This window comes from Silurus aristotelis (assembly GCF_946808225.1).
Source record: "Silurus aristotelis genome assembly, chromosome: 13".
Classification (NCBI taxonomy): domain Eukaryota; kingdom Metazoa; phylum Chordata; class Actinopteri; order Siluriformes; family Siluridae; genus Silurus; species Silurus aristotelis.
This window is the reverse complement of record NC_139586.1, coordinates 4,462,178-4,586,505: the sequence shown is the minus strand read 5'-3', so window position 1 is coordinate 4,586,505 and position 124,328 is coordinate 4,462,178. Positions and strand designations below refer to the sequence as shown.

The 124,328-nt window shown below is 36.8% G+C and overlaps 3 protein-coding genes and 1 long non-coding RNA gene across 9 annotated transcripts; 1 reads left to right on the top strand and 3 right to left on the bottom strand.

Moving 5' to 3' along the window:
- Positions 1 to 21,661: 21,661 nt before the first annotated feature.
- LOC310735445 (uncharacterized protein) lies at positions 21,662 to 32,415 on the bottom strand. Of its 3 annotated transcripts, none has more exons than XR_014536290.1 (6): positions 32,189 to 32,415; positions 30,800 to 31,162; positions 30,277 to 30,345; positions 26,885 to 27,634; positions 25,553 to 25,734; positions 21,662 to 21,881 (listed from the first exon to the last, which is right to left on the bottom strand). XR_014536290.1 is itself a non-coding variant. In XM_083558213.1 (6 exons), exons 1-6 carry the CDS (start codon positions 32,313 to 32,315, stop codon positions 21,823 to 21,825), a joined length of 879 nt encoding a protein of 292 aa, XP_083414339.1. In that variant the 5' UTR covers positions 32,316 to 32,400; the 3' UTR covers positions 21,662 to 21,822. The 3 variants fall into 3 exon arrangements, 2 of the variants coding, with proteins under 2 accessions (XP_083414339.1, XP_083414340.1); XM_083558213.1 differs by having other exon boundaries at positions 25,553 to 25,699; positions 27,521 to 27,634; positions 32,189 to 32,400; XM_083558214.1 differs by lacking the exon at positions 26,885 to 27,634 and having other exon boundaries at positions 25,553 to 25,699; positions 32,189 to 32,404.
- Positions 32,416 to 36,400: 3,985 nt separating this feature from the next.
- On the bottom strand, positions 36,401 to 73,895 carry p3h2 (prolyl 3-hydroxylase 2). 3 transcript variants are annotated; one of them, XM_083558160.1, is made up of 15 exons: positions 73,272 to 73,895; positions 56,929 to 57,079; positions 53,443 to 53,628; positions 51,109 to 51,240; positions 48,116 to 48,243; positions 44,921 to 45,010; positions 44,393 to 44,433; positions 44,203 to 44,294; positions 43,104 to 43,231; positions 41,836 to 41,931; positions 41,462 to 41,612; positions 39,821 to 39,938; positions 39,529 to 39,604; positions 39,312 to 39,452; positions 36,401 to 37,213 (listed from the first exon to the last, which is right to left on the bottom strand). In XM_083558160.1, exons 1-15 carry the CDS (start codon positions 73,710 to 73,712, stop codon positions 37,130 to 37,132), a joined length of 2,055 nt encoding a protein of 684 aa, XP_083414286.1. In that variant the 5' UTR covers positions 73,713 to 73,895; the 3' UTR covers positions 36,401 to 37,129. The 3 variants fall into 3 exon arrangements, 2 of the variants coding, with proteins under 2 accessions (XP_083414286.1, XP_083414287.1); XM_083558161.1 differs by having other exon boundaries at positions 53,443 to 53,632; positions 56,933 to 57,079; XR_014536285.1 differs by lacking the exons at positions 36,401 to 37,213; positions 39,312 to 39,452 and having other exon boundaries at positions 39,588 to 39,686; positions 39,731 to 39,938.
- An 11,857-nt stretch (positions 73,896 to 85,752) lies between these two features.
- On the top strand, positions 85,753 to 86,712 carry LOC310735464. Its single transcript, XR_014536301.1, has 2 exons — positions 85,753 to 86,343; positions 86,376 to 86,712. It is a non-coding gene; the product is annotated as an uncharacterized lncRNA (long non-coding RNA).
- A 4,776-nt stretch (positions 86,713 to 91,488) lies between these two features.
- Positions 91,489 to 119,533, bottom strand: ccdc50a (coiled-coil domain containing 50a). 2 transcript variants are annotated; one of them, XM_083558178.1, is made up of 12 exons: positions 119,302 to 119,533; positions 104,610 to 104,672; positions 102,624 to 102,753; positions 100,694 to 100,784; positions 99,821 to 99,923; positions 95,474 to 96,349; positions 94,952 to 95,076; positions 94,825 to 94,869; positions 94,561 to 94,656; positions 93,260 to 93,339; positions 93,041 to 93,147; positions 91,489 to 92,452 (listed from the first exon to the last, which is right to left on the bottom strand). In XM_083558178.1, exons 1-12 carry the CDS (start codon positions 119,348 to 119,350, stop codon positions 92,433 to 92,435), a joined length of 1,785 nt encoding a protein of 594 aa, XP_083414304.1. In that variant the 5' UTR covers positions 119,351 to 119,533; the 3' UTR covers positions 91,489 to 92,432. The 2 variants fall into 2 exon arrangements, with proteins under 2 accessions (XP_083414304.1, XP_083414305.1); XM_083558179.1 differs by lacking the exon at positions 95,474 to 96,349 and having other exon boundaries at positions 119,302 to 119,514.
- Positions 119,534 to 124,328: the final 4,795 nt, after the last annotated feature.

Below are 124,328 nucleotides of genomic sequence, written 5' to 3'. Positions count from 1 at the left end.
AACTGCTAAGTGATAGTTAATGTATATATTTGTATATATGTATATATTTTGGCTATATAGTTTCTCACATACAGTTCACGGTTTAAAAAGGGAATAAAGCAAGAAAATTTACTCATGCACAAATATAAAGAAATAAAAATTCAAATGGAAATTTTACACCGTTTTTAATTTATTTTTTTCAGCAATAGATTTGGTTTGGTCATTGTTATACCTCTGAGATAAAAATAATTGTTTTAAATGTTGGTATAAAACACCGCAAAACACCTCTTTTTCCCCTTCTGTCTGCCCTACAATTCAGAATAAGACATGATTTGTAAGAATCTGTTATCTCTCTCTCTCTTTTTGTTGACGTCTATCATTTATTTCCTTCTGACTCTCTGCGTCTGTTCCGGCTGTTTAAATGACTGATTCATCTATTAACCGAATCGATTATTTGACTATCGACTTGTACTGCTTTTCGCTTGATTATCTGTGTACGAGAAGAAAAATAGCTCTTGCATAATATTCGTTATTTATTCATTCAATGTATTCGTTATATATCTATATAGAAAATACAGTATATATTCGTACAGTATGTATATAAATAAGTATATATTCGAGTTTCGGCTTGTGAATATGAGGACAGCTGAGAACATCAGTCTTTCTTCCCTCTATCACGGGAAACACGCACACACACACACACACACACACACACACACACACACACACACACACACACACACACACACACACACACACACACGCCTCAACCTAAATAAAAAAAGTAACGAAGCTTTAAGGTCCTCACTGCCTAACGGTAGTCATTCCTATTTTTTTGCACAAATTATTGCTGATAAAATCCCCAAACGTTTACATGTCGCAAATCTATTATTATATAAACAAAATATCTAACACTCATCTCTGTGTATTAACCCTTGCTGCATTGTTTTAGTGTTGTGTTATTGCACCATTTCATTTTACAGTGTATGTGATTAAAATGACAATGAATTAAGAGTCACTGAACTCAGAACCAAAATCTTCTAAATTCAAAATATATATATAAAAAAACTATATATATATATATATATATATATATATATATATATATATATATATATATATATATATATATATATATATATAAATCAATAAACTCTATACACATTCTAATAAATCTTTCCTATTAAAAAGAGATTAGTGTCTGCCAGCTTGTGGTTTGAGGCAAAAGCAGGTGGTAGAGGCAGTAAAAATATATATTCAATAAAGTCTTACTATTATTAGGAACTAAGCATACATATAAATGTTATATATACCGTGAATTTTCCTCTAGCATGCCTCTGGGATTAATATGTATCAATCAATCAATCAATCAGTCAAATAATTATCTATCTATCTATCTATCTATCTATCTATCTATCTATCTATCTATCTATCTATCTATCTATCTATCTATCTATCTATCTATCTATCTATCTATCTATCTATCTATCTATCTATCTATCTATCTATCTATCATAATCTTTGAATAAATGACATGCCACAAAGCTTATCATTCTTTTAATTCTTTAGAACTGACTTGGCAAAACCCCTGTAAATTACAAATAAATACAATCTACTTATTTATTTTGGTAATGATATATCAATGACAAGCAGGGAGGTCAAGGGTGAGGCTCGGGGTAGATAGTGCCAGGTTTACACATATATAAACCCGCAAAAATATTCTATTCTCAATAACTTAAAAAGTTCCTCATACGGTTGTGTGAATCATTAAAATGATGTGCCTTCAACAGGCTTTCTACATCTCATTTATCTTCCCTCTCAAACACACATACTCACACATAATTCATTTTCAGTACCCTGATATTCAGCGACTGCTGATGGATCAGGAATAGAAGCAAAAAAAGAGGCAGAAATCATGCTGTAATGCCATTACAATCTGTTCTCTAACTGGCCTCGAAAACAGCAAAGACTATATAACTGCACCTCATACCAAACAGTTCAGTGCAGGGATGCTGTTCAGATACACACACACACATATATGCACACACCTTAAAGCAGCTGTTTGGTCAATGAGGTACACAATATTGTAATGTAAGCCTGCTTGTCAGTGCATTATTGACATAACAAACACATTGGTAGAATTTTTATTAAAAAAAGGAAAAGATTTTTACGCAATTGGAAATTTGGTCAGCATACACATGTAACAGCCAGTTTAGGTAAGAAGAATGAGTGAGAGTGGTAACTGCCATAAAATAGTAAGACAATATAAGACTTATATGATGACAGTACTAAAATAAAAAATATATATATATATATTCAGCCTGAAATAAAGTCTACTTCAATAAGATTAGATTAAACTGAACAATCCAGTGTTTATCTGGTGATTTAAATTTGACATAACAGTTTTATTGATGAACAGAAATGACCTTTGGGCTGTGAATCTATTCTTTGGTTATTGACTTGTGCTGCTTTGTTCCAGACCTGACCCACAGCCTGTAGCATGCTCTATGTGACAATGCAAACATGCCCAAGTTTTACATTCAAATAAAAATGTGTGTTAAATAGTTAAAATTCCTCCCAGAATGCTTAATATAGTAAACCATATATTTTAGAATGTATATGTGTGTAAATGTATAGATCTGGATTTACTACATACTAGAGAGAGGGGTCAAATCAATACACTGTATATTTCTACCATTTCCATCCTGTTCAGATTAGAACTATGAGGATGTATTTTGATTGTAATTAGTAATAACAGTCTACTACAATGGTTTAGGGCTACAATTTGTATGACCAGTTCTGCGTTTTACTGAACAGAACACCACAACAGTAATATAACTATAAAAGATGTATATTCTGTGCCAACCAGATGAGGACGAGTTCTCTTTTGAGTCTGCTTCCTCTCATGGTTTTCTCCTTATACCATCTCAGAAAGATTTCTTTTGCCATTGTCAACCCTGGTAGACTCATTAGGGATAAACTAGGCACTACATTTATGAATATATACATTTTATAACCTTGGGACACTGTCCATTTTTAAAGCGATATAAAAAAATTGAGTGACAAGAAGGACAAGAAATCTCTGTAAATATTTTGGCTCAGGACCAGGTCATAACCTGAGTCACAGACACGAGGGATTTCAGACAGACAATCATCATCATCATCATCATCATCATCTAAAGACCAGTGATTTCAGGTCTCGCAGGAGAACAGTGTCCATCACAACAGTAGACATACAGTATAGGTCCAGACATATAGTTTCTGAAACTGTTCTGGTGTCATCATTTTTCTTTTAATTTGTCACCAACCTGTAATGCAAGTAAAAAACAAACACACAAATATAATAAAATATAGTTCAAATATAATGCATTTGTGCTTATATTTGTATAATAAATATATTTGTAATATAAAGTAATATACAGTAATTGCGGATGCTTTGCTCTCAACTCAGTCTCAATAAAAATATAGTAGACAAAAAAATATGTAAAATGTAATATATATCATCCATTTATAAATGTTGTAAATAGGTTAATATATAGTATTGATTACATAATGATAAACTATTCTTTAGATTATCGGCAAGAAATGGTCTAAATGAGCGCAATAAAAAATATATAATAAATAATAACGCGCGTTTTGTGAATGGAAATAAAATTAATCACTGCAACCAATTTGGGCTTATTTATTGAATTAAACTTCGGCTTATTTTATTTACTCATCAATCAATCAAATAATTTTTTATATCGTTTTATATGACATCAATACCCGAGGAAATAAACAGATGCTTTGTGCGACTTTTCTTTTGGGTGTTCAAAATCAGTATAAAATGTTTGTTTTAAATTGTTCTTTTTACATTATCGTGATACTTTAGCTACTGAGATAAATATAGTCACCTTTAACATACATCAGTCTGTTGCATTGCTGCACTGAAACACAACTTAAAAAGAAATAGCGCAGAAATCGTTATTGCGCAGTTACATAATGGGTTTCCGACTATTTTATTCAATGGTGTTCCAAATGCAGTTTATATCATTTAAATGCTATTCTAAACGAATAGTATTCTAAATAAAATGATTTCATATAATACAGTGTGTTTATGCATCAGAAATGACGTATACCGTTTGTTTTTTGTATTTGGTTATATTTTCTATATTCATAGAAATGAACATATCTAAACGGAATTACAACAGTGTCAATCAGATTTTTTCGGAAATGCATCGTTTAACTTGTGGTTCTTTAAAATTGGTTTCGAGAATAAATGTAAATGAGAGTGTTTATGTGAACGAATATTGATTGAAGCCTATTTATAAAGGCATATAGATGGCAACATTAAAAATAAAGAAATATATTTTCAGTATGCTCCTAGTAAAATGGTAAAACATTGTGGTCGGGTTTATGTTTCAAGTTTAAGATCATTTTAAATGTATTATTTATTTTAAAGAGTGTTCAATGATCTTAAATGTTATACTTTTGCACACGCTGCTATGATGTTTTTACTGAACACAGGTGAGTCTCCTCCAAAATTATTTTACTTACTGCTATATAAAACCTATAACATTACAATAATAATAATAATAATTAATGATAAAAATAATATAATAATAATAATAATAATAATAATAATAATAATAATAATAATAATAATAATAATAATAATAATAATTATTATTATTATTATTATTATTATTATTATTATTATATTCTTCTTTTATGCTTTTCTTACTTCCCCTAAAATTCCATCTAAAGCAACTCTACACGGTGACTATCATTTCTTTATTCATGTATTATTTAATTCCTGCATTCATTATAAAAGCTCATCAAATACACCTTGGCTTGCCCGTGTAGAAATTTCATATACTGATAATTCTTTCCCTTTAAAAAAAAATCTATAAATACATTTACATTTATTTACTAAATGCTTATTTAGATGCATAAAGGCAATGGTTTAAGGGAGAGCAGGATAATTGTCCCTTGAACGTCATTAATGCCAGTGCAACAGTGCATCATCTTACATAATTGCTAACTCTATTGTGTCCCTGGTTGCAATTCTGTTTTCTGCAGAGGTTAACAGAGTGTATCACAGTGTATCTCTTCAGGCAGAGGTTTTACACCTTATATTTTACTCACAATTGTTTCATCTGGTTGCTTCCTACCTCCATTAGAGCTAATGATCAAATAGTAAGTACGTTCTTGATCATGGGATTTTATAAGTGATTTGGAATAGGCCATGCAGAGATACGTTAAAATAAACCAGATGTTACAGAGATCACATTTTCCACAGACACCTTCTGTCCATGAATATGTTCCTAATTTATAATCGTTTATCATTTATAAATAGTTTATAATTGATATAGAATATTGCCTGTTGAACTCTGCATCACAGTTATACATGTAGTCAATCTGGGAATTATTATTTATGTTGTACTGTCAACATGCAATATAAAATATGCACAGTTTTATACAAATCTGAGACACTACTATACATGATTGAGACACTGCCACTAAAAATAGCACACTCTGCAACATGGGCCAATCACATATCTTGGTCTTTTGCACACAATCGATCAACAATCTTACATCTTGTTATTGAATGTGTGGTTGCAAAATTGACCCCTATATGCATTTATCATGCAATTTCCCTCTGAAACTATCTATATTTTATGCAGTTTTTAAACTGTAATGTACATTTTAATATATTTTGTGCAAATACCACTTTGTTTGAAACTGTATGTATGTGTAGGTGTGTATGTGTGTGTGTGTGTGTGTGTGTGTGTGTGTGTGTGTGTGTGTGTGTGTGTGTGTGTGTGTACATGTGCACATACAGCCTTCAATACTTAGGGTTAGACTGGAAGAGAAAGGGAAAAAATCAACCTCCACCACACTCGATAAAACTCTGGTTGCTAGGAGACTGAGCGGGCGATGGATTGAGAAGGCCCAGTCGATCAATTCTAGAGAAAGGAGAGGGAAAGGAGGCAGGAAAAAAAAGAGAGATAAAGAGAGAGACAGAGAGGAGATGGCGAAGTGCTAAATATCGAAGTGCTAAATGTGTCACAAAAAAAAAAAAAAAAAAAGGAAAATTCTCCCCGAAGTTTCATTTAGGAAAAGAAGACCTTACCTTATGTTCTCTACTGTGTTTCTATTCACAACTCCGTAATATTGACCAAGGTGTTTTTAATTGATCATTTTGAAACCTCAATTGGATTAAATCTCTACTAGCCCGAACAGATGCCCAACAGCCTACCGATAGCAACACACTCACACCCGTACAAACCCTGCACTATGAGGACTGAATCGACTAGATATTGATCCTCGCACTCACCTCCCAGCAGTCAGTTCTTGTCCTGCATCATGTGCCTTGTCTGATTTCTCCCTTAATGGCTTTTATCTAGTGCCAATCTTTATTTTAACTACAAGTAGGAATTAGCACTCAACTCCCCATAAACACACACACTCCTACCACTTGTTGGTCCTTTATTTCATCTCTGTTAGCAAACGCTTCCTTTAACCAAGACAGCAGCCCAATTAATGTACTATGAATGTATTAGGCCCTCAACCAGTGAGAGCTAGCTTAACTAAGATGAATTTGACAGAGAGCTGAAGCTGGACCTTGATGGAGGCAGTGAAAAGAAATGTCGATAGAATAGTAGTGTATATCGTTTAATAGATCTGTCTACACAATTTGCAGTGATCACAAGAATTCAACATCATTCAAATATATGTAACAGCATTAAAACAGGGGTGTTGTTTCCTAAAAAAACCTGACAAGATCCCTTTTATATCTCAGCATACTGATTTAGCATTACAATGCCGTTCACAGCGTTTGCATGTATATTAGGGACGGTAAGATTCAACTTCAGTGCATCGGGATGCATAGTTTTTACCCAGTTTATTTATTGTGGATGCACATTTAAAAAGTATTCAATAATTTGTGACCAATATTTCATATGTAGATGGACTTCTCCTCGCTGTTTCTCAAGCAACAGTACTGCAACTATGACGTATCACATCACTACAGAAATATAGATTTACATGGCAGAGGTAGAGCTGCAGCTTTCTGGAGATAGAACCGGAAAAAAACATCTGGTTTAATTGAATCTTTTTTGGGGTTTTTTGCACTACAAAGGCCTGTTTGTGAAAGGAGTCTTCAGAGGGAAGTCTGTCTGTCTGTCTGTCTGTCTGTCTGTCTGTCTGTCTGTCTGTCTGTCTGTCTGTCTGTCTGTCTGTCCATTCAATTCAATTCATTTTTATTTGTATAGCGCTTTTAACAATGAACATTGTCTCAAAGCAGCTTTACACAGATAATGCGGTGATTAAAAATGAATATGTTCTTTATGAGTAAGTTTGTCCCTGATGAGCAAGCCGGTGGCGACTGTGGCAAGGAAAAACTCCCCGAGATGGCATAAGGAAGAAACCTTGAGAGGAACCAGACTCAAGAGGGAACCCATCCTCATCTGGGTTACACCGAATGTCCATTTGTGGCGGGTATACAATGTTGCGGGGTCTGTCTGTCTGTCTATCTATCTATCTATCTATCTATCTATCTATCTATCTATCTATCTATCTATCTATCTATCTATCTATCTATCTATCTATCTATCTATCTATCTATCTATCTATAATCTATTGTATTAATCGCATTGTGTCGAATCAAATTGAAATTGAATCAGTAGCTGCTTCATATGCATCTTTAATGTAGCGTATCATTGGCTATGCATCGAGATGCAATCACATCGGTCTCAGTTTTGGAGATGCCCAATGTACATGGGATAGGCACAGAGAAAACCGCTTAATTTTAATTTTCGAAGCTTTAAGAACGAGTGCACGTATGGTCTCAATCTGGAAAAGGCAGACTATTTGCAAAAGGAGTGAAAAAAAATTCTTTTGTACGAAGCATCTCGGTGCCTTTTGTCACAGGGATGAAATGTAAATGGAGCGAGTTGATCGATAGCATATTGATTTTGGTTGGTGGGAGTCAAGGGAATTGAGAGGGGAAAAAAAAGAGAGAGAGAGAGAGTATAGAAGATGTGGGGGATGATTGTGAAATGTCTGGGTTTTGAAATCCGTAGTTTGGAAAATGAGTGTGTTTTTTTTTTTTTTTATCTCTTTCCATATTGACCAAACACTTTTTTTTATCATAACATCAGACAGTAAGCAGGAAATCAGCAATGCTTGAAGTGGCAGATAATATTCTCCATCAAGTTTTTCTTAAAGTTTAATCTCGTAACTATAAATAGAATTAAGAAATAATATATGAGATGAGCTAGGAAAAGCATTTTGGGTAAGTTTTACTTGGAACAGTTTACCCTGCACCAAAAAGGCATTACTTTAGTTTTAGTTGCACTAAAAAAAGGCAGAGGATCCAATGCATTTTTTCGTAAGAATAAATGTTTGCTTCTAAATGCATAATGTGACCCTGCAATCAAACAGGCCTTGAGACATCTGTCCATCGGTGCAGAGTGTACGAGCATATAGTAGAAATGTATACATGGATCTTGAGTGGTGTATTGCAGGTGGAGATTTAGAACCAGGTGGGAACGATGCTCAAATGCACTAACCTGGCCTTCTATTGATTGCTGTGCAGGATGTCAAACATTTTAGAGCTAATCATGTCCTTTGTTAATGCCTTCCATGGTCAAACTGTTCATGCACAAAAAATCATTTGGCCCTATATTTTCTAATAGACAGTGCCTGAAGCAGCAGAAGAATACACAGCTATTTTACTGTGCAAGCACTCTTCTACTGCCCACCTTCCTGTTCACCCTCACATTTCAATTCTCATGCGCCTGTTCGCTGTCTTCATCTATCTTTATGGCACCTGGTTGCATCTCCCTAATGTTTCCGGACCTGACGGTCTCCATGCTTAAAAATTCACAATAAAGCCTGCTGTGTGTGTTTGCCATTTGCTAAATTGCAATCTGACAGGGCTAATAAAAACAACGTTTTCATCTGTGAAAAGCGATAGGTAGGTAAGAGCGAAGGTAGGAGCGAAATCGCAATCATCCTAACAACCTTCCTGCCTCTCCTTCCTCTCCCTTTATCCTTATCCATGACAAACATCCATCACTGCGTATCTACAATCAAGGTCTCGAAAAGACATGGATTAATAACGTGTCTAATATCTAAATATTTGTTCATTGATAGATCCCAAAGTCTCTGTTCTTCCCATCAGCCTACCATGTGCCATTTTACCATTAAGCTTAAGATTAGTGAACGGCTAATGCTAATATTATGATCCATAATTTGAGTTGCTACGTATAAAGTCAGGATCATATATATATTCAGATATTGACACCAATATATAGCAATTTTTTTTTGCTTTTTACCAGAGTATATTAGAAGTGGCATTATTTATTTTGGGACTGTAAGAACAATAAACATTTTTGGCATGAGGTACATGATATGGTTCAGAAAACACTGGCTAGAAAATTTACTTTGTCTCCGACTATTTATTTACTAAACTGCAAAACATCGTTGGATTTCTCTACTGACTCACAGTCTTTATTAAATATCATTACTTATTCGGCAAAGAAATGCATACTTATTCTATGTCATCACCACAGGTACCAACTTTAAAGATGTGTTTAGCACAAATAGCTAATCTTATCCCTTTGGAAAATCTTACATATGACTTGCAGAATAAATCTGATGTATTTTGGCAGATATGGGCCCCTTTGTGTGATTTATTTGGACAGGCAAGACCCTAGCCCTGATTTATGTTCTTCTTTTTTGTGTTTTGTTTTGTTTATTCATTTGTAATTGTTTCCCTCATGTTTTGATTTGCCCTTTGCCTTTCTATGGTCACTTTCTCATATTTGCAATATATTGTTGTTATTAATATGCTTGAGTGTATGCTGTGTGTGTTGACTGGTCGATTCTGTTGTTGTTTTTTTAGTGAGAAATGAATAAAAATATAAATATTTTTTCTGCATCCTGTAACATCATATTTTTTTTAATTTTAGCAATATTTCTGAGGTGAAAGAAGGCAATCCTGGTAATGTTATTTACATGAGACTCAAAAGAAAGACTAGAGTCAAGGTTATTCCTAAGTAGGTGTGAACATAACTGCTGTGCTACAACCTTTTCTAATATTTTGGAGATAAAGGGAAAGTTTGATATTGGCTTATAGTTGGACAGGGTCAAGGTCAGGTTTCTTATTTAGGTTGTTGATTACAAGAAGTACAAGAAGATTACTGCCAGTTTGAAATATTTAGGTACATAACCAGTGCTGATGAAAGAGGTTTTTGTTTTCTTTTAAACCAGGTTCAATTACTTCTGAATTTATCCGTTTGAAGAAACTTGCGGGCAAGGAATTGAGAATACAAGTTGAGGAAATAAATTAAATTGTTATCTCTTGAAAAGGAGTAAAACTTTGAACTAAATTGTCTGTTCTAATTACAGTGCTGTCTACAGGGTTATTTATAAAATAGTTTGGATTTATATTAATTGTCTGTATTTTTTGCCTGATGTTTTCAACTTTATTATTGATAAAGTTTATGAAATCAATACTACCTATTGATGGCATGCATATTAGTGCAGTGCTTTTATTTCCTGTAAATTTTGCTACCATACTGAATAAAAATCTACGATTATGCTTGTTATTAGGGTAGAGAAATATGCTGATCTAGCAGCACTAAGAGTGTTTCTTCAACTCAGGAGGCTCTCCATCCATGCTATTTAAAGTCCTGTCAATTTGGTTTGACGCCTTTTAGGTTCAAATTTCCGAGAGGTCTGTTTTAAGGTGTGTGTATGATCATTATACCGTATTATGGTTTTAGAGGGAGCTTCATCATCTAGAGTGTAATGTAACGATGATTCTAGACATTCAGTGGCCCAGTCGAACTGTGAGTGAGTCCTATACCATTCTGATTAATTCCTATTAAATTCAAAACCAGAGTAGGTCCCTGGGGGTCTATAAATAATAATGAATGAAATTGACTGACTAGACTTGCTTTCAGATGCTAAATATTTTATGTTGGTGTAAAGAACTTTGAATGTGTTACATTTCCATCCCTGTTCACCCACGATTGTGCTCCTCTGTATAACTCCAACATCTTCATCAAGTATGCAGATGGCACCACTGTGGTCGGCCAGATCGACAACAACAACGAATTGGCCTACAGGGAAGAGATCCGAAGTCTGACAGCATGGTGTGCCAACAACAACCTGACCCTCAATGCCACAAAGAGCTCATTGTGGACTTTCGGAAGTCCAACAGCAGAAGACATCTACCAGTCAACATCAATGGAACTGAGGTAGAGTCTCCAGCTTCAAGTTCCTGGGAGTTCACATCTCTGAGAATCTGTCATGGCAGCAGAACACTTTAGCTCTGGGTAAGAAAGCACAACAATGCCTGTACTTCTTGAGAAGTCTCAAGAAAGCTCATCTGTCCCCAGGGATTTTAACGAGTTTCTACCGCTGCATCATCGAGAGCATCTTGACCAACTTCATCACTGTATGGTACGGAGGCTCCACTGTGTGTGAACGTAAAGCCTTGCAAAGGGTGGTCAAAACCGCCCAACGCATCACTGGCACTCAACTACCTGCCACTGAACACCTTCACCACAGCAGATGTCTGCGCAGAGCTCACAAGATTATCAAGGAGTCTTCACATCCCAGTTATAAACTGTTTAACCTCCTTCCATCAAGAAGCAGATACAGGAACGTATGCACCAGAACCAGCGGGTTCAGGGACAGCTTTCTTCCATCCACCATCACACTACTGAACTCTACACTACACCGCTAGATCACTACAAAACAAAACAAAACACAAACAAAACACTGTATATAACCACTGTACTATACATGTACATACTACATAGTATATCTTTTTTTACTCCTCATTACATCTGCACTATTTTTTTTTATCTGTATGTATCTTTATATCTTTATATCCTTACTGTACATTATGCCCAACATTTCACATTCATGTATATGTGTATATAATGTGTAAATAATGCGTGTGTGTGTGTGTGTGTGTGTGTGTATATATATATATATATATATATATATATATATATATATATATATTGCAGTGTTTTTTTTCTGTTTGCAGTGGTGATGGACAGGTTGACGGACGAGGTCAGACAGGAGTCTCCCTGGACTATGATTTTTGCAGATGATATCATGATTTGTGGTGAGAGTAGTGAGCAGGTTGAGAAGAGCCTGGAGAGGTGGAGGTATGCGCTGGAGAGAAGGGGAATGAAAGTCAGTAGGAGTAAGACAAAGTATATGTGTGTGAATGAGAGGGAGGGCAGTGGAGGGGTGCGGTTGCAGGGAGAAGAGGTGGAGAAGGTGGAGGAGTTTAGATACCTGGGGTCAACAGTGCAAAGTAATGAAGAGTGTGTTAGGGAAGCTTCACATTTAGCTCCTAAACTCTGGAATAGTCTTCCTGACAGTGTTCGGGGCTCAGACACACTCTCCCAGTTTAAGTGTAGATTAAAAACATTTTTTTTTTTAGCAAAGCCTACACATAACACACATCACATATCATAACCTTGTGCTCCAGAACATCTGATCACATGCACATTATCAACTTGTGCTGTTAATATCATGAACAGCAGCTGCGCTAATTCCTCTCCACTGCTTCTCTTTCTCTCCCCATCCCGAGACACCCTGAGGTTTGGCCAGCTCCAGTCACCTCCCACCTCGTGATGATTACGGACCTTTGAAAAAGGAGATGCAGAACTCGCAAACACCCCAAACCATCTAGAGACGTAACAGTGCCATTTGGATCCCGCTACATGTGTGGAGTTTTGACATTGGACCTCCTGGAGTGTTTAAAGGCTCTGGCATGGAGAAGCTGATGCTGGATCTGTGATGATCACAAATGCTGAGCTTATAAAACTAGGAGCTACTAACCATATAGACTGTATAAGACTGCAGAAAGAACATCACTTATAATCTTATACTGCAGTAATCATGTTAGTTCTCACTCTCCAGTGTTCTGTATTGTTGAAAGATTTATGATCAAACTCTTAATGTCACCCAAATGAGGATGGGTTCCCCTTTTGAGTCTGGTTCCTCTCAAGGTTTCTTCCTCATAACATCTAAGGGAGTTTTTCCTTGCCACAGTCGCCACGGCTTGCTCATCAGGGACAAATTCACACCATTCACCTTAACTGTTGATTTGTGTAAAGCTGCTTTGAGACAATGTCTGTTGTGAAAAGCACTATACAAATAAACTTGACTTGACTATCTATCTATCTAGCTATCTATCTATCTATCTATCTATCTATCTATCTATCTATCTATCTATCTATCTATCTATCTATCTATCTATCTATCTATCTATCTATCTATCTGTGTTTAGTCTTTTGTGTGAAACTTAGATTATTATTAGAAGTAGCTGCCCTCCTCTGCGATTTAGAAGGGGTTGGTGTATCTAACTATACCCAGGAGGACTCGCTTCATTTAATGCTAGATATTTGTTCGGTTCAATCCATGTTTCTGTCAAACACATTACAAATAAAAACCTTGTCAGTAATAATTTTGTTTATAGTCAGTGCTTTTGACACGAGGGATCTAATATTCAACAGTCCTATCTTCAGGTCAGAGGTGCTGACATTTGACATTTTGGTTTTGCTCGGGAGACAGATACATTCTAAATTTTGTGGACCCTGAGTGACAACTCAGTGCAGCTAGTAGACAGTCAGTTTAGCCTGTTTGTTTGCTCCCTGGCCTTGGCTCTGGATAGTCACTGGACCTATACTACAAGAAATGAGAGAAGCACCTCCCCGAGTGGGATGGATACTGTCCAGCCCTAACAGGCCAGACTTGCCCTTAAAATTGCTCCAATTATCTATGAAGCCAACATTGTTTTTGAAGCACCATTCGGACATTCAGCTGTTCAGTGACCATAACCTGCTGTAAGATACATCTGGATACATTTGGATGGGGCCAGAGCATATTGCAGAATTGGACATTGCCTTTGCTAATTTAAACACCTCTATAATGTTACTCCTAGTAACCTCTGATTGTTGAAGGCGTATATCATTAGCTTCAGTGTAAAAAACTATTTTTCAGAACTTTCCTAGAAACCTAAGCTGACCTGCTATGCCTGGCACCTGGCTCCCGGGGTATACAACTCATCTGTGCTTCTGGTGCCCCTAAAGGTCTAGCTAATTTCACGTGCCTCAGAATATAGTCTCCTATAACCAGACCGCTTTCAGGTTTCATAGCAGGTGCTTTACTGAGGAGAGCAAACCTGTTGGACAACAGAGAGGAATGGTGCTCCCGTGAGCGAAACTTAGCGTTAGCTTTGGTTTTGCGAGTATGCCGCCGAGTCGTCACCTACTCGCCCCGCTCACTACTGTGTGTTGAGGAGTCTGATGGCTTGAGGGAAAAAACTGTTGCATTGTCTGGATGTGAGGCCCGAATGCTTCTGAACCTCTTTCCTGATGGTAGAGTGGAGAGTGTGTGTGAGGAGTGTGTGGGGTCATCCACAATGCTGTTGGTTTTGCAGATGCAGCGTGTGGTGTAATCATCCATAATAGAGGGGAGAGAGACAATGAGACATTGATCTTATCGGCCATCCTCACTATTCTCTGTGATCCAAAATGGTGCCGTTCCCAAACCAGGCAGTGATGCGGTTGCTCAGGATGCTCTCGATGGTCCCTCTGTAGAATGTGGTCAGGATGGGGGGAGGGAGACAGGCTTTCCTCAGCCTTCTCAGAAAGTAGAGATGCTACTCTTCTTTCTTGGTGATCGAGCTGGTGTTGAGTGACCAGGTGAACACCAAGGAATTTGGTGCTGTTGACAATCTATACGGAGGATCCTTTGATGATCAGTGGAGAATGACCATTTTGATCATCTAAAGTCAACAACAATCTCTTTGGTTTTGTATAGCGCATTTACTGTACTAATAATTATATATAAATAAATGTAATTATATAAAATAATTTTTTTTACAGATGCAACTATGTAAAAAATGATGCATCATGACACAAATTTTCAAGTCAATGCATCACATCGTTAACATTTATACAGATAGATATCAATTCGAAACGGTGACTCTTGCCATCCCTACTGGACATACAGTACCATAGCTACAGAGTAGAAATAGTGCAAAATTATAGATATGGATGTAGTTAAGAGTCTACAAGGTCCAATTAGCTGCAATATGTGTTATTAGCTACAATTAAAGTATTATTCGTTTGGGAAAAATAGGAATAATTTTGTGATTTGAACCGTAATGTATTAAACTTATCCAGTTGACAATATTCTCTATTAAAAGATGGGTCAGTAAGACAAGAAATCCCATACAGACCTTTCAGGCCCTTTGGCTATTCCAGATGACTTGTCCCTGGCCATGAGCTTTTGTGTTAAAGGTCATTTTAAGGTTGATCAGGGGTTATTCAATTCATTTCATTTTTATTTGTATAGCGCTTTTAACCATGAACATTGTCTCAAAGCAGCTTTACACAGATAATGTGGTGATTAAAAGTAAATATGTTCTTTGTAAGTAAGTTTGTCCCTGATGAGCAACTGTGGCAAGGAAAAACTCCCCGAGATGGCATAAGGAAGAAACCTTGAGAGGAACCAGACTCAAGAAGGAACCCATCCTCATCTGGGTTGCACCGAATTGCTATTTATAGCAGATATACAATGTTGCGGGGTGCAGTGATGATGATCAGAAGCGAACTGTATTCCTGAGTCAGTGTAGCAGACTGTTGACATTAACTACAGTCCAGTCCATCCTTAAAGCGCCCGTTCTTACTCCGGAATTTCATGGAACCACCCAAGGTGTGTCCCAAGCTGCACAGAGTGGCCTCCAGTCGAAGAGAACACTATCCAGAGACAGGCCTGGACGAAGTGGGAAGATCCAGGGAGGGGAGAGGGGCAGGAACAGTGGTCACTGGAGCCCCAGGAGCATGTTTAACTTGACCGAGAGAGAGAGAGAAAGAGAGAGAGAGAGAGAGAGAGAGAGAGAGAGAGAGAGAGAGAGAGAGAGAGAGAGAGAGAGAGAAATATTCAAGTGCCTTGAAATATTCTTTCTGGATATTAGTTTCTGGACTCCTGAACCACCAGCTGCAAAAGCATCAACAACAACAAAAAAAAGAAATATTTAATAACTATTTAGAATATATATTTTGTGGTTTTCCTTGTACTTAGCCTTCTTTTCAGGCAGATATTCTTATGGTACTTATTGGCAAAAAATTGATGTATCTGGCTAACAAATGTTTTAAACGGTAGTCTTAATGACATCTGGTTTTCATAGAGAATATTTTAGGTTGCTCTCAAAAAAGTTTTCAAATAACCACCAAAATCTAGATTTTTATACTTGACAAGCACAAAAATCAACTTTTACCTCTTTCTCACTGTTTTCCCCACCTGCAAATATTCATATTTTTGTAAAACCATATAATATATATACAACCATCATGTATAACCATATAATATATTATGATGAACAGGGGGGAATGGAGACGGATGATCCGCTGTGGCGACCCCTACTGGGAGAAGCCGAAAGAAGAAGAAGAGGATATATATATATATATATATATATATATATATATATATATATATATATATATATATATATATATATATATATATATATATATATATATATATATATATACACAGTGTTGGGCAGTACCGCGTTACTATTGAAAATAAAGTAACTCCGTTACCGTTACTGTATGGTGCGTTACTTTTTACTTTTATAAATTAATTAATTTTGGCTGAAGTGTAACCTGCTTACAGCAGCGTCGCATTGTAGGATTGGTGAATAAACCACTGTATACAGGAAGAAGACGCACTGTGGGCGTGTCTCAGTTTATTCAGGTCTGTGCGGCAGTAATGGCGAGTCGAGGCGAGAGCAAGACGAGTTTCTCAAAGTGGAAATATGCTCATTATTTCACTTTAGTTGAGTATAAAGACAAAAACTTTTAAGGCAAATGTAAGCTGTGTCTTTCTGGTTCGAAGCTCGTATCTACTGCGATAAACAGAAACTCCAATCTGTTGAAACACCTCCAGGACCTCCATGCCTGAGGAGCTAGAAGCTAGAAGCTAACCCGGTGTTCTGTTTTCATACTTCAGCTGTAAAAGGAACATTTTTAAGGCTCAACACAACAGCAGAAGCCACTTTAGTTTTTGATTGTGAATATATTATTCAGCATGTTTTGTTATTTATTTCAGAAATCCTTGTGGTATATTCAGTTTGTGCAGGTCTGACTTTAATAAAATAGTGTTTAAAAATGACTTTGTGTTTAAGTCAGTTTTGTGTTTGTGGACCATAACGCATAAAAGGGCATTAATGGGAACATTAAAGAAGGTTCTTTAAAAAAAGTTACTTTTAACAGTAACGCATTACTTTTTGAATGAAGTAACGAGTAACTGTAACTAGTTACTATTTTTTAGTATTTTTTAAAACAACACTGTATGTATATATATATATATATATACAGTGAGGAAAATAAGTATTTGAACACCCTGCAATTTTGCATGTTCTCACACTTAGAAATCATGGAGGGGTCTGAAATTGTCATCGTAGGTGCATGTCCACTGTGAGAGACATAATCTAAAAAAGAAATCCAGAAATCACAATGTATGATTTTTTAACTATTTATTTTTATGATACAGCTGCAAATAAGTATTTGAACACCTGAGAAAGTCAATGTTAATATTTGGTACAGTAGCCTTTGTTTGCAATTACAGAGGTCAAACGTTTCCTGTAGTTTCTCACCAGGTTTGCACACACTGCAGGAGGGATTTTGGCCCACTTCTCCACACAGATCTTCTCTAGATCAGTCAGGTTTCTGGCCAGTCGCTGAGAAACACGGAGTTTGAGCTCCCTCCAAAGATTCTCTATTGGGTTTAGGTCTGGAGACTGGCTAGGCCACGCCAGAACCTTGATATGCTTCTTACAGAGCCACTCCTTGGTTATCCTGGCTGTGTGTTTCGGGTCATTGTCATGTTGGAAGACCCAGCCTCGACCTATCTTCAATGCTCTAACTGAGGGAAGGAGGTTGTTCCCCAAAATCTCACAATACATGGCCCCTTTCATTCTCTCCTTAATACAGTGCAGTCGCCCTGTCCAATGTGCAGAAAAACACCCCCAAAGCATGATGCTACCACCCCCATGCTTCACAGTAGGGATTGTGTTCTTGGGATGGTACTCATCATTCTTCTTCCTCCAAACACGTTTAGTGGAATTATGACCCAAAAGGTCTATTTGGTCTCATCTGACCACATGACTTTCTCCCATGACTCCTCTGGATCATCCAAATGGTCATTGGCAAACTTAAGATGTGCCTGGGCATGTGCTGGTTTAAGCAGGGGAACCTTCTGTGCCATGCATGAGTTCAAACCATGACGTCTTAGTGTATTACCAACAGTAACCTTGGAAACGGTGGTCCCAGCTCTTTTTTTAGGTCATTGACCAGCTCCTCCCGTGTAGTTCTGGGCTGATTTCTCACCTTCCTTAGGATCATTGAGACCCCACGAGGTGAGATCTTGCATGGAGCCACAGTCCGAGGGAGATTGACAGTCATGTTTAGCTTCTTCCATTTTCTAATGATTGCTCCAACAGTGGACCTTTTTTCACCAAGCTGCTTGGCAATTTCCCCGTAGCCCTTTCCAGCCTTGTGGAGGTGTGCAATTTTGTCTCTAGTGTCTTTGGACAGCTCTTTGGTCTTGGCCATGTTAGTAGTTGGATTCTTACTGATTGTATGGGGTGGACAGGTGTCTTTATGCAGCTAACGACCTCAAACAGGTGCATCTAATTTAGGATAATAAATGTAGTGGAGGTGGACATTTTAAAGGCAGACTAACAGGTCTTTGAGGGTCAGAATTCTAGCTGATAGACAGGTGTTCAAATACTTATTTGCAGCTGTATCATACAAATAAATAGTTTAAAAATCATATATTGTGATTTCTGGATTTTTTTATTTTTTAGATTATGTCTCTCATAGTGGACATGCACCTACGATGACAATTTCAGACCCCTCCATGATTTCTAAGTGGGAGAACTTGCAAAATAGCAGGGTGTTCAAATACTTATTTTTTTCTCACTGTATATATATATATATATATATATATATATATATATATATATATATATATATATATATATATATATATATATATATATATATATGTTACAGTATATATATATATATATATATATATATATATATATATATATATATATATATATATATATATATATATATATATATATATATGTATATGTGTGTGTATATATATATATATATATATATATATATATATATATATATATATATATATATATATAGATGTTACATTTCGATTAACAAAATTGGACTACATTATTTAATTATGATTAAATTATAAACATATACTCAAATAAAATACTATAAAATCTATAGGACAAGACTATTTAATTGTGTGGAAAAATTGCAATCTTGGAATTTTGTTAATTCTGAGAGACACCTTAATAGAAATCTGAGGATCTAATGCATTTGTAATTTGTGTAAGAGCCTCACATCAAGTTAACATGGCTGTGGTTAATAAATAGTAAGTAATACAGAATGTCTGTTAATAGAGAGCAGATGGTCAATATTCAGGCAAAGGGGACCTCTGGTGGTGTGACTTGGAATTGTCTAGTCACAACATTACCGGGTGCCAAAACATCTGGAGTAATTGTAGGTACAACTGAGCGTGAAATTCCCACCGTACTACAGACAAATCAATTACATTTTTTCATTATGTAATCATTATAAAATTATTATGTAAGAATGTCAGTCATCATGCAATACGTTTAAGCTAAAACAATAATGAATTCAGAAATGACTCTGATGTTCATACATATGTTACCCACAAGCTCTTGTTTTCACAAGACAATGACAAGAAGGAAATCTGTTGATCTGTGCTCAGCCAATCGAAAATCCTTCTTGTTGATGTGAGTAGAAAGAAAGTTACAAGTTGAACAAATAGCTAGTATGGGGAGTTTAGAGGATGGATTTGGACAGTAGTTAATGTCAACAGTCTACTATACTGACTCAGGACTACAGTTTGCTTCTGATCACCATCACTGCACCCCGCAACATCGTATATCTGCAATAAATGGACATTTGGTGTAACACAGATGAGGATGTGGTTCCTTTTTGAGTCTGGTTCCTCTCAAAGTTTCTTCCTTATTCTATCTCGGGGAGTTTTTTCCTTGCCACAGTCGCCACCGGCTCGCTCATCAGGGACAACCTTACACATATAAAGAACATATTCATTTTTTATCACCACATTATCTGTGTAAAGCTGCTTCGAGACAATGTTCATTGTTAAAAGCGCTATACAAATAAAATTGAATTGAATTGATTGTTTTTACATTTATCTGCTAAACATGAAACATTTGTTAGTTCATTACAGAAACATAAATCACAATCACTACCGGACGTGTTAACACTTTGGTAAGTCATATCTTTTGATCAACTCTGGTTTCAGAGCAGCGTTTACAAATAGGTTACAATCTCCGCAACCATATTCATGTATCAGTAATATTTCCATGACAATGCGTCAAAGTCTCAATTTGAGGATTAAGAACCTGAAAGTTTTAAGCAAGAGCAAATGTTTCAGTTCATCCATTTGGTTTCATGGTACCACTTTTACTTTTAGTGAAATGAAATGGCAAAATAATTTTATTAACATAAAAATAAATATTTATTTCTTTACAAGTAAAAAAATACAATACAGTACATCGTGTTTCATTATGTAATGCAATTCTTAAGAATGACATTTTGACAGAATTTCTTTTCTTTTTTTTTTTTTTTTTTTAAGTCTGTATATTCACGCTACCATATTAAACAAGAAGTTTAATCAAGGACACATAATAATCCATATCCTTCTCTTCCTGTCACCCCTCTTCTCTCTCTCTCTCTCTCTCTCTCTCTCTCTCTCTCTCTCTCTCTCTCTCTCTCTCTCTTGATTGATATAAACATGCTCCTGAGGTTCCAGTGACCACTGTTCCTGCCCCTTTTCCCTTCGTGGATCTTCCCACTTCATCCAGGTCTGCCTCTGGATAGTGTCCTCTTCGATTGGAGAACACTCTGTGCAGCTTGGGACGGTTTCTCATTAATGCCTTGGGTGGTTCCATGAAATTCCGGAGTAAGAACAGGAGTTTTGAGGATGGATTTGGACTGTAGTTAATGTCAAAAGTCTGCTACATCAGGGACAAACTTACTTATAAAGAACATATCCACATTATCTGTGTAAAGCTGCTTTGAGACAATGTTCATTGTTAAAAGCGCTATACAAATAAAAATGAAGTTATACATTCATTATAAAAGAGGAAACTCTAAGATCTAAAACTCGAAAAGACTAGCTTTCCTTGGGACTGCTTGAAGGGGTTTTGTGAAGAAAAAAAAAGGATAAAGTTTTTAAACAAATCCATTTGGAAACACAGGGTTGGAAAAGTCACAAAACATCTAGAACTTGTTTTATATATATATATATATATATATATATGATGCTCCACAGTAAAACATATTTAACTGACAAAATTTAACACACAATTACACCCTGTTTTCAGATAATGAGATGATAAAATGGTTTAATTCTAAGTAAGACATTTTCAACAGAACTGTCTACTTTCACACAGAGCTCAGCCACGTGAGGGGGAAAAACTCAAAAGAGAATCAAAAAATAATTCAGGACCATTTTCACCCAAAAAGAAAATGAAATCCTTCTCTTCTCTTCTCTTCTCTTTTGTTGCTAAATCTAACACTAAACATAAAGATAGACTACCATTTAATACATCAATTAAATAAGTTTCCACTTTAACATTTGGTCCATCTGTTTTCCAGTCATAATGTGAAATCCATTTGTTCCATTTAAATGTCCTTTTGACATACAGCAGTGAAGGGATCAGTATCTCCTTCCATATCTTCTTGAGGCTTCTTTTGTGTTCTCATAAATAGAGATTTCTAAAAAATAAAAAAATACACATTTCTTATGTTCATATATATATATATCACATAAAGAAAGACATTTATAAAAATTATTAAATAAATTAAATAAAATAATTTATATATATATATATATATATATATATATATATATATATATATATATATATATATATATATATAATTATTTTTTTTTTATATAATTTTTATAAATGTCTTTCTTTATGTGATCAGTAATGCACAGAAGACAAATGACTTACATGGCAAATATATGTTACAAGCTCTTTAACCACAAGCAGCCTACATTACTCGTTTTGTATGAATTGGACACCTAATCTGAGACTGACTCATACCACACACCACCTGCACACATGTTAAAGCAAAAGCAAGCCTGACCTCAAGAAGCTGCTGTGCATTGCAGGTTCTCATGCACCCCTGCTAGCATCAGTTACGAAGTATGTATTTGGTAAACATCTAAACTGTTCCAGCAACTGTTGATCACTGGTGATACATTAGCTTGGAGGAGTTTTAGTTCATTTCTCAGTAAAGAACAATTTTAACTCTGGAGTGGTTTTGAGTTTCCTCCGATTAGCTGCTTGCTTCAGGTTGGTTAACAGCATTTTTATTGGATTGGAAAGTCAAGACATTGGCAATTCCCATTCCTATGCTATTCGTATTAAGCATTCTTTGGTAGTATCAATTTGTCATCTTTGTGCATGATGCATTTTCTTTTGAGATGAATTTACAGACAAATGTCTTGTTATACATAAGAATCCAGACCGGAATAACATACTTTTTGTTTAAATTATTATGTTCTATATTGGTTTCATGCATAAACAAAACGTTTTTCAATTTCCTTCTATCTTGTTTGATGTTGTTAATGTTTAGCAATGTTCTTTTTCGAAGAATTTGTGGATTTTTCTTTCCATCCTGCCTTACAGCCATTGTTGTTGAGTGTTCTTCTGATGGTGGACACACGGACGCTAAAAAAAGGCTATTAGCTTAGAACTGATCCTGGGTTCCTTCATTATCTGGATTTTTGCCAAAGCTCTGGCTCTTTTAAGTGATCTTTATTGGTCAACCACTTTTGCTGAAGATACCACTGATCATGAATATCCCCTTTTTTGTTTAGGTTTTTTTTTACAGAAGAGAAGAAGAAGTATCTGACTATGTGTGGCTGAAGCCAAAACTCTTATATGGCTTTTAAAATTATTCTAAAGTGGTGAGCTTTAACTTTTTTTTTCAGAGTTCCTCAGAAATCTCCTTTGTTGTACCATGATACACTTTCCCATCAATGTTCTTTAAATAGAAAGGTGACTCACATCCGATTCTCATCTTATTGACTGAAAACATCTTATTTACTAATTTTACATTCTGTCAATCCTAGAGGTTCATATACTTACACATACTTCTGAAAATCTGAGGTGTACCAAAACACATTTATCAGCCAATCAGGTCATATTTATGAACTAATTTAGAAAATGTTAAAGGGTTTACAAAATTCCATGCACCACTGTGTCTTTTTTTGGTACTACTTCAGCTACTGAGACAGTCATGTGACTATGCTTAGTTCCTCCTCATAAATTCTGAGCAAACATGTGCTGTGTCCCTAAAATACAACTTTTAAATGTTTCTTTACATGTAAACAGAAACCTGAGTACACCTGAGTATTAATGAATATTATCCAGTCAGCCAATCATGTTGTAGTATAATGATATATATATATATAAAAAAAAATTAAATCATGCAAACACATATCCAGCATTACATCATAAAGGGAAAATTTTGTTTAGCAGTACGTTTGTTTCTACTGTAGCCTCAGATGTTTGCTTCTGGCTGTTTTTTGTTTTCTGACAGGAAAGAAATCCCATGTGGTTTTCCCCTGTTGTAGACTATCCACCTCAATGTTTCACTTGTTGCGCATATCGAGATACTTTTTTTCTTGCCTTAGGATATTTATTTGATCAATATAGCCTGTCTGTAAGCTCCAGTGATGGACAGTAAAAAAGTAAATGTAATATCGGTACTGTACTTAAGTAGCTTTTTTGAGTATCTGTACTTTACGGAAGTGTTTCCATTTGGAGAGACTTTTACTTAAATTATTATTTTTTTTTTTTACTTCAATATGTTTTAAATTTCTTACTTTTTGCTCAACTACATTTTGTGACATCAGTCGTTCCTTTTTATTTATGAGTGGATATAAGCGTAAGTGGTCAAGTTAGAGGTCTACTTATCACTAACATACAGTTCACCGTCGGTTCAACAGCAAGCAGAACATTTTCAGAGTATTAAATGATGGAAGAAACTCGAAATTGCCACAGCACCTGCGACCTCATTTGTGTGATTTTTTTTTTTAAGTAGTCGAAAAGAAGGTTTTGGGCTCATGATCATTTCAATAGATATCAATCAGTGTTTAATTATTATAATTCTAATTATAGATTGGTGTGCTGAGAGTAACATTTGAGTCTTTTCACATAAACTGAGTTGACAAAACTAACAAAAATGATAATAAGAACATTATAGCCATAACAAATCATAGTACATACGTACATTTAAACATAATAAATCATAGGACTTAAGTACATAAGTACAAGTGAAAGCTTACAGGGCGCACGTTTACATTTACAGGAGTAATATTTCATCTTTATCTTTAATCTTTTACTCAACTACATGGTTTGTGTTCTGTACTTCATCCACCACTTGTAAACTCACACCAATCTGGCCATTCTTCAATTGACTTTTCTCACCAAAAGGCATGTACAGCTCAGTAAATGTTTTTTACACCATTCTGTGTAAATTCTTAAAATAAAATCAGCACTTTCTGAAATACATAAACCAGCCAGTATGCCACTAAAAACCATGCCATGTTCAATGTCGCCAATCTCACATATTTTATTTTTTTTGTAACTGAAGCCCATGATTTGTATCTGTATGATTTTACTCATTTCTATGCTGCCACATAATGGCTCACTGAATAATAGCATACATGAACACGATCAGAACACAATCAGAACATTCTGTGCAGTAATAAGTAAATAATAAATTAATAAAAAAAAACAATTAATCAATATTTATTTACAATATAATAATAAATATTTATTTTTTATGTTATATGACTACTATTTATACTATACATTATATACAGCACTATACAATAATGCATTGCATACACATTCTGATTGTGTATTGATTTATCTACTTAATGACATAAATGAACACAGAATTTAGCAGCTAGAAGCTCCTATTAAAACACAGTAGATTTGTTGCTAATAAGGAGGTGTGGTAGAAATTGTATGCACCAGTATTGGGACACCTATACCTCAAGTCCCAGCAAATTCAATTCTTTTTCAATTCAAATTCAAATTCAATGTTTTTAGAAAAAAAAATGGAATTTGGTCAAAATATTGTAAATTTCAAGGAAAGATACATTTTGTAATCTGCAAGTATCTGATATTTTGTAATTAAAGTTCCAGAACATCTTTAGATTATTAGGCAAAAATGAGGTCTGTATTAATGATTCTGTAGGCAAATGTCAGGTCCTGCAGATAAAGCTTGAATTAAACAAGTGCAATACGGAATAATCCCAACCAAAAAGTCCACAACATCAATATACCATAAAATTTAAAAATATGGACTGGCAGATTAGAAATTAATTCCAGAAAATCATAATTTTGGGCTCATTTGTCTACCTTTGGGATGACTTTCATATTTGTGCGGTTTCAGAGTATCCACTTGTTTATTCAAATGTTCGTTTGAAGGCATGCAGTGTTGAAAGGACTGATCCTCTTTCCATTTTCGCTTTAAAGCGTTGTTTGTGTTCTCATAAACAGGGGCCTCTGAAAAAACACATAAGTTAAGCACACAGATAATTCTAGAATTGGTATGGTCAATAATGCACAGATCACAAATAATTTGCTCTGCAAATACAGGTGCATCTCAATAAAGTGGAATGGCATGAAAAAGTTTTTTTTATTGAATTTATTTCAGTAATTTAACTCAAATTGTAAAACTCGTGTATTAAATAAATCTAATGCACACAGACTGAAGTAGTTTAAGTCTTTGGTTTGGTTTGATTGTGATTACTTTTTTTTGGCTCACATTTAACAAAAACCCACTTCACTCTCTCAATAAATTTGAATATAGTGACATACCAATCAGATAATTAACTCAAGACACCTGCAAATGTTTCCTGGTCTCTCAGTTTGATTCACTCGGCTACACAATCATGGGGAAGCCTGCTGATCTGACGGTTGTCCAGAAGACAATCATTGACACTCTTCATAAGGAGGGTAAGCAACAAACATTCATTGCCAAAGATAATCACAGACTGCTGTATCCAAGCATGTAAACAGAAAGTTGAGTGGAAGAAAAAAGTTTGGAAGAAAAAGATGCACAACCAAATGAGAGAACTGCAGCCTTGAGAAGCTCGTCAAGCAAAATCGATTCAAGAATTTGGGTGAACTTGACAAGGAATAGACTGAGGCTGGGGTCAAGGCATTAAGAGACGTGTCAAGGAATTTGGCTACAGTTGTCATATTCTTCTTGTTAAGCCACTCCTGAACCACAGACAACGTCAGAGGGCTAAACCTGGGCTGGGCTAAAGAGAAGAAGAACTGGACTGTTGCTCAGTGGTCCAAAATCCTCTTTTCAGATGAGAGCAAGTTTTGTATTTAATTCGGAAACCAAGGTCCTAAAATCTGAAGGAAGGGTGGAGAAGCTCATATCCCAAGTTTTCCAGTGTTAAGTTTCCACAGTCTTTGATGATTTGGGGTGCAATGTCATCTGCTTTAGAGCACTTCATGCTTCCTTCTGCTTACCAGCTTTTTAAAGATGCTGATTTCATTTTCCAGCAGGATTTGGCAGCTTCCCACACTGCCAAAATCACCACAAGTTGGGTAAATGACCATGGTGTTGGTGTGCTTGACTGGCCAGCAAACTCACTAGAACGCCATAGAGAATTTACGGGATATTGTCAAGAGGAAAATGAGAAACAAGAGACCAAAAAATGATGAGCTGAAGACCACTGTCAAAGATACCTGGGCTTCCATACCACTTCAGCATTGTCACAGACTGATCACCTCCATGCCATGCTGAATTGAGGCAGTAATTAAAGCAAAAGGAGCCCCTACGGAGTATTGACATATATAGCAAATTAACATACTTTCCAGAAGGTGATATAGTGAATTAGTGGGTTTTTGTTAAATGTGAGCCAAAATCATTCTAATTAATTGAGATGCACCTGTACATGTTCTGCAACCACAAACATTGTATAGAACTGTTTTATTTGAACTGGACTCCTCATCATGAGTCTGACTCATACCACACACCACCCACACATGTCAGCACATCACTAAAAAGATGAAGCAGTCCTGACTTCAAACATTTTGTTCTGCTGTGCATGACTTTCACATGCGGCCATGTTAAATAAGCCTACATTCATAATTGCTTGCATAATTTTTTGTCTCTTTTTGGGAAACCAAAAAGGTACTATATAGAATCCTATAACAGAGTTAACCATTTCAGAAGAAGGTTCTAGAAAAACTGCTGTAAAAGCGTGGGTTGAAATGAACACTTCAACACTTTAAAAAATGTCCATATATCTTTTTGTCTTTGTATAAGTATTCTGGAGGTTTATCATGAAGATGATTGTTATTCACCTTTTTTTCTTCTACATACGACCATTGTGATGATCACAGTTATGCACAGTAGAGCACAGCTCACTGACAAAGCTACCCACAACCACCATAGATGAGCAGTTGAAGTGTTCTGATCTGAAAAGAAGACAGAGAAGAGAAATACTGAATACCATATAAAATGTTGGAATCATTTATTTCAAAGTCAGTTACTGTAGTACAAAGTTGCTGCAGACTCATTTTGTGTCACTAGTGCTATGATGCTTGTTGCTATTATGTCAATTGTAATTCATTATAGACTGAAAAAGTAAGAATGGCATTAAGATGAAAAATGTAGTATTCCAATACCAGGTGAGGTTGTTGCAGTTTTGTTGCTGTTTGGCTCTAATGCTAAAAGAAAATCTTCAGAAGAAGTGTATCCGGTGTTTCAGAGTCAAACTGACTGGCCACACAACACAGAAAGGGTTTGTTTTCCAGCACCCACAAGTTCTGTCAGCCACAGGCACGTGCGTTAGACAACATTCACACCACTAACATGTCCCTCAGACTCCACAATACAAAATAGAAAAATTCACTTTCTCTATTGTCCAAAATAGTTTTTTTTCTTAATCACTGTTAGGTCTGAGCCCTAAACATTCACAGACAAGACTCTTCTTTACACAAAGTACCACAGGCATGTTCATACAGGCATTCTTATCTATGCAAGAAGAGCATAGCTCTAGCTTTCTTTTTAGAGATTAAATCAGCAGTACAATGGTAGAGCTGCATGCCTCGCACGCATTGATCAGTGTGCCCAAATTCATACTACCTGGGAAACCATTGGATTATCCTGCACTTGGAAAACCTTTTTTTAAGGCACTAAACTACTACTTGTGAAAGTCATCAAAGTAGCTCAAGGGATATACATACTGCTGCTCTCAAGGGACATGCTGTGGGAGGTCTTTCATTGAGTGGGCATTTTATGTTGGTTGTGCCATTCTAGAAATTCCCAAGATCCTAAGAATTACCATGTAGTTTCACCAGACGGTGATCAAAAAAAAGATTGAATAAATTCCAAAGACTTTGTGAAACAGCTTTTATTTTAAGTTGAATTAAAATGTTGGTGCTCTCTGAGTCAGAATCACAGTATGGATATATGGTTTTATTTGATCTCAAATTATTTATTTTACTTTTCATCCAAAGAATACTAATGTTTCTTCTACTTAGTGACATGATACTGAAATTGTATTAGTTAATTGAAAATACCTTTTTGAAAAATTGTTTCACTACTTTTTTTTTTTACTGAATTGTTTGTTACTTGTTCTGACATAATGAAGAAGCTGTTGTGTTGTTGCTTGATACAGCATTGAGGTGTACAATGTGATTAAAATTTTAGGAAATTAAACCACAAATCAACTTTTTTCTTTTTTTTTTGCTTTTCACTAACATTTGTCTCGGTGTCGAGGACTAGCGCAATGTTGATCCTACGTTAAATATGAGTCAAATACTCAAGTACTGATAAAATTAGATAGTCTAAGACTTTTACTCAAGTCATATTGGAATCAGTGACTTTTAAATGTTAATGGCATACATTTTGCAGTTATATATCTATATTTTCAAATATGATTTTCAGGTACACTTTACACCTCCGCCTCCAGGTTCTTTAAATAAAACATGTGCGTGGTTGTCATTTTCTTCACCATCATTATTTTCCTAAGTTCGGTCATCTAACAATTCTTATCTACCAGCCAACTCTCCTGTTTCATACAACAACATCCAACCAATAAGAATAAAAACTAACACATGCTTCCTCTAAGACACAATAAGGCCAAACAACACTCATTTTTCGAACTTCCGCTTATGCTCCATTGGTACTGCACTTAAATCCAAAACCGAATTTGAATCCTACAGAACTATTTTGGCGAGCGCCTGTAGTGCATTAAAGCTTCACAAATGTAGCATCGTCGATTTCCATCAGGCAACACGAAGAATATTTTAAATGAAACAAATATGTTAAATGCATTCGATGGTTGCCACTGTGCTGGTTAAAAAAATTTAATAGCAAGTGCTATGATATTTTAAAAGATTTGAAAAGGGCATTGTTTTGAACTTTTCCAGACATCATAAAATGCAATTTTGTTGGTTTACTTAATGTAGAAGCTTCAGTACCAGCATTTTTTTTTGTGTATTGGCACTGTGAATTATTCGATATATTCATTGTCTAGCACTTTAACTCTGGACTGTCACTTTAACTTTGGCACAGCACAGTGTCACTTTCTGTCACCTTACACCATCACATGGACAAATTAAGGACAAATGACACTGGATCAGCTTAATCTGTACTTCTGTCAATATCTGTCATACACATATCCATCCCATTCTGTGAAATTTCGTGTATATATATATATATATATATATATATATATATAAATTTTTTATTTATTTATTTTTTATTTATTTATTCTACTTTCTTTTATCCTTATATTCTATTTAAATTTTTCATGGACATTTTTTAACAGTCGTTAAAAAAGCATTTCATACGTCGTACTCTTTATTAACGTGTATGTGACAAATAAAATGTGAATTTGAATTTGAGCAGTAACTTTGCAATTCTGACTATTGCAGAATATTTCAGGGGAATAAAACTGAAAGCTACTGATCGCTAATCTTGATAAATACCCTTCTCACACATTCTAGTGACTTCAATCCAGCACTGCAAATGAGCTCAATTACAAAAGTACTAACCATGACTGGTTATAATCAATACACAACAAAACTGACTATAAAATTCCAAATCTTACCACAAATCGTAGTTGTATTGTAGTTTGTTGTATTGTCCTCTGAATAAGTGGGTGTGGGTGTGGGTGAATCTGCAAAAGGAAAACACGGTAATATGAGATCACAGCAGTTAGATGCAGCGTAGATACTGTAGTGAGAGATGGTGCCATGAGATATTCCTCGTGTCTCATTTAATGCTTTTGTTAATTTATGAGACAAATAGAACTGTCTGCTGAGCATAAAGCTCCAAGCTGTTCTTTACAAACAAACCCCAAAGGGACATGGATTGTATACCACCTTAAGCCTTGACCACCATACTCTTTTTTAAGTATTATACTTTTAATTTAGGACTGGGAATTCCACATTCAATATATCTTTTGGCATATTTTCAGGTTCTGTTTTCTTGACCTGAAAGAGCATACCTTCATATATAATTTCAGACTACAGAGATGCATTCTCTGTATTAGTTCTCCGTATGAGTTTGTTACATAATTCCTACATCCAACGTCACATTTCTTTATATACTGTAAATAATATAGTACTTACAAATGACCAGTTGACATCCACTGCTGCAGGCTGTGGAGAGTCGAGGAATGTCCTTTATGACCATACAAAAATACCATCCACTGTCATTGAAATTAACATTTCTAATAGTTAAATATGAAGTGTTCCCTTCTTTGCCTTCACGATAATTACTTATATTGAAGGCATGTGATGAGTGGAGGTCAATTTTCGTACTCTCATAACAGTTCGAAGTTTGACCAAAATACCAATTCAGTTTGAGTGATTGATTATCTGTGGAAAAAGTGCACTCAATGGTTGCGTCTGATCCTATACAGGCATTAACCATGCTTGGAACCACAGGTTTAGCAAGTGTCTCCTGACCTCTGGTGCTAATTATGGCTCCCACTGTGTGGAAAAAACAAAATACATCATGTGTCAGGTATATTTTAGGGATTCAAATTCACAGAAAGAATTAGATACAATGCACAAAGGTTTTCTAGTTATTGAGTTAACTGATACTTCATTTTATTTATTCAACATTTGGTCATATGCAACAGATTTTTTTTATTTATTTATTATAAGTTTTTATAATTTATCCTATTTTTCCTGAAAAAAAGTTAGTCAGTTGATACAGTATTGTGAAGGGAAATAGAAATTTACGGGAGTACAAATTTTATGTACGAAGTGTAAAAGTGTATTTAAAACCAATATTTTATTATTAACATGTATTGTTTTATTGTTTTTAACATTCCCAGGGATACGTTTTTTTTTTTTAATCCTGGTTTTAAAAAACACAATTTAATATACATTTTTAGATTAAAAAAAAAAGTTAAAGTATATTAATAAAGAAAGAATTATAGATTTTAAGGCTAAATTTGAAGCATATAGGATTCCTAGTGAAAAGCAAATGTGTCTTCAGAGAAATAGATAATCCTGAATAATTATCCAAACTTTGTCTGTGTGTGTGTGTTTGCATGTGTTAATTTACTGTAAAAAAACAACCAATAACAACCATACAGTATGTAATATTGTCTATGGTCATTTATTAATGTGTTTTATACTAACAGAAGACTACAATAATTGTATTATATTATTATTCAAATTGTCATTATACTGAAATTGAAATTAAAGAATTGAATTAAAATTATAAATCTGCTTTTTATTTGTGTTATATTTATTAATGCACAAATTCAATTAAAACAAGTCAAAGGACCATTTAAAATGTCTATCCATTAATAGAATGTTACAATAAATATACCAACATCGATAATGGCTAAAACATTGATTATAGGCAGAGCATTAACCACAAAAAACACTGATGATAATCAGTATGATTAACTTACATGTGTTACGATTATTTGAGCCACTTAATCAAACAAAAAGAAGAGCATTTATCTGGAGTCTTGTATGAATTAAAAAAAAATGTCTGACCTGTGACCAATAGCAGAAAATTCCTGCTGACTAAGTAGTCCATTTTTCTCGTTAAAAGAAGTTCACTCAAAATGCCAGGATCTTTTGACACACCCGAGGAAAGTACAAGCGGAGTTTGCGTGTGCATCAAAAAAGTCACATATCTACAACACACACAAAAAAAATGCTGTAATGAAGGTATGTGCACGTATTGTGTTACACGTAAGTACGTGATGTCAGGGGGGTGTTTGGTTGAGGGTTGAGTTGAGGCAGTTTCATGTGAAATCATGCTGAAAACCTAAAGCAGCATAAGAAGCAAGGAGGAAGTCTATGCTCAGAGCAACCACTAAACCACCAGCCCAACTGTGAATAGAGCATGAAATAGAAAAAGAAAAACGCAAGAATATCGAAAAGGTCACAAACGTTTCTTTGTGTAATTTATTTTATTATTTGTTTAGTACTGTTTAATTTAATATATGACTTCAAATAGAGATGACGCAATCATAAAATAGAGAAGTCACTACAATAATTAGTTTGACTTAACCCACAGTGTGAAAAGCATGGCAGGAAAACAGGTCAACCACATATACGCCAAGCGAGAAACAAGAGCTGAATAACACCTGCGTGAAACTCAGATGAACGTGTATTTTAGGAAAAAATACACACGCGTATGCACGTTTCTTTCCCTTCCCTTCTTGCAAAAACATGCCGTGTAGTACACAAATATTTGTGTAATGGTTTGGAAAAAAACATTTCACGTGCATAAATGTTAAAGTGTTATATACAGTTTCTTGTTTTGGCGGAACCATGGGTTTGAGATCATAAGATAAGACAGTGTCTTAAATTTTTTGGTATCTATATGTATCCACATATATCCACTTTTTAATATATATAAAAAGTATTTATATATATCCCAGGCCGCTTAATCCAGGGAGAAGATGATCTCTCGAGGCAAGGGCCGATGCACCCTGATGTGGTGGAGCAAATCTGAAATTCCTTTAAGAACAGTTTGCCAAAGGGTTGGCCCCTTCCACCCTGAAGAAGCCATGATTGTGTTCCTCTTGGCTATCTCCTCTTTCAAGAGAGTAGGGGATCTCCAGGGCCTCTTTGGCTGCTTCTTTCCTGGAATTTACTTCACGTTTGGCCAGTGCCTTCCTAAAGTACCCTTGGTTGCAGCACAACCTGTTATGCTCCAGACATTACCTCCTCCTCCCTTTCAGGCCCTAAAACAGGAAAAGTTCCATCATTGTTGAGGTGGGCAGTCATAGGCACTTGAATGCAAAACTGTTCATGCAACGTTTCACTTATGCAGTGAGAAAGAGAGAGGGGTGGGGATTTGAGGAGAATTTACATTTTGGTAAGTATTAATCTTTGTTTTAAAAAAAACATGATATAAATTAAATTACATAATGAAACCATAACCTTAATCCAACAGTTCTTTTCAAATGTTTCTGCATAGGAAAATGGAACATTACATTGCATGGAACATTACATTGCATAAATAAGTTAAATATAGTTATTTTGATACTCAAGTATGTTTAAACTCAAGTGTTGCACTTTTATTTAAGCACAGGATTAGTGTATTTCATCCACTAATGTTTATCACCCAGTTAGTGCTATCTCAAATAAAGTGCATCACAGCATTAAAAAAGAATCAATGGTTACTTCTCAGTATTTAGGTCTCTTAGTGACATTTAAAAGAAAACCTTATCTCTTGATCTGTATTCAGGTATACTTGATCACTTCCTTTACTCAAATGGTTTATCTGTGTTTAGGTAGTGGAGCCCCTAAAACATTTTCACTTACCGCACTTTATAATAAAATACTCTTTAACGCATTCACTTGAACAATTAACTTGGAGATTATTAGAGTGTTTTAAGACCAAGAAAAATAGTATCTGTAAAATAGATTTCAGTTGGTGTAGCACACAGGAAACACACAGTAAATATAGGTCACCCATTTAAAGACCACATGAGAAGCAAAGCTACATAACTCCCACTGCTGATCATGAACGACAAATGTTTTAGTTAGGTGTGTGTTTTTAGGCACCACTAAACCAAATGAATGTAACAAAACACAGACCTAATGCAGAAGACTACTGAAGAAGTGTGTTAGCATTAATCTGAAAGTTTTTAAGCTTTTTGGGCTTAAACCTCCCAATTTTATAGTAAGCAAAAGTATTGGAACTTAAAGCAAATCAGTAAATACCAGTTAATCTTTGCATGCACATCACTTGCTTGAAACTGCATTTTTGGTGACTGATTGATATCAGGAGCCTGTAGAGTGCATTTCCATGTTTGTATTGCAGCTTGTTTAGTTTGCTTTTGGTGGTTTCTATCTTTAAAAGCTGAAATGCAATTGGGTTAATGTCTAGTCATGGACTGGCGAATCTGAAATTCTGAAATTTTCTCTTGCTTCCTTTATTGGGTTGGCAGTGTGTTTCAGTTCACTGTATTGGATTTGGATTAGGATTTGGTTCCTCCAAATTAAACTGGATGCTTTTTTCTAAATTGGCAGATAAAATGTTTTCATCATGAGTTCCAACAGAAATTAGAATTAGTGAACCCTATAAAATCCCCAAGCCAGAAATTTTTCCATTGTTTGAACAATGAGCTTGTATGTTTTGGATCATGAGCTCCACTGATTTGATCACACTTTTTGATTACTAGAGGTAACAAGCAAAACCTTTGTGGTTCATATCTGTTTTTCTTTGCGAATTCAAATCTGACCCACACAAGTAATGGTTTACAAGATGAATGGCTCACATTCTGTTATCTGGCCACTTTATTTGTATTTTTAAAGGATTGTGTTCCCCTGAATTTTGCCTTGTGGATCTTGCTGGTAATGTTACTGACTGTTGTTTTGGAGTTTTTCTACACAGTTCTAACATTTTTCCTCAATCTTTTCTCAGTTTCAAAATTGCTTGCTTTTCCCCTAGAGACAGTTCTTGGGTGTTCAAGTTGGTTGATACTTTTGAACAACAAACAAGGTATACAGGTTTGCTAGGTTTATAAGCAAAACCCGGTGCCAAATGTTTCAATTGAACTAAAAAAAAAATAGTCAAGTGGAATTTCTAAATTGTTTAATACTGATGTAAATATCTTTAACACTCTAGATGTAAAGATCAGTAAATAAAAGCTGAAATACATCTTATATACACTTATCTCAAACCAAAATCTCTTTAGAGTATAGCAAAAACAAAAGAATTGGCATTGAGCTGCCAATAATTTAAATTCAATTCACTTTATTTTAATTTTTTATAGCACTTTTAACTATTAACATTGTTATAAGTGTAAATGTGTCCCTGATGAGCGAGCCGGTGGTGACTGTAGGCATACAGGAAGAAATCTTGAGAGGAACCAGACTCAAAAGGGAACCCATCCTCATCTGGGTTGCACCAAATGGCCATTTATTACAGATAAACAATGTTGAGGTCTGCAGTGATGGTGACCAGATGCAAACTGTAGTCCTGAGTCAGTGTAGCAGAATGTTGACATTAACTGCAGTCCAAATCCATCCTCAAAGTTAATGTTCTTACTCTGTAAATTCATGTAAAGATTTTACATTTACATTTTACTGTATAGATCAATTAAATAAACAAAATGGCATAATGTGTTTGTATTTATTCTATGCTTGTATTTTACAATTTAGTTGTATTCTTATTGTAATTGTTATTCAGAAAGTAATATGACTGAGGTCCAGTCTGAAGCTTTTGTGGCATGAAGTGAAATGAAAGAAATTGAGTGTAATATCAGTCAAATATAATTGCGTATATAATTTTCAGATATGATGTATATAATTGTATATTTAAATGTAAAAGATCTAAACTTTCACTTTAAACATTAAAAGATCTAAATGTAAACTGGTTGCTGCAAAGTTAGTATCATCCTGGTGTTTTATTCTCTACAGCATGTTTAAAATGCTCATTAATTAGTTAAGATTTCATTTTAAATCTGAAAGATTTCAAATTTAGATTGTATTTAATGTTTTTAGTTTGTTTAGTATTTTATGGATCGGTTGTGTTATGTAAGCATGTATTGTGGATTTTTTTCCAACTTCTTTTAAGATGTTGCCCAGACTTTTTTTCCCCCAAAAGAATTAAATGTATTTAAACACAATTGCATGCAAAAAAAAAAAATCCAAGAACTATTAATGTGCATTACACATGTTAAATAAAGACTTGGGTAAAGTAATTCATTATGAACCAAAAATAAATTGCAAATGAAACTCGAATACAAACGTGTTCAAATATTTAATTTAAAATTCATTATGTTACAAATATCTTGACAGTTCAAGGTATATTTAAATATGCGTCAGTGCGTGGCCATGCTTATTATTAACATGAATCTGAACGATCTAAATGAATCTAAACTCAACTTGTATGCCATATGACATACAGGACAGTGCAAATGGCACCCAACTGGAGGTAAACCCACAAGCATGAACCATGACCATTTTAGACCATGATCACGTTTTTGAAAAAGAAAATTCCTTAAAAACAGGAACGAACCACATATTTTGATATACTTCTGTAAAAGAAAATACAGTGCTCCAATAAACAGTTCTAACAGCCTGAAAACAGATTTGTGCAGTAAACACAGAACACATCGGCAAATCCTGATACTAATACATATAAAATATTTTCTTATTGAACCTTTAAAATATTTGTACAATCCCACAAAAACTTATCTGCACTATAGATTACCTTGTACAGTATCTCTGCATGATCCAAGATCCGCATCAGCACTTTAACGGTGATATTAAAAGATATGACCAAAATATAACCTGATATCCACTTGAACTCAATAGCAGGGACTGAATCACCGAAACACAATGCAACAATAAACAGTACAAAAATAAAATAGTTCTGATTTCTTTAGACAAATAAATAGCTAACAATATTAAATGCTCAATATTATATGCCTTTGCCAAATCTCAGACTTGTTCTTGTCGGATCTAGGACTATAATTCGTCTTTCTGGTTGATGTGATCCCAATGGTTCTGGTTTTCAAGGGCTTGAATCACTTCGTCAGCTTGAAGCCTTTCCTAAAGAAAAAAAAAGAAATTGAATTACAACTATTGAAAATGCACAAGGCTGAATTTCTTCTGTAAATGCATCTATGAATTTTAGCAGCACAAATGTATATATTTGATTGCATATTTGATTTACGGACTATAAAGCGCACCCATATATAAGCCGCACCCACTGAATTTTACAAATATTTTTATTTTTAACATAAATAAGCCGCACCTGTCTATAAGCCGCAGGTGTCTACACTAATGAACTTTACACAGGCTTTAACGAAAGACACGTTACACACGGTGTAACGGGTGAATTATGTTGCGCTTCCTTTAGGAGCATAGCGGTATTTTGGGAATAGCATGCCACTGCATTCTTCCAGTATTACTGCGTGTGTGCAAGACGAGGAATATGTCCTTATTATTTTTTGATGCTCATTTCTAAGTTTCTTTGACTAACCCGTAACGCTGTTGCAAAGAAAAATAAAAAAGCACAAGTTTTGGAAACCTGTCTGTGCTTATATGATTTCCGTTGCAACTGGAGTTAGCGAGCTCTCCCTTCACCCAGACTCAACGCATTACAACGGCTTGTATCTAAACAGTAGCCGACCAAGAAAGTCATTGTTCACTGTCTTCCTTCTTCCTTTCACAACTATTTTTTTCGGGAGTTTATCTTTTGGCAGTGTTCGTTGTTTCTTGGTTGTTCATCCATTTTCAGAAATTGTAATTCTGTGCTTTGCTCTGTCGGTCACTAATTAAAGGTTTACAAGATTCACTTTTGACCTGTTTTAGAGAACTGGTTGATCATTGGTTGATCTGATGCCATTTACTCGCTTTTATTAGTCAAATTGAAGATTCATCTTCACAATTCATGAATTCAAGATATTTACAAAAAAAAGGTCAATAGAAATTTAAGCTTCACAGATAACTGGTTTAATCATTCTTTTTTTGCATACAGTGAAGTGAAGCCCAGATCTTGTGGGGGTTGAGACTATTCAGGTGAAACCAGTATAATTTTGATCAACATGACATACTGTAAACAACTGAGTAGGAAACAGCAGACAATTAAGTAAACCTCAACTAAAGAAATGTTTTTTTCAATGTGCCCAAGTGACTAAATGATGTGGAGGTTAAACAAGTAGTTTCAAAATTTCAAGAAAAAAAGCATCTCCAAAGCAACTAAGAAAAACTGTATTACTGTAGATTGGTGTGTTGAGTAACATTAACAAAGAGTTCATTAACAATTGAGTTCATTAACAAAGAGTCTTGTGACAAAAATTCTAAGAGGAACATTATAGCAATAATAAATCATATACCTTTGGATACTTAAGTAAATTTGAAGGCAAAAATTTTTGTACATTTCTCAAGTAATGGTTTAAAGGGACACTTTTAGTAAAGTCATACTACTAAATTCATCCACCACTGCTCTTGCGCCTTCTCTTTCCACCACTGCTCTTGTGCCTTCTCTTTCCCTTGAGTCTTGGCTTTCTCTAATTATAGGTGCTGTTTCCATCATTGGTGGGTTGTAAAGAATTGTTGCACCAATCAGGGATGAGAATGTCACCAGAGAAGAAAAGAGAGATAGGTGGAATATAATGTGTTTTCTTTCTTGTTTTTTGTTTTACCTTTACATTACCTCCCACAGTATTCCATTCTGACAACACCAGGGTTATTCTTTGCTTTGATTCGGCACCTTTAGAGTCAACCTCCACTATTCAACACTGTATATTGGCATTGCATTGATCCTTGCTGTTTGTTTCTTCCAATCATATTGTGTACATAATCCTGTTTACGATTCTTCTATTTTGTATTATACATGTGTGAAAGTGAATTGAAACAAAACTACTACTGAGTCTGGTTTATGACCTTTTTTTCCATCATGTTACTCCCCCTTACACTAAAGGGATAAACCATTGAGGTTAAAAGGGGAGCGTAACACCAACTCAGCATTTTGTACATTGCGAGGAAAAATTGTAAGAGGATGCACAATTTTGTACAAATGACTTTTCTGGTAATATCAATAGTTCAGTTTCTTTCATCTCTTCTCACAAAACTCTGCCATGATATAATTTTCCTAACGCATTTAATGTTCTGTGGCTTAAAAACACGGCATAGCAATACTCACTAGTTCTCTATAAAGGGGGTCTAGAGTGAACCAGATCGCCACAGCGCAACGCTGCCCTCTTGTGACTGCACGCACACCATGTGGGTTCTCACCGCCTGAGGAAAAACCCACCATCCGCCCACATCTCGGCTTTACTGAAGCCTGAAGCAGAAAACATTATTTCAGACCTTTCCTTTTAAAAAAAATCAGGGTGAATAAACTTTCATAACTTTCATACCGTGATTGTTTTGGCATCCATTTGGGTAAATATGAAATCGCCACCTTCGAAATCCCCATTGAGGTAAAGAAGGGCACTAAAAGAGACAAAAAGAATTTCCGTACATAATTTATACACAAATAAAAAGAATGCACACAGTTTAGATGTCATAAAGTAGCCTGGATTCATTCTTTTTTTTTTACCATGATAAGTAATGAAATACTAACAAAGAAAATTTTAGTTCTGTTGTTTTAACTCTTACTAGGCATTTATCATAATCATAATACCATCCAAGTATCAAATCAGTTCCCACCTATAGTCTCTGTATGTGTAAGCAGGAGGCTCTTTCCAGCATTCATTAGCTTCGGGGTCTAGAAGACAGTTATCAGCGTGGATCGGGTGGCTGAGGTCATTCCTGTGCTCCTGTTGATCTGATGTCAGTAAAAACTTTAGTTTCAACAGTTCAACTTTAGGTAACAGTCAACGTTCTAGTGAAATTGCTAAGGATTCATCAATGTTAAGTTCAATAATACATTGGATTTTTATTTTACTCATCAAACTTACTACTCCCACCTATGTACACAAAGCCATTAACCTGAACATGTTGCAAGAATGTTTACTGAGAAAAGCTGCAATACATTGTACTTGGAGCTAATTGGTTTCTCATAATTGATTTTTATAAGTTTAAATCTAAATCTGCACAGAAAGACAAAAATGCTCAAAACAAGCTCCGTATGGCTAGTCTCTGAAAGTGCTAAACATGCAAATGAATTCTGTGCAATTTCTGAAGCAAAGTTACAGATAAGGTCTTTGCTGCGGAAAACTATTAGTCACATATTATGAAAAAATATGTAATTTCTTTTTTTTTTTTTTTATCGAAAATGAGGCAGAAGGGAAACCATTTCCAATTGGCATTTCTTAATGACATCAAGTATGTCAGAGAACTGAAGATCAATGTTGCCTGAAAAAGCTTTTGCAGAGTGAGCAGGTCAGAAGGTTCTGATTAGAGGGCATGAGTTTAAATCCCACCACCGTGCTGCCTGTCGGGCCCTCAGTTGTATGAATGAGACGAATGTAAGTCGCTCTAGATGAGGTGTCTGCCAGATGCCATATATTTAAATGATGGTCATCTATTTCACTTCACCATGTAGAAGGTCTGTTTTTTCCCTCCGATTCCCAAGTACAATGAATTGCAGCATTACCATTTACAGGAATTATCTTTAAAATGAATTTCAATTACCAAGGTTATTTGTTTATTAAAAGCAGCTACAGTTGTTAACAGTGAATGTCATTTCTATAGACTAGTTTATTTAGAGAAAGTTAAGCTTTAAATGCCTGTAGTGCTGCTTTACCTTTAACTTTTTTTTTTCTTTTTACAAGCCATTACATTTTATTTATTCAGAATGATTATTATTTAATCATGTTACCCAAGTGTCCTGTGCTATTGCATGCTAGGCTATTAACCTGCTAGATAGCCGAGTTATATCACTATAAAAGTGACAGTCTGCACAATGGCTGCTTTATAATTGGTCAAGTGTGCTTTATTCTATCCTGTTTTCTTTATTTGGCATATTTCTAACTGTCACGGTCAGTGTTGGTTTGTTAGCATTATTAGATAACTAGCAGCTAATTGCAGCTAGCAGCTAACTAGCCAAACACCAAAGCTCTTGAATTTCTTGATGAAAGAATGATCAAGCATTTCTTTGCATGTTCTGTTTTATTTTAATTCACTTCCATGAGATTTTTTGGGTCACTATTTATTCGTTAACATAACAAGCTAGTATTAAATACATTGTTATGAAAGTGGCTCATCCTAAATGAGGGTATGTTAAGGAGTGTCTAGGTTATATAGATTTAAAAAAGCCTAAAAATAGATAATAAAAAAAAATAATAATAAAATAAAAAAAAGTGATTGGACCTTTCAGCACTACATTATTAATCGTAATGAACACACCTGGGACAGCTGTTCTGCACACCAAATGGGTGTATGAAAAGTGCAGAGTTGAATTTAGCATGAAATAAGATTCGATGATCCTCCTGGCCTTCTCGCTGACATCGTAGAAGAGACGGGCACTTTTTAAAGGAATACGGCCTTCATAACCGTACTGTAAAACACAACGCACATATTGTTTACAGCGGGGGTTCTAGTCTTTTCAGTCAACATACAGATTAATTTTATTAAATTCCATTTACACTATTACACACACACACTCTCAGCTGCTCAACATTAGGTAAGCCCTGATGATCCATTGATTGTATTTACTTATTTTTTTGAGAGCCACTTTTGAGCAATCTTTTGAGTTTATCGTACGAGACCAAAAAAATCACCTTCAAGGTTTTGAGCACTGTTGTCCCTTCAAATTTTTCATTCGGTGTGTGTGGGGACAACTTTCCTCTGTAACCATCTCCAGCACTCGTCGTAACCTAAAATTTGAGATGAATATTACAATATAACTATATTCAAAATGAACAATATTTATTGCAAAAGTCATGATACTAGAAGTAATATAGGCATTCACTTTTGGCTCTTTTGAACTTGAGCTTTTCTTTATTTATGACCAATACTACCAACAGGAATTAATTCTAAGCTCTTAAAACTGAGAAACCGATTTTAAAAAGTCTTTCTAAATTGAGCAGGAGAAATAGAAAAAGCGGGAAGTACGGTTGTATAAAAGTCAGTATAGTAAGGTACATTCAAAAAGAAAAATACTGTCAATGCTCTTTTTTCAGGTCTGAGAGCTCTGCAGTTCTATTCTACTGCAAAAAAATATATATAGTTCAGTTCATATGTGCCATTAATTATTTATTATAATTAATATTAATTATATATATTTAAAAAATTACATTTATTATAATCATTTTATTTATAATGTCAAGCTGGGTTTTTTTATTTCTAAAGCTACTATTTTACACTTAGTACCCAAACAAGAACCACAGTACATATTGTCTTAGTGTGTTAGATGTTTAAAAAATAATGACATGATGCTTTCACAAATCCACCGCTTTTGCCATAGCAATTATTTAAGAAGATTTGATACATGTTTCGTTATTTCTAACCTCCAAAAATAAATGCACAGAATATGTAAATTTAAATTTGGACAAACTTGTGAAAAAGATTTGTTTTATACTGTAAATTAAAGTGTTGCTTATAGCTTAAATAACTGTATTAGGCATTTAACTCTATTGTACTATAAATGGGATTGTGTTAATGATTTCATTGTACTATCGATTTCATTGAACCAGGAAACTTTGAAAAAGAAAGAAGAAAACTTGAAAAATAAAATTGCATATAGTTGAGCAGCTTATAAAAGAATGTCTTCTATTTTTAATTTTGAAATATTATGGAATCATAATTTGTTTGCTGCCAAAATTATCAATTTTATTTCACATTAATGAAATAAAAACCTAGGCTAGAAATGAAAGCATTGAATTATTCTTCTAAATCTTGAAATAACTGTGCGACAGTCAATCATTTTACCTTCATGTTCATGCTCATCTCAGCTCATCATGCTAATCTGGTTTGCCCATCTGCATATTTTACGGAACACTTGACCATGTGTTTGTGTGTGTTTGTGACAGTATCATCAAGTACATACATGTGCCAGATGCCTCAGCTCAGAACACTCATCCTCGGAAATGACGTCATCGAAGAGAACCCTCTGTGTTCCATTAAGATCAAGCGAGTTCTGGACCAGACGGATATTGTCGTACAACAAAGAGCCTCCTATGTAGATGTAACAGAGTTACAGATACACAGAGTATAAATATACAATGTGAATGTTAGGATTATTACACAAAATGTGTATTTTCTCATGTTATCATGCTGGAAGTACAAGAAAATTTTTATTGTCATGTTAATCTTTTATTATACTCTTTATATTCATATATAAATTCTAAAATGACTTAGGGGTTGCAATCGAATCTTTGCAGAGGTGTTATGAAACGAGGATTGTGCCATTTTGGTGATATGGGGGTGCTCAATGTCTAATTTCACATAGAACTAGCGGTTTTCTCCCAGTAAGTTAATATACAGAATATTATGACAATGCTATAAATAAAAATTGAAAAGAAAAAAGCTTTTAATCAATATTTTTAACGTGCGTGATAAAACGCAACTCCCCCTGTGACAGATTGAAGTTTCACTTTCCATGATCTGTGATTGACACGGGAGCATTTTAGCAGGGATTTAAATATTTATCAATATTTGTGAGATTCTGTAAAGGTATATTCTGCTCTAATTTAATCCTCTAAACAATAAATTTTTTGTTTTTTAGTGCATCGATGTTGCGTGGCCTTTAGAGCGCGCTCACACAGGCAGTTTAGTCGATTTCGTTTGATTTACCAACATATAAAATGCAAACCCTGTCTGCTTTGTGGCCTTTTCTGCAGTTATGTATTTATTTTTTTCATTTTCTTCTATATCTTTGTGTAAAAAAAAGTTGACTACGGGGACTCTGGGACCCCCTGAGAATGAACACACACCAGGTTTCCCGTGACCAACACTTTTATTTTTTCTATTTTATTTGTTGTATACCTTCTGTATTCTATTACAGACATCGCTGTCATAATAGAAACAATGCTAATGGGTGTTGTGTTACTTGTGGTATCTTATTACATTATAAGTGTCAAAAAGGGTCATGCGAACAGCCTCTAGCTTAAAATTTCCCTGAGACACACCTCAGCATATTAACCTACCCTCATGAAGCTGCTGCATCTCGGCCATGGAGCTGTTCTTTTTCTTAGATATGGCCACATACTCCTTCCCTCCGTCTGTTCCGGAGGGGATCCTGAGGAGAAAAATGGAAAACATGAGCACAAACAAGAATTCCTGGCCTATAAATAGTACTAATATTAATAGTGTTCAGCTGGAACTCATAAACCGTACCGGGTTTCATCATCTCTTCCACCCGAGCTGCTCCAGTAGTTCTTAAATGAAAGCAGAAATATAATCTGATTGAGGACGTGTATTCCAATTAGGTTTGCATGTATCATAGGAATCGATTATTCCAAATTTATAAACACCTGTTACTTTTACAATGGGATTTCATCAGCGAAGTTGCACAAAAAAGCATAAATTCAAGCTCCCCGAATAAATCCGAAATACATCAGCATCTGGGAAACAAAGCCCTATTAAAACAAGCTTGTGTCTGAGTGTAAGTGAAGAATCCCACAATGGACATTGTCTCGAAGCAGCTTTATACAGATAATGGTGTAAAAAAGAATCAATATTATTGTTACATTCCTACTGTATTTGTACCATATTAAATTGCGTAGCATTATATTTTTAGCACATCCCAAATATAAATATGCTGTACATGATCACTAGGAACAAACCCAAACATGAGCACACACACCAACAAAGACAAACAAGATATAATCATACGGAAGGAAAGAAAACAAATGAAATTCCCACCTCCTCTATGTAGGGCACACCTAAATTCTCGCTGCCGATGAGAAGAATCTCCGATTCTTTCTTGTGTCTCGTCAAATAGTCTACAGCTTCCTAAAGAGAATAAAAACAGGTTTACAATGCTGCGTTATTGCCAACCATGCAAGACAAAGTTTTTGACAATGTCTCATTTTTTATACCGTTACAATTTGACCTGAAGCAAGTCGAAATGTAGTCAAATAATGGACAACATTCGTAAATAAATTCAAATACCTTATATTATATACCATATTTCATACAATATATAGACACCTGACTATTAGATTGGTATGTGGTGTTGGACCATCCCCTTTCCACATTTATCCCTATTTGCTGTTATAATAACCACCACTCTTCTGGGAAAATTTTGGAGTGTGCTTGTGGAGATTTGTGCTCATTCAGACACATGGTACTGATGTAGGTACGGTAAGAAGGCCTTGGGTACAGTCAGCATCCAAATTTTTTTTCCAAAGGTGTTCAATAGGGTTGAGGTCAGGGCTCTATAGCAGGCCAATCAAGATGTTCAAAGCCATGTAAACCATATCTTCTAGGAGCTGACTTATAGAAGCAATGTCATGCTGGAAAATTAACAGCACAAATTGAACTGTTGCTGAGATATTTTGGGGGTTTAAGACTATTTAGGTGAAACCAGTATAATATATTTTGATTAACATGAACATAAACAACTGATAATGTAGGAAACAGCAGACACTTGTACACAATTGATTAAATGATGTACCAAAGCATTCATAATTTGATCAAAGTAACAAGAAATGTTCTTATGATGAGCACAAATGACTAAATGATGGAGGTTGAACAAGTAGTTTTGAGAATTTAAATAGGAGCAATGTCATGCTGGAACAGGTTTGAGTTTCCTAGTTCAATCAAAGAGAAATTTTCATGCTACAGCATACAAAGACATACAATTGCGTGCCTCCTAGTTCAGGGTAGAATCACTTTTTTCTATGTAGTGTATGTGTAATACCTATAATGCCTTTGTAATTTATTCTAGACCAGAACAATGGCAGATCCATTCAGGACTAACCGGCACAAGAACTGATCTGTTGTAAATCAAAGTCCAGTTCTTCTGTAAATACCCTGAGGTGTAATTTTGAATACTCCTTTGACAGTGAGAGGAAATGTGAGTGTTATGAACAGTAAACAGGTGGTAGCATTTGCAGTTTTTGGAACAGTTGTGCTCTTTCTCAACAGCCATGAAACAAGAAACAAGACAGTTTCTGAAAACATTCCGAAAAAACACAGCTCTCTGGCAGGCCTCTGTCTGGCGCAGATTAGAAAAGCTAATCCTGGAAATGAAGCGTGCTTAATTTGCAATCCTAGCAAATGGAAACACTGTGGATAAATAAAAATAATGGAGCCACTGAATAGGCTACAGGCTTAACATATAATTTACTCTGACCTCATTTGGAAAGCCATGAAATGCCTTACTAAGAATTTCGACATTACCAAAATTACCAAAAGTTTGTGGACACCTCCCATCAAATGCGTGCTTTTTTACACATGCTATTCCCAATTTATTCTACCTTATGCTGTAACAATAACCTCCACTCTTCTAAGAAGGCTTTCCCACTAGATTTTAGAGTGTGGCTCTGTGGATTTGCCCATTCATCCACATAAGCATTAATGAGGTCAGGCAGGGCCTGGCATGAGCTTCACATTCCAGTGTATCCCAAAGGTTTTCAGTGGGGTTGAGGTAGGGGGTCCGTACAGGACATTCCAGATAATTCGCTCAAGCTTTGACACACAATGTCATCATGGAGCTCGCTTGGAGCACACTGTCATGCTGGAACAGATTTCTACTTGATTCTTTAGTTCCAGGGAAGAGAATTTGTAATACATTCAAAGGCTTTGTGTTAACAAAAGCCCTATAAAAGTAGAAGTGTCAGGTGTCCACAAACAGCATTTTGGCTATACACTGCACTGTACACAAGCCTTTTTTTTTCGATTTCGAAGATTAATATTTGCAAACCAGTAAGTGCATTTCTCAATACAATTAATACAAACAGTACAACACAATGGGTGACTTGCAAAAGCCTGTGCTTATCTCTAAAAAGTAAGTATTTGTGTCAATGAACATCTCATTGCATTCAGAATAACAAGTCCTTTTGTCATTGTTCACAAACAGGATCATCGAAATGGTTATGTCGCGTTGTCAATATGACGGCGCACAGTTTCAGTGTTTCCTGATGTGAACTATGGTTTGGATAACAATGATTGACAATGCATAAGGCTGTTTTTTTTTCTGTTTAGCATCTATGAAAATAAACAGCACAATGTATTTATTTGATTGCGTATTTGATTTTATATTGATTGCAAGACACCGGACAGGATTCACACTTTTGGTGTACTGCACTAGTGTCTGTATATTTGTTCATCCATGTAATTCTGTGTTTTGAATCACCTTTGACCTGTTTAGAAAAGTAATTCATTATTGGTTGATGTGATTCTGTATACTCTTGACAGATGATGCCAATGTAAGCTTGACAGATGATGCCAACTGGTTTAAGCATTTTGCATTCAATGACTTATGCAATGAACTGATGTTGAGATATTTTGGGGGTTTAAGACTATTTAGGTGAAACCAGTATAATATATTTTGATCAACAGGACATAAACAACTGAACGCAAACTGAAACCAAAGCATTCACAATTTGATCAAAGTAACAAGAAATGTTCTTATGATGAGCACAAATGAATAAATAATGTGGAGGTTAAACAAGTAGTTTTAAGAATTTAATTTCTAATCTGAGAAACGCTCCAAAGCAACTGAGGAAAACTGTAACAGGCAATAATCCAAGACAGGTCATAATGTTTCAAGAACAAGAAATGCATATTTATACTGTAAATCCTAGAAAATATTGACAAACTAGCACTATAAATGATAATGACCATGTGACCAGACATTTTATTGCACATGCTTAGTTTAAATTGTCCAAAAGGCATATTCTTGCGCCGAAATTAAAAGTATGTGATTATATAAAAATTAAACTATAAATATAGATATAACAGCTTTACCCTTAACATGCAAATATTCAATTGTCTAAATACAACAATTACATTGGGAACTGATATATATTGATATATATATATAATATCAAGAATTCATTCACAATATATAACATATAATTTATACATATAATTTCCAGTTTCATAAAGTACCTGCCGAGGCTTTCCTGCATGTCCCAACAATTCTGTGTAGTACTCAACATTTTCAGTCATGAACTCCTCTCCTTCATGGAACAGCAGATAACTCAGAGCACAGTACAGAGCCTGTTCTACATTGTTCACTAGAGAGAGAAGGACAAAAAGACAGATATTTATGATATATACGCATTTTTGTTCTTTATTTTACCCATCATAACATTAACAGGGACAACAAAAGGCTTTCAATCTATTCCAAAATGAAAAATTAACCTTTCATTTTTATGGCACAGAACCTCCGTACTCATCACACCACAAAAACCGTCGACACCTACGTGGACTAAATTGTCAAACATAACAGGTTTTTTTATCTTCTGTATACCACAACAAGTGGGAGCGGCAAACTCTAGTGAAGCGTGCTTGAATGTGAGCAAAATGCTACACGTGAGACTGAGGAAAAAGCTGGACCTTTTTTTTTTTTTTTTTTAAAGGAGAAAGAAAAACAAACAGATGAAGAGGACCCACAAAGAAATCCTGACCAGGAGGAAGAACTGGTGTGTTATGTGTCATGCTATCGTACTCACTAGTAGCAGTAGCACAAGCAATTAGTTTCATCACGTCAAAAGGAAACACGCAAAAGTATCAAGCGATCTGTCAACTTCCGGTGATAAAAGCAAAAAAAACCCCAAAAAAACCCAAAACAAATGCAATCACCTCAGATTCAATAAGATTAAGTGCTTTTTATTTCTAAAGTATATAATCTTTCTTTTGGCTTCTCCCATTAGGGGGTCGCCACAGCGGATCCTCTGCACGTTTGATTTGGCACACGTTTTTATGCTAGAAGCCCTTCCTAATGCAACCCTCCAACGCAACTGAAAGTGGCTGGGGTTGGTTCTCTGTCCAGGGATCGAACCCGGGCCGCAGAGGTGAGAGCGCCGCATCCTAACCACTAGACCACCAGGGAACCTTCTGAAGTATATAAGTTTACTTATTATATTAAGCACCTTTTTGCCAATTTTCCAGAATAACTGGCTGTTTAAATAACTATACCGTGAAATAGAATTTTGGTCATACAATAGCAAAATTGTTGCATCAATGCACCCAAGTCATTGTTTTTTTTATTGTCTTCTAATTACTGGCCAATCAAACAGATCATCAACACATTAACACTTTTTTCAAAACTACAAACCCATTTTTAACACCTTCACTAAAAGATCTGCTACAAAATACTTCACCAAACTCATATATTAAAAAAAATAACAAGCAACCCATGTTCTGAATTTGAAGAAAAATGGTCGATGTTTTCCGACTGGACGAAACGCCTACTCTGTCCTGTACTTGCTGAATTTAAATATTCCACATGTTTATTCTGAGATGTTTGGTCTGTGAATAATATTCCACTTCAGATGATTTGTGTCTGCTTTAATGGAGAATACAAGTGGACTCCCACCTTTCCCTCAGATGGTGAGTCTGATCTAAACTGTTCCAGTCACATCGACAGACAAAAGCATTTCACAGTGTAAAACATTTACACAGCACTTTCAGCATTTCAGCACTCGCCTACTTTCAGAGACTTGTTCACTTCCTCTTCCCAACAAAACCACAGGAAAACCTTTCTAACAGAAGGTTCTACTCATGGTGCCTGTCCATATATTCCCTCGCTATCAATTCTCGCTAATTTCTGGTTACAAACATCCACCTACTTTGACGCTAATCTGGATAACTCTATGCGTGTTGCCTGCCAAAAGACTTCAGCAGATTTACACCCACTGATGTCCATTGCAGCAGTCGAGTTTGGTGCATCCTTTCCCTTAGAGACGTGTACAAAGAAAACAGCCTCCTTGCTTAGATTAGTGGGATATGGTGCTGTGGTTCTTCCATTACCCACTCTCTGGGGGGTTTCTACTGATTTTCTGCACTGTGAAATGTTTTCCATGTCTGAAATATTGATTGATAAAAGGGACAAAGGTTGGATAAATCGGATTTGTTCCAGTCTGATTAAAAACAGATGATTTGTTTTTTTCTGTGGTTTAGCTTTTAGCTATTACAGTACATGGTAAAACTCGGCTGTAAAAACTATTCTTTTGTAGCTGAACCTAGTTTTTAATATCCACTAGACCTTACCTCCTTTCCAATAAGACTTGCTTTAAAAAAACTATTTACTGCTTTCTTCTATGTGTTTTCAAGATTTTCCTATGATGGTTCCCTCTAGATAGGTCATTTCCAGTCTTTAGCCTTTAAACTTGTTCCTTGAAACAATAAGGATGCTTAACAATACTTATTTCTCTCTCCCGGTAAACTATGGATGGAGTTTTCTTTACTCTGGAGATCACTCTGTGCAGCTGCAGATCGTTCCACATCAACAGCCTAAAGATTCATGAAGTTATTGAGCAACTCAAGAACTATGAAGATAGACTTGGACTGTAATGAATATCAACGGTCTTCTGCAATGCCTCAGGACCACAGGTTTGCATGAAAAGTTTTGCATTTAAATGCCTATTACTAAACAGTACACAAGAACAATGATGGAACTGTAATGAATGGACATTTAGTGCCACCCAATTGAGGACGGATTCCATTTTGAATCTGGTTCCTCTCAAGGTTTCTCACTCATATCATCTCAGGGAGTTTTTCCTTGCCATAGTCACCACTGGCTCGCTCAATGTTGATAAACTTACAATTATAAGGTGCTAAACTTACTTTATAGCCACTTTATCTCTGAAAATCTTAAAAAGCGCTACACAAACAAAAATGTATTACATTGAATTAAGCCTGTCCACCAATTATTTGCTATCCAATGATCTAAAAAATCCCGCCCGATTTTTTTTCAATCTGATCTAAAAAAAAAAAAATTATATATATATATAGCAGTAAAAACTCTCAACATGCAGGAAAAATTTACAACACTGTTTGCATGGAACATGGCTGTACTTCCGTTCCATGTTAATGACAATAGCAGTGCAGACACTAAGTCAGGAGAGTAGACGGAACAAGCTGGCAGCATACGTTACCCTGGAAATATGCAAACTGCAGGTAATCATAGTGCAACGGCAGATAGTTCTCCATGGGTGAGAGGCGGCCGGGGCGCGTTGCCAAATCTCTCACGCAGGCGTGCTTGCAGTTCAGGACTTGCGTGTAATGATCTGAAAGAAACAATTCAACCTGTGAATATTTTTCAGCATGGTACATTCCTGGCAAGACATTCAGTGTGTCTACTGTACATCATTTATATGGCAAACAATGCCACATTAATGTAATATTGTAAAAAAAAAAAGGCCTAGAAAGTCAACAAGACAGGCTACACTTGAGAGATCTCTGCTGTATTATCAGTCAACTCAGCTTATTTTGTCTTACTCCCACTCAAGTCAAAGACTGCTGAGATCATCTCAGTGAGCTGCACACATGAAACAGCTGCATTGCTTTAAGCAGACATGCACCACTGCTCAAGATGAAAGGAAACGAGGAAGAAGACCACAGATTCTGCTGATTATTATGATTGTTATTATAAGTCAGAGGCCAAAACTAAAAATGTCAAACACACTGAGATTTATTTGTTTTATCTTTTAATATTTAGTCGAATTTATCAGCACCAGTGTGCCAGTAAACCTACAATGTAATCCCAGTGTCTGCTATTTAAAGCTGGGTATTATGATGATATTATCTCAACAAAGAGCTCTGATTCCATGCCAGGCCTCCAGGTCTGACATCAGCACATGACCTTAGTAATGCTATTGTAACTGAATGAGCATATAACCCCAGCCACATTCCAAAATATAGCGGAAAAGACTGCCCAGAAGTTTAGGGATGTTTATATTAGCATGTCTATGACCATGATTTTGTAATGGGATGCACACATGGTTATAATGATCCGGGGTCCACACACTTTTAGGAATAATCATACAGAAATCTTATATATGGCCATATAATGATAGTTAATATATAAGTGAACATATATAGATCTATTAGTTACTTGAGACAATTATAATGTAGTATAGTATCTCACAAATGTGAGTGCACTAGTCACATTTCAGCCATTGCAGTAAATCTTCTCAAGGGACAATACTATAGAAATGAAAAGTGGATATATTTTAGAGTAGTCAATGTGCAGCTTGTATACTATAGCAGTACAGATTTACTGTACTCTAGAAATAACTCAAAATACAGCCATTATTGTAAAACAGCAACAAAATTGAGTACACCCTAAGTAATAACAGCTGTACGCCATGTAACAATGCAAAGTCACATTCAAAGCCCTACATATCGGGTTAATATTTTTGTGTGTTTGGCATGACTATTTATTTATTTATAATTATTAGTAAATACGCTATACTTTTATTATTTAGAAAGTAACCAATAAATTGCGACAAATATTTTTAATACCGTAATTTCCGGACTAAGCGCACACATATATAAGCCGCACCCACTGAATTTTACAAATATTTTTAATTTTAACATAAATAAGCCGCACCTGTCTATAAGCCGCAGGTGTCCACACTAATGTACTTTACACAGGCTTTAACGAAAGACACGTTACACACGGTGTAATTGGTGAAATATCTTGCGCTTCCTTTAGGAGCATAGCGGTATTTTGGGAATAGCATGCCACTTCATTCTTCCAGTATTACTGGGTGTGTGTAAGACTGAGGATTATGTCCTTATTATTTTCTGATGCTGATTTCTACGTTTCTTTGACTAAAAATAAAAAAGCACGAGTTTTGGAAACCTGTCTGTGCTTATATGATTTCTGTTGCTGGAGTTAGTGAGCGCTCCCATGACCCAGACCCAACGCGTTACAACAGCTTGTATCTAAACAGTAGCCGACCAAGTAAGTCATTGTTCACTGTCTTCCTGGTTCCTTTCACAACTATTTCTCTCGGGAGTTTATCTTTTGGCATTGTCATGTTTTTAAGAAAAAAGTTTTTTCTCCCGAAGCCGTGCAGCTCAGAACACAGGTGAGGTGCGTTTTTTTATTTCCGTTTGAAATTTCATTGGTCTAATGTTATGTCGCTCAGTTTTTTGGCTTAAGTTTGTGAAACCGGGAAAAACCCTGTAAAAATTCCTAAATTAGCCGCTTCGTTGTTTAAACCGCAGGGTTCAAAACGTGGGAAAAATGTAGCGGCTTATAGTCGAAAAATACGGTAGGTGAATATATTCTATATTAACTCAAATAAAATATAATTAGTTATGAAGATGCACATCCCTAATTCCTATGTCACTGTGCATGATATACAGTATTAAAGTAGGTAAGGTCCACCTTTAATAAAGAATGCATGCATCAATTGTTCCATATAGCACATTAAAACTATCAAAAACCAAGAGCCTGAGTGCTGGCACAGCGTTCTTACCTGAGATGAGCTCTGAGATGGTGTAGCGGTAGAGCACATGATCATGATCATTGAAGCTCTGAGGCCCCTCACATAGTACTCGACACTCCGTGTCTGCTTTGTAGTACTCAGTCAGAGCCTCCTCGAAGAAAGCCACGGAATCTTCATAACTGCTTTTTTCATACAGTTGCACTGCGGCAGTGAAGGCTCTCTGAACATATAGAAAGTTTCCCATCATCAATCAAAATACAACTTTAAAAGGTAACCAGAGCAGAATACCCTACATATACTATCTGACAAAGGTACTGGGTCACCTGACTTTTCCAGCTATATGTGGTTCTTCCCAAAACTGTTACCACAAAGTTAGTGGAACACAATTGTATGGGATGTCTTAGAATGGGGTAACAAAATGTTCTCTTGAACTATAACGTCCATGAAGATATGGTTTACATGTGGCCTGCTAAAGAGCTCTGACCTCAACCCTATAGAACACTTTAGGAGTGTATTGGAAAGCTGACTGCACTTCAGGGATCCTCAGGTACATTAATACCTGACTTTACTAACACCATTATGATTAATGAGCACAAATCTCCACAAAATCCAGTGGAGCATCTTCCCAGAAGAGTGTAGGTTATGTGGTCAAAATGCAAATGGGATGTTTAAAATAATCACATACCAATCTTATGGTCCGGTGTCCACATACTTTTGTCCGTATAGTGTATAAGGTCACTCAAACTATAATGTCTTCTGACCATAAGGGTGCTTTCTTATGTATGATTTAATTAGCTAATTCTGAATCAGTCTAAAAGTGTATAGATTGAAATTAGGTTTTACATTGCATGTAATTCAACAAACCAAAAAGCAAAAAGCTGAGGCGCAGGTAAGAAAAGGCAAGGATAAAAATATATATATATTTTGCCAGCCTTTTAAGCAAGCGGACGAGAGATGCTGTCTTGCCATAATCCAAGATCTAACGTAGAGCACTAAATCAAAATGTCATGTAGGCTACCACTGAAGTCCACAAGACTTTGTTCATGCAATCTGGTGGCTTTGGCTAGCTGTGTTGTTTGATCTAATAAACTGGCTTGCAGAATCACGGTGTTCCAAATATCAGTGCTATTGCTAAAGGTGCAAGTTTCCTTTTATTACCCAACTTTCCTGAAAGAGAGCTGCGCTTTTATTACTCTATTTTGTTTTATAGCAGCATGTAGTATTATTAGTGCTATGTTCCATTCAACAGCAGTATAAACAACTGGCTTCAGCATCAACCTGTGACAGAATAGTGCTCTTGCTATGGCTATTTTCTCTGGGTTTGCATTTGGGCGAATATATTTTTTACGTGGACACAGTAAATAAACGATTCAAGAAAGCCATATTCTAAAAATTCCTTGTATTTCCTCCTAAATATAAACAGCTGCAAAAAGAGATTGGTCAGGGCTTCAGTAACTCAGTGTGTCAGCTTAGAACTTTTTAATGACATTGACAATCTTTGCTTTTAGCTATTAACACCATTTGAGACCATTTGTAGTCAATGAAGACCATTTACTTCGGTTATGGCATTGGCCGATAATTAAGGAACCGTGGTTAAGAAAACCAAACTGTATGCATGGTTGCCCTCTGCCTTGTGGAATGCACAGATCTTCAGAGATTACCATCTTATTGCACGGCTATTGCACATGTAAAGAAATACATTTTTCATGGCAGATACTCTCAAGCTCAAGCAAACATTTGTAAATAAATAAGAGAGGTTGAAAACCAAATCCAACACGTTTCTAAATCCACTATAAAGGTCATGGAAGTCTGTTCAATTCCCTGCATGACTACGAAATAAAGCTTCAAATTTAAGCAGTGCAATCCTCTGAACTTTTCCGCATTCCTCACCAAGTTCTTGGGAACCCGGTCCTCCCATCTCCTCTGGAGGTTCATACAGTGATTAGATAATACTGTAGCTAGCAAACCTGGACCTAAAGAAAACGTTCATCCCGTTCAAATTCAAATGCACCAGTTTTAGACAAAAGAGTAGCTGATAATAGAATCGCTCAAGCATGGGAAACATTAGGACATGTGTACTAGTCTACTTTAGAATTGGAAGTAAGGGTTTAAATTACACTGCCAAAAAGGTTCTTTTAAAGTTCTAGTTTGGACTAGTCTGCTAGCTGGCGCAGCATTAGAATTGAGCTATTAACAGATTTACAATGTTTGTGGTCCTAATACAGATACAGAGTCTTCATTCACAGCTCTTTTATCTGTCATAACTCACACCCACTCAGACCTAGCGGCGTCTTCAACTGCTGGCTGGATCCAGAAAGATCCTCAAATCCTGAAAAAACTAAATGCAATAAGCAAATCTGCTTCTTCAATTAAAAATGTTTTGGCCTATTGCGTAACAGATTAATGGGGGGGGGGGGTTTCTACATTCCTGAAATTGTGAATACTTATTTTCCTGTGTATGTCAGATATGGATTGATTTTTATATTGATTACTTATTCTCAAATTTGACCATGACCCCTTACTACTTTACATATGCTTCCCTAACTCATCTAATTCCAGGAAACATTGGCAGATACACTTCTACGTTTTAGAAGGGGCAAGTCTTGTAAAATTCTTTACAGACACCACTATAGATTTTTTTTTTTTACTAGATTTACGACACTATTATCCAGAGTAACTTACAACATTCATAGACCTGAGAAGCTGAAGATTATTATCCTTGCTCCAGGGCCCAGCAGTGAGAAGTTTTAAACTCTAATCAGAATTCCAGAACATCTTTACCACTGAGCTACCACTTCCCTTAAGCATAAATAGATCCAGAGAAGTTTCAGACTGTCTATACTGTTATAGATTGTCTATGGAGACAGATGATTTTGTTTGTATCTGTTAAATAGGCGGGTTTAAGGGAAAAGCCAGTTTGCATTACAAATCAAATTCTGAACAACATACAATACAGCTCTTGCAGTGTACACGAAATTGGAAAACAAATGCTTGCCACTTAATTGCATAGAATATTACACTATACACTACTGTAATGTTTAATGTAATATGATGCAGCATTTCTTGATTAAAACCAGACAATTACAATTACAATTAGACATACAGTCTAATTCTATTATGTATATTGTTATAAAGAACAGCTAAAAACATAATATTTCAGTGGTTTGTTGTAATATGAGGAACAACAGCATAGTTAAAAGTTTTTAACTAGATACCGAAAGAAAAAAACATGAACCTTAGAGACACAACTGACCACATTATGTTAACAGTATACACAGTATTTAGATCAGATCACTCATTTGACCTATTTTTAGTGCAGTTCACACGTGATCATATCAGCTGAGATGGATGTTAAAGGCAGGTCAAGACTGGGCCAGCAGACTATTTAGCTCAATTAAAATAAAAAAATACAGCACATGCACAAAAAAGTCCTAAGGTAAATGTTTTATCCATAAAACACAATCCAGTTATCTGGATTAAAGCTAATTTGATACAAATACAAAGATCAGAGATTACTTGCCTGATGTGGACGGGCTTCTCGGTCAAAGAAGTGCTTCTCCTCCACGCCGTGCAATGCATTGTATTGCTCTAAGTCAATCTCTATATGCTCAGGGTTTGCCTGGAAATATGTATGAGCAGCAGCTGCTGCTTTGTCCAGCTGATTAAGCTGACAAGAAGAGAAATAAGTTGCAAGTTTAGAAGACTGGTAAACAGACTGGTAAACATTACCAAATAATTATCATACAGTGGGAGGAAATCCAGGTGCTGGTCTTCGGCATCCAAAAACAATCCACAGCTATCACATTGGATTAGCAACATCAATAACTTTAAACACAGGCATACTATTTGCGATATAAAACTTTTATTTTAAAGAAAAGGAAAAGGAATCATCTAACCACAATGATGATTGATAATTATTTATTTTTTTTATGTCCTTCCTGTTTTTTACTTCATAAAATTGTCATAAATTTGACATGTTTCTGTAGCTCTGAACAGTGTTTACTCAGCACGGCTTAGAATTTATAGAGTTACACTTCTAAACTGCTTTGGGTGACCATGAAGGACCAAATCTAAATAAGTGCAAAGCAAACTGAGAGGTTGTTTGCAGTCTTGAAGAAACACAGACCACCTCAACGCCCCCACACACTTGCTGTAAACCTAGAGATTTGTGTGTGTGTGTGTGTGTGTGTGTGTGTGTGTGTGTGTGTGTGTGTGTGTGTGTGTGTGTGTGTGTGTGTGTGTGTGTGTGTGTACTCCCGGACATGTTATGTCAAACTGTTAAGATCAGCGCCCAGTTTGAATATTTTTCATGCCACTAAAGATGGTCTAGGAAACATTGCTGAACTCCCAATGAGCTGTGAAGTAAACAGTACATAGCTAGCTAGCAGCACGTCAAATAGCTAGCTAGTCAAAATGTCTAGTTGCATTTATTTAGCAGTATACACACCTTTCAAAATGTATTATAACAATCTTAACTCTTGTGGTTTTTGCTAAAAATGTATCTAGCTATGTAGCTAGCTTAGCACAGATCTTCTCCGGCTAAACGTTGTCATTTAGCACCATGGCTCCATTCTCAGTCATGATGCTACCCTATCTAATCTGTTTATCTTTTTTCCTAAGTACTGATTGAGTCTGATTATGTTTTCAAGAAAAACACCATGTAACACCACAGTCTCATCAAAAACGTATTAAAACAGCACAACAGATTATATTGTTTTTTCTAGAATTTTGTGTTTACAAGCTCAAGGCAAATATGAAATGACAAAAAATTTAATTTCATTCTCTGATATTTACAGCCAGATTTGTTAAACAACTTAGAACATGGCATCATTGGTGGCAGAATAGCCAGTCTTGAGGTGAGCAATAGTATTGGAACAGATCGTCTTGAAGCAAATTGAAGTAAATAATTAATATTTGACTGCATATCCCTTGCAAAGCCGGTGACTCACTGACATCACCAAACTGTTGCTTTCTTCTTTTGTGGTACTGGCAGACAGAATGTTTCTGTAGGTTTAGCTATTTAACGATTAGCGAACCTGTTTCAGATACAGCAGTGCAAACCCGAGCTGTTATACTACCTCCACCATGCTTTTATGTTGGGGATTTTATGTTATGATGGAGCCTGTTGGTGATGTCATTGACTCTTGTTTTTAGTTCTTTCTTTACAAAACTTTCAGAGAGAACTGTCTATACACTCACTTTAATAAGAACACTTGTATGCCTGCCCATTCATTCATTCATTCATTAAAGTATTCAATCAGCCATCATGAATAAGCAGAACACTTCAGAAAGCATAAATATACAGGACAGGAGCTTTAATTAATGAATGAATCTAACATCAGAAAAAAAGATCTCAGTGAATATGACTGTGGAATGCGTTTAAATGCTCTGGTTTACGTTTTTAGATACTGGTAATCTCCTGGACTTCTCAATGATAACGATAATGATAAGAGACCTTAAAAAAGAATGTCCAGACATTGACCTAAAAGGAAGACTGTCATAACTCAAATAAGCACTCTTTACAACCGTGATGAGTAGAAAACCATCTGAAAATACACAACATGCTGAATCTTGAGGTATATGTGCTACAACAGCAGAAGACTTTATGCGTTTCTACTGCATAATGATTGGATGTAGTGGCCAGTGAATTTTTCTTCTTCTTCTTCTAATTCTTCTTCTTCTTCTTCACTATGGGTCCACCCGGCTTTCCAATTTTATCCTCTTAATCACTGCTCTCACTTCCTCCTTACTAAACCTATCCACTTCCTGCTTTACCGTCTCCACATCATCCACCCTTTTCTCTCTCTCTCTCTCTCTCTCTCTCTCTCTCTCTCTCTCTCTCTCTCTCTCTTTCTCTAATTTTCCTCATTCATCAGCTGCTCAAAATACTCCCTCCACCTTCTTAACACACTCTCCTCATTTGTTAACACATTTTCATCTATATCCTTTATTGCGCTAACTTGCAGCACATCCTTGGCAGCTCTGTCCATCTGCCTGGCTAATCTGAGTAAATGCTTTTTTTTTATATTTCCTCATACCACCACCACCATGTCTCTTTGCCTTCCTTTCTATTTCCAGATGTCACACTAAGTATTCAATTCAATTTAATTCAATTCAATTCAATTCAATTCAATTTCAATTCAATTCAATTCATTTTTATTTGTATAGCGCTTTTAACAATGAACATTGTCTCAAAGCACCGTTCTACTCCGGAATTACATGGAACCACCCAAGGTGTTGATGAGAGACTGTCCCAGGCTGCACAGAAGTGTGAAGTTCCACGGAGGGGAGAGGGGCAGGAACAGTGGTTACTGGAGCCTAAGGAGCATGTTTAACTCGACTGAGAGAGAGAGAGAGAGAGAGAGAGAGAGAGAGAGAGAGAGAGAGAGAGAGAGAGAGAGAGTACCTTTCTAGTTGTCTCCCTTATCACTTCTGCAGTAGTTGCCCAATAATCCCACACCTCTTCACCACCACGATCCCCTGTCTGACCTCTTCCCTGAATCTTTGTTTTTACCATCTTATTTTTTCAGTCCTCACGCTCCTCCTCTTTTTCTTCACCTCCAAAGCCATCCTACAGACCACCATCTGATGCTGTCTAGCTACACTGTCCCCTGCCAACAGCTTACAATCGCCAATCTCCTTCAGGTTGCATCTCCTACATAGAACATAGTCCACCTGTGTGCACCTGCCTCCACTCTTATATGTCACTTTAGGATCCTCCTTCTTCCTAAAATAAGTATTCACCACTGCCATTTCCATCCTTTTAGTAAAATCTACCACCATCTGCCCTTCCACATTCCTCTCCAGGCCATACCTACTCATCACCTCCTCTTCACCTACATGCCACCAAAGTCTGCCCCAATCACCAATCGTTCTTTCCTAGGTACACCTGCTACCACTTCATCTAACTCACTCCATAATTTTTCCTTCTCCTCCATCTCACAGCCTACTTATGGAGCAAAAGCACTGAGGACATTTATCATCACCCCTTCAACCTCCAGCTTCAGGTTCATAACCCTTTCAGAAACTCTCTTCACCTCCACTACACTCTTACTGTACTCTTCCTTCAGGATCACCTCTACACCATTTCTCTTTCCATCCACACCATGAAAGAACAGTTTAAACCCCCTCTAATGTTCCTGACCTTCTAACTTTCCACCAACATTTAAAGTATGCACCAAAATCTCCACTCCCTCGTTTTCCTGCTGTCTCTGTAGACATCTTCCTCCTCTCCTTCTCCTCCTTCGGCCAACAGTTGCCCAATTTCCACCAGTAGCCTGTTGGCTAACGTGTTAAGCGTACTTTCATGTCAGCCACAGCAGCGCGTTTTATCAATAATCTTCCAGAAATTACGATATTAGATAGATCTCCGTCAGACCCCGCAGAGCTCGACTGGGCCACTGAACATCTAGAAACAACATTATGTTACACTCTAGATGATGTAGCTCCCCTTAAGACCAAAATGATCAGGGAGAAAAAATTAGCACAGTGGTATAATGATCATACTCGCACCTTAAAACAGACCACTCGAAAATTAGAACGTAAATGGCGTCAAACTAAATTAACAGTATTTCAAATAGCATGGAAGGAGAGCCTCTTAAATTATAGAAAATCTCTTAGTGCTGCTAGATCAGCATATTTCTCCACCCTCATAGAAAATAACAAGCATAATCCTAGATTGTTAGTTCAGAATGCAGCAGCAAGAGTCCTCACTAGATCTAGGAAATATGACCACATCACCCGTGTTTTAATCAGTCTACACTGGCTCCCAATTAAATCTTGCATTGATTATAAAATACTACTACTGACATATAAAGCACTTAACGGTCTCGCACCGCAGTATCTGAGTGAACTTCTGTACCAGTATGATCCTCCACGCCTACTTAGATCAAAAGGTGCTGGCTATCTGTTGATTCCTCAAATAATGAAGACTACAGCAGGGGGCAGATATTTCTCTAATAAAGCCCCGCAGTTATGGAACAGCCTTCCTATCAGTGTTCGGGACTCAGACACAGTCTCAGTGTTCAAGTCGAGGTTGAAAACTTATTTATTTAGTCAAGCCTTTTATCAGTAGATTTTTCTTAGGTAAAGGCTCAGATCTGGAGGGAGCATGGATATAGAGTTTTTGGTGAACTGGTATACTTGTATGCTGTCGTCCCCTCACATTCACACGTTCACTCGGGTTTGTTGACGGTGGTGTGGTGGGTCGTCTCTTATCCCAGGGATCCCTCATGTCTGTGTTACCTTCTGGTTCTCACTTTTAGTTATGCTGCCATAGCGAGTCTTGCCGGAGTCCAAACTGCACAGTGACATTAACTTTCATACACCAATAGGGACACTTAATAATCCATATCCTTCTCTTCCCGTCACCCTCTTCTCTCTCTCTCTCTCTCTCTCTCTCTCTCTCTCTCTCTCTCTCTCTCTCTCTCTCTCTCTCTCTCTCTCACTCTCTGTCGAGTTAAACATGCTCCTCAGGCTCCAGTGACCACTGTTCCTGCCCCTCTCCCCTCCGTGGATCTTCACACTTCTGTGCGGCTTGGGACGGTCTCTCATCGGCGCCTTGGGTGGTTCCATGTGGTTCCGGAGTGGAGCGGGTGCTTTGGGGGTGGATTGGACTGTGGTTGGTGTCGGCAGTCTGCTGCGCTGGCTCGGGAGTGCGGTTTGCTTCTGGTCGTCGTCGCTGTACCCTGCAACATTGTATATCTGCTTCAAATGGACGTTTGGTGCGGCCCAGATGAGGATGGGTTCCCTCTTGAGTCTGGTTCCTCTCAAGGTTTCTTCCTTATGCCATCTCGGGGAGTTTTTCCTTGCCACAGTTGCTAATCAGGGACAAACATACTTACAAAGAACATATTTACGTTTAATCACCACATTATCTGTGTAAAGCTGCTTTGAGACAATGTTCATTGTTAAAAGCGCTATACAAATAAAAATGAATTTAATTGAATTGAATTAACAATACCTGTCACGGTCGTTGGTAACCAGGGCCTCGATCGATCCGGTATGAATTTCTGATTCGTGATCTACCTATTTGATTTGGCACATGTTTTACGCTGGATGGCCTTCCTAAAGCATCCCCATGTATCCATGGTTGGGAATGGAACTAAGAGTGTACTGGCTTGTGCTACCCTAATGGCTGGGTTATGAAGTGGCCCGTGAATGTATAGTCCAAAGAAGACATTCTTAAGTGGTCAACTTTTTTACATGTACAGTAAACATTTATCTGTAAAATACATGATCTTTACAGAATCTTAAACCGTCTGGTTGTCATGGAAAGAGATGGAAAGAGTTCATATTATTGTACTTCTACATTGTCTATGCAATATCATTCTGCCATGATATACAATGGCATTTAGTCTAAATCTATTATACTACCACACCTTAATGCAGTGTGCACAAGAGACTTTGCATATTATTTGAGCACTTACACATCCACCAAAACAGCAGTTCAAGCAGGTGGTAGCTAAGTGAGATTGGACCCATAATTGAAAGCTCATGAGTTTGCACTGCCAAGCTACCACTTCTGGGCCCTTAAGCAAGGCCCAGTTAAGAGCTAAGGCTAAGTAATGGCTAACTTGGAATGATGTATTAAACCAAGCACATTAACATAATGTAATTTGTTTATAGCTGTAAAAATGCAGAAAACAAATCACCTCCTGGTTTAAGAATTTGACAATGCCATGGTAGAATTATAATTAAGTCGCTATGGAAAAGGGCATCTGTCGAATGCAACGAAATGTAAATAGTACTACACCAGGTAGATGGATAAACAATATATTTATTTAATTTAAAGGTCGAGTTTGTTTGGTTATCACCAGTTTGTTTTTAGAATAGATTTCAATCTTCATCAAGGGCCTGAACCTGCCATCCACATTCCACAAGCAGACAGTGGTTGCGTTGCGAAACAATCACACAAGCCTACACTGGCAAACACACATTCTGCAATAAAGATTAACCCAGAACACAATCTCCAAAATCTGCCCTTTGCCAAAATGCAGACTCTAAACCTTCCTGGTTACAAGATGGAAAAGGGTTAGACTAAAATTAGTGACGCTTCAGTTCCTGATGTCTAAGCTGACAATATTATTACATTCTCCCAGACTTTGGGATTTTTGACCAAGGCCAAGAATTTGCCAGTTTAATTTTACATGGATTCTGGTAAATAGTGTTTAAAAAAAGAGACACAGGGACAGGAAATGGATGATATCATGAGTACTAAAAGAAATAAGGTCACCAGGAACATGGAAAGTAATGGTCCTGAGGGTGTGCTGCACCCCTGCCTTTGAGAATTCTTTAATATGGAAGTTGTGTCAGGATTATGGACAGGGACAATGTATCCCATGGTCCATTGCACTCTATTGTGCACTATACTGAATACCATGTCGTTTGTTTGCATACCTAATTCACGTTTACTGTTATTAGCATTTTCTTTTGTTGTTAATGACGTCCTTCATTGTTTTCCCATAGTCCACTTTCAGGTTACTATTTTCTCTATTCTGTCTATTTGTTTTGTGGTTACACTCCTTTCATATATAAATGTTAAGTAAACATCTCCATCAACATCCCATATCAATAATTATATTCTTGTCATTGTAATACAAAAACGTCTTTAATCCGCATATAATTAAGCTTATATTATTAAACTGGGAACTGAGAACAGTTATTAAACTGGGATATTTGTATGCTGTCGTCCCCTCACTTTCACACGTTCACTCAGTTTTGTTGACGGTGGTGTGGTAGGTCGTCTCTTATCCCAGAGTCTTGCCGGTCTTTCATACAACAATAAAGACAGATATTAATCCATATACTTCTCCTCCTGTCACCCCTCTTCTCACCCTCTCTCTCTTTCTCTCTCTCTCTCTCTCTCTCTCTCTCTCTCTCTCTCTCTCTCTCTCTCTCTCGGTTTTTTATCAATGCCTTGGGTGGTTCCATGAAATTCCGGAGTAAGAACCAGAGTTTTGAGGATGTATTGGACAGTAGTTAATGTCAACAGACTGCTACACTGACTCATGACTATATTTTGCTTCTGATCATCATCACTGCACCCCGCAACATCGTATATCTGCTAGGAATGAACATTCGGTGCAACCCAGATGAGGATGGGTTCCCTCTTGAGTCTGGTTCCTCTCAAGGTTTCTTCCTTATGCCTTCTCTGGGAATTTTTTCTTTGCCACAGTCACCACTGGCTCACTCATCAGGGACAAACTTACTTATAAAGAACATATTCCCTTTTAATCACCACATTATCTGTGTAAAGCTGCTTTGGGACAATGTTCATTGTTAAAAGCGCTATACAAATAAAAATGAACTGAATTGAATATTATGTATGAGTCATGGTCACTCAACTGTTACTACAGGAATGATATCGTATTTAATCAAGCACATTCATATAAATGTAATTTATAATAATTATAAATGTAACACAATGGCAGAAAAAACTATTTGAAAATAAACTGGATGCGATGCCATAGCACATGCCACATGTATGTTATTAAAATGCCAGCATTCCCAAAGTAGCCCACCTTCCCGTGTACCTGGGGATCACCATATGCCTTTTCAGACATATTCTGTTGCACACAAACATGACATTTAGCATTAATACAGACAGGCTCTATATTAGAAATGGCAGAAAGGCTATAAATAAAAACCAGATGGCGTGACTTGGTCACGTCCTATTTTAGAGAGTACAGCTTGTAAAAGGATTATTGCAGGACACATGCTGTTTCAGGTTTTAATGCTCTCTGAGAAGCTTTCTGTATTGGTAGGGGTCATAGTACAGGAAATCTTTCATTAATAACCCTGGGGAACAATTGGAACAACGCTGGAAACAAAACAAATATCTGAAAATCAAATATTACACTAAAACTTAAACACGCGATTATTCCATGTGTTGTTAATCGAAGCTGACTAAATGATTATCATGATTAACTGTTCTGAATGTATCTTAAATTAATACTTTTCACATTTTTTATACTCTAATCAAAATGGCCATGGGGAAATATCAATGCTTTATACAAATCTATGTTTATTATTATAGACTAGAGCATAAAGACAAAATATTTTTTTAAATGTTTTAAAGTATTCATAGTGTTTTAAATTATGCAAATCATCAGGACACCAAATGGAACTTTTGCTATGTTTCCACACGGATGGTTTTAATTGCCGGATGTGTGCTTTGGTGTTTAATTTGAGACTTGGCTCATCAGTAAAACAAATGTTTAGTGATTTAAAACAAAAAATTCAGGCGGAGTTGATAATAATTTTTTTTTATATCTGAATGAATAAATGTGTATTGCGTTGATGGTTTAATTTCGCCTCTTTTACATTTATTTATTGATATTTAAAAAAAATAGTAAAGCAAAAATGCGCACTGTGTGTTAATAAAATTAATTCACGTAATTAGCATGTTAAAATTGACGGCCCTAATATTTACACACACACATATATATATATATATATATATATATATATATATATATATATATATATATATATATATATATATATATATATATATAATTATATATACTGTATATATATATATATATATATATATATATATATATATATATATATATATATATATATATATATATATACACACTATATATAATTTTTTATATGTACTTTAGCAATTATTTTATATATATATATACAGTGAGGAAAATAAGTATTTGAACACCCTGCTATTTTGCAAGTTCTCCCACTTAGAAATCATGGAGGGGTCTGAAATTGTCATCGTAGGTGCATGTCCACTGTGAGAGACATAATCTAAAAAAAAAATCCAGAAATCCCTAAATATATGATTTTTAAACTATTTATTTGTATGATACAGCTGCAAATAAGTATTTGAACACCTGTCTATCAGCTAGAATTCTGACCCTCAAAGACCTGTTAGTCTGCCTTTAAAATGTCCACCTCCACTACATTTATTACCCTAATCTAGATTCACCTTTTTGAGTTCGTTAGCTGCATAAAGACACCTGTCCACCCCATACAATCAGTAAGAATCCAACTACTAACATGGCCAAGACCAAAGAGCTGTCCAAAGACACTAGAGACAAAATTGTACACCTCCACAAGGCTGGAAAGGGCTACGGGGAAATTGCCAAGCAGCTTGGTGAAAAAAAGTCCACTGTTGGAGCAATCATTAAAAAATGGAAGAAGCTAAACATGACTGTCAATCTCCCTCGGACTGGGGCTCCATGCAAGATCTCACCTCGTGGGGTCTCAATGATCCTAAGAAAGGTGAGAAATCAGCCCAGAACTACACGGAAGGAACAGGTCAATGACCTGAAAAGAGCTGGGACCACCGTTTCCAAGGTTACTGTTGGTAATACACTAAGACGTCATGGTTTGAAATCATGCATGGCACGGAAGGTTCCCCTGCTTAAACCAGCACATGTCCAGGCACGTCTTAAGTTTGCCAATGACCATTTGGATGATCCAGAGGAGTCATGGGAGAAAGTCATGTGCTCAGATGAGACCAAAATAGAACTTTTGGGTCATAATTCCACTAAACGTGTTTGGAGGAAGAAGAATGATGAGTACCATCCCAAGAACACAATACTCTGAAGCATGGTAGCATTAAGCATGGTAGCATTATGCTTTGGGGGTGTTTTTCTGCACATGGGACAGGGCGACTGCACTGTATTAAGGAGAGGATGACCGGGGCCATGTATTGCGAGATTTTGGGGAACAACCTCCTTCCCTCAGTTAGAGCATTGAAGATGGGTCGAGGCTGGGTCTTCCAACATGACAATGACCCGAAGCACACAGCCAGGATAACCAAGGAGTGGCTCTGTAAGAAGCATATCAAGGTTCTGGCGTGGCCTAGCCAGTCTCCAGACCTAAACTCAATAGAGAATCTTTGGAGGGAGCTCAAACTCCGTGTTTCTCAGCGACAGGCCAGAAACCTGACTGATCTAGAGAAGATCTGTGTGGAGGAGTGGGCCAAAATCCCTCCTGCAGTGTGTGCAAACCTGGTGAAAAACTACAGGAAACGTTTGACCTCTGTAATTGCAAACAAAGGCTACTGTACCAAATATTAACATTGACTTTCTCAGGTGTTCAAATACTTATTTGCAGCTGTATCATACAAATAAATAGTTAAAAAAATCATACATTGTGATTTCTGGATTTTTTTTTTAGATTATGTCTCTGACAGTGGACATGCACCTACGATGACAATTTCAGACCCCTCCATGATTTCTAAGTGGGAGAACTTGCAAAATAGCAGGGTGTTCAAATACTTATTTTCCTCACTGTATATATATATATATATATATATATATATATATATATATATATATATATATATATATATATATATATATCGCATACAGAGTAAGCTTAGATTCCTATTTTTCCTTAAAACTTTTTTTTTACTTATACACTAATTATATTTTTACTTTTGTACTTAATAATAAAGGAAGCTGGATGTATTATTACTTTTTCCACTGCTTTAAACTAGCCCACACACACACATGCTTTAGGAAATATTCACAGCCTGTAGGAAGCCTATACCTATGATGTCATTTCATTCATGGAACCTCCCCGGTGTAAAACACTTGGTTTTTCTATTTTCTTCTCTGTTCTGCTACTGCTGGAGACGTACTCAACTATGGATTTTAAAGTAATGGGGGAGGAATGTTAGCTAACGTCACACACAACCTCTTTTATTAGGGTCAGCAAGTGGAGACATGGCTAGGGGGGGGGGAACACAAAGTGGAAACAGGCCTGGAAAACAAGCCTTCTACTGTATACTGCTGGGCCTGAGATTACCACTGAATGGTAGCCACTGAAGCCAATGTATGGGCTGGTTTACATTTAGTACTAGTTTAAATTTAGCATGTTGATTAGGTAATTTATGCATAAATGGCCAGGGGAACCAGGCAAATATAATCAGAGTCAACCAACCACCCCAACCAAGTTAAAAGCTTAGCTTGAAATTTCAAGTGTGGAATTCTATGAATATCGTCCACTAACCCTCAACAAAGACAATGAAACTTCTGGTCAGTAAATATAATAACTAGGGCCCTTTTCTAATTAAGTGTGAAAATGTTTTACGCCAGGACACATGGGCTTTGTTCAGGGGCCCTATAGTGGCATTTTGGTGTGACCAGGATTTAAACTCACAACTCTTGGACCCAAAGTCCAATGCCTTAACCACTAAGCTACCACCTTTGAACAGGAAACAGGAAGTAAGACAAAATCTCAGGGTAATGCACCGATTCCACCAAAATTGCTATAATACAATTAATAACACAAGAAACTAATTGAAAACTTTCCACAGTTTTTAGCCTTGTTCCAAAATGAGATAACAGGAGATAACAGGTTAAGCTTAAAAGTTACAATCCACATAATTTCCTTTAGTCCCTATCTTCTGATAGCTAAAGGGTTAGGAATTTAAAGCAAAAGAATTGGTGTGCTAATCTGCCTGTGTGTCAAATCTTCAATTCAAGCTTTTAAACTTTATCTATACGATTTAACTTTCATTACTTGTCTGGACCTTGTTGTGAACACCAAAATTAGCATTTAGGCCAATCTGTCAATTATCCTAATTTGATTAGCAATAAGTGGGATGGAAGCTTCTCAAACTCCTCATGAAAACACATTTATGCATGTTTCATTAAGAAAACCACATTGAAGTCCACTGTGAACCCTGAAAGAGCAACAAAGGTTTTCTGCTAGATGAATAAACAGGAAAAGTCATTGAGTGCTGACAGCTGGAAAGCACTGTTTTTTACTGATAACTCCAGAATTATCACATGGTGGTGGGCAAAAGTTTGGCCTGAGTCAGGGCAATCAGTGTGTTGGAGAATGTCAGAAAATCAGTAAGATACAAGTCAAGAGGTGGTAGCTTTCCAACAATTAAATTGTGTGGGTATAAATGCACATTTTTGCAATTCTTGAAAAATATGAATATCTGGCTTACACATTATTGCAATGCTATAGCTTCGCTTTAGACTTTCTAAATTAAAAACAACTCAGCGTACTGCCACAAAGTCCCACCATTTTTACACTGATTTGATTATATTGCTATACCAGGAATATGTTGTGCCACAGTTTAGCATGGTTGAGGAAACTGGTAAATGTTAGCACATAAAAATAAGCAAACAACACAAAGTAAAAAGAAAATCCATGTTCAATTTTGGGTCAACTGAGAAAGTATCAAACATTTTTCACATAACAGAATGCATATATTTATATATTTTGTTTGCTTATTTTTATTTTTATGCAAACTTTTATTTCTTTATTTTAATAAAGAAATAAAAGACATTAGACAACCCATTTGTACACTTACATTACAGGGACTTTGTACATAGATTACATTTTTAATCTATTGGTATAAGTGATTTTTGTTTTTTTTACCAAATACTACAGCCAGCACCAGTCACAATTAGGTTTACCTTGTTGGTCTGCCAGTGATGCGCTGGAACACCACACACACTTCCAGTCTTCACCACTTGTGATTCCTATTCAAATAGTAATCCAAGCATAAGTCGCTTTCAAAGGATTTTGTTGCCGGGCCATTCAGAACAAGAACCTCCTATGTTCTATGGTTGCTGTTAACCAAGCTGTCGGTATTGTTACTAATACACATAATTTACTTATATAAAAAATGTTTTGCTCTATAATTCTTACGTTTTGTAAAACTGCTTTGAGATAATGTCCATTGTGAAAAATACTAATCTCTTCAGTAGATGTGCTACTCCCTACTGCAGACAAACTAAACACTACTGCAGATGTAGCACTCCTTATTGCAGATGTACTAATCCCCAATGTATATATACTAATCCCAACTGCATACATATTAATCCCTGCTGCAGATGTACAAATCCCTACTGAAGACATTCTACTCCCTAAAACAGCTCTACTACTCTCTACTGCAGATGTACTAATCCCTAATTTAGATGTAAATGTATGCACAGTGATTACAATTCATTCATTCATTCATTCATACATTCATTCATTTATTCATTCATTTATTTATTCAATCATTCATTTATCTTCAGGCAGTGCTTTATCTTGGGCAAGGTCGCAGTGGATCTTTAGCCTAACACTGGTCACAAAGTGAGCGGATCCCCCCCCCCCCCCCACCCACCAACCCCGGATGAGACACCCGACAATTTCAGGGCACCACATTCACACACATTCACACAAGCAGGTCATAAATGTTATTTAAACAGTGGAAAAAGAACCAAAGAACCCAGATTTGATCATATTTCACTAAATGATCATTTAGTTGTCTATTATATAATACTTCAACCATGTTTACAAGAAACAGCTGCAGTTATGACATCGCTTCCTGTGTGCGACTGTTTTCTTTTCTACCTGGACAATATCCTTAAATGCGTCTAAAATGTTTTTACTATTTCAACTCTAATACAGATAAAACGATTGAAATAAAAGATATACTGGTATAAAGTTTCTAACAATACGCACGTATCCACACTGGGACAAACTACGCAGATTACAGTATGAGGTAATGGCATGTTGAGCGAGACAGACGGAATGATTCATTGCACTGTGGAAACTGTGGTGTGATTCCTCGAGGCAAAAGCCGCTTTTTTCCAGCCATGTAATAAGATGTAAGAATTTGCAGGTAATTCACAGTACCACATTTTTGTGGATTTCAAAAGATCAAAAAAGCTAGTGATTAAAAAAAAATCTTGTAAAATCATCCCTTCATTCCTGTATCACCTTTTCATTTCAAACCAACTGCTTATTTGTGATGCCCCGTATATATAAAAAGGACTCTATATGATGCACAAGACTGGCATCTTTTATCCCAGAGCAGGTGAAAAGCCTTTTGGGTTCTTTGATCCGCCTGCATTTGCGCTACACAGCGCCAAAAACAACCAATCAATGACCACAGAAGCTTTGGACATAAATATCACCCATTCATAAACGAGGACAAGGTGGAGCCTTTCCGTTTCGGGAAAGCAAACATGATACAAGAGGGGAAACAAAATATTTGTTTGAATAAACCTGACGTGAACAGGAGATACACTGAAACTTCGTCAAGGGAGGAACAGTTGGCATCTGTGACAAGTTTCTACCTTTCCAGAAGTGTCATTATGGCAGAGATGTGGATATTTAAAGGCCTGTTTGAGGCTGCGATGCTAAAGGAGAGGTAGAGGGTTATACATTTCCCAGAAATATTATTCTGAAAATACTGTTGTGCGGTTTTTTGGATGTCCTTTGAAACAAGAATGCGTCTGATCTCAGTCTGCCACGAAGGTCAAAGCAGCCTTCATCTGCTCTGTGTGTGTGTCTGCGTATGCGATTTAATTAATAGGGATGCGATTTAATTAATAGGGATGCTGACAATATATATATATATATATATATATATATATATATATATATATATATATATATATATATATATATATATATATAGTCAACATTTTAAATGTATTAAAAGATATGATTGGAAAAAAAAGATTTTTGATTATCAAACCAAACAATATCAGAAGTTGTCACTGAAATGAATGCACATTCGGTGCCACCCAGGTTCCCTTTCGAGTCTGGTTCCTCTCAAGGTTTTGTCCTTATGCCATCTCAGGGAGTTTTTCCTTGCCACAACCGCCACTGGCTCGCTCATTAGGGATCAACATTATTACGAACTAACTTATAGCCGTTTTTTTAAATATACACTCTTTTATATATTTTTATATAAAATAATATATAATATATAACAGATAATACCTCTTTATCTGTATAAATCTGCTAAAAGACAATATCCAGTCATACAAGTGCTCTACAAATTAAAATGAATTAAAATGAATTAAAGTTTAACAACCTAGCGAAGGGGTTTTGCCCTTACCTGTGATATAGACACATCTGATCATATAGTCCTGCTCTATGTCATACTACAGATTTTTCTTTAGGCCTTCCAGAGATTTTTAAGAAATTCTGTCACATATATTAGATTAGATTAGATTAGATTAGATTAGATTAGATATTTATACTGTGTGTGTGTGTGTGTGTCTGTGTGTGTGTGTGTGTGTGTGTGTGTGTGTGTGTGTGTGTGTGTGTGTGTGTGTGTGTGTGTGTGTGTGTGTGTGTGTGTGTGTGTGTGTGTGTGTGTGTGTGGTTATTTATGCACAAATGCAACTTTGTACTCGAGTGCACGGGCTTGTTGCCACTAAAAAGTTAAAGGTTCACTTATTCCCACCAAACAAAAAAAAAAAAAAAAAAAAAAGGGGAAAGAATAATCAGTATGCACAATTTAGTGGAATCTGTTTAAATGGTTTAAACAGGAAAACAAGACTGACTTGATCAGACATTTTACAGTTTTTGGCAGACACCCTTATCCAGAAGACTTATTCATATAACTGAGCAGCTGAGGGTTAGGGGGCCTTGCTCAAGGGCCCCAGCAGTGGGGGTTTAGTGGGGGTGGGATTTGAACTCCCAACCTTTAGTTTACAACAGTTTAACCATTGAACTACCACCTACCACACAGGGATGTTATTTAACCTGGAATGTGTTTTAAAACACATCATTGTTTTAAAACATAATTTATTAGACCCTCATCTTGTTTTAGATCATTCCTTTATCCATATATTGAAATTCTCTGACGTTACCTCAATCATCAGCATTAACGACGACAAAAACAGTTACATGTCCCTGATCTCGTCTTCTGTCCCCTGACCTGTGTATTTAAGAGTCTTTAAAGCTCTATGATCCATCAGAATGTGGGAAGTGGGGCACTGATAAAAATAACGTGCATGTTCTTTAGGGGTCTCTCAAAGATGCAAAACGTGCTAGACCCCAAGAGAAACCAGGCTGTGTAGGATTATTTTCTATTCATCTACTTAAACGATCATCTACCATTTCTTTTTTTTTACCTTGAGGTACGCGAGCTGAAGGTAGTGGTATGGGATCCTCCTATTGAAGTCTTGGGTCACATCAGAGCTCACTTTATGGATGGATGGAGGTCCGAGTTTTCTTTGCAGGCAGTCGTTGAGACATGCTGCTCTCCGCAAAATCGCATCATACAACCGGAGATCGGTGACGGTCTCAGTCGCAGTCGGAGTCCAAATCACATCGAGGTCGTTCTGATCCCTGCACTTGAGTCTACAGCGGATCTTGGTGTCTCGCACTCGGGCGAAGTTCTCCAGCGCTTCCTCCATGTACCGCACCACGTCCCCGTAATCGCCGCGTCGTAACGCCTCCACTCCGCGGTCGTAGAGCTCGTCGTACGGCTCGAGCGTGGCTCCGGACAACAACGCGAGCGTGCGCGCGACAAGGGCCAGAGTCGCACATGATCCCAGAAAACCGACGACCATCTTCTGTCCAAAAATAATAGTCTCAGTCTCTGGATCCTAAAGGTGACACGACTGGTTTGGGGGTCACGAGTGTAAGACGCGCACAAGCCCAAGTCGCAGCCCCTCTCTGAGCGCTTGATGGTGGTCCCACAACCGGCGACTTTTGGGTCACGTCGCGTCTCCTGTTGAATCAAATGAACTCCTCCCCTAGAAGTAGGAAACATACTACAGCTGTGGACTACACTACTGCACAGTATGCAGTAGGGAAGTATGCGATCTTATTAAGGCAAAAAATAAAACCGTTATATTTCCATATGCATAAAAATACTTTAATAATTATAGAATGATTTCGGTGTTGGGGTCACACAATACCTCTCACTCCAGAGACTCGAGGTCAAACATTAAATTTTTTATTTTATTGATTTGACATCTTTTGCTTTTTCATTCAATACAATTTTATTTGTACACTTTCAGCAAGGGACATTGTCCCAATGTAGCTTTACAGACTTTATAAACAGTTTATAACATTTGTATATAAAAAAAATAAAAATAAAAATACAATTTATAAGTTTAGTGCCTATAAGTGGTAATGCAGTTTGTGGCTTTGGCTCAGAAGGTCATGAGTTCAAATCCCAGCCGCACCAAGCTCCTGCTCCTGGGCCCATCAGCAAGGCCCTCCCCCCCCTCCACTGCTCAGTTTTATAATTGAGACATATATAAGTCACTCTGGATAAGGAATAATAGGATAAACGTATATAAAATGATCCCTGATGAGCGTGACAGTGAAAAACTCCCTAAGATTTTAAGAGGTAAAAACCTTAAGGGACTCAAAAGGAACCCGTCCTCATCTAGGTGGCACTGGTAGTCCATTTATTATAGATTTATGATTGATAAGATGGTGATGGCTCCTTATATGCTGAACTGTTCATGCAAACTGCGGTCCTGAGACATTGTAGCAGACCGTTGGTTTTAATTAAAGTCCCTAAATCCATGCTCAAAACTCTTGAGTTGCTCATTGGTCTCTCACTGGAACTTATCTTGATCGGGATGAATCAGGCACACCTGAAAAGAAGAAAGGGTCACTGATATTTCACGAGCATGTTTAACTCAGCAGAGATAGAGAGGCAGGAAGAAAGAGAGCTGAGTAGAGGTGTGACAGAGTGAAAAAAAAAGGATTTAGATATTTTTATTGGTTATGAGATCCCTCATGTCTGTGTTGCCTTCTGGTTCTCCCTTTTAGTTATGCTGCTATAGCGAGTCTTGCCGGAGTCCAAACTGCACAGTGACTTTAACTCTCATGCAACAATAGGTACACTTAATAATCCATATCCTTCTCTTCCAGTCACCCTCTTTTCTCTCTCTCTCTCTCTCTCTCTCTCTCTCTCTCTCTCTCTCTCTCTCTCTCTCTCTCTTTCTCTCTCTCTCGGTCGAGTTAAACATGCTCCTGAGGCTCCAGTGACCACTGTTCCTGCCCCTCTCCCCTCCGTGGATCTTCCCACTTCGTCCAGGCCTGCCTCTGGATAGTTTTCTCTTTGACTGGAGAACACTCTGTGCAGCTGGGGTAGGTTTGTCATCAACGCCTTGGGTGGTTCCATGAAATTCCGGAGTAAGAACGGGTGCTTTGAGGATGGATTGGACTGTAGTTGATGTCAACAGTCTCCTACACTGACTCAGGAATACATTTCGATTTTGATCATCATCACTGCACCCCGCAACATTGTATACCTGCCACAAATGGACATTCGGTGTAACCCAGATGAGGATGGGTTCCCTCTTGAGTCTGGTTCCTCTCAAGGTTTCTTCCTTATGCCATCTCGGGGAGTTTTTCCTTGCCACAGTCGCCACCGGCTCGCTCATCAGGGACAAACTTACTCATAAAGAACATATTCATTTTTGATCACCGCATTATCTGTGTAAAGCTGCTTTGAGACAATGTTCATTGTTAAAAGCGCAATACAAATAAAAATGAATTGAATTGAATTGAATATTTTTATTGGTTATATAAAATTTGAATACATTGAACAATGTGATCAGGTTGCAAGACTCGCTATGGCAGCATAACAAAAAGGTAGAGCCAGAAGGTAAAAAAAAAAAACATCCAATGAAAATCAATTAATAATAATCAATTAATAAATATGAACATGAAATAACTTGTATTTGTCAACAGCAATATAAAGTTGGGATAGTTACTAGAGGTCTTGACAAAACAGATTAGGAAGTATTGATCGCATCATTACATAATTACATCATTGAAAAAATATTTTACCTGACCTGATTGTCTCTTGAGGCGTTGGCAATAAAGCAAGCGCATGACAGTTTTGACAACTTTTGCAGCTCTTGCAAACTGAATAATGGACAATCATGTTACAGGAAATTTCCCCAGGAGGACCTGCAGCGATGTTTGTCTTCAGTTATATCAGATTACATCACATGGAAGGGTTAACATAGCTATACTCTGTTTTTTCTAAAGGTCCTGTGGTATGCAACTACTGTCAACTCCAATAAGAGGTATACGACTAAATGCAACAGTACAATGCACTGATTTTTTTCCTACCACTCTTATAGACATTGCAATTATAATATGGTTCTGATTTTATTTATATTATATCAAAAATATATTTTATTTATATTAATATAGTCAACAGATGTGGAAAGTATGGAATTACATTTACTCAGGTATCTAAAATTAAGTATTTTTTTGTGTACTTCTACTTTTTAAGTAGTTTTTAAAATCAGTAATTTTACTTTTACTTCAGTATGTTTTGTTTGAATGAATGTACGTAACTACAATGTTAATCATATCCATTACTGAGAAAATAAATAAATAAATAAATAATGCAAGGAAAAAAACTACTGCACTACTTGATGAGCAGAGAACAAACAAACTAAACTCACAAAAAAAGATAGAGACGGACGAGACAGACGCCAGTGATGCAAACACAGCTAAAAGCGAAATTCAGTGGAATCGAAAGTTGTTCAGTGAGTTCACTCACTGTCTGAATTCTCTCATTATCAAAAATGATAACAGAAGAATTGTTTTTTTGCTGCGAAAGTGTGTATCTCATATTAGACTCAAGTCATGGACTGTATTGTTGTTGTTGTTATTGCACTTTAATTTCTTTTTTTTATTAACTGCACTTCGTTGCCTTGTACTTGTTCATGCGTAATGACAATAAAGTTGAATCTAATCTAATTTAATCTAAAACCCCAACCCCACCTGTTAAAAACAAGTAACGGTAAATTTGACTCTTTCTACATTTTACTTTTACTTGAGTAGATTTTTGGCCCAGTAACTTTACTTGTACTTAAGTAAAATTTCATTGAAGTAACTACTTTTACTTGAGTAGATTATTTTTATTTCTCCTTCCACCTCATGCAGTTATACAAGATAAGATTAATGCTTTGAAAAAGCATTTTAAAATCGCTGGCATGGAAGTAAGCATTGACAACAATGAGAAAAGGCAACCGATACATTTTGCCAAACATGAATGCACCAGAGATTTCATTCTGGTTCATTCTGAATCGAATACTATGGCACTCGAAAGCAAATGTGATACTACTGTTGATGACGAGTTGCTACAGCTGCAGCTCTCTTGGGAGCTTTCCGCAACAACTGATGTTTTTTTTTTTAACTTTGCATGCTGCCAATGGCCTTTGCTTGTATTTGTTTTGTTTTTCAGCAGGAGTCAGAGCTAGCCCATTTTGCAACTCTTCCAGATGAAGAAATTGTGCTGCGGTGCATGCTGAGGAAGAAAACTTGATAAATGTTATTCTACAAGAGATTTAGATGTGAATGCAGGACACTGGGACAGAAATTTAAATGTGGTTTATTGTAGGATTATTAAAAGTGTTTTTTTTTTTTACTTTAATGGGCACAACGCAACATTTTTAATTGATAAATGATAAGCCAATGGAGGCAGTGGCAAGAAAAAAAGTCCCTGAGCTGATAGTAGAAGTAAAGCTGGAAGAAAACGAACTCAAAAGGGAACCCATTCCCATCTGGGTGAATAAATCCTTCATTATGGTTGCATCTGTTCGCTGATGGAGCCTAAAGCACAAAACTTTAATGGTTCTAAGCCATTGTAGCAGTGCTGTTCCTATTAGCTGTGTTCCAAACCCAGTTACTAAGTGGAACCACTCACAGTAATCTTGTGGCTGTCCGTGAGGAGACCATCTGTCAAGTCCAGGACTCAAACTGTAAGAGTGTGTGAGCCATTTATGGGAAAGCGAGATGGGATGCATGCATAAACATTAGATTAGATTCATCCACAAGGTACAATGAAGGCCGAGAAAGGAAACAAAAACAAACTCAAAGACAATTCCCTCAATGGGCAGCAGCTGGTCTCGAAAGGAAGAGAACTCCTTCCAGAGGCAGGGATGTCAGGATGAATCAGAAATAGGGATAGGATTGACATACTGACATGAATTTACATACAGGTCATTTGTGTTGCCCAAATAAAAACTCCTGCAGGTTGTGCTGCTGATGTGAATGGCACGAAAGTAAGTGTGTGTAGTTGTGATAAGTGTTTGGCAATTAATTAGGTTAATTGACAACAAGTCAGTAGGATGATATGGTATAAATAGTGTTAAATCTTAAATCTTAGACTGACAGAGTCTCTCAAAAGTAATCATGGGCAGAGTTTCACCAATCTGTGAAAGACTGTGTGTACAAATTGTGGAACAATTTTAGAATATTGTTCCTCAACATCAAATTGGAAAACCATTGAATTTTTCATCACTGATGAGAACAACAGTACATGATATAAATACCAAAGAATCTGCAGGAACGAAAGCCCGTGAACTTCAGGCTCTCAGGCAGCAATGCATTTAAAACAGTTATGATCCTTTAATGAATAATCTCTGCATAGGCTCATTAACACCTTCAGAAATCATTGTCTGTGAACACAGTTTGCCATGTCATCCACAAGTAAGTTTCTTTTCGGCTTCTCCCGTTAGGGGTCGCCACAGCGGATCCGCACGTTTGATTTGGCACATGTTTTACGCTGGATGCCCTTCCTAACGCAACCCTCCCCAATTTATCCGGGCTTGGGACCGGCACTAAGAGTGGCTGGGGATGGTTCCCTGACCGCGGGAATCGAACCCGGGTCGCAGCGGTGGGAGCGCTGCATCTTAACCACTAGACCACCAGGGGACCGCCATGTCATCCACAAATACTGGGTAAATCTCTATCATGTAAAAAAAAAGAAGGCATACGTGAACATGATCCCTCTGAGCCAAAGCTCATTTAAACTCTATTGTTGGATGTCAAACTTCTAAATCATAATGACTTTTCTCAATGTTTTGAAGATAAAAAAATGTATAAATTTACATCTGATTGTGAAATCTGCAAAAGGAACATATACTGTTGCTTAGGAAAAAATCTTACAACCAAATAGTTCATTGATTCAAATATATTTTATTTTATTTTTTTATTTTTTATTTATTTTATTCCATTGTGTGACTGTTCCAAGCTTTTTTTTTATTTTCTGAACCAAACCATGATGCCATGCAAGAATATATTTTTATATCTTTTAAATAAATACATCTTTTAAAAAAGGATATACCCTATACAAATGATTAACTATTACTTTAGCTTTAACTTTTTACTTTTCACTTTTTTTACTTTTTATTTTTTACTCTCAGTCAGTAACTGTTTAACTATGTATGAGCTGATAAGCATGTTTAAATGTGGAAATGTATTAGTGGAAAACATACGTATAAACATGATTCATTTTAATAGACTTTCTACAATCCTAGTTCCAAAAAAAGTTGGGACAAAACAACAAACTGCAATTTGCAATTCTCATAAACCCATATTTTATTCACAATAGGAATCATTATATCATAACATAGAGATATCATAATAAGGATTTAACCTGCATTTGTGGATGACATGGTAAACTGTGTTCACAGACAATGATTTCTGGAGGTGGTAATGAGCCCATGCAGTGATTTCCATTACAAGATAATGACAGATTTAAATGCAGTGCTGCCTGAGGGCCTCGATCACGAGCATCCAATATTGATTTCCGTGCTTGTACCTTGAGCACAGAGATTTTTCCATATTCTTTTCAACTTTTGATGATATCATGTACAGTAAATGATGAGATATTCAAAGTCTTTACGATTTGATGTTGAGGAACATTATTCTGCAATTGCTTCACAATTCATAGACACAGTTTTTCGCAGATTAGTAAACCCCTACACATCTTTACTTCTGAAAGACTCCACCTCTCTAAGATACACTTTTTATACCCATCATTATTCTGACCTGTTAACAATGAACCTAATAAGTTGCATAATGTTCCTCCAGCTGTTACCTTTTAGTAACACTTACATTCTCCGCCATGTTGCGGCCATCAAATCAAACATTACCTTATTTTATTCGTAGAAATTGTTTCAGATTTAAAATTTAGCATGTTTTCTATATTGCAATATAATATAGATTTATAAGATTTGCAAATCATTGCACATTTTTTTTTCAATTATTTATATTTTACTCAATGCAGGTCCCCTGGTGGTCTAGTGGTTAAGATGCAGCGCTCTCACCGCTGCGACCCGGGTTCGATCCCCTGGTCAGGGAACCATCCCCAGCCACTCTCAGTGCCGGTCCCAAGCCCGGATAAATTGGGGAGGGTTGCGTTAGGAAGGGCATTCAGCGTAAAAACGTGCCAAATCAAACGTCCGGAGGATCCGCTGCGGCGACTCCTAATTGGAGAAGCCGAAAGAAAGTTTATATTTTACTCAATGTCCCGACTTTTTTTTTTTTTTCAGATTGGGGTCGTATTGAAGGCTTTGTTTCCCTCTTGAGGAAACATTGAGTAAATGCTATCTGAAATCACATGTTTTCACAGTTTTTTTTTTGTTTGTTTTGTTTTAAAGTTTCAAGTTTTATTTGTCATCTGTACAGATGTCAGTGCCAGTTCTGTATAATGAAATTCTTAATTGAGGCTTCAGGGAAACTAAAGCAAATATTCAATATTAAACATTAAGCAATATAAAACAGAGAGAAGAAAAAAAAGAGAAAAGCAATAACGTGGCATTGAACTGAGTGCACTGGTTCTGAGTTCTGAGAATAAAAAAATGTGCATAGTTACAAATGTCTAACAGAGTCAGTTGGCAGTTGTGGTCTGCGTTGAGACCGTTTTACAGTTCTGATAATAAAGAATATTCTTATAAGTGCCTTATAGGTTCTGGAATGAATATTCTGGTACTGCCTGCCTGATGGCAGGTTATTGAACAGGCTTGTATGCTGTAGTCAGCCGGGATTTTTTTTCACCTTCCTCAGGCATCGTGTGTGGTAGATGACATGTAAGGCTGGGAGTTTATTTCCAGTAATGAGTTCTGCTGCTCTTACAACTCTCTGTAAGGCCTTGCGATCTAGTACTGTGCAGCTGCCATACCAGATGTTCAGGAATCCAGTTGAGATGCTCTTGAGATGAAGTTGGTGAGGATTTTGGGTGGGAGGCCAAATTTCTTGAGTCTGCACAGAAAATAGAGTCGATTACGAGCTGTTTTAACAACTGACGTGGTGCGCAGGGACCAGGACAAGAGAGGTGGACACCAAGAAACATGATGCTCTTGACTCTTTCTGCGATGGATCCATTGATGTGTGAAGGGATATAGTTAACGTTTTGTACCCTTTTGATGTCTACTATCATCTCTTTGGTTATGCTGATGTTGAGGCAGAGGTTAACACCAAAGCTGGTTGTGGTGTGTATGTGTGTGTGTATATATATATATATATATATATATATATATATATATATATATATATATATATATATATATATATATATATATATATACAGTGGAACCTCGATTGTTCGCGACATTTTATGTGGATCCAGTTTAAGAGCAACTCGAGAAAAAATCTGATAGTTCGCAAGAAACCGCAAGTGGCTCGAAAGTTCGAAATAACATTTCAAAACAGAGATTGTACAAATAAATTACATAAAAATATATAATATAATACTATATATGTCAGGGCTTCGTTGACGTTTGAAGCAAAACTACAGCTAAAGCAGAGACCATTGAAACCACTTGATTGAACCTTCTGCCCCAATGTCTTGAACAGCCATCTGACCCACATCTGTCACCCAAATTATGGTACTTTAAAATCAGACATGACAGATTATATTAAACAACTTGCACTGCTGAAAAAAATAAAAAAGTTACACAAACTAGGAAACACACAAAAAAAATAATCTAATCTAATTATTAGACAATCTACAGGCAAGACATGGGCTCTAAAAGTATACATACATACATACATACATACATACATATATACACACACACACACACACACACACACACACACACACACACACACACACACACTAGATCTAGGAAATATGACCACATCACCCCTGTATTAATCAGTCTACACTGGCTCCCAATCAAATCTCGCATTGATTATAAAATTTTACTACTGACATATAAAGCACTTAATGGTTTTGCACCACCGTATCTGAGTGAACTTCTGTACCAGTATGATCCTCCACGCCTACTTAGATCAAAAGGTGCAGGCTATCTGTTGGTTCCTCCAATAATGAAGATTACAGCAGGGGGCAGATCTTTCTCTTATAAAGCCCCGCAGTTATGGAACAGCCTTCCAACCAGTGTTCGGGACTCAGACACAGTCTCAGTGTTCAAGTCGAGGTTGAAAACATATTTATTCAGTCAAGCCTTTAATCAGTAGATTTTTTCTCAGGTAAAGGCTCAGATCTGGAGGGAACATTGATATAGAGTGTTTGGTGAACTGGGATATTTGTACGCTGTCGTCCCCTCACATTCACGTGTTCACTCAGGTTTGTTGATGGTGGTGTGGTGGGCCGTCTCTTATCCCAGAGATCCCTCATGTCTGTGTTGCCTTCTGGTTCTCCCTTTTAGTTATGCTGCTATAGCGAGTCTTGCCGGAGTCCAAACTGCACAGTGACTTTAACTTTAATGCAACAATAGGTACACTTAATAATCCATATCCTTCTCTTCCTGTCACCCTCTTCTCTCTCTCTCTCTCTCTCTCTCTCTCTCTCTCTCTCTCTCTCTCTCTCTCTCTCGGTCGAGTTAAACATGCTCCTGAGGCTCCAGTGACCACTGTTCCTGCCCCTCTCCCCCCCGTGGATCTTCCCACTTCATCCAGGCCTGCCTGGATTGGATGTCTACAGTCTCCTACACTGATGTCAACAGTCTCCTACACTGACTCAGAAATACACTTCGCTTTTGATCATCATCACTGCACCCCGCAACATTGTATACCCGCCACAAATGGACATTCGGTGTAACCCAGATGAGGATGGGTTCCCTCTTGAGTCTGGTTCCTCTCAAGGTTTCTTCCTTATTCCATCTCGGGGAGTTTTTCCTTGCCACAGTCGCCAGTCGCCACCGGCTTGCTCATCAGGGACAAACTTACTCATAAAGAACATATTCATTTTTAATCACCGCATTATCTGTGTAAAGCTGCTTTGAGACAATGTTCATTGTTAAAAGCGCTATACAAATAAAAATGAATTGAATTGAATTGAAAGTTACACAAGGAACACCCCTCATTACAATCTAAGTAGATAATGACAAAGCAGTATTCAGAATTATTGAACAAAACAGGAAGTGACTGAATATGCATTGTGAATTGATATAAAAAGCTGCTAAAATAATATTTTGCATTCGTTTTTCTAGCATGCTGATCTCTCTGATTTGAACAAAAAAAATTGGTTAACATAGTCAATGTTCAAATTCAGAGGCCCTGTAAAAATGACATTAGTCATTGTCTGTTTATAGTCTGTTTATAGAACAACCATAATGTAGGGCAGAGATGGCAAAAGTACACACATTCTTCACCCCAGTAGAACAAACAGATACTCATGTTTTAAAAGACTCTGGTAAAAGTTAAAGTACTGACTGCACTTTTTTATTCAAGTTAAAGTACAGAAGTTTGGGCTATTCAATATACTTGAGGAAAAGAATAGCCATCTAAGAATCTAAGAGGACAATTATCCTGGGCATGCAGATAAAACTGCGAAGAAGGGGTTCAAATCCTAGTTAAATATCTTCAAATGGTTCATTTAAAGCCCAAACTTTAAATTCAACCTGATAGAAATTCTGTGTCATAACACACATATTCACTAAATGCCTTAATCGAAACTGACAGAGCTTGAGAGATGTTTGTTTCCAAAAATACTTAAGCACCAAATACCAGGAAACAGGTGTCCTTGCAACCAAAGCTTGTTCTATAGAGAAAACAATGATCTTGGCTTTCTAATCAAAAGGTCATGAGTTCAAATCCCAGCAATACCAAACTGCCACTGCCCGGATTTTGGTCCCTATTTAACGAGGTGGTATCAAATATTTTCGAGACTAATTGTGCTAACTGGCGGTATTCTGACCACGTGCGTTACAACGTCTGCGATTTCATCATGGACATCATGGCGCGAACGTAAGATTTGACATGGCATTTGTTTGACATACGTTGATGCTGCAATGAGTCGTTTGAGTTATTTTGAGTGGCAATTTTTTCAAGAGCAGAAGAACATCACTGGAAAACGCCGAGAGATCAGAAACACCATCAACGAACTCAACCCACAAAATTGTCGAAAACCATTCAGCCAATTGTGCATGATGATCGGCGGTGAACAATCCACACGATCTCACTACACCCACCCTATTGCCAGATTTGGCTCCTGTGGACTTGTGGAAGCGGCTCAAAGGTCGCAGTTTTTGACACTATTGCGGAGATCAAGCGCGAATCGCAGAAGGTGCTTGACTCGCTTCGAAATGAAGACTTCCAGGACACATTCCAGAAGTGGCTAGGGAAATAATTTGAATGTGATAGTGTGTGAACTTAGATCAATAAAGCACTTTATTGTAAACAGAGCCAGTCTTGATACCACCTTGTGTAAATGACGTAATTGTAGGTCTGGATATAAATGCGCTTTCCAAATGCCCTAAATGGAAATATTTTATTTATAATATATTATAATTATTGATCCAAAGGTGTGAAATCATCCTACATTCAGAAATAGTACTGTATACATTGTGCACACTTTAATATAATGCCAAGAAAAAGCTGATGTTTTGCAAGTCATACAGATAAATAGGCAAAGGCGGTCAAGTCAAAGGTCAATGCTTTTACTCGTTTCATGTGTTTTAAAATGACACTGCTTGAGTACTAGGCAAGGTTTTACTCTTAGTCTGTGCATGTGTGATTTGTGCCTGTCACTCTCAAACCTGTTCGATGTCATTCTTAGTTGGGGAAAAAAGCCTGAGGCACAACGGCCTGCCTTTTTTTTTACTTTACACTCTCTCTTTATAAAGTATGAGAGCTGTGTATGTTTAAACAAACTACCTGCGTCCACTGATTTTAGCTTAAAACTAAGTTTGCCTGAAAAACAAAAGCACCACTTTATGAGCGTATTAGTTGAAGTGCAAACTCAGAGATATTTACAAATTTGAAGAAAAGGAAAGTGTCAGAAAATGAAGGAAAATACGGTCAAATGTATTTGATGTCTTATTATCAGATTTTATATCACACACATTATCTTATAGTAGGGTCATTCATTGCTCATATATTTGGCCAGAGTTTGCAGTGTAACCTTTAGTTGCTTAGTATTTACACGTGTTTGTTTAGTTTGTTTCCACACACACACACACACACACACACACACACACACACACACACACACACACACACACACACACACACACACACACACACACACACACACACACACTTCCCAACCTTTCTAAAGTTTTATGAACTTAGCCGACACACCCAGGTGAGCACCTCTACCGGTTTTTCCTGAAGATGTGCCCAAGGCTGATAGGGGGAAAAAAATAAAGTCAGTCACCTGAATTAAGTTTGAAGTTTTGGAGCTGACTGAGCAGAAGGTGTGTTCTGACTCCTCAATGCTGCTCTTCTTCACATTTGACAGGGTGTTTGCGTTTCAATAGATTGACCATCCACAGACAAAACACCAGGTTTTTAATGATTTTTGTGTATTTATCGATTGATTTTTTTGGGGGGTGGGATTTCCAAGCTTATTCTTCAATCTCAGGTAAGCACTGTGGAGAATCTTCTTTTGGTTCATAGTGCAGGTTTTTTACCCCTCATGCAGTCTTTTGTTGGATATTATTACTTATATATGGTATAAACTGTATTACAGATGTAGATTCAGTGCTGTCTGATATCTAATGGACTATTTAATGCACAGTGTCTACAGTCTATTTTTAACTTGATATAAGATGTAAATCACTGCCGAATGATGTACTGTAAATCTCTAGACTATTTGGTGTTGCATTAAGGCATGTCTACAGTATATCTGGACGAGCTTTCTAAACAAGATCCTCAATTATGCATTATAAACACTAATAAATTCTCTAGCCTTTTCAAATTGGTCTCTAAAATCAGCTGATAAAACAGGCCCAAACACGCATCAGACTTTTGTTTAGCTTTGATCGTATTCCGAAACAAGGAAAGTCCACTTAAAGATCTATTTATCAGCTTGTCTATAGCGCTTACTTGTATTTCCGTCTTACCGAGTGAATGTTTGTGTTGACATTCCACTTTCTCACTCAGGTATCATTGAAATTGTGCAGGTCATGTGACCCAGGCCTAAAGCCTGAAGACCTGGACTAGCTTGAACAGATTCAGATTGTCAGAGATTCAGATCAAAAATGAATATGAAGTTCCGTTATGAAGTGTTGTGCTTTCAGGTGTTGCGACGGCGGCGTTTTCTTTCCCATCGCACTGCTGCACACGCCGCTGGGAACCGTGGCTGAAATTCACACAAGGGATTTCAGTCATTGTTTCTGGTAGTGGGCGCAGCAGATGTTCAGCTGAAATGGCGAGTTGCTTTTGAGGGAATGACGTCACACCATCATCATGTCTTGACGAACGGGGAAACTAAATGGCACCCTGTATTGATGTATTAGTGTTATTTCGAATGAATGGTGGTTGTTTTGTTGTATTATTGTTATTATTCAATTATGGCTAAGAAGGTTGAATAAATTTGAAAGTCGGTCATGATGTGTTTTGATTTTTATGAGGGTTATTTCTGGATTTACTCAATTGTGTTTAAAAAAAACTATCAAATGTTGATACTTTTAATGTGGTGCTTGAGGTTAAAAATTAAAAGAGCAATGCATTCATTAATGAGAGAACCCTAAAGAACTATATATATACTGTATAGATATATACAGTACACAAAGTATTAATTGATTAGCAAGGTTAGTATCTCTCCAGAAATGTGTTGCTGCCCATGTCATCACTTTTCAGCCAGATGAGGATGGGTTCCCTTTAAAATCTGGTTCCTCTGAAGATTTCTTCCTTATAACATCTCAGGGAGTTTTTGCTTTCCACTCTCACCACTAGCACATTTATTGGGGATATTCGTGTAGGGAGGTTTTACGGACGCTGAAGTGTATCTAAAATGTATTTCATTCCTTAAACCTGTTTTGGGACCTGGTTTATTTTTTCAACAAATAAAATCAATTTGGTTGAATTGTTTTTTTGGATAGAGCACAAGAGCCCCACAATCATAAGACAAACATGCTGTGACACTGTGGGTTGATTTCTTTAATGGCCAGAGTGTAGATTCACACTGTGAAAGCCATGTTAGGTGAATCCACAACAGGAAATGCCCCTAGAGAGGGAGAGGGAGAGGGAGAGAAAGAAAGAAAGAAAGAAAGAGAGAGAGAGAGAGAGAGAGAGAGAGAGAGAGAGAGAGAGAGAGAGAGAGAGAGAGAGAGAGAGAAAGAGTATGTGGGTGTGTGCGTGTGTGCGTACATTCGCACATTGGCGTTAGGGTGTTTTCAATGGCACGTCAGTGACTCAGTATAGGGTGTAATGAACGTTAATGAGATTACACCATTATCTTATTTTTATGAATATTGTTAGAATATTTGGTAAAAGAGCCATGAAATACAGCACATTTACTTGTGAATTCGACATAGGAAACACGTGCTTGCCATTTTGGGAATGATCTGAATTTATGGTTGCTGCAGACCAATATGCCAAATGGTGTTGTATTGAATTCCCATAAAAACACACAAGGTGCTTTTATTTTTAGTCTGAAGTTCCTGTGGACAATGTTATTTGCGAGAAACAAACCTAGGAGCCACACCTGATAGTCTATTGAAAGTGAAGATCAATTAATTTAAACCGGTGGAATCAGGTGTGGCTCCTGCTTGGTTGGAATGAAACCTTCCCCCACACTGTCTGCTTGTGAATAAAATTCATTTCGATAATTAAAAACATGGTGCTAAAATTTGCCAACACTGGTCTGGTGATGGTGAAACATTCTTTTGGAAACTGATTTTACGACTTTTGTGCCATCTTTAAAAATTCGATGTCAAAGTTTTACCAATTATCAAAAAGATCATGCACAATATAATCGTCATCTGCCAATCAATTCTAATTAGACCGAGCCTAATTCTGTTAACTGGCTATAATTCAAAACTTTCCCTTTAAGACAAGGTTCTAAGGACATGGATCGAGTTTTGGGTGTGGTCATCAATAAAAAGTTTAGATCAAAAACCTGTTTCTTTTGCACCGCAATTCCAGTTTAGTTGGAAATGTCCCTTTGTGCCAATTTTTCACTGGCTGTCATTGCCCAATGAGCTTTCAACAGATGTTTGATAGTGTTAACGATAAAAATCGCATGTTAGGTAATTACTTCATGCACCATCAATAAAATTAGCCACTGGGGTGTATTCAAGTGTTTTTTTTTTTACTTGTAATAGTACATTTTAAACATGCTCCTGAGGTACAAGTGACCAGTGTTCCTGTCCCTTACTTCTCTTTGGATCTGGTGAAGTGCTTTAAATTGGAGACCACTATGTGCAGCTGGGGATGGGTCTATAGAGACTAAATATCCATGTACTATTACAATGGCTCAGGACCGCAGGTTGCATTTAATCACCTGTCACTGCACACCTTAATGATAATTAACTGTAATGAATGGAGATTTGGTGCCACCCAGATAAGGATGGGTTCCTTCTGAGTCTGGTTCCTCTGAAGGGTTGTTCCTCATGCCATCTCAGGGAGTTTTTCCTTGCCACACTCACCACTTACTCGCGCATTAGGGACAAACTTACAATTATAAGGAACAAAGTTACACATTCTTTTATTACCACATTATCTCTGTAAAGCTGCTTTGATACAATGTCTATTCTAGCACTCTACAAATAAAAATGCATTAAAGAAACATGGGTGTTTCTTACATTTTCTTTGTCTTAAAAAGTTGTTACATAATAAATATATATATACACAGTGGTGTGAAAAAGTCTTTGCCCACTTCCTGATTTCTTAATTTTTTGCATGTTTGTCACACATTAATGTTTCAGATCATCAAATTTATTTAAATATTAGTAAAAGATAACACAGGTGAACACAACATGCAGTTTTTGAATGAGGTTTTTATTATAGAGGGGAAACAAAATCCAAAACTACATGGTTAAAGTGTGACAAACATGCAAAAATAAGAAACCAGGAAGGGGGCAAACACTTTTTCACACCACTGTGTGTGTGTGTGTGTGTATGTATATGCATGCATGCATGCATGCATGTATGTATGTATATATATATATATATATATATATATATATATATATATATATATATATATATATATATATATATATATATATATATATATATAAGCTATGATTAAAATGATGTCAATTATATATATATACACAATATTTTTCTTAATGCTCTCTGTCTGGGGTGTTAAAAAAAAAAAACATAAAATATGTACATCATTGTTAGGATGCTGGGGACAGAGCACAGGGTCATCCCTGATACAGCGACCCTGGAGCACAGAGGGCTAAGGGCCTTTCTCAAGGGCCCATGAGTGGCAGTTTTGGAGATACTGGGGCTTGAACCCCACTTACCTTCCAACCAGTAACCCAGAGCCTTAACCACTGAGCCACCAAGTGAGCCCGAATATGAGAAAAGAGAGAGCGCGAACACAATCCCCAACTATTAGAAGTTACTATTAGACGAGATTCAAACATTTGAGGAATTCGCAGAGGTCAGTACAGCGTATATGCAATTACTGAGCCTCACTTTAGGCAAACCCCCTTCCTAAGTAAGTAAGTATTACACCAATTGATATTTTTCAATAAACCATAAATTTTTAAAATCTATATTCAAACCCCCAAGTGATATGAAAACCTGAACACAGGTAACCAGCCCTATAGACCTACAGGCATGCCGGAGAACCAGCTTTGACTGAGGCGTTAGCAAGCATTTCTGCATTCATTACAGAATTATGGTTTTGTTTAAAGCAAACCACAGCACAGCCTGCAGCACGTTCAACTCACTTAGACACACATTCCCTTGCTTCCAAGTGGATCCGACGACTTCAGAAGGTCACAAGTTTAAATCCCAGCACCACAAAGCTGGTTGTAATTGTAAGTTACTCTGGATATCTACCAAATGTAATTCAAGTTGCTTTTTCCAGTTGATTGTCGAATCAAACCCTTTTAAAATGAGGCATTTACACAAAAGTGGGTCGTGATGATTCAATTTGCTTAAAATATTTTTGGGCTAATACTCAGTTTCCAGTATAGGAAGTTGTATTGAAATGGCTTCATTATATATAGTTACACAGGATGCATTTATATAATGACATATGTATTAATATGATTTTAAGGAAAAAATGCATTATATTTCAATTAAATACAGCAGATGAGATTTTTATTAGAATTGCACTAAAGGAAAGCGACTGATCTCCACACTATAGTGAACATTCCAAGTGCAAAAATTCTCGAAGGAGAATTCCACCCTCTCTCTCCAAGTGGTATGACACACTCAAAGGAAAAGGTCACAGAAACCTGTAATAGCTGGTGTCGCTGTGATTGATGGAAACTTGAGAGTACACCCCTCCCACCCAGACGGAGTTCGATCGTCGGGTGTGCTTTTTTTTTTTTTTTTTTTTTTTAGGGCAAAATTTTTTTTCAAGTAGTTGACAAAGTAGCTGTAAAAATAACAAGAACACATTCTAGAGGTTCAATAAATTATATGAAAAATATGCAATAAAAACCCTTATTTTACTTTTTTTTATTTTTTTATTTTAATCATACTTGGCCAGTGTTACTTATGAAATAATGTGCAAGATACAAACATACATGGTTGATCACAAGACATACAGCATTTGATTGTAGAACAAATAGTTATAGTTGTATGAGCATGAATTTTTACCACTGAATACAAACTGATTCTCGTATTGCCTCTTTAAAAAAGAAAAAATAAAAAAAAATAAAATAAAAAATATTACACACTATATAGACAAAGAACACTGGAATTTTCCAGCCTATTTTCTTCAAATTTGGCCCAAATTTTACCACAAAATTGGGGGCACGCATTCGTATAAGATGTCTTAATACTGTGGCATGAAATTTTTACCTTCACTTGAACAAGGAGACTCAAAAATGTTCCTGGGCACAAACCCGGATCAATGAAGATATGGTGTACATGGGTTTGAAGATGTGGAAGTTCTTCAGTGGCCTGCTACAGAGCTCTGACCTCAACCCTATTAAACACTTTTGGGATGAACTAAAACGCCCACTCAACATCGATACCCTTGTGGCCGACTAAATTGCTCATGTGTCCACATAACTTTTGTCTATATAGTGTTTGATTTCGATTCATTGCTCCTCGAAACATGAGAGCTAATGACAGTAGTTCAAGCAAAAGTCACTTTACAGCAAGCACTTCATCATATTCCAGAAATGAGCCAACAAACAAACAGCAGAGATTTTTCTTCATTCAGTGCAAAACACGAATGCAATACCCTTTTATTTTTTCATTTCTGGCGCATACAGTAAACATCTCCGGAACCTTCTATCTTAATATGTCGAGTCATGCTGGTAAATAAATTCAGTTCAACAAAAAAGAAAAAGTATAACACTCTGTAACCTGACTTCGGCGCATTAGCTCGCGCAATCCTTCAATGACAGATATGCGACGTTTTCATGTTCGTGAGCGTAAAAGGGATATAGTACTGGCGAAAGAACACTAGTATAGTAGAGGCACAAATACTGTACCAGAGGAATTGAGCTTTTCAGTTCTACACAAGGAAACATGTAGTACAAATCATTGTTTAGTACATTTCCCTGAACAAACGCAGACAAAATATAAAAACCGAGATCATTTGGGAATGAGAACAACTTGACAAATGGAATGATGAACTATAAATACTCCTGCTCTGTGTTTATTGTTGCGTTTGTCTTCACCCCGGATGAACGCAAAACCCCACCCCCAACCCCCCCAAACACGTAAGAGAGACACCTGCTGGCGTGAAAAGTAAGTGTACACCAGTTGTGGGTGTACTGGCATGGCTGTAGGTGGCAGTCAATACATTTACTCACCGATACGATCCGATACAATATCTGCAAAGTCAATGATATGATTCTTCATGTTTACAAAACATAAATTAAAAATAAATAAAAAAAATACTCTTGTCATTGTTCAGAATTATTATTTTTTTTCCTTCAAACATGCACAAGAAAATGAGTGCGTAATCATCGTGCACACTACGACAATATGATGTGTGTTCAAAAGTCTGGAATTGGTGTTTTGTACGAGTTCGGCGCAAAGAAATCACACCCGGCACCCTCCTGCGAGCGGTATGCAGCGATCTTCAAAAAAGTGAAGAGGGAAAAAAAAAAAGAAAGAAAGAAAAAAAAATAATACAGCAGTACAGCACAAAGTCATGAAATGACAGCAAGGGCCTCGAGTCACTGTCTGTAGTAGGCACCTGTGGGACAAAGACATATATATGCAAAGAATATGAACATATATCCATACATATTATATACATTCTTTAAAAAAAAAAAAAAATTTCACTTGATACCTATTTTTCTCTTTTTTTTCAAGAAGATATGTTATGACGACGTTTAAAAAAAAAAAAAAAAAAAAAAAAAAAAAAAAAAAAAAATATATATATATATATATATATATATATATATATATATATATATATATATATATATATATATATATATATTTATATATATATTTTTTTTAAATCTACGATTACCAAAATAAAGTCATAGCACTACGAGAATAAAACGTTGAGCGTGCTGGTTTAAAACTCCTTCAGGGTCGATCTCTTTGATCATCATCCTCATGGTCCCTTGAGAAGCAACACATCCTCTTCAAATAGCATGCAGACGTAACCATGGATATCATTCAGACTGCACAAAAGAGGCCTTTTCCTTATTTATTTTTTTCCTGAATAAATTGTTCCCTACATATAAAAAAATGGATGGGACTCAACACTGCCGTGATCTCTTAGTCCTCATAATAACTCCCTCATGATCCAAAGAATTCTTCGTGTACAAACCTTTGTAAGCAGCCTCGGGTCTGGAAGGCGGGCGAGGGGAGTAGTTATCTGTATATTCATAGCTGGGGTCAACATTCACATAGTTAGGGATATGTGGTGGAGGAGGTCTACAAAAGAAGTAAGACATAAATCAAGGAAATGTAAAAAAGTTTTATGGGACATTGTGGGTTTGCAACACAAAATATAAGGGAATTTCAATTGCATGCGCATGCCTAGTACCTGGATGGTTTGGGATTCCGAGCCTTTTGGTAGTCGTGCTCTTCTCGCGTTCGAGGCCGGGCCATTTCCTCCTCTGTGGGCTGAAAAACACAGCGCACATGGGTCGATATACTAAAGGAAAAACAAATTATGTATCCATCTACACTTACAGGCCACTGAAATGCCTGTATAGCTGCTCATTTGTTATCCAATCAGTAAAGGACGTGGTGAGAGAGCCACATATTAATTCATTGGAAACAATTAAAAACTTCAGATGAAGAAAATCAAATGCTCCAATTTTTTTCAAACTTGTGCACAAAGTATCTGTTTGTTCGTAGCTGACAATGGGGGGACCTGATGTGGTCATCTGCACTTCTATCCCCATCCATCTCAAGATGTATTAGATTGAGATCCATACAGATAGTTTTTCCAGGTCACTGGGCTATACAGTAAAACCCTGTTGTACGAGCAACTAATAGTACGAGCAAACGGAGATACGAGCGACCTTGCTCACAAAATTTTACCCTATTTTTCGGTCGCTCTCATTGTTCAGTGCAGCAAAAACATAACTTTTTTTAGCGCTATATTTTTATTTCACTAGAAATCTTGAAAAAAGTCTCCCAAGAAAATCAGTGGTGGTGCAGTCAAAACGAAAGTAAATAGAATTACCGTGGAATCCAAGAAGGTTACGAGCGTGGTGTGCATCTCACACTCGCAATCAACCACTACCACGTGGGTAAGTGTTAAATTATGTTTACATTACGTAATTTGTGGTGTATTTGTTTGTTAAAATAGGCTACAAATACTTTTTAAGTGCAGAAATAAGCGATCGAATGAGGTTTCGGAACAGATTAAATTGCTTTTACATTCATTCCTATGGGGAAAATTTGTTCGAACGTACGAGCAAATGGACCTACGAGCAATTTTTCAAGAAAGAATTATGCTCGTCCAATGGGGTTTTTCTGTACAGTACAAGAGCAGCCTCTAGAGGTGAATCAGGGACACCACATGTTGTTTTAACTGCATTTATTTATTTGAACTTTTTGTTTGACTTTGAACGCTTGTCTTTTATTTTCCTCAATAATGTTTTAAATAATGAATATTTTAATATTTATTTCATTTAGGACAATTTAATGATTCAGTACTGTGTAATTTTTGTTATAAAGATCAGTACTATTTTACATGAAGTGTTTGTTTTTTTTATCCAGTATCATTTTAAAAACTATTGTTTTTCTAATCGGTTACTGACAAGTTCGATTCAACCTAGCTATCAGTACTGGTAAAATCCACTATGGGTTGACCTCTAGTGCCAATGGTATTACCCTGAAATCTCCCTCGGCTCGTCTCTGCTGTCTTTCTTTCTCTCTGGACTTCTTGTACTCCCTTTCTTCTTCCTCCATGAATCGCCGAGCTATTTCCTTTAAAAAAAACAAAAAAAAAAACTGTGTTAATTACATTAGGAATGAAATCTAAAATAAACAGCACTCAATTTCTTTCCTTAAAGGTTTTATTTGATTCATTTAAGCCTTAGTAGTCTCACTTAGACAATTTTATGGTTAATTGAAAAGTAAAAATAACCTACTAACCTCATCTTTTGCAACTTGAGCAGCTCGTTTGTCAAGTTTACTTGCCTATAAAATAAAAAAAATATGTTAATATTTTGAGAATTGTGAATATCCAAATTTCCCATTGATACACAAGAGGCAGGCATACCATGATTTCCTCTTCCTGTATTTTTCGTGCCACCTCCATGTCTCGGAGTTCCTGGGCTCGCAGGTCTATCTGTGACAAACCGTGAATTGCTTCCTTCAACCCGTACTCCTCTTGCACACCACGTCCTACAGGGGTCACCAAAGAGCCATATTCCTGTCATTCTAACATGTTCTAAAAATCGAGTCATATAATGGGGCTTGGATGCACACTTAAAATTAACAAGAGAGAAAGTTGATTAGTATGATCACAAATCAAATTGACAAAACCCGGAAAAGATTCTTAAATATTCTGAACATGCTTCGTTACCATCTGGTTTGCCATATGGATTTGTGCCATGTACGTAAGAAAAGAAATCATATTCACACTCATATTGGTCAGAAGATTCACCCAGAAACCCACAAAGAAGATAGTTTGGAATAAGTCTTAGATTATAGATCGGTTAAAAGCCCCTCCACCAGTTCACCCAAGCAAGGGTCAGTGAAGACACATAACACACTGATACACAGGGGCCCTTGTGCATACCTCTACACCTGGGGGTTTGCCCTTTAGAGTGACTTCTAGAGTTGGGCTCCTCAAACACCTCATCATTGCTGTGGTGCCGCTGCCTGCTGGTGTACTCTGCATTCTCCTCGCTTTCCTCTGAACAGCGTTTACCGGAAGACGGACTATCCACCTCTCGTCCTCTGCTGTCTCTGTCCCTACTCCAGAGTCTTTCCTCTTCCCTTACTCTCTCCTTGCGTCCACGTTGGTCTATGTCCAAATCTAAATCCAAGCTTTTGTGTTTATAGCCATGTTCTCCCATGTCCACATCTTTGTGCCGGAGTCTGTCTCTACTTTGGTCTCTATTTTTCTCTCTGTATTGTGCCTTATCTCCTTTTCCCCTTCGTTCTCGCTCATTATCTTGTTCCTTCCTCCTTGTCCTGTCCCTGTCAGGGGGGTCGTCCCTATGCGCTCGTTCCTTTGCAGTCGTGGCCGAGTGCTGGTTGTGACGTGGTTCTGCTTCCGCATATCGGTTTCTTCCAGTCATGTATTCCTCTGGGTATTTAGTCCTTACCTCGGCATGGTGGTGCTCGGGCGCTTGCCTTCTGGCCTTGCCTTCGTTTCTCCCTCGGCTCTGTTCAGATTTATGAAGCTCAGAGACTCTCGAGGGATCGCCTTGGAAGGGGAAATGTTCAGCAGGTCTGTTTTGAGTGTCCAGTCGTCGGTGATCTGGAGATCGACCTTGGCTTAACTCACGGTACCTTTCTCTGCCAGGCACTGGCAAATCAGAAACTGTGGATTCCACACGGGGGTCTGAGGGGAGTCGACCTCGACTTAACTCGCGGTACCTTTCTCTGCCAGGCACTGGCAAATCAGAGACTGAGGATTCCCCACGGGGGTCTGAGGGGAGTCGGCAGGCTGGTTTGGAGAATATGTAGGGAAGACAGAAGTTACATAAAAAGTACTGGTTTAAAAAAAAGTACAATAATTCGAATGGAACATTTGAATAATGAGCCTAATTCCTTAATTTATGCATTATGCTCAAGTCCAAAGGTGTTCGGTGAAATTTTTGACTTGAAAGAGTCCTGTTAAAGTAACCATAGACTAGATCCATAAACGGGATTGTAAAACCCGTTTAACGCAAACAGAAGCGTCTGTAAAACAGCGTTATGGTCCCGAGAGCTTGTTTGTTTGCTTCAGTGGGACACTTCCCAACAGCCCTTCAATCTGCTCCAAGCTCAAAGAAACAACTGAAACAGCTGAATTTGGAAAGCAAAAAATAATGTATAAATCAATTTTAATCACTAAACATTTGTTTTACTGACACGCCAAGTCTCAAAACAAGCACCGAAATCCAACCTTAATGCACACATCCGGCAATTTAAACAATCCGTGTGGAAACAGGAAAAGTTCCGTTTAGTGTCCTGATGATTAACGTAACTTAAAACACCATAATTTAAAACATTTACAAGAGCAGTTTTACGATCTCCCTGTCATCTGAAAAAACTGGCTTGTGTAAGTAAATTGCTTAGTGCAAAGAAGGAGAAATACCAGACTGTCTGTCTGTCTGTCTGTCTGTCTGTCTGTCTGTCTGTCTGTCTGTCTGTCTGTCTGTCTGTCTGTCTGTCTGTCTGTCTGTCTGTCTGTCTGTCTGTCTATCTATCTATCTATCTAAAACTCAAGCTCAAACCTTTGCAAAACCAAGTCTCAAATCAAGCACCAAAATCTGATATAAAGCACTCATCCGGCAATTTAAACCGTCTGTGTCGAAACATAGCAAAAGCCCCGTTTAGTGTCCTGATGATTTATGTAAATTGAAAGAAATCATAGAAAAAAGTACAGTAATCCCATTTATCGAGGTGGTTACGTTCCAAAACCGCCCGCGATAAATGAAAAACTGCGATAAAAAAAAAAGCTCAAAAAAGCTAATTTATGTACACAGTACTGTACTGTATTAACATTTTACTTTATTTTATAATAAATAATGATTATACAGTACTGTATTAACAATTTACTTCATTTTATTATAATGATTACACAGTACTGTACTGTATTAACATTTTAGTTAGTTTTATAATAAAGAATGATATTTTTATTAATAAATGTCATTATTTCTACATAAAACTCCATAAAAACAATTCCCTATAAGTTTTTTGGTGTATCGTGCTATCCACGAGAGACGGAGAAAATCAGCCAAACAAATTAGTTATGTGGCAATACCGCGATAAACTGGGGGCACGAGATTCAAACCGCGGTAAAGCGGGGGATTACTGTAATGGGAACATGGTATTTCTATTTGACATTTTCACTGGCATAGTCTTAATATTTATTTGCTGTACATTTATTTACATATTTCTCTGCACTTGTGAGTTTGCACAACGCTACGATTTGCATTTCTGCTAGATGCTTCTCTGCACCGCATGTATCTGTACAACCTGGAGTGGCTGATATGGGTGTGGGCCTGGCATTAATCCTTCCATTAGACATGAACAAGGCAAGAGCAAACAAATATCACCGTTGGTGCACAAGACAGGAGGGTGGAGTCAGCTGAGTCATGGGGGAAAGCTTGCTTTTCCAGCTTTTTATTTAACCACAGAGAGTCGTTCTGAAAGGCTGAGACGGTCAAATACCGAGCTCGTGAACGAGGAAGTTGTGAAAAACTAGAGTTCACCAAAACTGAGGATCCTACCAGGTTCACGACCAATCAATCTGGCTTTTGTAGCAGCTACCGCTTTTTTTGTGCAACTGTGAGATTTACAGATCTGCCAGACCCTTGGGGTTTCGACGGCATTCATTTATTCTTTTTTTTTTTTTTTTTTTTTTTTAAACGATAGTATTTCTATAAAAAAAAAAAACAAACAAAAAAAAAAAACAAACAAAAAAAAAAAACCCACCTACTCCTGAACTGAATCTACAGCTCACAACACACTTCTTTACTTTCATACTGCTGCTATCTGTCTTGAAATGCCTTTATACTCTTCTCAACTATATTATATATAATAATATAAACAATTATACATTTATTATAAAATTATACTCAACTTCAGGATGTTTACATATATTTGGATGTACAATTAAATGTAAAAAGTTATTTAAACAGCTAATTTCAAGGCGTAGACACTAGAAAGGTTTACTTTTCTACTTTCTTCCTGCCGATTTTAATGAAAAAGAGATCACAAATAAGTTAATCAAATGCGTGTATTCATATTCACCACAATTAAACTATACTAGATAAATGTCAACTGTAACCAACCCTGGTGCTTAAAGTAAAAAACCCTGTATAGTGCCTGCCAAGAGCTTGGAAAACAACTAGACCTTTTTGAAAAACACATGCATGTGCAAAAAACAAGGTCATTTAATGATATAAGGATTTACTTCGACCAAACAAATACATGAATATCCAGATGTCAGCTTTATCAGCTTTGCTCATTCTTGGCATCCGGACAGTTTGTTTCTCCGAACATTCAGCTGAAATACTTTGCCAGCCCTCTTTAAAAACCACAAGGTGTTCTTGACTAGTTGGAGAGTTCTTACTGATGTTGCGGTCCTGTTCATCCCGGAGCAGTTCAATAGGATTAAAGTGCAGTGACTTGGCAGGCTGTTGCATAATCGATAAACACTCCAGCTGACTGCTCGCAAGTGAACATTTTACACTCAAAGTTGATGTGTTCGAGGCAGGAAAAATGGGCAAGCATAAGTATTTGAGAGCGTTTGACAAGCCAAATTTTGATAGCTATTTGTGACTATTTGCAACTGCAGCGCTTGTGGGGTGTTTCCCAGTCTGCAGTGGTCAGTATCTAGCAAAAGTGGCCCAAGGAAGGAACAGTGGTGAACCGGTGACAGGGTCATGGGCGGCTGAGGCTCGTTGATGCACGTGGAGAGCGACGGCTGGCCCGTGTTGTCTGATCCAACAGACGAGCTCCTGTAGCTGAAATTGCTGAAGTTAATGCTGTAATGCTCGACAGGTCAGGAGTGTTTTGGCAGCAAAAGGGAGACCAACACAATAGTAGAGGCAGGCGGTCATAATGTTATGCCTGATTGGCAATCCAGTTTCCACCACTCCATCTGCTCTAATTTAAAAATTGAGACGTTGCTGATGAAACCAGCACTTATGAAAACAACTGGTAAAACAAATCATATGTCTTTAGAACATCTAGAACATCAACCAAACATCTAACATAGAAAATATCAGCATTTTGACATGGTTTGACCCAGGAACAAGGCAGTACAAGATCTTTTTTTAATGCAGTAAAACCCTGCAGAGATTACCTATGCACACACTTGATTACACACACACACACACACACACACACACACACACACACACACACACACACACACTAGCTGTCCCACATTTCTCCACTATTTACCCTCTCCCAAGGTACACACCTCCTTTGTCTTCATAGTACTGCTCTTCCAGTTTGGCCTCCAGCTGCTTTTGCCGCCTCCGTTCCTCTTTCATCTCTCGCTCCTGCAGCTTACGAGCAATGGCCTATGAATAAAAGCAAACACCAAACACGCTTCATGTTTTCATTTAAACTGTTCCAACTAGTGCTTCTTTTCCAGCCTCCAGACCAACAGAAGTGTGAACAATGGTTATCAATCCCTAGTTCTGAAGAACACTGTTAGTAGTGTGGCTGGAATCAAAGCTACAGGCGATAGAGTGCAATTAATTCGAAGTCTCAGGTTACTTCCTGGTTTTACTTTTGTGATTCTGGTGAAGCGTTACTGAAACACAGAATCACACTTGCACTGGACGAGAGTGTTGTACATAAGCGCATCTTCGTGGTGCACTGAGACCATCTTGCACATCTAAAAATGTTCTAATGCAAAAAAAAAAAAAAAAAAAAACGCTTCTTGTTTACAGGCATGCAGCGTTTAATACAGACTTTAAATATTTTTTTTTTTATTATTGCAGCGAATCACACCCTGTTGTTGAGGAACTAGCAGAGACGGGTGGGCTGGAAAACTTTTCATTTTTATAGCCGGACGCCTACAATGCCATGCGTCAACATAGTCCAAAATAGTTTTTTTCTCATTTAAATGTGGTTTGTTTGAATATAGCACTAGGTAACAGTTTGAAAACAGTAGCACATGACATGCATCTCTCGGCACCTTATTTGTCAATCAATAACCCCTGTGAGTCCTTATCTTAGATAGAGTACAGGCCTTAAAACTGCAATATATTACCTGTTTAAAAAAGTAAAACAAGAGAGAAACAATATGTCCCTGGTAAACTGGTACTGATCCATGGACACTAACCTCATCCTTCGCCTCCTGCTGCTTCTGCTTCTCGGCCTGCCAGGCCAGCTGCTCCTGAATTTCTTGAGCTATTTCGCTGTCAATGCGTTCCCTATTAAAAAGAAGAAAAGTTTTAAATACAATTATAAAGCTTATTATAAAAATAGTTTTTAAAGGATAATGAACAGTTAAATTTAATTAGATAATATCGTCTGTCAGGTCTGTAAATCTGCAATTCCTGAACAGGAATAATGTATGGGCTCAAAAGGAAAAGGTCAGGGATGCAGAACGGACGCCGGTGCAGTCCAAACGCCAATGTGCATATACATTACAGTGGGGTTTATAGAAAGTGCATGTCTAAATTTGAATGTAAAAAACTACAGATTTTTACATCCCAAAAAAGTAGATTGGTTTGCGGTATAAATAATAATAAAAATAAAAAAAGTACAGTAAATAACGGAATTTTTTTTTTCCCCCCATGTGCTTGATGGCTTTCTAGAATGAATCTGCAGGAGAGCAAACATCATATTCAATCATTATTTAAATTGCATCATGTCACTATGTGTCATATAAATATACAGTTCCAAACTTTTTTTTTTAAGATGCATGTTCCTTTTGTTTTTCATCTAACGGTATTAAAATACAAATATTGAAATGTTAACAGATGTCCCACTTTATTTTCATTCTCGAAAATTATAATAAAATTGCTCGAAACGCTCAACTGAAATACTTTGCCATGCCTCTTGGAGATTTCTTTCTGACCTTTGCGATCCTTTTCATCCCAGAGCAGTTCAATAGGATTTAGGTGCGGTGAATGGGCAAGCCGTTCCAGGTTCCCTGGTGGTCTAGTGGTTAGGATGCAGCACTCTCACCGCTGCGGCCCGGGTTCGATCCCTGGTCAGGGAACCGACCCCAGCCATTAGGGTTGCACAAGCCTTAGTGCCGGTCCCAAGCCCGGATAAATGGGGAGGGTTGCGTTAGGAGGGCATCCAGCGTAAAATCATGTGCCAAATCAAATTTCTGCAACCCCTAATAGGAGAAGCCGAAAGAAAGACTGGGCAGGCCGTTCCATGATAGAAAACACTCCAGACGATGGTTTGCTTACTAAGTAATGCTTATAGAGCTTGCTCATGGGCTTCGGGTCATTGTCTTGTTGTATGGTTAAGTTGGTACCAAATAGCCGCAGTGTGGAAATGTGGAATGGTAGCCATGTTGGTTCAGTATTCCTTTCACCTGGAATAAGTCTCCGACCATGTCTGCTTCAAAGGAACCTCAAACCATTCAGCTTTTACCACTGTGTTTGACTGTGGGACAGAGGCAGTCTGCGAACATCTTCTCTACGTACATAAGTTCTCCTGTTAGAGCCAAATTCAAATTTGGACTTCACAGAACTTTCTTCCACTCATTTACTGTCCAGCATTTTTTCCTTTACTGAGTTTGTGGCATGTAATCAAAAGGAAGTTGCATGTGTCCTAAAAGTGACAAAAGACAAGGTGTTTCCAAACTTTTGACAGGAACCGTATATACATTTTTACACGTGTCTAATATTTTAATTTTAATGCAATTATTGGACTTATACTCTAATAGGTTTAATTTTACATTAAACACATCTTTACTCTTAATCAATCCATTCTCGAACAGTGCAAAAGAAAGAGATGATATCAAATGAAGATGGGAATATTGGTTAAAAGCCTTCAGGGCCTTAGGCAAAACACACCTGCACAAATCATTCCAGATCGAATATGACTATATTCTGTTTTTATTGAGGGGAAAAAAAACCCTGAATGCTGACACGACGACTCGTATCAAAGTTATCTGATGTTATCGGAATTCCGATACAAAAAATGCACTGCGGAAAATCTCTGCTGTGCGGTCATTGATAAACGTGACACTGACGAATCATTACAGTTCTGTCCCTGCTTTTCTGTTTTTGTATTTCTGGGCTGCTCACAGATCTTGATGCTTTTTTTGGCTTTTGGCTTTGGCGCGCTGGTCCTCTTCTTCTTGGAGACGCTTGGCCACACGGAGATCCTGCTGGACCAGACGACTCTTGTGGATGTTGGAGGCCAGATGGCTCTCAACTAGAGCAAGTAAACAAAAGCAATAATGGAAAAAGGGAAGAAAAAAAAAGGCATACTCTCATCACAAACATTCCAAGATGGAAAGATCTAGAGTATGGATGAACGTTGTTCCTGTTTTTAGCAACAGCAATTATCTTCAGTGGCTGTTTCTCTACTTTATCTAAGTTTATTTACTAGAGTTTGTTTTGCTAATCTGATTTCTAACTATGTACACTACTAGTCAAAAGCTTGCCACTTTACTTACTGGCTGCATTACCTCTGCATGTTCTTTGGAAAAACTATTTAATTTATTACTTATTTATTTACTGTATAGCCAAATTATTGCAGCCAATGGTAACTGTGACCAATACTTTGTTATAAAATTTGACACCGTGATTGTGAAAGGTCTCAGTTTCCTACAAAGTAAGTCGATGTACATCAAGCAGGTGATCCAACGGAACAACAGGGCAGATTTGATGCAAAATCATAGGGGGAAAAAAAATTCTCTGATTCTTTGGATTCTTAAAGTAAAATTAATGAATGGATTTAATGGTGGAGTCACCAAACAAAAAAAAAATAACAACAAAGATTTGGCATATTAACATCAAATTCATGAATATCTTATAGGAATATCCTGCATCTGATTGGCCAAGTGGGTTCTGATCTTCCCCTATCACTAAGGGTAGAACCCATGCTGCTCTTAATAAAGGTTTGTGTTTTGTGGATCAATAATAAACCTCTAATCAGGTTTTCTGCAGGTTTCACAAAGTCAAATTCAAGACTTTTAAATACCTTTTTAAAACCATTAAGAATGAAACTTGAGCTGAAAAATAACATTCGTTTTACGTCTGTGGTACAATTCGAAAGATTCGTGCCAATGAAAGAAGCGATTGGCCGTTGCATGCTGGTCTCATTTGTAGTCATAATACAGCGAATTATATTTGGACCTACCAAAAGAACTACAATGGAAACTAACAAAAAGAAATACATTCAAAAGGAGCATTTCAAGGATCATTAGAGGTAGCGCTAAATGAAGATCGGAAAATCAAGGAAGGTCTTGCTGTACAGTATTATCTTGTTGACAAGTTTGGTTTTACAGGTTGGTTGCAAAATCTTGTTTGAATAAAGAGGAATTGAATAGAAAACGATGCATTTACTTGTCACATTCATTACAACACAGTGAAATTCTTTCTTTGAAGTCCCACTGATGTTCAGAAGCTGGGGTCAGAGCGCAGGGTCAGCCATGATACGGCACCACTGGAGTACAGAGGGTTAAGGGCCTTGCTCAAGGGCCCCAGGAGTGGCAGCTTGTTGATCCTAGGGTATGAGCCCCTGAATTTCCAATCAATAACCCAGAGCCTTAACCACTGAGCTACCACGTTCCTATCTGCATTAGGTCACAGATATGTGTCAGGTGCCATTTCAGAAAATGTTTCACTTACTTGCGACTCATTGAATTTGTAATATATTGCATTCATCCAGTGCTGGCTTATTAAGCTGTATTTGAAATTGTGGTGCTTCTGAACATGCCTTGCACACTACTCGCTGGATTTCCTGTTTCAGAAGCACTGGGGGTCAATGCAATACGTGAAATCGAATCACAGCATAGGCATTTTATGTGGACTTTTTAAAAGGGGTCATTATCAGTGCAGTGGAATAAAGCAAAAAGGTTTGTGTGTATGTATTAGAATAAAGGCCAGATTTACAGTAACACTAACACAATTTGAATCTTGTTAAACTGGCTTAGCTACATTCAAACCAAATGAATCTCCGGTTTCGGACTCTTGAGTCACATGGGTATACTCTTGTTTATTTTTATGCATCACATGTCGTACAAGTTTTAATAGGATTTTGTTTGAAATACCCAAAGCACTTACTCTCTTGTTCTTGAAGGTTGTGGGCCAGACAGTGATCCTCCAGCACAGCGAAATCACGACACACTATGGAAAAATAAACAGAACACGGAACAGTTAAGGTGTGGCCAGATTTGCTCGGCTATGATGAGTCACAATTATAAGCAATGAAGTGTTGGCCTGCAGGTCAACTGCAAACCTTAAAAAAGAGCAGAATTTCAAACTTGCAACATTTCCACTCTGAAAGGAATTGTATATAAATAACTACATTAAGCATGCAACAAAAATATTTACATTAAGCCTGCAACAAGTGATCAATAAAATTGCTAATAATCGAAAACGGAATTCGTTGTCAACGAAAGCCGGTATCGATTAGTTGGGCTGCTGAAGTTACAAGTTAGAGTGACGGTAAGAGAATACATCCGCTTGTGAAATGGCAGCGAGTACAGGTCAACCGGCAGCAGGAAAAAGTGTGCGTTCCAAGTCATCCAAACCATGGAAGCATTTTTATAATATACGCAACAAAGAAGACTGTAACCTGCAGATTATGCACAGCTTGAGTTTGTGTGGGATGGAAGTACCACAGTGATGCACGAGCACATGAAAAGAAAAAACACACTGGTGTCACGGATAAAGGCGAAACATCAGCACGGTAAGCAAAAACTGGATAATCCTCATTATGTGAAAATGGTACAGTTTAATGAAGTGTTTTTTGTATAAAAAGTTTGTTTGCTAACTGTTGGAAAGTCGCACTGGATCTGAATCTAAAAGCAGCAATAACAGCAGCAGTAAACGATTACATTTTTAGTCACTGTTCAGGTTTCAGGCAAATGACTATGCATTTGTCAAGACTGTTAGCTTGCAGCGTTTCTCCGTTCCATTCTTTCATTATGGCATTTTTCTACTACAAAAGTAACTTATCCGTTTTCAAACATGATTTACTGCGGCTTTACTATGTTCAAATGCTACGGCATTTATGCCTATAATCAATTTAATGTTATACAAAATTGTATTAATTATATATTGCTTACTTCTTTACAACCAAACAAGATGTTTGTGTATTTTTAAACAAAAATGGTTAAAACAATGATATATTATATTTCATATTAAACTTTTTAAGCATGGTTACTTACCATTCGCAATTATCATTAAAAACAATGCAAATGTTGATTTACACAAATTGCTTCACCTTGCAAACTCAAATGCTGTTTTCTCAGGTTTTTTCGCTATAGAAAGGAGAAATGGGGGATTTCTCCTTTCTGTAGGAAAAAAAACCTGAGAAAACAGCATTTGAGTTTGCAAGGTAAAGCAATTTGTAATTGCTTGACCATTGCAATTTTCAATTTGTAATGCACTCCTCAACAAGCAGCCACTATAAGTTTTATAATGTCTAAATTTAATATTATTAAAATTAAAATGTCGCTTTTGCGTTTTTGAAAGTACACTTTTATACATACATATGAATGAATAATTTTTTTTCAATGGGATTAATCGATTAAACGGAAAAAAAAATATTAATAATAATAATAATAATAATAATAATAATCGTCCGATTAACTAATATTAAAATAATCGTTAAATGCATCACTAAATCACATTAAAATGATATTCAGATGAAATTAATATCAGAATGGTCAAACTCTCTCACTGGTTTTTCGCCTGCACTCTCCCCTACACTAAATTCAACCAAACAAGTGAAACGAGTAAAGTTAGACCATCTACTCCACCCTCCAGCCCGAGCACTGACAACTGATAGTCCTGTCATGCTAACCACTGCAACAATGAGCTACAGCCACAATGAAACGTCTGCGTTACAAAAATGTAGACTGCAGTAGTTGAAGTTGTTTTGAGATATGCAGCATTTGGTTCATTTAAATAGAAATTGAATTGTGAACAGTTGTATTTTTTAATTAAATTCTTTTTTATTTGTATAGCACTTTTAGCAATGGACAAAGCAAAAAAAGCTTTAAAGCAGTTTTAAAGAGATAAAGCGGTTATTTAAAAAAATAAACATATAAAGTGGCAACCTGGTCCTGAGCTATTGTATTAGACTTCTGATGTTAATTACAGTCCAGATCCATCCTCAAAGTTCTTGTAAAATTGTAAAATAAAATAAAATAAAAATTATTAGGGGAAAAAATAAAGCATTTACAGATGTATAGTCAGGAACATTTCTGTGATTTTGCAGTTATGTGCAAAAAACATTACATCTTACAGCCATTTGGCAGATCCCCTTATCCAGAGCAATTTACAATTATCTCTTTTATACAACCGAGCAATTGAGAGTTAAGGGCCTTGCTCAAGGGCCCAACAGAGACAACTTGGTAGTGCTGGGATTTAAACGGAGAAGTCTAACATTTTAACCACTGAGCTATCACTTCACAAAAATCTATAAATAAAAACCCAAGAAAAAGTACATTCGATTACATTCATTTACCCATAGCTTTAACATTATTTGTAGAATTTGTATGAAATTAATGCTGGGATTTTTCATGATTTCTAGGTAAAAAAATAAAATAAAAACTAAATCCAGATTCATGAGTTGATTGGCTCATGTCCTGTTTTACTGGGAAAATTAAAACAAAACAAACAAAAAACTTTCTGAATTGATTCGTACTTAAGTGTCCTGGTGTTAAACTGAGGAAGTGACAAACATGCAAGAACAAATAAGAAATCAGGAAGGGGGGCAAACACTTTTTTACACCACTGTATATTAAAATGAACTGAAACCAAAATAAAACAATCATACAATTTATTTAAGCTAATATAATAAAATCAAAAATGGAACATGAAATTCATAAACTAGCAGTAGGAAAGCAGGATGCAGGAAGTGAACCAAACATGTGTGTTAGGGGTGTTTCTTTTTTTTTTTTGTGTGAGCTTCTAAATTAAGCCACAAGACAGAGGTGTTTCTCTGCAGATATACAGCGTGTTGTAGAAATTACGGCCAAAGAAAATCTAACCACGACAAATTATTTAAAACTAAACATAATACCAATTCTTATTATTTATTTGGTGTCATTTCTTTATGTTCTTTACGGAAGGGCGGTTTCTTGGTGATTTCAGCTTACCGCACTTTGCATTATAGAATTTACTGACTAATGAACAACAGGGTTTAAAAAAAAAAAAAAAGGTTTTAGCATCTTAACCAACTTTTTTTTGTATGAAACCAAATGAGATCAAATAATTAAAAACTAGCAGTAAATCCTGGTTGACTTTCCACATCACTCTAATGTCAAGTACACCATGACACCAAAGGCATTTTTTGACACCACAAAGTCTAGTCCTCTAGTCTGGTTTCTAATTTGTACACCACAAATACCTTTAAATAGATTTTAAACAGAAACGCAGCTGAAACCACCTGAACTTCCCGAGACATTGACCTTTTCTGGATCGTTTCCAATTTCTAACTAGTCAAGCTTTTGGGTAGAATGATAAGCTTGTGCAAATCTTGCATAAATTCAACCACTTATTATTTTTATATTTTAGTTGTGAATATTAGTTGGTCATAATGTTATGGCTGATCGGTATATACATACAGTACAGACCAAAAGTTTGGACACACCTTCTCATTCAAAGAGTTTTCTTTATTTTCATGACTATGAAAATTGTAGAGTCACACTGAAGGCATCAAGGGCTATTTGACCAAGAAGGAGAGTGATGGGGTGCTGCGCCAGATGATCTGGCCTCCACAGTCACCGGACCTGAACCCAATCGAGATGGTTTAGGGGTGAGCTGGACCGAAGAGTGAAGGCAAAAGTGCCAACAAGTGCCAAGCATCTCTCGGGGAACTCCTTCAAGACTGTTGGAAGACCATTTCAGGTGACTACCTCTTGAAGCTCATCAAGAGAATGCCAAGAGTGTGCAAAGCAGTAATCAAAGCAAAAGGTGGCTACTTTGAAGAACCTAGAATATGACATTTTTCAGTTGTTTCACACTTTTTTGTTATGGATATAATTCCATATATAATTCCACGTGTTAATTCATAGTTTTGATGCCTCAATCTACAATTTTCATAGTCATGAAAATAAAGAAAACTCTTTGAATGAGAAGGTGTGTCCAAACTTTTGGTCTGTACTGTATATGTGTGGGTAAATATTTGTGTGTGTACACTATATGTATTTTATATGTATACATGCTATACAGAAATATAATATAAAAAGTCCCAGTAAATCTTATTATAATAGACTTAACATCACTGGACATCTTAATAATTTTTTTCTAAATGTAACATGTCAGATGAAGATTAAAAGGAAGAACGCATTCCACTTTCACGATGGGAAAAACCAAATCAGTCTGTAAATGAGTGTAAATAATCCTCTTCTAAATCTGTTTCCATTCAGGGAGGGGGGGATTATTTGACCATACTGTGTCTGAAAACACAGAAAAAAATATTCACCATAAACACACTCGTGCAATAATGCTTAATAGCCCCAAAGCACATCTATTTATTCTAGCCATTCCTGAAATATACCACACAAACTAGTTTTCACTTTGCACTTTTGATTTTTTAACTCATTCTATGAATTTTCATTAGTAAAAAGAAACTGTCTTAAAAATGTTTTGCTGCAAAATTTTGAATAGGTTTGTTCCACTGGAAAAACCCTTAAACTTTACATAGAACCATTAAATATGGAATGTCCCCTTTTACAAGCAGAAGCCTATTAAAAAAAATAGAACAGCTCACCGATGTGGTCTTAAGCAACTATTTAATGTATATGAATCATAATTTTATGCTAACAATAATGTAGGGTATAAACATGAGGTTTATCAGAAGAGGGAACAGCAGCTGGGTGAAACTTTCACTTGCTAAAGATAAATCTTAAAACACAGTATCAAACAGGAACTGGAAATGGCAAAAAAAAATTGGTACGAAATACGCGATATCCGAGTTTTTATTTGTCGCATTCATCGGATAGTTGCTCAACCGAGCACTGAGCATGACAAAGAGGACTGTATAGTTGGTTCAAAACACTGTGTAACACTTTACAGACGGCACTTCAACAATGTACATTATACTATTATATTGCTTAATGCAGGGGTTTCCAATCTAGGGGTCAAAATCTAAATAATCCCGATTTACAGGTCCATCCACTTTTTTTTATATAAATATTATTCGAGTCTTTTGCTTCGACATGACACTCTATTAGAGAAGTCCAACAATAAGATGGACAAATTTTCCTCATTCATTTACCTCATGAGAGCTGAATTTTACCCTGAAGGGAACCGACACTAACCGGGGTTTCCTACTAAATTCTTTTGAATTTGATGATGAGTTTTTCAAAGCCGAATCCTCAATTCGCTTACTGCATCGATCACAATGACAGTGGAAAGTGATACGGGGTTTTACAGATCAAACGGTGAAAGATTAGGATGATTATCTCGCACGTGTCATCTCGTGAATGTGCTTTAAGTCCTTCCGATGTACAGAAGGTATTCCAAGTGAGTGTGTGTACAACGATGCCACTCGGATAACCGCTGCTTCTACACACATACACAACAAATTCTGTGTCAAACACAAACCACAAACAACAACAAAATTTAAATCATGTTATTCCGACAGTGCTGGTCCTACTTGAATCACACAGCCTCTTAATACCATCATGACGGCACGACTATAGAAACCATCGATATTAAAGAAAAACACAGGCCTTGGTGATTCCAGCTCAGACTCTGATTGGATAAAGCAAAAGCTTCAAGCAACATGGAATTTCTCTAAAAGAGCCCACGGTGCTGACCGTGAGGGGCTTACGGCAGATACCTTTGATCCCGGTAACACGTGATGTGATTGCTGAAATCAGATTGGACAGAAACTCTTATCTAAACTTACACTTCAGGAAGCAGCCCAAGTGACAGAAAGAATATGGAATGAAGAGAATGGACTATTGGAAATAAGACCAAATCTGTGATTCTGAGTTTAGCAGAGAAGACCTTGCTGGCCCTAATCATCTGACTCCATACTATGTCCTCTACATCTGCCTCTTTCAAACCAACTACCTGCATGTCTTCCTCACCAAATCCATAATCCTCCTCCTTGGTCTTCCTCTTTTCCTCCTTACTGGCGGCTCCATCATCAGCATTCTCCTACCGATGTACCACATGTCCCTCCTCTGCACATGTCCAAACCATCTCAATCGGGCCTCTCTCAATTTGTCCCCAAAAACGACCTGCATGCGCCGTCCCTCTAATAAACTAATTTCTAATCCTATCCATCGTCGTCACTCCCAATGAAAATCTAAACCTCCTCAACTCATACAACATAGTAGGTCTCACCACAGTCCTATAAACTTTCCCTTCCACTCTTGCAGATGTCAGGGACAAACATACACTTATAAAGAAAATCTTATTCATTTTTAATCACCACATTATCTGTGTAAAGCTGCTTTGAGAAAATGTTCATTGTTAAAAGCGCTATACAAATAAAAATGAATTGAATTGAATACCCTTCTAACACATATCACTTCCGCCAATTGTTTCTAGTACTATAACATGTTGAAATGGTACATCAGTCCTTTGATAAACCTGGAAAAATAAAAGAGCAGGGTTGAGGCTTAGGGACAATTTATGACATAACAGCTGCAAAGTTTTGTGGCTACTCCCCAAATTCGGGCATAATTCTAGCTATTAAACGAGTTCATACAGACACCGCTTGGCTTAAATCAATTTATAAACACCAGCTTCACAGTAAAAATGCCTTTTACATGACCTTTTTTTTTTTTTTTAACAATATAAACGTGCATTAAATCTTGTTTAAAAATATGTCTGAATACAAACAATGCTCAAACAAAAAAGCAATCAGCTGAGACTGATCTTAAAAAATTACACAAGCAGATTTGAGCATTTCTGTGAGCCTCTGGAGGACCACGATCTGAGGCTTTATCCTAAATTCGATAAAATAAATTATCCGTTTGGACACCAGCAATCAGCTCTAAAAACAGATTAGGATGTTTCTAAGAAATAAAACTTAGAACTTAGACTTTTAGGTGAGGATATGTCTTACGCAAAATAAAAACAATGTGTTTTCTGCATTTCAGAAATATAAATAACATGAACAGATGTTTGGTTATAAGATTCATTAGCGTTTGGTGCCTGGGCCTTCAGTGGGGACGTACCCAACTTAATCTACCTCTAAATACCACCACTATCACGTCACAATTATAGAAACCAACAACATAATACAAAAACGCAATACAACAACGTGTGGCTTTACAGAGAGAGAGAGGAATTTCACATATAAAGGGTGAAACCCGTTTTACTAAAGCAAGAAACCCAGTTAAGACTCCAAACCTCTACACTACAACCGCAACTGTGCCACCTACATCATCTGTAGCAGTTCAGAATCAATATTTGTCGAATAACATGACAAAAACATAAAAAATGGAAACAAAATACAACCCACTCACCAGAGATGCAGATTCATGATGTGCACCGCTCCTCAGAGGCTGTAAGCCAGTGGTACCGCTCGTATTCACTGATCTGGAAGCGGCGAACAAACCCTTCCCCTGTCTGAGACAAGCTAGCTAGCTTCGGGGTTGGCCGACCTCCTCACGATGTCTAGCTTTTCTTGAAAATGTATTTTTATGTATGTCCGAGACCAAATCAATTTCTCTTCCTCCGTAGGCGTAAAAATTTTTTTGATGTATTAACGTGTGCAGCGCGCTACAGACGTGTGTTGCCAGTCGAACTTGGCTGTAACAGTTTCCCTCTGACCAACCAATCAGAGGATGGAAAAATGCTGACGCTATTCCAGGCCAGCTGGCCCTGTGAGGCAAATGAGAAATCTGATTGGTTAAAGAAACAGATTTATTTCTTATAGAGACTAAGGTAAAAAGGCCAGCAGTACAGACTTTGAAGGCCCTGGGCAGATTAGATTGAAAAAATCTAACATCAACATACACATACTGGAAGCAGTGCAGCCAAGAGAAACGCTACGAAAGGAAGAACTGTTGGGAATAAATCTATACAATTTCATTAAACAAATATTAGAATTTAGGTTGTAAATGTAGGTCATTGCTTCTGATAGTGTTTAGGCCAGCAGAGAAGTCTTTGCTGGCCCTGATGGCACACCACTGGCATTTTCTAAAAATCCCATTCCACATTTACTCCCTATTCGATGTTATAATAAGCTAGGCACCTCTAAAAAAGGTGTTCCACTAGATTTTAGAGGGTGCTTGTGGAGATTTCAGGAGCAAGGGTGTTACTAAAGTCAGTTACTGATGTTGGAGAAGGAGGTGAGGAGGCCTTGGGTGCAATCAGCGTTTCAATTCATCCGAGAGGTGTTCAATAGGGTCGAGGGTCAGAGCTCTATAGCAGGCCAATCAAGATTTTTCACTCCAACCCATGCAAAGCATTTATACATACAGCTGGTTATACATGAAGCAGCAATGTCATGCTAGAAAAGGTTTGGAACAGGAGAAATGTGATTCTACCGCATGTAACGACGAGTCCCAATACACATTGTTCATATATTATATATCCTATAAGATAAATAGCTATGAAACAACCTGAGGGGAATTCGTTATTGTACTATTCTATTTATGAGCTGCTAAAAACGTAACTGGTCATGCATGCGACAAGCCACCGATCAGGTTTGAGCGCGCGCTCTGTTTTGGACTTGTTTTTCGATTCCCTATTTGTGGTGTCTATTAAGCACCAACATACAGTTCAGCATCAGTTCAACAGTAAGCAGAACATTTAGAGAGGAATAAATGATTAAAGAAAACCCTGACTCAACCACAAAAGCCACAACACCCATGGCCTTATTTGCACGATATTTCTTTTTAAGGTCCCATATTTTCCAGGCTATAAGCCGCTACTTTTTTAACGCGCTTTGAAACCCGCGGCTTAAACACTGAAGCGGCTAATTTATAGATTTTTCCTGGGTTTTCCCCGGTTTCACAAGCTTCAAGCCGCCAAAAAAACTGAGCCCCATAACATTAGACCAATGAAATTGAGGAACGGGTTCAGGTGAATCAATGAAATTCTTTATATTAAATCAGATGCGCTCCCACTGAATCGGGCCGCACCACATCATAAATATGGATGTTCCTTTGACGTTTGACCTGCCGCTCACTCGGACTGTCAACAGGAAATGCGAATCGTTCGACACGCTGAAAACAACCGGACTTCACCTGTGTTCTGAGCTGCACGGCTTCGGGAGAAAAGCTCCACCGATGGTGATTTTTAAAGGCACGACGATGCCAAAAGAACTGTTTAGATACAAGCCGTGTAACAGACACTGTCTTTCGTTGAAGCCTGTGTAAAGTTCATTAGTTTCAATGTAGGAACCTGCAACTTATAGACAGGTGCGGCTTAATTAAGTTCAAAATAAAAATCTTTTTCAAATTCAGTGGGTGGGGCTTATATTTGGGTGCGTTTAATAGTCCGGAAATTACGGTAGTTGAAAAGAAGGTCGGTGTTATAAGAGTAACATTAGAGTCTTTTTCCATAAACTGAGTTGATTGAGCAAATTGTCTTGTAAAAAATATGATAATCGGAACATTAATCATAATAAATCAAGCCATTATAAATCATAGCACTTTGAAGATTTGACTGAAGTCATATTTTATCTCTAGTTTAACTCAAGTATTTGGTTTGTGTACTTCGTCCAACACTGATCTCTATATCTTTCATCTACAAGAACACATGCCCCTATTTTCCATCTCTCTCTTTTCTCTCTTTTACACAAATTTGTTGGGATTTGGAGTTCATCACTGAATCGCACCGAAGACAAACAGTTATTAGAACAGATAGGAACGGTCTGTGTTGATGTGTTAAGTATTTCGAGTTGCGTTCGGCGCATGTAAAATGAGCTCTTCATCCTCAAGCACTCTTAAGCATTAAGCACCATATATTACATTCACATTTCAAAGAGCTCATCTCAAACCATATAGAGCTCTTCAAAGGACACGGAACAAAAGAGATGAAAAAAATATCTATGGTTGATATTGTAATCAGGTATTAACATAGTTATGTGACTCAAAGGAGCATGAATGGTGCGAAAAATTATTCGACATTGAGTTTTGATCAATGTTCATCAGATAGGGATAAAAAATGAGGTGCATGATTCTATCTTCAAACGAACAATTATAAGGAACAAACTTAAAAGTTGTTTTATTACTGCTTTTTCTGTTAAAAGCGCTATGCAAATAAAAATGACCTGAATTGATTTTTTCAGAAGTCAAGTTAAAAAAAAATATATCAATGAGTACTTTAGGATCTGAGTCTTTAGAAGAACTAAAAAAAAAAAAAAAAAAAAAACTCCAACAAAGACTCGAATTGGAGACACTCGTAAATCATATGCATGTATTTGCATGGAGTTTCTACCCAAGTGACCAAAGACTTTCTTTCATCTAATATAACTAACATGAAGTGACATATACCCTAGATATTAATTAATAGTGGATCATTTGATGAGCCAAATTCACAGAGGAAACAAAAGCTTTCCATGCCAGTATCACAGTCGATTTCTACTTATCTCTACTAGAAACCCATAACTGGAATATTGGTATATACCAGAAGTATAAACTACAATCTATGCAGTTAAGCACAGGGTAAGGAGTGACCTCAGTTGACCAGGATCATCCATAAATAAGATTTTAAGAAACGAAATCATGGGAGATAGAAAGATAAGTTTCAAAGAACAAAAAAAAAAAACCCTCACTGGAAAGAAGCCACCAGACTGGGGAACAAAAAGATTCACGTTCACTAAAGATAGAAAACCCAAGTGTTCTCTATTCTATCTTCACTTCCACTTTCAGTGTGGCTGGTAAAACAAATCAACAAAACAATTCCAAAGAATTAAGAAATACTTTTTTTCTTATATATGAAAGAATTATTACCTTTTATTTATTGACACCAATAAAGCTCAACGAAACCTTTTTTAAAAGAGTTTTAAAAGCATAATTTCAGATTAGTATTTCTACAATCAAACCCATTTATTTATCATTTGTGATATTTCAAAGTTAAACAAAATGTTAAAAGGACTCCAAAGAATTGTCATACTTATAATTTACAATCATTTACACATTATTCAGCTGACGACCGTTTAATCGACTCCAGTAAGAGCCAAAGATCCAGATTTTTTTTCTTCCTTTTATGCGGTTTTAAAGGTCAAGACCAAGCTTATTATTTCAAGGTATTTGTAGCATGTTTAATTGCATTATTTCTACACAAATGGACGCTCCAGTTACTTTCTAATATGTGATTTAAAAAAATAAACAAATAAAAATAATTATATATATATATATACACACACACACACACACACACACACACACACACACACACACACACTTTTTAAAAAAGTATTCAAATGTATAATATATATACAGTGAGGAAAATAAGTATTTGAACACCCTGCTTTTTTGCAAGTTCTCCCACTTAGAAATCATGGAGGGGTCTGAAATTGTCATCGTAGGTGCATGTCCACTGTGAGAGACATAATCTAAAAAAAAAAATCCAGAAATCACAATATATGATTTTTAAACTATTTATTTGTATGATACAGCTGCAAATAAGTATTTGAACACCTGTCTATCAGCTAGAATTCTGACCCTCAAAGACCTGTTAGTCTGCCTTTAAAATGTCCACATCCACTACATTTATTATCCTAAATTAGATGCACCTGTTTGAGGTCGTTAGCTGCATAAAGACACCTGTCCACCCCATACAATCAGTAAGAATCCAACTACTAACATGGCCAAGACCAATGAGCTGTCCAAAGACACTAGAGACAAAATTGTACACCTCCACAAGGCTGGAAAGGGAAATTGCCAAGCAGCTTGGTGAAAAAAGGTCCACTGTTGGAGCAATCAATAGAAAATAGAAGAAGCTAAACATGACTGTCAATCTCCCTCGGACTGGGGCTCAATGCAAGATCTCACCTCGTAGGGTCTCAATGATCCTAAGGAAGGTGAGAAATCAGCCCAGAACTACACGGGAGGAGCTGGTCAATGACCTGAATAGAGCTGGGACCACCGTTTCCAAGGTTACTGTTGGTAATACACTAAGACGTCATGGTTTGAAATCATGCATGGCATGAAAGGTTCCCCTGCTTAAACCAGCATATGTCCAGGCACGTTTTAAATTTGCCATTGACCATTTGGATGATCCAGAGGAGCCATGGGAGAAAGTCATGTGGTCAGATGAGACCAAAATAGAACTTTTGGGTCATAATTCCACTAAACGTGTTTGGAGGAAGAAGGATGATGAGTACCATCCCAAGAACACCATCCCTACTGTGAAGCATGGGGGTGGAAGCATCATGCTTTGGGGGTGTTTTTCTGCACATGGGACAGGGCGACTGCACTGTATTAAGGAGAGGATGACCGGGGCCATGTATTGCGAGATTTTGGGGAACAACCTCCTTCCCTCAGTTAGAGCATTGAAGATGGGTCGAGGCTGGGTCTTCCAACATGACAATGACCCGAAGCACACAGCCAGGATAACCAAGGAGTGGCTCTGTAAGAAGCATATCAAGGTTCTGGCGTGGCCTAGCCAGTCTCCAGACCTAAACCCAATAGAGAATCTTTGGAGGGAGCTCAAACTCCGTGTTTCTCAGCGACAGGCCAGAAACCTGACTGATCTAGAGAAGATCTGTGTGGAGGAGTGGGCCAAAATCCCTCCTGCAGTGTGTGCAAACCTGGTGAAAAACTACAGGAAACGTTTGACCTCTGTAATTGCAAACAAAGGCTACTGTACCAAATATTAACATTGACTTTCTCAGGTGTTCAAATACTTATTTGCAGCTGTATCATACAAATAAATAGTAAAAAAAATCATACATTGTGATTTCTGGATTTTTTTTTTAGATTATGTCTCTCACAGTGGACATGCACCTACGATGACAATTTCAGACCCCTCCATGATTTGTAAGTGGAAGAACTTGCAAAATAGCAGGGTGTTCAAATACTTATTTTCCTCACTGTATATATATATATATATATATATATATATATATAAAATTTAAACATTTTTATTTATCTGCAACTCCTATTACAGCCAGAACTACTGTCCTCACTATGCTGTAATACAATAATAATCCTTCGAAATTTAAGAATTCACCCATACTATAGTAGAAAGGAAAAAAGTGAAACCTTATTGTATAGAGAGCTCAGAATTTCAGGTAATTTCCACAGTTATGTTCTGGACTCTGTGCTGGTTAAGAAAGACTTGCTGTGTGAAGAGCTTGGGAACGAACCAAAGATCTAATTCCTCTTGAAAACTGAACATTGTTCAAATCAATTGTGGAAATTATCCCATGTGCTAGACTGCAGTTAAAATGACTGGTTACGCTGCTTTTTCGTGACAGGGAAATTGTTGTCACTGATGTAGAAAACAGAATTTTTTTTTATACATGAAAGCATTAACAACCATTTTACTCTAAGAACGCCCAAAAATATAATACATTAGTTTCATTTTTTATGATTTGATATATATTTTTTAGAGATTGATATCTGACATTATTTTGAGGCATGTTTTTTGGTAATATTGCTACACAAGGACCCTCTAGAATTTTTTTTTTATTTGTAATATTAAAAGTATATACAAATATTTATACATAGATTTTTATTAAGCATTAACAAGGATTTTATTGACTTCAGGAAGGACAATGGTTATGCATATTTATTTGTATTATTCTAAAGTATAATTTGAGATTTTATCTGCAATATTTCTACACAAGGACCATCCATTTATTTTTCATTTATGATATTATCCAAAGAATCCACCTTTTATCCATACTTATAATTTACAATCGTTTACATATTAATCGATTAATCGATTGACTACCATTTTATTGTCTCCAGTGTCTTTTTTGGATTATTAGTTTTAAAGATCAATACCAATAAATTGTTATTTTATTATATTATATCATTTATTATACATACATTTTTTGTACGCTTTACTATTCTTACACATGAACCCTCCATTTATTTTCATTTATGATATTTAAAAATAAAAATTATTTTAATAATTCCAAAAACATCTTTTTTTCCCATACATATAATTTATAATCAAATTAACCATTAACCAGCAACCAGATGTTTTATTAACCCCTACATTTTTCAGATTGTAGAGGTTTATTTCTGAACTCTCATTGGTTAATAATCAAATTAACTCTGGAATTTAGAAAACAAACAAAATCTGACTTCAGCACACAGACACAGCTATTACATGACACCTGCCAGATCTCAGATTAGTTGCTCCCTAAGGTGTTTGTTTATTTGGATCAAATTCGAGCTGTTGGAGAAAATAATACACCATAATAATAATAATAATAATAATAATAATAATAATAATAATAATAATAAACATGCTGACTGACAGCGACTGAACCACTGCGACACCTGCTTGAATAGAGCATCATGCTGGAGTGTGTGTGTGTGTGTGTGTGTGTGTGTGTGTGATAAAACACATGTCATGATGATGTGTGTATGATGGATTCCCACATAGATAGAGATCAGGGCTTTAATTCCTGTCCTATGGCAGGAAGTCAGAGCTCTAAACCTCTGCAATTGCGTGGCAGGAGAGATCCCAGTACCGCTGCAGCAGATTTTATTTATTTAGTTTAGTTTAGTTTATTTCCACGCCAACATATGAACAACACAGGAAACCCGAGACAGTTAATAAGGACGTGTTTGGTTTATTTGATTAAATTTTATGACGTCACAACCAAGTCGCATATGTTTCGTGCGCAGCCGCATCTTCTACTTACCCTCTTTGACGCCTGGGAGCTTTTTCTGGTCGATACTTAAATCCTCCATTTTGTTGTTATTAAAGACGGATTCAGCTTCCAGGAAGGAGAAAAAATAAAGGCTTCCAGTGATTTGGGCAGGTTTTTTGGTTCTCTCTATCTCTCTCTCTTTCTCTCTCTCGGTTCGGGCCCCTCCCTCTATCTTCACGACAGGGACGCATTTCAGCCACGCTTTACGGCAGAGACTTTGCGACAGCCGCTGCGAAATTATTTCCTTCCTTTAAGTGACGATCAAAAACTCTTTGTCAAGTGAAGGAAAAAAAAACTAATTTTAGTCACGTGTTTTTTGAATCTCGTTTCATTGTATATTTCAAAAATGGATTTTCATTTTCCTTTTGCACCAAGAAAGAAAATTTTTATTTTGAATATTGCATTTAAATATTCAGTCATTTAGTTCATTTATTATTGTCATTTAGTTCATTTCGTTCTTTTAATCAGAAATCAAATAAAATGTTACATTTTCAATAAGCTGATCCCCTGACACATCTAAATACTTAATAATAAATAAACTTTGGCCATAGTTTAAATATTTTAGATATGTATATATAACTGCATAGCGTATATGGAAGTCATGTGACAAAAGAACGACTGATTGAACGATAAATGAACGACTCGGATCAGAGGGCTACTCAATTTAGTTTCCTGTGTAATGCACTGCATAGCATACAGTGGTGTGAAACACAAGTGAACACAACATGCAGTTTTTAAATAAAGGTTTTTATTATTGAGGGAAAACAAAATCCAAAACTACATGGCCCTGTGTGAAAAAGTGTTTGTCCCCCTGTTAAAACTGTGGTTTATCACACCTGAGTTCAACTTCTCCAGCCACACCCAGGCCTGATTACTGCCACACCTGTTCCCAATCAATAAATCTCTTAAATAGGACCTGCCTGAAAAATTGAAGTAGACCAAAAGAGCCTCAAAAGTTAGACGGCATGCTGAGAGCCAAAGAAATTTTGAAACAAATGAGAAAGAAAGTAATTGAGATCTATCAGTCTGGAAAAGGTTATAAAGCCATTTCTAAAGCTTTGGGACTCCAGCGAACCACAGTGAGAACCATTATTCACAAATGGCAAAACCATAGAACAGTGGAGGACCTTCCCAGGAGTGGCCAGCCGACTAAAATTATTTCAAGAGCACAGCGACGACTCATCCAAAAGGTCACAAAAGACCCCACAACAACATCCAAAGAACTGCAGGCCTCACTTGCCTCAGTTAAGGTCAACTCAGACTAGAAAAGTCGATAGGTAAACTTCCCAATTCTTAATCCAAATAACCTATGGAGATTTTGTGATGCCCCTCCAGTAGAAAATGAGCGAATCACTCTTTGAGACTACTCGTTCCTCTGAATCAAATTGAAGACTCGTTCAAAATGAATGAATCGTTCATGAATGACCACAGTGCTGACCAGTGCATTTCAGAGATTAATATCCAATAGATTATTAGCTATTAATTAAATTAAATTTACCTGTTTGGAAACTGTAAAAATTATTGGTGTAATATCAATGTGTTTAATGAACACCGTTCTTCTTTAAGAACGGTGTTCATTAAACACATTGTCACCTGTACAGCTAAGCAGGAGTGGTGGCCAATTAGTGCATTTTATTTCAAATTGATTTCGGTTATGATATAATTCAATTTAACGATTTGTCAGTTTAAATCATATAACTATGATCTCACAGTGCAATAAAATAAAAAGGAATAGTGATAATAGCTAAAATGTTTCCTTTTATATATTGTCAATATATCTTGGTTAATAAACCTCTGGATGGGTCATAAACATTCAAATGAATATATGTCAGTCAAGTATGATTTCTTTGATTCAGTCAAAAAACTCTGTCTGAAACTGCAGGGACAGGACAGAAGACAGGAAGGGACAGTTACCGTATTTTACATAAGCATTTGTAATTCTGCAAAACTCTCTTTTGAAGCTGTACACATGGTTTGTGGTGGAACCAAAACAGAAGTGAACAAAACAGCTTCAGATGTGACCTTTTTCCTTTTTTTTTTTTTTTTTGTTTGAGTTGGGGCCAGTAGCTTAGTTGTTAAGGCATTGGACTTTGGATCTGAAGGTCGTGAGCACAAATCCAAGCCATGCCAAGCTGCCACCCCTAGACCCCTGTGCAAACACCATACAGTAGCTACTCAGTTGTTTGAATAAGATAAATGTAAGTCAATCTGGATGAGGGCATCTGCCATAAAAAATTTTTATTTTCCAATGTTTCACAATTTCCAAAATCTGAAATTGTGGATTTTAGTTTTAGCTCAAACCACAAAAGCTTGCATACGCAATTACGAAAATAAGTAAACAGGATTTCCCGCTTCCAATTGGCACCTTCAATGGCCAGGTAAATCTATTTTTAGGTGAGCAAGAAGTATGGAAATAGATGTGTAAAAGTTAACAACAGTGGATATCCTTTGGTTGCAATAATCCCAACTATACAATCCCTGTAGCTGGTAACCGACTAACATTACCACAAACTCCTCTTTTGTGATGGTTTCACAGCTTTGTATTCTGTTGTTTTGGAAGGGTTTCTCCTCTTCTGGAGATGAAGTGCTGATCAATTGGATTAAAGTTAAGTAAGACAGTATAATTGTCCAGTGTGTTTTGGTCCATTGTCTTGCTGCATGATGAAGTTCCTTCCAATTAGACTGGGTGGATTTCTTTGTAAATTGGCAGGCAGTGTGTCTGATTACTTTTCTGTCCAAAATTGACTGTAGAATTTTCTGCTGCTATAATCATGAGTTCCATCATTAATAAAGAGTATTAGGTCTGTTCCAGAAGTAGCCGTGCAAACCCCAGCCATGACCCCACTTACATGTTTGACCGATAAGCTCAAATATTTTGGATCATGAGCAGATCCTTTCTTTCTCCACACTTCAGCCTTTGGTAGAGACCAATCTGCTGGAATCTTATCTTGGTTCCAGAAGCTTTGTGGCTGATTTCTGTATTTCTATGGAATTTCCACTCTGGTCTTTAGATTCTTATTCATGATGAGTAGTTTTGGTGTGACCTATATATTTCCAAAAGTCTTCTTTGGAAGGTAAATTCTGACCCTTTTTTGTGAATTTCCCATAGATTTTTTTTTATGATATTAGGTACTGTACTGTTGTTTTTTTGTTTGTTTTTTCCCTTCAACCTGTTTGAGTTTGATGGTTGTTAGTACAGTAGTTTATCCATTTTAACAAGGTGAAATCTAGATCTCAAACCAGAAGTAGATATTCAAATCTACCAATTGTTTAAGCAATCAGCCTAAAAGAGCACACCTGAGTAACAAGAAACACCTGTCAGTCATGTTCCAGTATTTTTTGATCACCTAAAAAATGAATGGGCTGAAACAAAAGGTGCCATGTTCTAAGTTGTTTAACACACCTAGATGTAAACATCAGGAAATAAAACCTGAAATTTCGGATATTTCATCTCAACTTTTGAATTTCTTTAGAGTACATCACAAGTAAATTGGCCTAACAGTTCCAGTACTTTTGGAATGAACTATGTGTTTCCACTGCTTTTGATTAATGTAGAGCATTTTATATGTAAAATAAAATGTTGCACCAAATGCCACATTTATGCACAAAGTAGTGTGAAAAGTTCTGAAAAAGTGAATCAAAAATGCTTAAGCACTTGTGAAAAGACTTAACATGGTCAACATTCATACCAGTTCAGAGAAGCTTAGTCACTGCTCTGGCTAAACATTTGACAGTTTGCACAGTTAAAAACGATATCACACATGAACACACACCATGTCATTAGAGCCAAACTAAGGAACGGACCGTGTTTCCCACAAATGTAAGTATAATGTGCACTGAGACAATGCTCCGCTGACTGACATGATGATGTATATATGTATATATATATATATATATATATATATATATATATATATATATATATATATATATATATATATATATATATATATATATTCAATTCAATTCAATTCATTTTTATTTGTATAGCGCTTTTAACAATGAACATTGTCTCAAAGCAGCTTTACACAGATAATGCGGTGATTAAAAATGAATATGTTCTTTATGAGTAAGTTTGTCCCTGATGAGCAAGCCGGTGGCGACTGGCGACTGTGGCAAGGAAAAACTCCCCGAGATGGCATAAGGAAGAAACCTTGAGAGGAACCAGACTCAAGAGGGAACCCATCCTCATCTGGGTTACACCGAATGTCCATTTGTGGCGGGTATACAATGTTGCGGGGTGCAGTGATGATGATCAAAAGCGAAGTGTATTTCTGAGTCAGTGTAGGAGACTGTTGACATCAGTGTAGGAGACTGTTGACATCCAATCCAGGCAGGCCTGGATGAAGTGGGAAGATCCACGGGGGGATGAGGGGCAGGAACAGTGGTCACTGGAGCCTCAGGAGCATGTTTAACTCGACCGAGAGAGAGAGAGAGAGAGAGAGAGAGAGAGAAGAGGGTGACAGGAAGAGAAGGATATGGATTATTAAGTGTACCTATTGTTGCATGAGAGTTAAAGTCACTGTGCAGTTTGGACTCCGGCAAGACTCGCTATAGCAGCATAACTAAAAGGGAGAACCAGAAGGCAACACAGACATGAGGGATCTCTGGGATAAGAGACGGCCCACCACACCACCATCAACAAACCTGAGTGAACACGTGAATGTGAGGGGACGACAGCGTACAAATATCCCAGTTCACCAAACACTCTATATCAATGTTCCCTCCAGATCTGAGCCTTTACCTGAGAAAAAATCTACTGATTAAAGGCTTGACTGAATAAATATGTTTTCAACCTCGACTTGAACACTGAGACTGTGTCTGAGTCCCGAACACTGATAGGAAGGCTGTTCCATAACTGCGGGGCTTTATAAGAGAAAGATCTGCCCCCTGCTGTAATCTTCATTATTGGAGGAACCAACAGATAGCCTGCACCTTTTGATCTAAGTAGGCGTGGAGGATCATACTGGTACAGAAGTTCACTCAGATACGGTGGTGCGAGACCATTAAGTGCTTTA

Excerpts from the sequence above, each read along its gene's own strand:
- ccdc50a (XM_083558178.1), bottom strand. The coding sequence starts at position 119,350 with ATGGAGGATTTAAGTATCGACCAGAAAAAGCTCCCAGGCGTCAAAGAG. Across the intron at positions 99,924-100,693 it reads AGCAGGAGGCGAAGGATGAG|GCCATTGCTCGTAAGCTGCA; the intron begins GTTAGTGTCCAT and ends TTTTATTCATAG. Across the intron at positions 94,870-94,951 it reads TACAGGAAGAGGAAATCATG|GCAAGTAAACTTGACAAACG; the intron begins GTATGCCTGCCT and ends TTTATTTTATAG.
- p3h2 (XM_083558160.1), bottom strand. The coding sequence starts at position 73,712 with ATGGTCGTCGGTTTTCTGGGATCATGTGCGACTCTGGCCCTTGTCGCG. Across the intron at positions 44,295-44,392 it reads GGAAGAGATGATGAAACCCG|GATCCCCTCCGGAACAGACG; the intron begins GTACGGTTTATG and ends TTTTCTCCTCAG. Across the intron at positions 41,613-41,835 it reads CAGTGCTCAAAACCTTGAAG|TACGGTTATGAAGGCCGTAT; the intron begins GTGATTTTTTTG and ends TGTGTTTTACAG.
- LOC310735445 (XM_083558213.1), bottom strand. The coding sequence starts at position 32,315 with ATGCACACGCAAACTCCGCTTGTACTTTCCTCGGGTGTGTCAAAAGAT. Across the intron at positions 30,346-30,799 it reads TGGATGTCAACTGGTCATTT|ATTCACCCACACCCACACCC; the intron begins GTAAGTACTATA and ends TTCCTTTTGCAG. Across the intron at positions 21,882-25,552 it reads ATATGAAAGTCATCCCAAAG|AAATCTCTATTTATGAGAAC; the intron begins GTAGACAAATGA and ends TTTATTTTTTAG.